This window comes from Jaculus jaculus, chromosome 5, assembly GCF_020740685.1.
Source record: "Jaculus jaculus isolate mJacJac1 chromosome 5, mJacJac1.mat.Y.cur, whole genome shotgun sequence".
NCBI classification, from domain to species: Eukaryota; Metazoa; Chordata; class Mammalia; order Rodentia; family Dipodidae; genus Jaculus; species Jaculus jaculus.
In genome coordinates this window covers 23494313-23638491 of record NC_059106.1, presented here as the reverse complement: position 1 = coordinate 23638491, position 144179 = coordinate 23494313, and the positions used below count along the sequence as shown (strand labels likewise).

The 144179-nt window shown below is 45.6% G+C and overlaps 3 protein-coding genes across 8 annotated transcripts in view; 1 reads left to right on the top strand and 2 right to left on the bottom strand.

Moving 5' to 3' along the window:
* Positions 1-7587: 7587 nt before the first annotated feature.
* On the bottom strand, positions 7588-13581 carry Tmem177 (transmembrane protein 177). 4 transcript variants are annotated; one of them, XM_045151340.1, is made up of 3 exons: positions 13528-13581; positions 12004-12076; positions 7588-10137 (listed from the first exon to the last, which is right to left on the bottom strand). In XM_045151340.1, exons 2-3 carry the CDS (start codon positions 12048-12050, stop codon positions 9186-9188), a joined length of 999 nt encoding a protein of 332 aa, XP_045007275.1. In that variant the 5' UTR covers positions 12051-12076; positions 13528-13581; the 3' UTR covers positions 7588-9185. The 4 variants fall into 4 exon arrangements, with proteins under 4 accessions (XP_045007275.1, XP_045007277.1, XP_045007276.1 ...); XM_045151342.1 differs by having other exon boundaries at positions 12000-12076; positions 13528-13567; XM_045151341.1 differs by lacking the exon at positions 13528-13581 and adding an exon at positions 13401-13507.
* A 15478-nt stretch (positions 13582-29059) lies between these two features.
* On the bottom strand, positions 29060-128441 carry Cfap221 (cilia and flagella associated protein 221). 2 transcript variants are annotated; one of them, XM_045150630.1, is made up of 24 exons: positions 128310-128441; positions 127358-127540; positions 121681-121781; positions 109206-109292; positions 108701-108799; positions 103731-103831; positions 88594-88697; positions 78070-78229; positions 72764-72884; positions 72573-72684; positions 72273-72381; positions 67506-67593; positions 63887-63976; positions 60721-60819; positions 56135-56240; positions 52585-52718; positions 51518-51598; positions 49512-49619; positions 49291-49422; positions 44538-44696; positions 42863-42954; positions 37665-37757; positions 34320-34415; positions 29060-29225 (listed from the first exon to the last, which is right to left on the bottom strand). In XM_045150630.1, the coding sequence occupies exons 2-24, from the start codon at positions 127494-127496 to the stop codon at positions 29117-29119; spliced, it is 2520 nt and encodes an 839-aa protein (XP_045006565.1). In that variant the 5' UTR covers positions 127497-127540; positions 128310-128441; the 3' UTR covers positions 29060-29116. The 2 variants fall into 2 exon arrangements, with proteins under 2 accessions (XP_045006565.1, XP_045006566.1); XM_045150631.1 differs by having other exon boundaries at positions 128349-128423.
* A 14505-nt stretch (positions 128442-142946) lies between these two features.
* Sctr (secretin receptor) overlaps positions 142947-144179 on the top strand; it is a 73523-nt gene continuing 72290 nt past the window's right edge. For both annotated transcript variants that reach the window (XM_045151080.1, XM_045151079.1), the window contains exon 1: positions 142947-143019. In XM_045151080.1, coding sequence (XP_045007015.1) covers positions 142948-143019 — 72 coding nt within the window. In that variant the 5' untranslated portion in view covers position 142947. The remainder of the gene's footprint in view (positions 143020-144179) is intronic.

The window sequence follows — 144179 nt, the reverse complement described above, 5'->3', positions numbered from 1 at the left end:
TTATGGCATGTGGATGTATCAGAGCTTCTTCTTATCAAAGCCGACCTGATTTCACTCACCACCGTCCTCTGCATAGATGGAGTGGAATGGAACCTTGGGCTGGCATCTTATGGGGACAAGGTTGTGTGTCTGGGCACTCCATATACTGTTGTTTCTCCCCAGCCTGGGCAGGGCTCCCCGGCATCTCCAGGAAGCTTTGCCACCCACAAAACGTTCCTGCTGGTATCGTTTCCTCCCCTCTGGGGCGGTAGCTCTGATGGAGCGACAGCAGGGACTCCAGAGAAGCTGTCATGGGTTCCCATCCTGGCCCATCCCCAACTGTGTGACTCAGAGTGAGGAACTTGACTTCTCTGAGCTTTTCCTTCCCATACCCAAGGGAAAATACCTCCATTTCTTTGAGGGGTTTTTGTGGCAATTAAATGAGATGATTTAAGGAAATATCCTGTATCCTTGTTCCATGGAAGAAGTTCTAACGTGGGGGGAGGCTGCCCCTCTGCTGACAGCCACCCCCGCTCTGGCCTCCTCAGGCGGATGAGGTCCTGCTCCTCTCACAGGTGCACAGAGCGAAGCCTGCAACTTCTGACTTCCTTCCCAGGCCACGGTTGTCTCCAGGCCTTTCTCTCCTATTCTTGCCTTGGGCAGTGAACTCCACCTTCCTTAGATTAATGTAACTGCTGAATAATTCAGCAAATCCTCTCTGGTTCATGTTAGGGGATTAACGCGAGGCCAGACAGAATCACTTCAGACGGATGCACGCACGCTCCTGACAGCTGCCACAAGCGTGGGCGACAGATGGCGCCTGACATTCGCTTGGCTGTCAGGGGGAGCCGTAAAGACCATTCAAAATGGGCTGAACAACAGTTAGGAAGTGGAGAGAGCTGTGGGTCTCCAGGGTTCGAAGTGGGTGCTACAGGCAGGGTGGGGATAGTTGGGGTCGCTCCCAGATGCTTCCTCAGCCTGCGAGCTCACTGTGCCAGCCCAGGTCATATCCACACCTGTGCTCCGCAGAGGCTGTGTCCAGAGCTCGGTGCTGAGACGCCTTACCCCTCCCACCCCAGGGACCAGGCGGGGCAATCAGTGTGCCAGATGCCAATAGGGCAGGACTTGACTCAAGGAGCAGTGGTTAAGGGAGGACTTGGCAGCAGCTGGGAGCAAGGTCAGGCTGTGGTGGGTCTCTTTTGAAGTTCCTTATCTCTCTCTCTCTCTCTCTCTCTCTCTCTCTCTCTCTCTCTGTGTGTGTGTGTGTTGTGTGTGTGTGTGTGTGTGTGTGTGTGTGTGTGTGAGAGAGAGAGAGAGAGAGAGAGAGAGAGAGAGAGGGAGGCAGGGAGAGGGAGAGAAGGAGAGAGACTGGGATTGAGAGGCCTAGTCACAATAGCCTCTGTTTGGCCCCTTGAGAAAGGGACACTGAGGTGACCATCACAACTCAATTACTGTTATGGTCTGAATCAGAAAACATGTTTCTTTTAAAAAAAATAAACAATTTTATTTATTTCATAGAGAGGGAGGGAGCATGCCAGGGCCTTCAGCCACTGCAAATGAACTCCAGTCACATACGCCACCTTCTGTATCTGGCTTATGTGGGTACTGAGGAGTCAAACCTGGGTCCTTAGGCTTCATAAGAAAGCACCTTAACCACTAAGCAATATCTCCAGACCCCAGAAGCCTCTTTTTTTTTTTTTTTTTGGTTTTAAGGACTCTAACTCTAGCTCAGGCTGACCTGGATTTCATTATATAGTCTCAGGGTGGTCTTGAACTCATAGTGATCCTCCTACCTCTGCCTCACGAGTGCTGGGGTTAAAAGTGTGTGCCACCATGCCCAGCAGAAACCATGTTTTAAATACCTATACCCCAGATGGTGGCACTATTCTGGAGGGGCTGTGAAACCTTTATGAGCTGAAACCAAGCTGGCAGAAGGAAACAGGCTTTTGAAGGTTATACCTTGTGGTGGTTTAAATGTATGGCTCCACAGACTCCGGCTTAAATCCTGAGTCTCCAGTGGTCAAAACCCTACTGGGGAAGAGGTACATGTCACTGGGGGAGGGGGAGCCTTAGAGTCCAGCCCTAATGTGTGTTTGGGGATGGATCTTAAGTCTAGCCCCCAAGTTGTGAGGGGAGTAGTTTGAGCTCTGGCTGTTCATGCTTGCTGGCATTCATGTGTGCTGGCTGTTTGGTGGTATCTCTGCTAGGATTTATGGAAATGAGCCAGCTTTTTCCAACAGTGTTCCCCTGGAATTTGTAAGGCTGACATAAACCCTTCTCTCCTTAAGCTGCTTTTGGTTGAGTGTTTGTCTAGCAGGGTGAAGCTGACTGCATCATACCTGCTCCTGGCTCCTGCTGGGCTGTGCTTCCCTGTCTGCCTTGATGTGAACACCCCTTGGTACACATTCCTAAAGCTATGAAACTGAGTTTCTCCACCAAGTGTGTAGTCTTTAAAATATATATATTTACTTATTTATGAAAGCGAGAGAGAAAGGGGGAAAAAGAGAGAGAATGGGCACGCCAGGGACTCCAGCCACTGAAAATGAACTCCAGACACATGCACCACCTTGTGTATCTGGCTTACACAGGTCCTGGGGAATTGAGCCGAGGTCCTTTGGCTTTGCAGGCAAACACCTTAACTGCTAAGCCATCTCTCCAGTCCTACGTGTGTAGTCTTTACTGCCACAATGCCATGAGGGCTGGAACTCTTGAGTTCATGAGCCAAAATAAACCTTCTTCCCTAAAGTTGCTTCTGTCAGGCATTCTATCATCTCAGTGCATTCAGCAAACACTTCCAAATACTGACTTTGTTGGGACCAGGAATAGGAGGTAGGTGTCCCCTATGGCTGCTTTCATAGGAGTCCCGGGCCAGGATGGAGTAACACATAGATGAATGACTGCTGTGGTTTGAGAATGTTATATAGGCCCCGCTGCCAACCCTGACTCATTCACCATCACCTGAGGTGATTCCCAGTGTGCCTTGCTGGGCTAGGTCTAATTCTGTCGCTTACTTGGTAACTATGCCTTAGGCAATGACTGGAGAATAAAAATTATGCACAAGTTCCTTAAGCTTCAGTCTGTTCCAGGTGCTTTACAAATATTAGCTCCCTGGGCATTGCCATGGTTTCCATTTGTTTTTTTTTTTTTTTTTTTTTTTTTTGAGGTAGGGTCTCACTCTAGCCCAGGCTGACCTGGAATTCACTGTGTAGTCTCTGACTGGCCTTGAACTCACAGTGATCCTTCTACCTCTGCCTCCCAAGTGCCGGGATTAAAGGTATGTGCCATCATGCCTAGCTGATTTCTACTTATTCATGGGGGAAACTGAGGCACAGAGAGGGTAACCATGCCTAGAGTATCAAGTTATAGAACCAAGATTTATTATTATTATTACCATTATTATACGTTTGTGTGTTTGTGTGGGGTGCTTGTCTGTCTGAGTGCAGGCACATGCATGCCAGGGCACTTGTGTGGAGGTCACAGGACAATATCTGGTATCAGTCCTTGCTTTCTGCCTTGCAAATGTCTGGATAGCCGGTTCTCAGGCTTCAGGGGGTTCACCTGTGTTCACCTCCCACCTTTCCAAAGGACTGAAATTACAGATGCTATCTACTGTGTCCTCAGAACTAGGATCTTAATCCAAGTTGTCTGGCGCCGAAGCCAAAGGCTGCTTGGAGAGCTACCTGTGGATTTGGTCCCTAAGCCCTCCGGGATTCCAATTCTTTCCTGTCCTAGCGATTTGACAAAGACCTGCACATTCCATGCTTGTCCGGTACTCCAAAGCAGCGGAACCTGCTGGGCTTAGCTATGACAGGAACTGGCTCAAGAGTTTCCGCTCAGAAACCTGGAAGTGAGGAAGTCCCTAACACTAGGGGAATAGGGTAGCTACCTTGGCCTTTTCATTTGCAGATAAAGTTAGGGGAAAGCAGGGCTGGGGAGAAGGCTCAGTGGATAAGAGCACTTGCTGAGCAAGTGTGAGGACCTGGGTCTGACTGCCAGCATCTGTGTGAAAAGCTGGGCATGGACCCACTTGAAGAGGTACCTGCATGACCCACATGTCTGGAACCCGAGTGCTGATGGGGTTGGAAACAGGACGATCTCTGGGGCTCTCTGGTCAGCTCGTCTAACCACACAAACTGGGAGCTCTCAGGTTCAGTGAGAGACTCTGTCTGAGAGAAATAAGGCAGATGAGCCTAGTTGAGGAGCGCACCTGACGTTTTCCTCTGGCTGCTACACGCGTGCACTCTGGGTCTGGGGTGCATTCATCTGCACACACACAAGGGAAAAGTCACCAGTGACAGCAACTCAATGTCATGGGAACTACAGTTGGTGAACAACTAGTGTCAGCCAGTGTCCTGCCTTTTGGGGCCTTGCAGCAGTGAACTCTCCGGTGAGATACTTTCCTGCCCTACGCACAGCCACCCCAGCATGTGACCAGTGTGGCTTTGAACTTATGACAATCTTTCTGCCCCATTTAGCAAGCTTTTCCTGTTTCAAGTCACTGGGTGGGTTCAGTCTCCTGTTTGGATCCAAACTATAAGAATGCCTCATAGCTGGCTCTTGTCCAGGCTCTTCTTATGGCCTGTTTCACTGTACAACATGGTACAGGGTTAGAAGCACAGATGCTATAGCCAGACTGCCTGGGTTCAAGCCCCACACTGGCTAGTGGTAGCCACTCACCTCCCAAGGTCTCGATCTCCTTCCTGTGTAAAACTGAGATGTATTAACCATATGTTTTGCTCCAGCTGTGAAGTTTAAACTCGAGGTGCCAGCAGAGTTGATGTCTGGTCAAGGCCTGCTTCTCATCATTGTCACCTTCTATATGCCTCCCTGTGGTGGAGGAGAAAATGAGCTCTACTGGTCCCCTTTTACAGGGGAGAGGGGGCTCGAATTCCATTCTGCCCTCAAGGTTTAATCACCACCCCAGTGGCCCTACCTCCTGGTATGACCACATGGGGGTGAGTTAATTGGGTGGGGGAAGGGAAGATACAAATGTTCAGACTGAGTAACGGGATTACTGCGGGGATTACATGAGCTAATCTGGGTCAAGCACAGGCACACAGTAAGTGTTAAAATTGACACATTATCATCTGGACCACCTTCAACTCACCCTTAGGGGTTTGGTAGTAGGATACTTCTCCTAGGAAGTCCTCCCTGACCTTCCATCTCAGATGAGTTAGATGCCTTCTCTGAACTCTTCACCCACTTTCCTAGCACCGGCATACCCTATTGTTAACTATGTGCAGGTAGGACTGAGAGTTCCCTGAGGGCAGGGGTTGGCCCCAGGAGCTCACACTGTACCTGAGTGAGGAAGCAGCCTTGGTAGCTAAGGTCTTCTATGGTTAGAACCACACAGGAGTTCACAAGCCAGAGATGCACAGGAGGATACGCCCATGGAGGACTGAAAGGGAGTGGGCAGAGGAGGCCAGGAGATCCTTCTGACACCTTTAGAGGAGAGAGGAGAGGAAGGGCCTTGGACCTCAAAGTTCCATGAAAGGCTTGCCTGGGTCATAGGGAGTCCTCTGGAGGAGACTCAAATCTGCTTCAGGGGAAATGCCACGTTGCTCAGGCATGAGCAGAAAGCAGCCCACAAGTGCAGCCTCAGTGTGACTGTGCTGACGGATCTAGAGAAACAACCGGGGCTGCCAGTCAAGTGTGTCGTGAAACAGGTCTACGCAGCACGTGTTCATGGCTTCTATAGCTGCCAACAGACAGAAGGTTGGACACACTTCAAGGATGTAGGGCCAGAGGCAGGGATGCCAGCATACACATGTGCATGCATGCACACACATCTTCCTCCCTCCATCCCTTCCTCTCCTTTTAAGATTATCCAAAATTTCACCAAAACAGACTAACTTTCAATTTTGTGAATTTCCTTCATTTTGCCATTATTATAGTCATCATATAGGCAGTTCTTGGTATTTAAAAAAATATTTGTGTGTGTGTGTGTGTGTGTGTATGTGTGTGTGTGTGTGTAGGTGTGCCAGGGTCTCTTGCTCCTGCAAACTAAAACCACATGCATGAGTCACTATTTACACCCAGCTTTATGTGGGTTCTGGGGAAGTGAACCTGGGTTGGAAGGCTTTGCCTCTGCAGTTTTTTCTTTTTGTTCATTTTTATTTATTTATTTGAGAGTGACAGAGAGAGAGAGAGAGAAAGAGGCAGATAGAGAGAGAAAGAATGGGCGCGCCAGGGCTTCCAGCCACTGCAGAGGAACTCCAGATGCGTGTGCCCCCTTGTGCATCTGGCTAATGTGGGTCCTGGAGAATCGAGCCTTGAACCAGGGTCCTTAAGCTTCACAGGCAAGCGCTTAACCACTAAGCCATCTCTCCAGCCCAATCCCCTGCCGTTTTTGAATACCAAGATTTGATAAACATTTGGCATTCATAGCTAATACTTCCCCATGTTCCTTGGCTTTCATAAGTACTTTGTTGGTTTATGTGAGACAGGAGCTGGCCTGAGCTTGGCCTCGGGTTCACGGTGGAGCTGAGTAGGACTCTGAACTTTTGATCCTCTGCCTCTGCCTCCCGAATGCTGGGAGTGCAGGCAGGTTGTGCGATGCCGCTGCTGGAGCCCTACTCTTTGCCCGCCAGGCAAGCACCCTACCAACTGAGCCCTCCAACACCTCAGCCTCGTTTTCATAACTACTTTTGAATGCCTTTGAATTGCTACACAACTTCCGTGTTCCTAAAGGCACTGCCTGTTAAGCATTTCTTCCTTTTGTTCTTCCTTTTCCTCCCTCTTTCCCTCACCTTCATTCCTTCCTCCTCTCTCTATCCCTCCTTCCTTTCTTGCAGTACTGGGAGGGATGGAAACCAGTGCTTAATGCATGCTAGGCAAGAGATCTCCTGCTCAGCCATGCCCCAGGCCATTTATGGGTGCTGGAAATTTAAACTGCAGCAGTCACACCCATGTGTCAAGTGCTTTATCCACTGAGCCATCTCCCAGCCCCATTATTTCTATTTTTAAGAGTATTTATAGCTTATGTTCTTATGTACATTTTTGGACACACACTATTTAAGTTCTGTTGGTTGTAGACCTAGAACGAATTTCTGTGTTTGAAGTTAATGGGTCAAAAGATACAAATGTACTAAGGATATATGCCTGAATCAATTTTAGCACAACTTCAGTAACTGAATGTTCCACATTGAGTATTTAAGAAGGACCAGTAGAGTTGGTGTTAAAGACCATCCGTCACGGAACTTCCTAATTCGTAGCCCCTTAGGATCACTCAGGTCCTTTGCTTTCCATTGCTGCCAAATAATTTTCTGACTACTAGCAACCTAATGAATTGCCAATGCTGGGACTCTGAAATGCCTCTAAGTGTAGCTGTTAGGAATCAGAACATCAATGGGTAGGATGGTCTCCAGGATATGCTAGGATAGGGGCTGCAGCTCAAGACCTGAACACCTTGGTACACTCAAAGGCTTAAAAATGTAGAGAACTGCAGCCGGGCATGGGGGTGCACACCTTTAATCCCAGCATTTGGGAGGCAGAGGTAGGAAGATCACCATGAGTTCGAGTCCACCCTGAGACTACATAGTGAATTCCAGGCCAGCCTGGGTTAGAGCAAGACTCTACCTTGAAAAACAAAACAAACAAACAAAAAAACCAAGTAGAGAACCATTTTTTTTTTGCATGTGGGTATGCATATTTGTATGTGTGGGAGGATGGGTGCACACATGCACATGGAGGATAGAGTTTGAGTTGGGTGCCTTTCTCAGGCACTCTCATTTTTAAAAATATAGCTTTTATTAATTTATTTGAAAAAGAGAGAGAAAGAGGGAGAGAATGGGTGTGCCAGGGCCTCTAGCCACTGCAGGCTAACTCCAGATGCACGCGCCCCCTTGTACATATGACTTATGTGGGTCCTGGAGAGTCGAACCGGGATCCTTTGGATTTGCAGGCAAATGCCTTAACCACTAAGCCATCTCTCTAGCCCACTCTCCTCATTTTTTGAGAAGAGGTCTCTCAATGAACCCAGAGCTAGCCAGCAAGCTCCAGGGACTCTCTGGTTTTTGTCTCCCCAGCACTGGGATTACAGGCCTGGCCACTGTACTTGGCTGTCATGTGGATGCTTGCTCTCCACTCAGGTCCTCGCATTTGCACAAGTACTTCACTGACCGAGCTCTCTCTCCAGTCCCAGAACCATTCTTTTAAAGTCTGCTCCCAAACCTCCCAGGCTTCACTGTGGCAGCTTTCGTGACCAGCTCAAGGCACGACTGGGTGGAAGGAGACAGGCATCAGGGCTAGCAAGGGTCGAGGTGGGCAGAGCCATGACACACCAGGACTTTGGGATTCATTCCCTGTACTGTCTGAATGTGCATGTGTGTGACTGTGGATCATAGGGACACACACACACACACACACACACACACACACACACACGGCTATGACTCTGGGGGGAGGGCGTATACAGTGGGACTAGAAGGAGCCCATGAATGAAACCAAAGATCGTGACTGGGAATAGAGGGGCACAAGCAAGAATGCGCTTCAGGGACTTGTCCTTTGCCACACTGGGGCTACGTTCCCGTATTAGTGTTTTCTGCTGCTGTAACAGAGTATCTATGGCTAATTTGTTTTTTAAAAAGAGTTTATATTTAGCCCATCCCCTGCAGATCCAAGGGCTCTCCTGGTGGTCCACGACCCCTTCTCTGTGTGCCATTTGTATCCATGGTCTTCATTAGTGCACCACCATCCTTAATGCCCCACCTTAAAGCAGCCTTAGATTTCACCAAGTCCACTTTCTAACCTCAAATCTTTTAGCTTCTTCTGCAGTGCTGAAATAAATGGGACTTAGAGGTTAGGTAAGTGGTGCTGCTTCACTGTGGGAAAGGGCTGACACAGTATAAGAAGTTCAGGGAGTGAACCAGTCCTGACCTCCACAGCCCACTGGAACTCCAAGGCCAAGGAGCCAGGCCGTTTATGTACAGAGCGCTCTGCAGGCTTATACGTTCCAAACCTCACGCAACTCGGAGATCATCCAGTGAGGTAGGTTACATCCTCCTTACTCCACGTTTGAGGAAAGGAGTCTCGGATTCAGGGAGGGAACCACCCAAGACCAGAGTTTGCAAGTGGTGGGTGAGGATAGGACCCAGGTTGTTTTACTCCAGAGACAGTTACTGTTCTTGACCTCTGTGGCCGCAGAGATCCCGCGAGGCCCCTGCAGGGTGGGGTCTGTGAGCTGGGGCGTTCTGGTGACGGGTCTCTCAGGAGTGGCCTGGCTTTACCTTCCACATCTGCAGCACGGAGTCCCGGCGGGTGGTGTAGGGTAAGTGTTTGATACGGAACCAGTGTCTGGGGATGGTGTTCCCACTCGGTGTGTACAGCTTCTCCCCTTGCTTGCCCAAGAGACTGCGCAGTGCCAGATTGACCGACAGAAGCTTCTCGTAGAATTCCACTCCACCCCTGGCATAGGCGGCAGACAGGGAGGCTGTGCGGCGGTCCAGCCAACCTTCCAGGGCAAGAGTGAGAGAGTCTGAAAAGAAGGCATAGGCCACAAAGCCTGTCACTGCTGCCACCAAGTTGAAGGCAGCTCGCAAGCTCATGGGGCCTCCGTAGAGCCCCAGGGCATGCTTGGCACCCACACTCAGTACCCAGGTTACTGCCAGGCAAGCTGGGGCTGGCAGGGCCTGCAGGGCTGCTGCGTTGCTCTCCAAGTACACCACTTCCTTGGCCAAGGCAAACTTCTGGGCATCATGAGACAGGGTCAGGGCGTCTTTCAGCCGGATGCCCACTAGGCTCTGCCAGTCTACTCTCTGCCCATGTATGACTACAGTATGGTTAGCGTTGATCACTGGGCCTCCAAGGAAGCTGGCAGGGATTCCCACCACAGCCCCAGCAGGGAGACTGGGGAAGCCAGCACTCACAGGTTGGAAAGTGAACGTGGTGAAGGGCTTGTAGCAGTGGCTCGAGGGGACACCTATGTCCTGTAGCACCTCTTGGAAGAGACTGTGCAGCTCTGGGAAGAGTGGAGCTGGCTGGCCCTGAGGCCAGTACTGGTACAGCCACTGAACCACAGGATCTGGGAAGAGGTAGTACGAGATTTGAACTCCAAACAGGCCTGTGCAGGAACCCACCAAGATTCCCGTCCTGTGTCTCTGTACAAAGGCTGCAGCCCGCCATAGGGGACCAGCCATGAGGACTGACACTGCAGACAACCTGGCCAAGAAAAAGAGAAGTCAGGGCCAGGGTGATGGCTCAGTGAATACAATGCTTACAAGTGTGGATGCCTGAGTTCAGATCTCCAGACCCCACATGAAAGCCAGAAGCTGTGGTGGACATTCACAAATGCCTGCATGCTTAAGGTAAGATGGCAGATGGAAACAGGAGAGCTTCCCAGCAGCTCATAGAGCAGCTTGCCTGGAAAGTGGAACCGTACAAGGTGAAGCCTGACACCTGAAAGTTGACCTCTGGTCTCCACATACACACTGTGGAATATGCATGTCTGTACTCACACACAGAAACATGTACACACACATACAGAAGGAATAAAAGAAAGAAAAAGAAGCCAGGCATGGTAGCACATGCCTTTAATCCCAGCACCCAGAGGCAAAGGTAGGAGGATCACTATGAGTTCAAGGCCACCCTGAGATCACACAGTGAATTCCAGGTCTGCCTGTACACTGAACATCCTTTAGGCCATGCCTCTTTTGGTGTGTGTGTGCATGTGTGAAAGCAGGCACGTGTGTGCCATGGTGCACATATGGCCAGAGGGTGTCAATCCACATCTTCCATTTTTTTTGGAGGTAGGGTCTTGCTGTAGCCAGGCTGACCTGGAATTCACTCTGTAGTCTCATGCTGGCCTCACAGCGATCCTCCTACCTCTGCTTCCCAAGTGCTGGGATTAAAGGCGTGCATCACCATGCCCAGCTCTTCCTTCTTATTTGAAACAGGATCTCCTGTTGCTTGCCACTGCATTCACTGGGGGGTGGGGGTGGGGGGCTTGCTTGAGCCCTTTTGGGTGATCACAGATGCTTGCACAGAGCTGGCTTTTCCATGGGGTTCTCACACTTGTGTGGCAAGTGATTGATCCACTGGCCATCTTCCCAGCCCTATACTATTTTTTAAAATTTATTTATTTATTGATTGATGAGAGAACAAAGGAGACAGAGAGAAAGAGAGAGAATCAGTTCACCAGGGCCTCTAACCACTGAAAGCTAACTTCACATATATGTGCTCCCTTGAGTATCTGACTTTATGTGGTTACTGGGGAATCAAACCCAGGTCCTTAGTCTTTTCAGACAAGTGCCTTCATTGCTGATTCATCTCTCCAGCCTCCTATAATGTTTGAAAATGATTTTTTATATTTATATTTATTTATTTGGGGGGGGGAGAAAGAGGCAGACAGAGAAAGAGAATTGGCCTTGAACTCATGGTGATCCTCTACCTCTGCCTCCTGAGTGCTGGGCTTAAAAGCGTGCACCACCATGGCTGGCTCCCTAGAGTATTTTTAACTAAAGCAACACTGCATTGTGATCAAAAGCCTGGTCTCTAGAGCCAGACTACCTGGGTTCAAAGCATTTCTCCATATGCCAAATAGGTATTTAATAATGGCTTCAACAATGGCTGTGATGAGTAAATAAATAAACATATATAAAAGGTTCTATGTCATATATAGAGACATCCTTCTGACAGTGGCTGTAATTATTTTTCCTCTCATGTCTAGGGACAGTACTAAATAAGTACTCCATGGCACTTACCATTCATTCCATGGCAAAGCTCTGAGATCTGATTTATAAATGAACCACATGTTCAAGTTACTGAGTACCTACTGTACGCTAGACACGATTCTGAGAGCTTTACCTATACAGTTGGCCCTCATTATCTGCAACAATTTCATTCCAGTAAAATCCAAAGATACGCCAATCCCTTGCATAAAATAGCATGGTATTTGCATATAATTTCTGTATATCCTTTCACATACTTAAATCATCTCTAGATTACTTATAATACCCAATACAATATAATATTATGTATATAGTTATAGTCTATACTAAAATGTCTGCATGTTCAGCACAGACCTACGTTTTCTTCTGAATACTCTCAATTCTTGGTTGGTTGAATCCACACATGTGAGTCCATGGACATGGAAGGCTGACTGTATCAGGAAAAAGAAAAAGACCTGTTAGTACTAATAAACATAAGGAGATAAACATATATGTGCATATATGTCTATACAAATATGCACTAAGTGTACATATACTCAGGGGAGTGCTTCCAGAACTCCCACAGATCAAGATGCTAAAGTCTCTTACATAAAATGGTTAGTATATGACCCACACATAACTTCTGTATAATTTCAATCAGCTCTAGTTTACTTACAGTACCTACTTCAACGTGCATGCTGATTTTAATTGTAATAAGGTATAGCTTAGGGAATAGTGACAAGAAAATAAAAGTCTGCACGATTTGATATTGATGAAAATTTTTTTCCAAATATTTTTGGCCTGAGGATGGTTCAAACCTTAAGGACACAGAAGAGTGACTGAACACTGTCGAACACAGTTGAATTCTGACAACTGCAAGACCTATGCTGTAGTTGTTCCTATTTTAAAACTGTGAAAACTGATGCATGAAAAGATTAGCTGACCAAAATCCCATGCTAGTAAAGAGGCAGTGTTATGGGGCGGAATTATGTCCCTCCAAATTCCAATGTTAAAGGCCAAATTCTTAGTGTCTTGGGATGGGGCTGAATTGGGAGCTAGTGTCTGAAATGAGATAGAAAATGAGGTTAGTTAGGATGGCCTCTAACCCAAACCCACTGGTGCCTGTAAAAATGAGGACACATACACACACAGAGAACAGCACAGAAAAACAGGAAAAAAACCAGGAGAACAAACCTGCCCACACTTGTCCTGGACCTCTAGCCTCCCAAACAAAGAGAAAATAAACTTCTGCAGTTAGGCCATCCAATGTGTGGTACTTTGTTAAGCCTCTGGTTAAGCCAACTAATCCTATGGGCATAATATTTGATCACAGGCTGTGCAAGCGGCCCACAGCAAACTTTTCACTTTAGAAAAACTGTCTTGCTAATTACAATCATACACACACACTCACACATAGAAATATGATGTATCCACTTTATTATTATAGCCAACCAACACGGTTCAACCTACATTCCCATTCCCCCTCCGACTGGTTTATTCTGAAATATTCTGGGCACCCTGTGATTTCATCAGTGACTATATCACTATCATGGTGATTTAACTTTGGATAAAGCAACTGTATTCCTATCTACAAAAAAGCGTTAATTAGCAATGAATCTGTGCAAACAAGAACGCAGGGTCCTGTTCGGCCATTCTTTCCAATAAGGAATCTGAGGCCAGCACAGGCAGAGACCCGGTCAACGCTCCTACCCGCCGCGACCACCAGCGCCAAGCTGCGCGCTCAGGTCAGCCTCAGGCGGGCTGCAAGAGACTGACCGAAGGGTCCCCGCTCCGTTGGGCTTCCGTTCGGGGCTACTTTTAATGTCCGGAACCAATTCCACCAGGAAGGTGGGCCGAGGGGGGCAGAAAGCCTTAACCCACACCTGCCCAACAACGCTCTCACCTCTTCCGCAGTGACACGTGCGCCGGGCGGGGTGGAGCGGCGCGGCCGCAAAGCACGCCGGTCCGAGCCTGGGGACGGAGACTTGAGCCTGGGGGCGTGGCCGGCGCCCTGCTTGCTGGGAGTGGGCGGGGCTTAGAGCCAGACTCCTGGGAGACTGCGCGGGTGGCTGAGGGAGGAAGGTTCCTTGGCTCAGGCCCAATCCAGCTAAGAGCGCTCCCCAGTCTCGTCTGCCTGTGGAAAGAGTCGCGTTGGGACTCTGTTATCCTTTTTAACCGTGGAAGGAAGGGCACCCCCGCTTGTGCAAGTAGCCCGTGGCAAAGCCCAGCCCCCATCGGGGTTCATGCATCTGAAACCGGCAGGCCCTGGTCTTTGCCCCTCCCTCCCGCCGCATGTGGAAATGCTCAGGTGTGCAGAGGAGGTTTATTGATTTGCTAATTACAGCATCACCTCACCCCCACCTCTCCCAGGTGGTCCACACCGTACCATCCACAAAACAAAGTCTCGTTTTGGCATTTGTTCCCAGTAGCTCTATGAGCTAGATCAGGGATTGGCTTGCCTGTGACCCAAGTACAGCCTCCACGAGTTTTACTGGCAGATAGTCAAGCCATTCCTTTACAACTTGTCTATGTCTGGAAGGGACTAAGACAGGTGGTTTTGACCCACCAAGTTTAAGATACTGTCTTACTCTCTGAAGAAAATGTTTTCCAATGGTTGAAGTAGATTATCACCGTTTCACGGGTGAAGAAGATGAGGTGTGGGGCGCTCAGTTGGTGTACACCTGTTATGCGCCAGACTAAGACCACCTTTCTCTGCACTGCCTCTCAGCAGGGTTCTTTATCACCAAGGGGACTGGCTGGATAGGAAGAGGAAAAGAATAAGGGGCCAAGGAAAAGGAAAGGAGCCCCTCATCTTCTATCAGGACCTGCTTATCTCTTTTGCTGACCGAGTCAACACATTGATTGGAATTGGCTATTTACACAAAACTATCTTCTAAAAATATCATTCAACATTATTAAAATGACTAGTGAATAAAGCTCAGGATAAAAACATGTCTTAATCTCTTTGGATGACCTATGTATAGCAAAATCACTGCGCGCGCGCATGTGAGTGTGTGTGTGTATGGGTGCAAGGGTAAGTGCAGGTGCATGTACATGCGTTTGTGGAGGTCAGAGATCGACATCCAGTCACTTTATCTTATTTTTAAAATTTTTATTTATTTATTTGCAGAGAGAATGGGCGCGCCAAGGCCTCCTGCTGCAGCAAAGGACCTCCAGACACAAGCGTATCAGGCTTTACATGGGTACTGAGGAATCAAACTCAGGCCATTATTCTTTGCAAGCAAGGGCCTTAACTGCTGAGCCATCTCTCCAGACTTCTACCTTATTTTTTTGAGACAAGGTCTCTTGCTGAACCTATAGCTCATGGATTCACTTAGTCTTTGGTTGGCCAGCAAGCCGTAGGGATTCTCCTGTCTCTACCTCCCCAGCCCTGGCACACATTGTTTTGGGGTCCCATGCCACACAAGTAAGACCATGGACTCGTGGAATGTGAGGCAAAGTTTTATTGGGTAAAAAGAAAGAAAAAGAAGAAAGCTGGTGCACCAGATTTGCATCTCAGAGTTCAGGATCTTGGGATGCAGCCCCGAACTGCTGGGAGTGTCAGCTTTTATTGAAGAAAACCACAATATGTTCATTGTAAAAACAGGATGGAAGTTAAAGTACAAAGTTAGGTGGAACTGAGGCAAGAAACATTGTGTTCTATGTAACCATAAAGGTATTTAGAAACAGAGAGGTATAGGAAGGTCATGGTACATTGCACAGAGGGAGTCATCCCATTTCTTAGATAACAGAAAACACCTACATTTTGCAATAAGACCTGTGGTAATGATTCCTGAAACTTCTCCTTTATCTGTCAGGAAGATCAACTTGGGTGGTAGCCTCCATTGTGTGTGCTTAAGGCAAGGGCTGCCAGGACAATGTTTAACTAGGCCTATTGTGTCTGTCCCTTTACATGCCATTTTTCACACACCACCATATCTAGCTTTTTAAAAAAAATTTTGTTTATTTTTATTTGAGAGTGACACACGGAGAGAGAAAGGCACAGAGAGAGTGGGGGGAGGGAGAAAGAGAGAGAGAGAGAGAGAGACAGAATGGGCGCGCCAGGGCCTCCAGCCACTGCAAAGGAACTCCAGATGAGTGCGCCCCCTTGTGCATCTGCCTAACGTGGGTCCTGGGGAATGGAGCCTCGAACTGGGGTCCTTCGGCTTCACAGGCAAGCGCTTAACCGCTAAGCCATTTCTCCAGCCCCATATCTAGCTTTTAAGTGAGTGTTGGGGAGCCTAAGACAGGTCCTCGTACTTGAGAAAATCCACACATTTTCTCTATCCCTTTGCTCCTTTTCTTTCCCTTCCCTTCTTCTCTCCCCTCCTCTTCTTCTCACTGAAGCTGTCTCTCTTCCCCGAGAATATGGCAGGTATTTGTTCTACTGTGACGGAGCTCGGGATAGAGCAGCTGGCCTCGGCGCCACACAGCCACTTCCCCTTCACAAACCCCAGCTTCTCTGAAATGCACACCAATCAAAATGTGCCCACCCGGCTCCTATCCTGGCTGGAGAAGGTATTTTATTTTATTTAAAAATATTTTATTTTTGTATTTGAGAGAGAGAATGAATGACAAAGGGTGTGTGAGGGTCTCTTGCCACTACAAACTAACTTCAGATGCATGTGCAACATTATGGATTTGGCTTTATATGGGTACTGGGGAATCAAACCTGGGCTGTGAGGCTTTGCAAGTAAGCGCCTTTAACCATTGAGCCATATCTATAGCCCAAGAGAAGATATTTTAAAGAGACATTTTTGCTATCAGATTATTGAAACAGTGGCTCCCAAAGGCTTAAAATTTCCCCGGGAATCCCATGCTTGGAGGAGGAAAAGACTGAAGACCGGTTCTAACCAGAGAAGGAACCTGTCTCCGAGGAAGATAATTCACACAGTTCTGACAGTTTGTCAGACTGTCTTGTAGGAGCGCTTGGAGTAAAACAATGATGGGTCAGTGATGGATGGGACCATACCTTGATCAGGACAATGTAGTTATGATTGCCTCTTAACCTTCTTTTAATTTAAATTTAAACCTCATGCCAGGACCCCAAAGATGGACTTGAGAGTCACAGAACCTCTTTTTTTGTTCCTCTTCCCAATGTGTTCACATTGAATAAATCTCTTTTCTCTACTTTTCACTAGTGTCTCTTTGATGGGCACATTGAGAAGGGATAGGAGTGAGCCCAGCTTGTTAGGACTGTCAGAGCCCAAGCTCTGACTCTAAAACCCAGGTTGCACTCTGCCTCACCCCTGAGACTTCAGAGCCAATTCTGAGTCTAGGTATACTGGCCCCACTGTGCCCCTGTGGGATAATCAGGGGCACAGGGCTGGCTGGCAACCAGGCATGGTCTTGTCACCAGCAGTGGGGATTAGAACTCAATATCACCAGTCACACAGCTTGAGGACTGTCCCTCAGAGTCTATGGTTAACAACGTGTTAGGGATCCAAGAAAGTCCTTAAACTTCAAACCCTAGGTTCATTTCTAATTTTCTTTTATATTTTTATTAATTTGAGAGAGAGATAGAGAGAGAGAGAGAATGGGAGCTCCAGGGCCTCCAGCCACTGCAAATGAACTCCAGACACATGTGCCCCCTTGTGCATCTGGTTTACGTGGGTCCTTTGGCTTTGCAGGCAAATGCCTTAACTGCTAAGCCATCTTTTTTTTTTGAGATAGGGTCTCACTCTAGTCCAGGATGACCTGGAATTCACTATGTAGTCTCAAGGGTGGCCTCGAATTCACGGCGATCCACCTACCTCTGCCTCCCGAGTGCTGGGATTAAAGGTGTGCGCCACCACGCCTGGCCCGCTAAGCCATCTTTTTTTTTTTTTTAAATTAATTAATGAATTTATTTGAGAGCGACAGACACAGAGAGAAAGACAGATAGAGGGAGAGAGAGAGAATGGGCGCGCCAGGGCCTCCAGCCTCTGCAAACGAACTCCAGACGTGTGCACCCCCTTGTGCATCTGGCTAATGTGGGACCTGGGGAACTGAGCCTCGAACCGGGGTCCTTAGGCTTCACAGGCAAGCGCTTAACCGCTAAGCCATCTCTCCAGCCCCTGCTAAGCCATCTTATCCAGCCCCTTGTTTCTAATTTTAATCAAAGAATTGAATAAAAAAAAGACTGAGAAGGGGCTGGAGAGATGACTTAGTGGTTAAGGCACTTGCCTGCAAAGCCAAAGGACCCAGGTTCAGTTCCTCAGGATGCACGTAAGCCAGATGCACAAGGTGGAGAAATGTGTCTGGAGTTTGCAATGGCTAAAGGCCCTGGCAATCTCATTCTTTCTCTATTTGCCTCTTTCTTTCCCTCCCTCCTGTCTTAAATAAATAAATAAATATTTTTTAAAAGACTAAGAAGGATAATTATTCAGTTATTATATTTATTGAGGGAAGCCAAGGAAAGGCACCCACCTGGCTAGAGATCCCATATGGAGGGCCTGGAAAAACTGGAAAAGAAAAGAAAGTTCAAGGAGCCCCTGCCATGTGGGGAGCTGAAGGGGATAAAGCAGCCTATGTGGATACCAGCTGAGGGAAAAACCCACAGCTGGAAGTTCCCAAGTGGTCAGAGAGCCTGCCCTCTCCTTGCAAAGGTATTTATAACCTTATAGTGGTGGGCTGTCTTCTGGTTCATGTGAACCAGCTGGTGGTTAGGGATGGAGCTGTCTCAGGAAGAGGCTAGCTCTGACACCAAGTTCCAGGGGCTGAACTTGACCAACCACAGTGTTTAAATCCAATGAAAGACCTTCCTTTCAGGAGGGGTCCTGGTTGTTTGTGGAGAAACAGGTCTAGGGAACTAGACAAGAGATAAGAAGTAAGATCAACTCTGATCTCCAGCAAGTGCAAATTTTCCTGCCTTTTTCTTACTTCCAGGAGTTCAGTCACCCTAACTTTACCCCTCACTCATTTCCCTGTCTCATGAGAAGACATTTTAACTGCTGTTAGAGGACAGAGGGTGATGATGTCAAGTCTTAAACTAATACCAGCTGAACGGGGATGTAGAAATATAGCACTTACAGAGTCTCTCCCTGAGAGAGGAACTGTTCTAAAGAACCCCAAAAGGGTATTGGTGGAGTGCAGGAAGATAGTCTTGGAAGAAAATGTTGGGGAGAAAGAATGAAAGTAAGGAGCTAATGAGAAGTGAGCACACAGCAAATTGGTTGACTTTGGGATTATCTTTTTTGTGGACTTCTAGGCTTTGGGAGCATTTGAGGGAACCCAGGTAGATGGAGTTGGATTGTCTCAGGACCATCTGAGCATGAGCTGGCTGAGGTGTTTCCTGCACCCCCCCGACCCCAGAGCTGTGATGGAATGGCACAGTAGTTTCTGACATGGTCTGAATCTGTTTCTGTATTACTTTTAAAACAGAAGAGATATTTGCAGATATATCAGAAATATATACTTAACATTTAAGCTTGTTAATAGTGAACATACCATTTTTTTGTATAATAGATTCCTAATGCTTATTTTTTAAAATTTGGCTCAGGGGTATCCAGGACCAAAGGTTGGTACCATAGAGCCATTGGGTGTCAGTAGGGGCTGTACAATATATGTTTGCCTCAGGACTTATTTAATGATGTCTTGACACAAGTTAGAAGGGACATACCATTGTTCCCAGTATAAGGAAGTCTTTTAAATTAAGTGACCCTTGGTCAGAGTCATCCATATATATTTTGGATTTGAAAATAACCCTTTTGACATCTATGTTTTTTTTTTTTATTATAGAATTAGAACTATTAGAGATGGGGACATGTCTTAAGGCCTTGCTTGTTCCCTCTTGGAAAGCTCTTGTGTTACTTAATTGATCATCTACATATTTGAGGTATCCCTTTATCTTTGGTTATACATTTTTTGAGTGTTTAAGACCAAAGCAGATATCCAACATTTAAAAAACTTTTTTTGTTGATTTTTATTTATTTTTTAAAAAAAATTTGTTTATTTTTGGTTACTTATTTAAGAGCGACAGGCAGAGAGAGAAAGAGGGAGGGAGGGGGAAAGAGAGAGAGAGCGAGAGAGAAAGAGAGGGAGAGAATGGGCGTGTCAGGGCTTCCAGCCACTGCAAATGAATTCCAGTGTGTGTGCCCCTTTGTGCATCTGGCTATCGTGGGTCCTGGGGAACTGAGTCTTGAACTGGAGTCCTTAGGCTTCAAAGGCAAGCACTTAACCACTAAGCCATCTCTCCAGCCCTATTTTTGTTTATTTAAAAGAGACAGACAGAGGGAGAAGAGGAGGGGAGAGAGAGAGAGAGAGAGAGACAATGGGTGTACCAGGGCCTCCAGCCACTCCAAATGAACTCCAGATACATGTGCTACCTTGTGCATCTGGCTTACATGGGTCCTGGGGAATCAAACCTGGGTCCTTAGGTACTTAACTGCTAAGCCATCTCTCTGATCCAGATACCAAACATTTAATTGAAGATTAATTTTGGAGGTCACTAATGGCTCTCCAAAGGAGACTTTAGGTACTCAGGAGTAGCCCTATAACTACTCTGATACTTGTTTTGTCTGTTAGGATGAGTCAGGGCTATACTGGCCACGTTGTTTTTTTTTTTTTTTGGGGGTGAGTGGGGACAGGAGGACTGATTTCTCTGTAATTGTGACTCTTTTGTTTTAGATTGTACATTGATTTTTTTCTTGTTGTTTATAGGTCTCCATGTCCTCCCTGATCAGGAAGGCAGGTGACTTACCAGGGCGTCAGTGTGGAAGTGTCCCATCATTTCTAGGGACCTCATGACCTGGGAGCAGGGCTTTGGGGGTGTGCTGCAGTAGCCCAGGACAGAGGGTGGCATTCACTCCCTCTTCTCTCCTACAGGCACCCTCACTCACCTCACAGGAGGTGGTCCCAGAATCCCAGACCTTGTCTTGGCATGGCAGGTGGTGGGAGAAGGGGGTGTAGGGAGATGGAGAGAGAGAGAGAGAGAGAGAGAGAGAGAGAGGGAGCGAGCACGTGCTTTGGGACCCTTACAAGCACATGGAAAGTTTTTTTTTTTTTTAAGAAAACAAATCCTCAGGGTGTTTTGGATATGAACATAATACTTTAGAATTACTAACATGCTAATTACTTTCCAGTGGGGTTACAGTAGTAAGTTTAAGTATTCCATATCTCTTTAGCCTCAATCTCTATTTACAAATATTACCTTCATAATATCTTTGCATAAACATGAGATTTTCCCCCCTATTTTGCTTTTGGTAAACTTTCAATTAATCTAAAGGCTTAACAGATTAAATCATTCATATTTATACCACACAACTTCCATACTTAATTGACCAAATTTCCTTAGATATTCAAGCCACACTTTCAAATTGAACTTAGTTGATTTCCTTTAAATACATAAACCCTCTGTATTAGGCAGGGTTCTCCAGAGAAATAGAACCTAGAGTGTGTGCACCCACCTATGCATATATATAAAAGGACCGAGAGTGTGTGTGCCCATGTATGCACATATGTAAAGAGACCTAGAGTGTGTCCACATGTATGCATATATGTAAAGAGACCTAGAGTGTGTGGGCGCATATATGCATATATGTTAAGAGACTTAGAGTGTGTGCGTACATGTATGCAGATATGTAAATAGATTTACTGGAAAGAATAGTAATAGTAGTAATAGTAATAGAAAGAATAGTTGCTTTAGTAAGCTGTGGGACCAACAGACCTCAGGGTCTAGTTCCAGTCTAAATCAGAGGCTCTGAGAAGGAGATGTGCCCATGGTGTAGATTCTGCTCTGAGTCTCATTCCAAGGCCAGGAGCACACTGATGTTCCAGGTTTGTTTATTGGCTCTAGAAAAAAAAACAAACAAACATTGCTGGGCTGTGAAGATGGCTCAGTGGGTCCAGGAGAAGCGTGTGCACCGGAGTTCAGATCCTCACACACACATAAAGCATCTGGACATGGTGGTGTGTTGTAATCGCAGTGCTGGGGAGGTGGGGACAGGAGGTTCCCCAGTGCTTGCGGCCTACCTGCTGAGCTCCAGATGCAGTGAGAGACCCCATCTCATAAAAATAATGAGGACAAGCAGTAAGGGAAAGCACCTGCTATTCACTTTCTCCACACGCATGTGCTTGCCTACGTGTGTACTGTGGTAGTTTGAATGGATGTCCCCTAGTGATTCAGAAGGTTTATTAAAGCTTGTAACTTGGATTTCCAGCCACTTGGCTGGAGGAGGTGTGTGGGCGGATCCTTAGGGTGCAGCCCTAAGTGTGTGTTTGGGGGTGGTGTTCTACCTGGGTTCCCTGCTGTTTGGCTGCCGGCTTTTGCTCTTGCTTTTTTATTATTATGGAACTTCCCCCTGGATCTGTAAGCCTGAAACAAGTCCTGTTCCTCCCATAAACTGTGTCTGGCTTGGAGATTCATCCCAGCAGCATGGAGCTGTCTACAACATGTACCCACTCACATGTATACACATGTACATACACACACGCATGCATATCACATACGCAAGTGCAAAAGCATGTTTCCAGTATTGATGATTGAACTCAGGGCCTTGGGGCTGAGGCAAGTGAGCTTATCGATCCACCTCCCCATGGCTCAGATTTTAGACAATGATTGAGGGAGGGAAGAAGAGAGAGAATGAATTATCTTTTACTTTGGTTTTTGCTCTGGACAAGTCACCCTTACGTGGGGGTCACCTATTAGACTCAATACTCTAATTCAAATACTACCTCACATCCAGAGACACCCTCTCAGACACATCAGAATAACCCTAGCCAAATATCTGGGCATCCATAGTCCAGTCAAGCAGATATGTGAGTTCCTTGCCCTTTTGATAAAATTCCTCTCTGCAAAGCCATCTAGTGAGAGGCACAAGTGCCCCATGATCTGACCCAGAAGGAGGCTCTGTGAGGTTTTCAGAGGGACCTGACTGGCTCCTCCACATCCATGGGGGAGACCCAAGAACAATGAGCCAGCCAGTCTAATCTCCTGCCTCCAGGGTATCCATATGCCAGCCACCCATTGAAGATGGACCCAAACTCAGCCCTGAAGCTCTGCTTGAAGGGAGAACCTGAACATCTTCAGTGCATCGTTCCTGCCCCTCACCGTCTGCTCAGGCCCACAGCTTAGCGAATGGAGTATGGGAGATGGGTGAGTGGAAGGGAAGGCTAACTGAGGAAATGGGGTGGTTATTCTCTCAGCAAATAAATGTTGTAGTCTCAGTAATAGCTAATAGTTATTGTGTACTTTTTAATTTTTTGAATGTGTACATGTGTCTGGTGTGCAAGTTATATACATGTTTGTATCTTTCTCTCTTTCTCTCTCTCTCCCTCTCTCTGTGTGTGTGTGTGTGCAGGCCAGAAAAAAATCAAGTGTATTCCTCAATTTCTTACCACCTTACCTTTTGAGACAGGGTTTCTCATTGAACCTAGTGCTTATCCATTTGGCTGGACTAGCTGGCCAGCAAGTGACTTTTCTCTGCTTCTCCAGTGATGGGATTGCAGGCATGTACTGCCATGCCCAGCGAACCTCAGGTCCTCATGCTTGCACAAAAAGTACTTTCCTCCCTGAGCATCTCCCAGCCCAGGTTGTTGCGTATGCACTGCACATTGTGCTACTACAATTATCCCAGTTAACCTCATAACAATCCCATGGAACCAATGCTGTTATTTTCTGCCCAGTTAATAAATGCAGGGAAAGTGCAAGAAGTTACTGAACTTACAGAGCACACTCATATTTACCAGATGAAGTTAGATGACACTCCACGTCCTTTTATCTGATGTTTTGAATTCCACATTCACCTATCAGGGTCCCATTTTTCATAGAGCACGTATATTATAAACATACACTTCTGTGAACGTGTAAACCGATATCAGATGCAGAGTTTTATTCCTTTTATATTATTTTATGGGTCTCATACAGCTCAAGCTGGCCTTGAACTTTCAATATGGCTGAGCATGACCTTGAGCTTCTGACCCTCCGGCTTCCACCACATGAGTGTTGGGATTAGAGCCATGTGCTACCTACCACACTGGTATAAGGTGGTGCTGGGGATAGAACCTAGGGCTTTGTACACACTAGGCAAGCACTTCACCAACTAAGGTACAACCTTAGATCTTCTTATATTCTTCAATTCAATAAACACCTGACCTCATGTGATAAATTCAGTCAAACACAAATGCACTAAAAATATTGTTTTAAAATATTTCAGGCTATGTGTATATGAAACAAATGATTTTTATGTTCATGCTTGGATCCCATCCTAAAATATCTCATTTTGCATATGAAAACATTTCAAAATTCTTAAAAAAATTCTCAAGTACCTTAAGCATTTCAGAAAAAAAAAAGATCCTCTAGCTGCAATAACTATGTGTCTCAATCTTGGGAGGAACATGGAGAAGCCCTTGGAGAGGAAAGCCATTGTGATTACTCGTGAAGGGAAACATTGCAGTGGGCCATGCTGCGGCCCTTGGGGCTTAGAGAAGAAATGCTGTGGCAATTTGTGTGAGCATGAGAGCAAGAGAAAGCAGGTCTCCAGAGGCAGCCGGTTCAGTCAAGACCCTTGTTCATTCGACCACCCCTGACTGCACCCACAATGCCCAGGGAAGCTGGGGGACTGCCTCCAAGCCTCACACAGTCGATGGTTTCAGGGGAAGGCGCTTCTCCACGGGATTGTCCGCGAAAGAAAACACAGGGGACATCTCCCTGTCTCTTTCCAGCTACAGGTGCTCTGGGGAAAATTCGGAACTTGTTCTGGTTCAGGCGACGCTGAGTTACCACTTCGGTGTCAGGGGAGGCCTTTCTTGTGGCATCCATCAGGTGGCGCCAGACCGCCAACACAGTCAGTGCAACCATTCCAAGGGGCCCCAGAAATAAAAAAGAAATGGGCCTTGTGTATAAGTGGGGACATTGAGATTGACACGAATACACACGCTGACATGCACACAGTTTCAAAGTCACGTAACAAGGCCTGAGCCAGAAAGGTCAGTAAGGCAGCGCCAGGCACCTAGGAGAACAGAGGCCGGGGCAGTGGAGTTAGCCGATGGAGGATGCTTGGGCCACTGCGTGAAGTGTGTTCAGTCTGGACGCAGAGAAAGGCAGTCCTCCTGACGAGGGTCTGTCCTCTGTGGTGGCAGGAGCTAGATAGAAGTAAGTTCCGGGCCCAAGGGGCGGAGTTCTGGTGACGCTCAGGCTGCAAGATAGCAAGGTGAGGAGGTAGAGGACACTTAGGGCCCGAGGTTGGGGACAACTGGGCTGTGCTGGTCATTCGCTGGTAGGGAATTGTTGGCAGGTTAAAGCATTGAGAAAGCGTGCGTATGGTGGGGGAATGCAGGCGGGAGATCATGGTTTTCAGTTCTTCAGAGACTTAAAATTTACTGGTGAGAAAGGTAAGCCAGAAACGAAAGGCAGGAGAATTTTTACTCCTAGGCAGTGAGTACAAACAGGGTGTAAGATAAGAGATGGGGCTGGGGAAATAACAGTTGGTAAGCATGAGGACCCAAGTTCAATCCCCAGAACCCATGTAACAAAAAGTCAGATGTGATAGTGTGCGCTTGTAACCCTTGCATTGAGGAAGTAGAGACAAGAGGATCCTTGTGTCTTACTGGCCAGTCAGTATAGCCTACTTAACAGTCCTGTCTTAAAAAAAAGAAACGACACCAGAGGTTTTCCTCTGGCCTCCACATACATATGCACACATATATACCCCCCCCCCCACAAGCATGTATGTGCACACATACAAAGATGAGATGTGAGAATGGGGTCACAAGAATGACACATTGTTGCATATGAGTGGGTATGTGACTTTAACTTTTAGGATCATGGTAATGCTATAAATCTCCAAATCAAAGTATAAAAACAACTAGGATGTGGGTGAACTCAAGACAGAATTCAAATACTATCCAGTGAACATAATTATATCCCAGTGAATACTTTGCAGTGGCTAGAGGTCCTGACGTGCCTGTTTCTCTCTCTATCTGTTTCTTTGTCTCTCTGTCTCTCTCTCCTGGCAAATAAATAAAGTAAATGAAAAATAGAAGATAGACTAATTGGAAAGAAGGGATTCAGTGGAAGGGAGACTTGCGAGGGGCAAATGGGAGTTATTAATCAGAGGGAATTATAGTCATGGTACATTGCCTATACTTATGGAAGTTTTCAATAAGAGTTCACAAAAGAGAATGGACATGGAGACAGAAGAATCCCTTGGAAGCTTGTGGGCTAGCTAGCCTGGTGAGCACAGGAGGGAACAAGGACAGACACAGCATCCATCAGGTCAGAATGTGGTGACCAGCAGACAAAGTTGTCCTCTGACCTCCACCCCGTCCTCACACAATGAATGTGCACACACACTTCATATAAACACACAACCACAGACATGTACCACACATATCCAAAGATAATGAAAACAGAAGGAGGTGGGTATGTTCAAAGGACAGGATCTCCACATGGCAGTAGTGTTATGTGACATGTCATTCAACTCACGTATAAAAGAAGCACCCATGAGTCCTTACTCATAGAAATAAACAAATCAGGGAGTTGGGTAGCTCATGGGAACCATCATTAAGCAAATGCCATGGCAATTTTTACAGGAAAGGTTCATTGGTCAGGGCTAAGTGAGAATACACATCATATTAGTAACTTTTCTCATTAGTGTGACAGAAAGCAACTTACATTTATTTGGCTCAGAGTTTAAGGAAACATGAGGTCAGAGGATGCCTTGTGGCAAGCTGTGTGCTCATAGCCCAGGAAGGAGGGAAAGGTAAATGGCTGGTACTGAGCTCACTTTCTCCTTCCGTTCTGTCTTATTCAGCTCAGGCTCCTGCCCACGGCTTTGTGGCACATTCAGAGTGCGAAAAAAAGTGGAGGAGCTGCTGGATGTTTTCATATTCTCAGTGTCTCCTCCTCTTTTCAATGTCAAGAGGAGAATGAGCTCTTTGTGGCTGGCATGGTCTTAGATGTCTACAGCTGAGTGTCACCATCACAAAGGCTGGCATCATTAAGTCTGCATTCCTTCAAGCCCTGGGTCTAACACCTGGAGCTTTCTGGTATACACATGCCCAGTTGGCATCTTGCCCACCAGGGACTCTGGTTCATCTGTTGGTCTCAAGACAGCTCCAAAAATAGGGGCTGTTTTGCTATGGATTCAACTCCCCCAGTCAGTACCATGCCTGGTTCCACTCTTCTGCCAGCCTCATAGGCAGGCAGAAATAGTTGAGGAGAAAGACCTATTTCTATGGTGCAACCCAAGACAGAAGGAAGGGGATGGGAAGATGGCTCAGGGATAAGTGCTTGCCTTGCAAGTATGACAGCTGGAGTTCAGATCTCCAGCACCTACATAAATACAACTAAGAGGATGTGGTGGCCTGCCTGGAATCCCAGTGCTGGAGAGGTAGAGACAGAGGATCTGACTAGCTATACTACCTGCATTGGTGAGCTCTGGGTTCAAGGGAGAGACCTTGCCTCAGTGAAATGGCGGAGAGTGCTTAAGAAAGGCATCCTACGCATGCAAAACAATAAAAATACACGACAAGAAAGAAGCCTGTGACAACAGGATGTCCAATAGAAGGTCAAATCAGGTCCTTCAGACGGGTCTTCCAACATCTAGGTCGATCCAGCCAGACCGAGCTTAGGCAGGATTGTGATGCCCCATTTCTCAGAAATCCCTGTTGACAAAAAGCCCAGACAAGGCCCCAGCTGTCCCCACTGTCTGGTCTCATCTTCTCCACTCCCTGCTGTTTCCACCCAGCCCTTCCTTCTGCAGAGAGAACCTGTGCCAGGCAGATGCAACCACGCATACCTCCTTGATTGCTTAAAGAACCCAAACGTTTCTGCCAGACACATTCAGGTGAATAGATACGCCCTTTCCCAACATGATGACAACTAGCCTCTACATACATGCATACATGTTCCTGTGTACTCATACACACATGATGATGAGGTCCTGCCCTAGGGATGGTTGTCAGCTGAAGGGATCCTGGGCAGGGCAGTGATATTCCCTCTGGTCTCCTGGCAGTAACTTTATGTCTAAGGGACCAAGTGAGTTTTGGAAAGAACATCAATGTGCATAGGTGTGTGTTTCTGAGTTCATGTACACACACACACACACGCACACATATACATATGTATGTCTATATATTTATGCACAGAGAGAGGACTGGAAGGAAGGAATATATCCAAACATTTTTGGATAATTATGGGTTGGTGTAATGTTAACTCCAATACCATCAACCTTCCTGTCCCATGCCTATGAATGCAGTCATAGTGACAAACATAATCAAAAGACCTAGTTTCAACCAGTACTAGGATTTTGGGCATCTTTATAATGACTTTCCACCCCAGGTGCTTATGGGAACTTTCCAGCTGTTCCCAGACTAGTCCGCATTTCTAGTCATCTCACAATGTCCTCTCCAGAGCCATTGTTCCCACTAATGTCAGTTGTCCTAGGAGTGGCTGCTGCTGTCACAGTCCTCAAGTTTCTGAGAAAAGATGGCATAGCTGCCCCCTTTCATCTCAAATGTGCTGACTCATTGACCCCAAACCATGGAAAACTCTTAGAGAGCTGTGGTGATGGCTCAGTGGGTAAAGTGCTTGCTATGCATGTGTGAGGACCTGAGTTTATATCTCCAGCCCTCATTAAATGCCAGGTGTGGGAGTGAGTACTTAAAAAATATTTTTTTGTTTATTTTTATTTATTTATTTGAGAGCGACAGGTAGAGAGAGAAAGAGGAAGAGAAAGAGAGAGAATGGGCATGTCAGGGCCTCTAGCCACTGCAAACTCCAGATGCATGTGCCACCTTGTGCATCTGGCTTATGTGGGTCCTGGGGAATTCAGTCTCGAACCAGGGTCCTTACGCTTCACAGGCAAGAGCTTAACCACTAAGCCATCTCTCCAGCCCTGGGAGTGTTTACTTTTAATCCCAATGTTGGTCAATCTGTGTGCTCTAGGTTCAGCAAGAAATACTGTCTTAAAGAATAAGGGATGCCAGGCGTGGTGGCGCACGCCTTTAATCCCAGCACTCGGGAGGCAGAGGTAGGAGGATTGCCATGAGTTCAAGGCCACCCTGAGATGACAGAGTTAATTCCAGGTCAGCCTGGACCAGAGTGAGACTCTACCTCGAAAAACCAAAAAAAAAAAAAAAAAAAAAAAAAAATAAGGTGAAGAGTGATAGAGAAAGACACCCAATGCCAGCCTCTGGCATACACACCATGAACACATACATGCATATAACATACATAGACACATGCATGCATGCGCATTGCATACACAGCCTCATGCATAACCCAAAACATGACTCGTAGACACCACTGTGAGCATGTGGCTCTCCTCTTGTCACAGAGGCTCTCGCCTTCTCAGGAGGGTTTTGCTCCAGTGCAACTTCCAACATCGTCATCACGTATGTTACGTATTTTATTTTCAGAAAGAAAAATGGCAATTAAAAAATTATGTATCCACATTTCAGTTTTTGTCTCTGGACACTTGAATTCCAGATGTGGATAGAATGTCAAGGGACGCAGAGGACCTTGGGGAGCTGTGGGAAGCAGAGGAGAGGAGCGGACCCGCTGGTGGTTTTCATTCCAGGATCAGATGCAAGTTGAGAGCTTTGCTCCTCAGAGTCCTCATCTCCTCAAGCACCTTGTCTCCCACCTTCTCAAGGGGCTGCGCCTGCTCCTTCGTGTCTCTGAAGATCAAAAGCACAAGAACACACATAGGCACTTAATAAATGCGCAAGACACCCATTGCCCCAAACTGCCAGGTAAGTTTGGTTTTGACATGAAATAAGGTTTGTAGGCTTTTGTGTGTGTGTGTGTGTGTGTGTGTGTGTGTGTGTTTGAGACAGGGCCTCTTTTTTTTTTAAACCTAAGATTTTTTTTAAAAAAATTATGTGTTTGTTTGAGAGAGAGAGAGAGAGACAGAGAGAATGGGTGTGCCAGGGCCTCCAGCAGCTGCAAATGAACTCCAGATGCATGTGTCACCTTGTGCATCTGGTTTACCTGGGTCCTGAGGAATTGAACCTGGGTCTTTTGGCTTTATAGGCAAGTGCTAAGCCATCCATCTAGCCTTTTGTTGTTGTTGTATGTATGTATGGAGTGCATACATGTGTGCGCATGTGGATGTCAGAGGTTGATGTTAGGTGTTTCTGGTGCTCTCCACCCAGGTTTTTTGGGACAGGGTCTTTTACTAGAACTCAGAGCTCACCAGTTCAGCTAGTCTAGCTAGGCAGCCTCCCCAACTGTCTGTCTCTGCCTTCTGAGCACTGGGATTATAGGTGTGTACCACCATGCCCAGGATTTACGTGGGTGGTAGGGATCCAAATTCAGGTCCTTATGCTTGCATGGAAAGTGCTTTGCCAACCGAGCCATCCCCCCAGCCCCAAAGGATTTGATAAAATCCTTTTATTAAAACATTTACTAAACTATGTGAAACTTCAAACAAAATTCAAAGTGAACTTATTTGTTCAGGTATAACAGAGTTTACATGCTAGGTAGTGTATTTAATTTTATTGCATTAATTAACTGATTCAAACAAATGTTCAACAAAATTCAATAAAATCTTTTATTTCCTAAATTTTCTTTGTTCAGAGAATGCCAATCTGTCTTATAAGACATGTTGGTGATGCCAGGCATGGTGGTGTGTGCCTTTAATCCCAGCACTTGGGAGGCAGAGGTAGTAGGATCACCATGAGTTTGAGGCCATCCTGAGACTACATAGTGAATTCCAGGTCAGCCTGGACTACAGTGAACCCCTACCTCAAAAAACAAAAACAAGCCAGGCGTGGTGGCACATGCCTTTAATCCCAGCACTCAGGAAACAGAGGTAGGAGGATTGCCATGAGTTCGAGGCCACCCTGAGAATACAGAGTGAATTCCAGGTCAGCCTGGGCTAGAGTGAGACCCTACCTTGAAAAAACAACAACAACAAAAAACCCCAAACCAAAAAACAAACAAAAACAACAAAAACAATAACCAAACCAAAGCAAACCAAACCAAACCAAAACAAAAGACATGGAACTACCATAAGAAACAGAGAGACCCCTTGCTTTACTGAGACAGTTCTCTAGAATACCTGAAGTAGCATCTGAAGACAGACCAAGAAGACCGATTTGGGGCAAAAGAGAATAATTCTTGACATCAGAGGGACTTTTAACATGTGAGAATCAAGGGTGAAACAGGCAAAATAAGCTTCTTATAAACAAAGAAATATAGTTGATAAGCACAAGAGAATATTTATTTGTTTGTTTTTGAGAAGTTGATCTTACTGTGTAGCTGAGGATGACCTTGAACTTCTAATTGTCTGCCCCCACTTCTCTTGGAGTACTGGGATTATGAGCATGTACCACCATGTCCAGTTTCATGCAGTGCTGAGGTCTGAATGCTGGGCTTCATGCATGCTAGGCAAGCAATCTACCAACTGACTTATGTACATGCCTAACCATAAGAGAAGTTTTAAAACAAATACATCAACACTAAAACAAGTAGTGATATTTAAATATTTTTATCTTAAAAAATGCATCCTATTTGTAACAACTGATAAAAAAAAATTCAAAAGGGGAGTAAGTATCCCATGGGGTCCAGAGCACCTGCATGTGGGCAGTCTTGTCCTCTGCTGGTGGGTGTTCATAAAGAAGCGTATATAAACACTTCAAGATGCACACATGGGGATGGAGAGATGGCTTAGTGGTTAAGGTGTTAACCTGCAAAGCCAAAGGACCTCAGTTTGATTTCCCAAGATCCACATGAGCCAGATGCACAAGCTGGCACATGCATTTGGAGTTTGTTAGCAGTGGCTGGAGACTATGGCCTGACTATTCTCTCCATCCCTCCCATATTTCCTCTCTCTCTTTCTCTCTCTCTCAAATAAATAAATAAAAATAAAATATTTTTTAAAAAGTGTACATATATTTCTAGAGCTTTATCTTTAGGAACACTAACAATTTTTAAAGAAATTATAACTCAAAGATATTTGCTGCAAAGAGTTTGGATGTTGAGGCTGGAGAGATGGCTTAGCATTTAAGGTGCTTGCCTATGAAGCCTAAGGTTCGATGCCCTAGTACCCATATAAACCAGATATACAAGGTGGTACATGTGTCTGGAGGTCATTTGCAGTGGTTAGAAGCCCTGGCATGACAATTCTCTCTCTCTTTCTCTCTGCCTCTTTCTCTCATAAATAAATATATTAAAAAAAACTTTGTATGTTCATTAGCAGAGGGTCAGTTCAATACATATGGCATATCTACTCAATGAAATACAATGTTTATCCATATATATAAATGTATGTTTATAATATATTGTGAGATAAAAGTGCTGAAGGCAGGGCTGAAGGGATGGCTTAGCGGTTAAGGCATTTGTCTGCAAAGCCAAAGGATCCAGGTTTGAGTCGCTAGGACCCACGTTAGCCAGATGCACAAGGGGGTACCCATATCTTGAGTTCTTTGCAGTGGCTAGAGGCCTTGGTGCACCCATTCTCTCTGTCTCTCTCCCTCTATATCTGTTAAATAAAAATATTAAAAAAGTGCTGAAGACAAAATCTGTATAATGCATTTTAATTTTGTTAAATTAAAGATATGTACATATTTATATGTGTATATATATGTACACACATCACATATATGTACATATCTATATATATGTATATCTATATGTACATATCTATATATATGTATATCTATGTATATATTTATGATCAAAATAGACAAGTTTCTAACTCTATATTGTAGGATTATTCTTATTTTAGTCTCATATTTTTCTGTATTTTCTGACTTTTTAAACTTTAAAAGTATCTTTTTTTGTATTTTGTTTTTTACTTTAGCGAGAGAGAATGAGTGATAGAGAGACAGAGAAAGAAAAGAGAGAGAGAGAGAGAGAGAGAGAGAGAGAGAGAGAGAGAGAAAGAGAGAGAGAATTGGTGCACCAGGGCCTCAGCCAGTCCAGTTGAACTCCAGACACTTGTGCCACCTAGTGGGCATGTGCAACCTTGTCCTTGCCTCACCTTTGTGTGTCTGGCTTACGTGGGATCTGCTGAACATGGGTCCTTAGGCTTTGTAGGCAAGCGCCTTAACCGCTAAGCCATCTCTCCAGCCCTAAATTTAAAAGTATTTTTCAGCCAGGCATGATGGTGCATTCCTGTTATCCCAGTATGTGGGAGGTGGAGGCAGGAGGATCCGGAGTTCAAGATCATCCTTGGCTATACAGTGGGTTTGAGGCCAGCCTGGGTTGCATGAGATCCTGGCACACACACACACAAAAATCCCAAACCAAATAAACAAAACCAAAAGAAGCATTTTTTAACATGGAATTTTAAACTTATAAGCCACTTTTCCTAGAGAAGGTTGTGCTGATTTGAATTAGAAGTGCCCCCCTGCCACCAAAACTAATATGCTTTGAATATTTGATTCATAGCTGGTGACAATCTGGGAGGTGGGGTCTTGCTGGAGGAGGTATGTTGCTAGCTAGAGGGGGGCTCAGAGGTGTCGTAGATCAGCCTCCCTCTTGTGAGAGCTCAGCTCATCCTTTTGCTACTTTCTGCCTGTTGTCATGGCAAGAAGTGATGTCCAGCGTCTGCTCTCCCACCTTTTCCCTGCCGCACTGAAACTTCCCCTTTCGACTACAAGCGTAAGTGAACCCTCTTCTCCCATCAGCTGCTTTTGGTCAGGTGTGTTATCCCAGCACAGCCCAGGTAACTACAACAGTGGGTAATTACAACCGTCAGAATTTACATTACAAAAATACTCATTCAAATTAAAATGTAACAGTCTGATGCTTGCTTGATACTTGATGGAGGGGAAGAGGAAAGAACGTTTTTGTTTGTCTTTGGCATCTTCTTGAATACTCACAAATGCCCCGTGAAAGAGTTTATTTTCTGCATGTCACAGATGAGGACACTGAGGCCTGGTAACAAGGGAAGAGCTCACGAGTGAGAAACAGTACAGCTCTGATTCAGAGTCTGGTCTCGTCTGGCTCCAGAGCCTGGGCTCCTCACACTGAGTGAGACTCAATCTGCTATTAATACGTAACAAATACACCTCTGAAACTGAAGGATAAGCAAATGCATAGATTAGATTTGATGTGGGGTTATGTGTGTATGTCTCTGTGTGTGCATGCACATGTGTGCATGTGGAGGCCAAGAGGACAAGCTGAGTGTTGTTCCTCAGAAACACTATTCACCCTTCCTTCTTGAGATTTGGCCTTGAGACTCACCAAGTAGGCCTGACTGTCAGGATAGTGAGCTTCAGGGATCTGTCTCTGACTCATCATCATGTTACAAGTGGGTACTACCATACCAAGGTCTTTTCTTTCTTTCTTTTTTCCTATCTTTCTTTCTTTTTTTGCTTTTCAAGGTAGGGTATCTCTCTAGTCCAGGTTGACCTGAAATTCACTATGTAGTTTCAGGCTGGCCTCAAATTCACAGTGATCCTCTACCTCTGCCTCCTGAGTGTTGGGATTAAAGGTGTTCACCACCCACTTGGCCTCTTTATTTATTTATTTATTTATTCTTTGAATATAAATTTGTGGCTCAAATGCTTGCAAGCAAGCACTTAACTGACTGAGTTGTCTCCCTAGCCCTTGGTTTAATTTATAAAGGCTTATTTGCTAAAAATATTCACAGGAGCTAATTGTGCAAAAATTATAATATACATTTAAACATTTGAAGCATTGGAATTATGTCTCTTTCAAAGCTGGAGATGCTTACATTAAGACAACAGGATAGTTCTAAACTTCACACAGGACAAACTCGATCCAAGGCTACCTCTTAAAACTTAAAACCATCCACTTACTTCTCTTTCCTGGTGTCCTTCTGGGTCAACATGGGGAATTCCACTTGAATCATTTCTGGAGTCAGCGTGACTTCTGTGCTGTGCTCACAGAGCTCACTGGAAAGTAAGAAGCTGTTGAGTGGGAGCGGCTTTGACTTCCTAGCCTAAAAGTGGAATAACGATTGTGATGACTTAGGAGTGACGCCTTCCCTGTGTCTTTCAATGCGGGTTCCATTTACTTGTGTTGAGTCTGTGTGCAGAGAAGCAGAGGGTAGACAGACCGCCTTCTGCCAGCAATGGTGGGAACAGATATTTATAACCAGAGAACAAATAGAAATTTAAAAATGAGGTCATAGACTTCATATTCTTTCCAAGTGTACCCGGAACATTTACCACAACAGACCATGTCTAGGGCAATGAAGAAAGCCCCAGCAATTTCAGAAGATGGGATTTTCTCAGGTTATGTTCTATGGGCACAGTGGAATTAGAATAGAAATCAAAGGCCAAGGGTGACTAGAAAGTCCACAGTGACTGCAAAAATTTAAATTTTACAATATTTGCATGTCTGTGTATGTGGTATGCATGCATGCTATGCATATCTGCATGTGTGGGGGCACACCTATGGGTGCACACTCATGTGTGTGAGTGTGTTGTGCATGTGGAAACCAGAGGTTGGTCTAACACATCTTCCTTGATCACTCTCTACCTTCTTTCCTGAGTCACAACCTCTCATTTGAACCCAGAGCTTGCTTATTTGGCTCAACTAGCTGGCTCTCTTACCCTGGGGAATCTATATCACTGTCTCCCCAATGCTGGGATTATATGTGGGCAGCCACTCCCACTTGACATTTACATGGGTGCTGGGGATCCAAACTCTGGTCCTCATGTTTGCATGGCACAGTGCTGTATCCACTGAGCCATATCCCCAGCCCCTAAAGCATATATTTCTAAATAGTCTATAGTGAAAGAAATCCAAGGAGTTTGGACTGCTTTTGTCTTTTGGGCATTTTTCCTAGAGCAGAGGTGTTACAGTTTTATATGGAAGTGTCTCTCCCAAAGGCTCACGTGCTGAAAGTTTGGTTTCCAATGCAGCAATGTTCAGAGGAGGGCTTTTTGGAAATGATTTCCACATGAAGACTTTGACTTTACCAGGGAATTAACCCACTAATGGATTTGTAATTTCATGGCATTAATGGGAGGAGGTGGGAGGCGGAACCTGGTTAGTAGAAGCAGGTCATTGGTGGTTTGCCTTTGAAGGACATAATGTTTCCTCTACCCCTTCCTGATTCTCTTCTCTCTGCTCCCTGGCCATGCAGTAAGCAGCCTCAGCTGTAGCCTCCTGCCACTGTGATGTTTCTGACTTGCCTAAAGTACAAAGCCATGGGTCCAGCCAACCATGGGCTGAAACCTCTGAAACTGTGGGCTAGAATAAGTCTTTTGTTTTTTAAGTTGTTTTTAAAAATATTTTATTTTTATTTGTTTATCTATGAGAGAGAGAAAGAGAGAGAGAGAGAGAGAGAGAGAGAGAGAGAGAGAGAGAGGGAGAGAATGAGAATGAATGGGCACACCAGGGCCTGAAGCTGTCACAAATGAACTCCAGACACATGTACCACCTTGCACATCTGGCTTATGTGGGTCCTGGGAAATTGAACCTGGGTCCTTTGGCTTTTCAGGCAAGTGCCTTAACTGCTAAGCCATCTCTCTAGCCCTTTAATTTGTTTTTGACAGGTATTTTGTCACAGTGATAAGACAGTCTACTTGACATGAGTTCAGCAACATTTTTCTATGACGAGCTTGTAGGTCATGGCTAGATAGATGGCTTAGTGGGTAATGTGCTTGCCTTGCAAGCATGAGGACCTGAGTTCAATCACGAGAACCCCCACAACATGCCGGGCATGGTGGTGTATGCCTGTAACCTGCAATCATAGCATGGGGTACTGGAGATAGGCGGAGCCTACTGGCCAGCAAGTCTGGCCTAGTTAGTGAGCTCCAAGACAATGAAAGATCCTATCTCAGAGGAGGAAGGCAACAGTCTTGAACATGACACCCGAGATTGTCTTCTGGTCACCACATGCACACATGTGCATATGCAGACATGTAAAATAAAAGATTTCATGGGTCATGTGGTCTCCATTACAACTATTCAACTTTGCTACTTTGGCATGAAGTGAATCATAGGGAAGACATCATTGACTGGTTGTGGCCAGTTACAACAAAACTCCATTTTCAGGCACAAGTGGCAGGCAGATTTGCCTATGGGCCATGGTTTGCTACCTACAGCCTATTGTTTGATGGTTAAGCGGGCCACTGTCTGCTTGGGTTTCCACTAGAGAAAGCGGGGAGAGAGAATGTGGAGTAGGCACACTGACTTTGTTGAAGCCTACATCCTATCTGCTAATGTCGCACTGGTGAAGGACTAGTCAAATGGAGGACAAACTGCAAGGGAGGCTGGGAAATGTCAGCCTTAGTTTCAGAATCTTTATGACCTTAGAAGAAGAGGGCAGTTAAACTTGGGGGATGGAACACAGGTCTGCCTTGTATGCTAAGCAAGAGCTTTACTCACTCCATCTCCCCTGGGCTGGGATTACAAGAGCGTGTCACCACATCCAGCTTTCACGTGGGTACTGGTTAATCCAAGCTCAAGTTTTCATGTTTGTACAGCAGGCATTTTACGGCCACTCTCCCAGCCTACATAATATTTCTTTAATTTTTTTAAAATTTATTTTCATGAAGAGTGAGATACAGAGAAGAGACAGAGAGAGAGAGAGAGAGAGAGATAGATAGATAGATAGATAGATAGATAGATAGATAGATAGATAGAGAAAGAGAGAGGGGGGAGGGAGGGAGAGAGAGAAAGAGAGAGAGAAGGGAGAGAGAAAATGGGCACACCAGGGTCTTTAGCCCTGCAAACAAACTCCAGATGCATGCACCACTATGCATTTGGTTTTATGTGGGGACTGGGGAGTTGAACCTAGGTCATCAGGCATTGCAGACAAGCACCTTAATCTCTGAGCGATCTCTCCAGCCCCTAATATTTTTTAATGCCTGTCCAAACCTGCTATCTTTCACAAACTAACCCAAGCCCACTTGACCATGGAAGTGCCTCCTCGGCTCTCCCTCCCCTTGAACTTCTCGAGCTCTAATGATCAGCCAATTTTAGACCTCAGGGATGGGAGGCTTATTCTCCACTGTAACATGGGCATCTCATCTCAGTGGTGACATGGTAGGACATCACTCTGCCATCTCTGCTCTTTTGGGCTATAAGCTCAGGGTCCAGTGCTCTTTTGCAATGCCCCTTGGCATCTTCCACATTTTTTTTGAAAAATATATTGCATTAGTGATCAAAGCCTGGCCCCACCCAAATACCGTTCAATAGTTTCCAGTCTGTCTTCTTCTGGTAAGCCATCCAGAGGGGCAGGGAGGTCTACGGGCAGCATAACTGAATTGTAGGAATCATATCTGTGGGGAAAATAGGTCACATGAGCAGTCAGGCTCAGTGATCACTCAGCAGTAACATTAGCCTTCGTGTAGTTTTCCTTCTTTCCCTCCCTTCCTCCTTCACTTTCTCCCTCCCTCTGTCTTTCCCTCTCTTCCTTCCCTTCCTCCCTTTCTTCCTTCCTTCTCTTCTCCCTTCCTTCCTTCTTTCCATCATTCCTCATCATTCCTTTCTTTCCATTTTCCTTCCTCCTCCTATCTCCTCCCGTCCTCTTTTCCTCTCTTTTTCCTTCCTTTTCTTCTTTCCATCTCTTTCTTTTTCTGTCCTTCCTTTCTCCCTCCCTCATCCTTCCCTCCCGCCTTCCTTTCTTCCTTCTTTCCCTCCCTCCATCTTTCCTCCTACCTCTGCCTCCAGAGTGCTAGGATTAAACGCATGTACCATCACACCCAGCTCCCACCTTATTTTTATCAACAAGACAGGGTATCTCATTGATCTGGAACTCACTGATTCAGCTAGCCTGCTTAGCTAACAATCCCTGGGGATTCCCCTGTTTCTCCTTCTCCAGTGCTGGGATCACAGGTGCACACTGCCATACCTGACATCTTCCGTGGGTGCTGGAGATCCAAACTGAAGTCCTCATGTTTAGATGGCAAGCATTGTACCCACTAAGCCATCTCCCCTGCACCAAGAGACTTTTATTTTATATATTTTTTTAAGCTGACGGCTAATTTTTATTTGAAAATGGTGGAATGAGCACTTGGCTGTTTTGAGTCTCAATTTTTCCTTATAAACCTTCGAAGTGGTGGTAAAGAAATAAGCACTGAATCCACAGCAGCAAAGAGAACAGGAGAAAGGGGCATCTGTGGGCAAAAGCCTTCAGCAACTTTGTGGGAGGAAATTCTAGGTGCTTGAAGGAGAGCGCTGGTGACAAATAAGAGCAGGCAGAGGAGCCCACGTGGAGGGCTGAGACCACCTCCCAGATGCGGGAGGGCAGTGGGCTGAAGGAAAGGCTCAAGCAGGGACAGAAAACGGCGGCGAGGTCAGTGGACAACTTTTGGCTTGCCGCTTGCCTTCCACTGCACTTGAGGCAGGCTCTGTCATTGTTGTTCACTCCTCCTGTGCGAGCTACTGAGAAAGTCACCTGCTTCCCTTCTTGCCATAGGTACCCACTGGATTACAGAAACCCCCCTCAGCTTCCTGTTTTACGTGGGGTCTAGGAATCCATACTCAGGTACACAGAGTTGTGTAGTGAACACTTTATCCACTGAGCCATCTCCCCAGCCTCGAAGCTGTGATTTCTAAAATGTGTGTGTGTGTTCATACACACTATGATGCTTTATGCTGATGTTAGCTTGACAGGATCTAGAATCACCCAGATGCCTCTGGGTATGCCTGTGAGGGATTCTCTTGATTACATTTATTGAGGTGGGGAGACCCATCTTAACAATGGATGGCCCCATTCCATGGACTGAAGTTCTGCCCTATTGTATAGCAAGGAGAGAGCTGACTGAGAACCAGCATTTGTCACTCTCTGCGTCATCACAGTGATGAAATGTGACTAGCTGCCTCAAGTCCTGCCTTCAATGCCTTCCTGCCATGACGAATTATAACCTCAACCTGTAAGCGAAAACAAACCCTTCCTTCCTTAAGTTGCTTCTGGCCAGGAATTTTGTTCCAGCAATAATAAAGTAGCTAATATGCATGTAATTAACATGTGCATGTGTCTTTGTACATGTATGTGTTCTACAACTTTGCCCAGTGAGGAAGCCAGAGGCTGTGATATCTTCCTCCTTCACTCTCACCTTCCTTCTCCTCCTAGTCATTGTTGTGATTATTATTATTATTTTTTATTAGTTTTCAAGACAGGGTTTCTCACTGAGCCTGGAGCTTACTGATTTGGCTAATCTAGCTAGCCAGCCTCCCCTGGGGGTCCTCCTGTCTCTGCCTCCCCAGTACTGGTCCTACAGGCACATGCCACCATGCCCAGTTTTTATGTGGGTGCTGGAGGTCTGAACCTGGGTCCTCACGCTTGCCCAGCAAGCACTTTATCCCAGTAAGCCACCTTCCTAACCTCCTGTGTGAGTCAATTGTTTTCTTTTCCAGACAGTCCTAAAGCTTCGAGAATGCCAGGCAGGAGCTTTACCAGGAGTCACCCTCCAGCCAGGACATGGGTCATTTGGAAGTTGTCACATCATCCAGCAAATTGAGTCTGTCCAGGAGTGATGGTGCCACCTAGTGGTGAGAGGTTTGGTGGGCTCGGTGGGTGGAAGTTACCAAAAGCAGGTATCAGGTAAGATGCTCAATGTGGTTATTTCAAAACTCACAATTGCCAGGTGAGGTGACCGTCACTGCTGCTGTTTCAGCGATGAAGACAGCGTCCAAAGTGCTTCAGTAAGAACTGGCTTGTGCATCCCCACAGAGCTGGTGACCCAGTCACCAAATGCCAGAGGCTGACTCTAAGGCTCGCCTACCTACACTGCCATTCTTTCTTTCTTTTTAAAAAATATTTTATTTTTACTTATTTGAGAGAGGGAAAGAGGGAGAGAGAGAGAAAAAGAGTGAGAGAATTGGCCCACCAGAGCTTCCAGCCATTGCAAACAAACTCCAGATGCATGTGCCACCTTGTACATCTGGCTTACATGGGTACTAGGGAATCGAACTGAGGTTCTTTGGCTTTGCAGGCAAGTGCCTTAACTGCTAAACAATCTCTCCAGCTCTACACTGCCATTCTTTTGATTATAGAAGCTTAGACTTAAAAAGTGTGCTAGGGGATGTGGATATGGCTTAGTGGTAAAATGCTTACTGTGAAAGCATGAGGACCTGAGTGTGGACCCCACCACCCATGGAGAAGTCTGCTGCAGTGGTGCATGTCTGTAATCCCCACACCCCGCAGGCACAGTCAGGCAGATCCTTGGTACATACTGGCTGCTAGTCTACCTGAATTGGTGAGCTCCAGGTTCGGTGAGGGAGCCTGTCTCAAAAAATAAACTCAAGTATGATTGAGGAAGACGCCCCAAATTAAGGGTTCTCAGGCCACAGACTTAATTCCAGCGATCTCCTCAAATATCTGGGACAAAGTGGGTGGCTGGATAGAGCATGTTGGTACTGAACACTGGGTGTGCAATCTATGTTCTGTGGCTACCGACATAAACCCATAGACTGAGTGCGGTGCAGAGGGTGCCAGTCTTCTTGGTGGCAGAGCCCTGAGGCGGCTCAGCCAAGAGACACTGATGAGTGTGTCCACTGGTCTTGCTGTCGTTCATACAAGCCACTGGGGTTCAGTCATGCCCTCCATCCTGATGACCTTACCTAATCCTGACCATCTCCCTCTAGACACCAATGTTGGGTTGAGTCCCTTCTCTGCTTGTGTGTCAAAATAGGCATTAAGCTCCAAAATGATTCTTGGAAATGACCAAGCCATGGAAATGCATTCTCTAGTGCTGAAAGGAAACGTCACTGCTGAGAAGGACCCCCACAACAAGGCTGACCTTCTGGACTTACTGACAAGAGGACTGCTGGGCCCTGAGAGATGGCCAAGGAACTCAGCTGAGGTCTCTCAGCTGCTGCATTGTGTGTGTGTGTGTGGGGGGGGGGGGTGGTATTTCAGAGCATGCAAACACTCTTGTGGGAGCTTGGTGAAGGAGACAAAGCTTCACTCCATGCTGATCCTGGCCAATGGTGGGGCTCAGCATTCCTGACTACCTTGAGCCAGGCCTCATTCTGGACCAGAGAATTTGAACATCTGAGGGTAAACACTATGGGATCCTGGCCACATTTGCTCACCAATATCTTTTTAAGCTACCCTTAGAAAGGCAATGGGCTGAAGAAGCAAGTTCAAGGATTCAGGTGTGGACTGTTGACCAGGAATTATCTAACAAATGACATTAGGCTATGTGTTTGATATCTCTGGGCTTCGAAGTCTTCTGTTGCTCAACAGTATTTTGACCCAGCTGTTCTGTAGATGTGGCTGACAGGCTAGCGGTGGAACTAGACATCTGTCTGACCTTACTGTGGGTCAAGGGGAAAGTGGATCCTCTGAAACTGGATATGAAAGGCTAAGCTTGTCAATTTAAAGTTTCTTTGTAGGACGGGGAGATAGGTCAGTGGGTAAAGTGCTTGTCTTACAAGCACAAAGACCTGAGTTTGATCTCCATCATCCATGCACAAATTCTGGGCATGGTGGCACGCATCTGGAATCCCAGTGCTGGGGAGATGGAGACAAGAGGATTCCTGGGGCTCACTAGTCAGTCAGTATAGCCTAATGGGTGATCTCCAGGTCAGTGATAGATCCCGTATTTAAAAAGGAAGATGGCATTCCTCGGAATGCACCTGGCCTCCACTTGTATGTGCATGCACACCTATGCACACGGGAACACACACATGTATACATATTTTAAAATGTTGACTATGAATATTTCAGTAGAATGTAATGGACCAGTTCTCTATTTGTACCAAAGCCCTGCCAATTAGCCACCATGATGATGTCACTTTAAAAAAATAGTTCTAGGCTGGAGGGATGGCTTAGCAGTTAAGGCATTTGCCTGTAAAGCCAAAGGACCCAGGTTTGGTTCTCCAGGACCCACGTAAGCCAGATGTACAAGGGACGCATACGTCTGGAGTTCATTTGCAGTGGCTACAGGTCCTAGTGTGCCCATTCTCTCTCTGTCTGTCTCTATTTTCTCTAGTTCTCTCTGCTTGTAAATAAATAAATATTTAAAAATAGTTCACTCAGTCAAGTGCTTGATTTACTAATATGAAAACCTGAATTGGATCTCTGAGGAGGCAATGGGGCTCATTGTCTAGCCAGACTGGCCTATTAGACAAACTCCAGGCCAGTGAGAAACTGTCTCAAAACAAGTGGAACAACTCTCGAGGTTGTCCTGACCTTCACATGTACACACACATGCATAGTGCTCTCCCAAAGTGTATCCTGCTAAAGATGAATTCCACATTTGAAAACCAGCTACACATCATTGCATCTCTCTGGCAAGCAAACCTCCCTCATGCTTTGAAAGTTTGCTATAACACAGCGCTGGTGTTTAACTTCTGGACTTTAACTTCCCAGCTCCCGATCCATGGAGCAAACATCGCCCCCTCACTCTCAAGGCCGGCAGATCCTGGGGCTTACCTCTGGGTGGTCTCCCTCCTGGAGGGGTCTGTCAGGGACAAGAACACCAGGGGCTGGAACTGCTTCCAGAGCATAATACCAGGAATAATATCCTGTAATGAAAGTGGGTGCAGGGGCAAGACATGGAAAGAAAGTCTAGGAAGGACATCATGTCATGTAGTAGACTACTTTGAAGTCTCAAAAGGTTAGCTCCAAGCATATCACTGCATTAGGTTTGAGTGAAATTTTCTTTTACTTTGGCAGGTGTGTGTGTGTGTGTAGGTCTTAGGTGTTGTCCTTAACTAGATGGCCACCTCTTTCTGAGACAGGGTCTCTCATTGGCCTGGGCTTCATCAATTAGGCTTGATTAGCTGGCCAGGGAGTCCCAAGGATCTGTCTGTGTTTATTTCCCCAGGACCAGGACTACAACTGTGCACCATCACGCCAGACATTTACAAGGGTGCTGGGGATTAAACTTAGGTCCTCATGCCTCAGGGAAGAGGTGGCTTTACAATCTGTTTGCATGGTTGCAAAAGAGATGCTCATGCCACCCTCAAAGAAACAGCACACTAGACAGGAGGAACAGTGCCACAGACAGCTCAGCAGGTAAGACACTACGGGCCTCAAGGGCCGTGGGCAGTGGGGCCCCACTGTGTGTATATAATGTGCATGCAGAGGTGTGCGTGTTGTGTGTGTCAATGTGGGCAGATGCATGCCGCAGGGCACATGCAGAGGTAGGAGGACAACCTTGAGCGTCGCTTCTCCCCTTCTATCGTGTCCAAGACAGGTTTTCTCTGTTCACTGTGTACATTAGGCTGGTTGGCCTATGAGCTTCTGGGATCATCTTGTCTGCTTCCAATCTCACCATAGAGGGGATTCCAAATGCAGTCTACTACTTTCAGCTTTATGTTGGTTCTGAGGATCTGAATTCGGATTGTCAGGCTTGCACAGCAAATGTTTTTACCCACTGTGCCATCTCCCCAGCCCAGGGGAGCTACTTCCTTAATATACATCTGCCATATCACCCCTGCCCCACACCCTGGTCCATTCTGATGTTCTTATCCTTGTAGAGGTTAAAGCAAGAGGAGGTCAGAGCATGGGCTTATGGTGTCATGTGACTTTCCACATGGTTGCAATATGGATGAGTGAGCATTTCTCCTTTAAGGATGAAATGGTGGAGATATTGATGAAAGGGCAAGAGGTAGCCAGAGAGGTGGGTAGGGACAAACATTGGTGGTATCAAAGGGAATCCTGTGTCCCTTTATGGCTAGCAGTACAAGGTGCCAGTCATCATTATAAAATGTTTTAAAAATATTTTAATTATTTATTTGAGAGAGAAAGAGGCAAATATATATATATATATGAGAGAGAGAGAGAGAGAGAGAGAGAGAGAGAGAGAGAGAGAGAGAGAGAGAGAATGGGTGTGCCAGGACCTCTAGCCACTGCAAATGAGCTCCAGACACATGTGCTACCCTCTGCATCATCTTTATGTGTGCACTGGGGAATCTAGCCTGGCTCCTTTGGCTTTGTTGGCAAGCACCTTAACTGCTCAGCCATCTCTCCAGCCCCAGCGGTCAGCATTCTTGACCAGAAGCCTTCTTTTTCTCAATTCCAGTTATGGCCCTCTATCCTTGTCCCCCTGCTCCTCCCCACAGCCCGAGGCCAGCTCTGCCAGCAACCCTGGAGATGGCATTACCGTGTGACTGAGAAACTGCTTTTGGGTAAGAGGAATGCTGGACCCCAGGTGGGTCTCATGGGTGAACCTGTACTTGGGGTGAGAGCACAGATGGTATTCTATCAGTGTTTCTGCGTAGGTCAAAGGGTGCTTCACAGCAAATAGCTCAGGGTTGGGATTCTGTGGAAGAGAAGAAAAGATGTTGTTTACCCGGTTTTGCAGCAGGCACGGACGGGCGTCAGCTGATGAGCTCAGTGGCTCCCGCCAGCACTAACCCTGTGACTCCGCGTCACCTTGCCTCGCGAAGGGAAGTGCGAGAGAGCAGAGCTTCTTCGAGTCGGCCAGGTTTCCAAACATCTCAGTTATTCATAAATGCCATTTTCTGGTTTAAGAGCTTCATTCGCTCCATGTAGATTCCCTAACCACATGGGAGCTAATGTAACTGAAGCCCCAGCTTACCATGGCTTCAAAGTGTTTGCTTCCAACTATGATGGATGAGGGGTTAGTAAATACACAAACTGGGGTCAAAAGGCAAATAAGCTTCCGGGTCTGGAAAACAAATGTAGGCTCTTGAAACTACTTGAAAGAGAAGACAAAGAAGGGGCGGCAGGAAATGTTAACATTGCACGCTGTTTTGGAAATGTTTCTAACTTGGAAAGGTTCCCCCAGGGATGTAATTTCCAGTTTTAAGGGAGTTTGCTTTTTAAAACTTATCTTTATTGTTATTTTAAAAACGAATTTCCAGGCAGAACTTATGGAGGTGTTGGGTAGTGAAGTCAACATACGCAAGGGTAGCCTTTCATTTGAATGCTTTTCCCAGAGCTTGCATAACAACGCTCTGCTTTTGTCCCAAACAACTGCCCAGCTCCCGCTACTTGTTTAGTCAAGATATTTAAGAACCCCTCCGTTTAAATTTGTTAATATGATATTTTGTGTGTTTATGTGTGTGTGGTGTACATGTGTGATCATATGTGTGTGTAGGCTTCATGTGTTTGTGAGATGGTGCGTGCACATGTGTGCGTGTGCACATGTTCATGCCTGTGTGTGTGTGTGTGTGTGTGTGTGTGTGTGTGTGTGTGTAGGCCAGAGGTCAACATTTGGTGTCTTCCTTGGTGGCTGTCCACTTCATTTTTTTTCTGAGAGGTAGGGTCTCACTCTAGCCTAGGCTGACATGGAACTCACTCTGTAGTCCCAGGCTGGCATTAAACTTATGACGATCTTCCTGTCTCTGTCTCCTGGCTTCCGCCTCATTTTGAAATAGGATACATCAGTCAGGTAGAGAGCAGAACCGACAGGATGAACATGTGTTATAAAGGGGATCTGTTAGACTAGCTTACAGGACATGGGCTGGACAGTCCAGCAGTGGCTGTCTGTAGGCTAGAGAGTTGGAGAACTTGGTAGCTGCTCAGTCCACAGGGCTGGATAGCTCAGCAGTCCCAGTCTGGCACTGAAGGCCTGGAGGATTCCTGGAGAGCTACTGGTTTTTAATCCACATTGGAAGGCAATGAAGCTGGGTTTCAACATCTATGAACACTAGCAGTGACAGGATAGATAAGTGCTGTGTTCTCTTGGGTCTTTAATTTTTTTTTTTCAAGGAGAGATTGAAAGAGAGAGAGAGAGAGAGGGAAAGAATGGGTGCACCAGAACCTCTAGCCACTGCAAGCAAACTCCAGATGCATGTACCACTTTGCATTTGGCTTTACATGGGTACTGGGGAATCGAGCCTGGATCCTTAGGCTTTCTCAGGCAAGTGCCTTAATTGCTAAACCATCTCTCCAGTCCTCCTGGGGCTTGTGTGTGTATGTGTGTGTGTGTGTGTGTGTGTGAGAGAGAGAGAGAGAGAGAGAGAGAGAGAGAGAGAGAGAGAAAGTGAGTGCAAGAGAGAATAGGCACACCAGGGCTTTAGCCACTGCAATTGAACTACATATGCTTGTGAATGGGTGACCTTGCACTTGCTTCACCTTTGTGCGTCTGGCTTACTGGGATCTGTAGAGAGAATGAACATGGGTCTTTAGGCTTTGCAGGGAAGTGCCTTAACCACTAAGCAATCTTGCCAGCTCTCTCATGGGGCACTTTTTAATATATTGGTCATCATTGGAAGGCCTGCCCATTCTGAGAGAAGGTCTTCCTTCTTCCATCAATCCTTTGTGGAAATGCCCTCACAGCTCAGCCTAAAGCCATATCTCTTTCGTGATTGCTACTCTAATCAAGTTGACTATAGACTTTAACATAGGGTCTCACACTGAACCTGGAGCTCACACCGATTCAGCTAGAATAACTATCCAGCAAGCCCTAGGGATACTTCTGTCTCTGCCTCCTCAGCACTGAGATTACAGGCATGTACCACCATGTCTGGCATTTATATGGGTACTGAGGATTGAACTCCCATTCTCATGTTTTCAAGGCAGTCACTTTATCCACTGACCTATCTCTCCAGTCCCTCCCCATCATTTTACCCTTTGATTCTACAAATAAAGTAACTACAGATGCTGCTGGACTTCTGATGAGGTCATGCTTGTATAACCCCACTGGACATTGATGATAGAATAAATCAAAAATCCATTTATTACATCTACCAAGCCTCCTAGCTTAGCAATACAGAACACTGTGGATCAACAGTCTGACCTTTTGACATCTGTGGGCCACAATGGATGAGGGAGAATTGTCTTGGGCCACACACTTAGTACCGGTATTTCCCCTGGTGATGCCATGGTTGATTGGGATCAGTTGCTGTTGTGATGCTGTATCCTAAGTACTATGCCTTATGTTGTGAGCCTAACTCAGAATTTATAATCTGAAGTACAGTTTCACCTAAGGCATATCATTGTTGCACCATCTTGTAGTAAAATAAATCATTAACTTGCACAGTTATAAATTGGGGCCCTGTTATAGTTTGAACACATAATGTGTAAAAAGAAAGTTTCCCATAGGCTCATGTGTTTGAAAACTTGGTACCCAGCTCATGGTACTATTTGGGAAAGTTGTGAAACCTTTAGGAGGTGGAGCCTTGCTGGAGGAAGTGGGCCACTGAGGGCAGACCTTGAGGTTTGGTAGCCCAGCCTCACTTCCTGTTCTTTCTCTGCTTCAGTGAGTGGATACAATGTGGCCAGCTTGCCTCCTGCTCCTGCAGCCATGCTTTCTCTGTCCTGAGGGAATGAGTCCCCTTGAAGCTGTGAGTCAGAATAAACCCCTTCCTTCCTTGGGTTGCTTGTGGTCAGGTATTTGGTCACAGTAATGAGAAATTAGTTAACACAAGACCTTATTTTCAGTCCTTCCGGTTAGTAGAAATGTACGGTATTTTGAGAGCTCATTTCTCTTAGCTTAATGTCTTGAAAGTTCATTAAGGTTGCTGCATATTGTAGAATGTACTTTGTGTTTAAGGCTGAATGGCATTCCATTGCACTTTTTTGGCACTTGTGTATATGTATGATGTGGTGTGGAATGTGAAGTGTGTGAGGCATATGCACATGCATGTGCACAGATGTGTGCACTCGAAGTGGAAAAGGCCAGGTGACTGCCTCTATTGCTCATCCAGAAGCTCTCCCTCACCCTGGAGCTGCTGCTTCTTTTTCAGTCAGCGAGAATGGGGTTACAGGCATGTGTGGCCACAAGAAACTTTTTTTTACAAGGGTGCTGGGGGACTGAAGTTGGGTGGGCTCAGGTCCTTTCAGGTAACACGCACTTTTATCTGCCCATACATCTCCCCAGCCCTCCCACTGTTTTTCTTTTCTTTCTGTTTTTAAGAAAGGGAATTTATTTTATACATTTATTTGCAAGCAGAGAAAAGAGCCATTGAGGGTGCCCAAGACACAGAACAGACACATCAGAGTAAAATATACCTCTTTGACCACCTGGGTTTAGGTAAGTTTTTAAACTGACAGCCTGTCCTCTCCATTATATTTTCTAAAGCACATTTTCTCACCCATTTATCTCTTGGTGGAGTTCTGGTGGCCTCCACATTTGGCTATTGTGACTATGCAGCAATGAACACAGGAGTGTTAACATCTCTAATATTCTAGTTTCAGTTCTTTTCTTTTAGGTAAATACCCAGAAGTGGATTGCTGGACCATGTGACACTTCCTCCACCCTGTTTTCCAAAGCTGTGACATCAGTTAGTTCTGAACCCCAGTGCCAGTGTGAAAGGCTCCCCACTTCTCCACATCGTCTCTAGTGCTTGTTGTGTCCAGTTTTGCAGAGACAGCCTTCCCAGCGCGTGTGAGATGACAGCTCATTGTGCTTTTGATTATGCTCCTGATAGCTAGTGGCGTGGAGTATTGCATACAGCTGTGGGTCATTTGTAACTCTTCTTTGAAAATGTGTCTACTCACAGCCTTAGCCATATTTAGATGTTACTAGTATTTTTTTTTAAATTCATCACAAATAGGATTTTTGTTTATCACTATTAAAAAACTGAATTCCATGCAGATTCTTGGGCTGGTGGTTCCTATCCATCAGATCTCTCATCTTAACACCTGTCCTCTCTCCAGTAGCTTAATCAGAACTGCAACCTTTACCAAGAAGCTCCCCATTCAAACTTGGGATTATTTAGCAATTTTCTAATAAAGACATCATGAGGAGGATAAATAAAACTGTCTTTCAAAATATTGTCTTGGATCAATTTATGTATGTATATATGTTTGTAGGTATCTTTTAATTATAGAGTCATCTCTCCAGCCATACTTTAGTTACCTACAATTTGTGCTTCCTTTTTCTTATTGTGTAATTGCTGAAATAAAGGAACACAGAGCACAGATATCTGCCCATTGGTACTTACAAAGACATACAGTGGGTCATATTCAAAGGACATGGCTAAGGCCTCAGGTGGTTTCATACTCAAGATTGAGGGCTTTTCAGAGAGTTGTGTGGAGTCTTGCTTGGGCAGGGCAATGATGGTGGTGACTTCATCCTGTGTTAGGACCAAGAATGACCTGTCAGTGTTGATGGCAGAACAAGAGGTGAGAGGGAAGAACAATTCTTGAAGGTGGGATATGTTACCTCAGCTCCTTGCTTCAGGGCTCGAGCAAGCTTTTGAGGCCTGTAATTTGTTGAAGCCTGGTGGACACAGAGCATCTGATATCCCTTAATTTTGTACAGCTGATGCACCTGAAGGTGAAAGAAGACTGCTCCTTGAATACCCTTAAAAACCCATTATGTCAGGTTAGAGAGATGGCTTAGTTGTTAAGGCAGCTTCCTGCAAAGTCAAAGGACCTAGGTTCGATTTCCCAGGACCCACATAAGGCAGATACACAAGCTGGCACATGCGTCTGGAGTTTGTTTGTGTGGCTGAAGGGCTTGGTGCACCTATTCTCTTTATCTGCCTCTTTCTTTCTTTCTTTCTCTCTCTCAAATACATAAGTAAAAAATCTGCTGTGCTTAGGTGGGACTATTAATGTCTCAACGCATAGCTGCCTCATGGAGCCAGTCCTCAGTCCTGTTCTGGGTCTTGGCACATGTCAGTGTTCATAATTATTCTCTTTCATCTTATATTTCTATGGAAATATATTTTTTAATATTTTAATTAAAAATTTTGTATGTGTGCATTTGTTGGTTAGGTTATGTATGAATGATCATGTGTGTATGAGTGTATGTGTGAGCGTACGGATGCAATGTGTTCATGTGCATGCAAGTATGTGAGAACAACTTTGGATGTTATGTCATCCATCTCTTTTTGAGACAGAGTCTCTCATTGGTCTGGAACTTATTGATTAGACTAGACAGACTGGCCAGCGAACTCTAGAGATCTACTTGTCTTTGCCTCCCCAGTGCTGGGATTAGAGACATACACCACCATAGCTGGCTTTTTACATGAGTATCAGGGATCAAACTCAGGTCCTCATGCTTGTGAGGCAGGTTCTTAACCAACTAAGCTATCATCCAGCTTTATTTTTATTTTAATAGCACAAGAGGGTCTTCTACTTCAAGATAGTCTGATTAATTTGTATCCACTTCATTTTATGATTTTAAAAAAACTTAAAAATTATTTATTTATTGGAGAAAGAGAGAGAGAATGGATACATCAGGACCTTCAGACACTGCCAACAAACTCCAGATGCATGTGCCACCTTGTGCATCTGGCTTACAAGGGGTCTGGGGAATCGAACCTGGGTCCTTCGGCTTTTCAGGCAAGTGTTCTAACCATTAAGCAATCTCTTTAGCCCTAAATTTTTTTATTGACCTCTGTACATATAGACACATTTTGCATTTTTAAAAAAATTATTTATTTATTTATTTGAGAGCGACAGATACAGAGAGAAAGACAGATAGAGGGAGAGAGAGAGAGAGAGAGAGAGAGAGAATGGGTGTGCCAGGGCTTCCAGCCTCTGCAAACGAACTCCAGACGCGTGCGCCCCCTTGTGCATCTGGCTAACGTGGGACCTGGGGAACCGAGCCTCGAACCGGGGTCCTTAGGCTTCACAGGCAAGCACTTAACTGCTAAGCCATCTCTCCAGCCCACATTTTGCATTTTGTCTTGAAGTTTCTAACAGGTATAGTGATTCTGCTTTTTGTGTACATAATATATAGCATATCCACACAGAAGGGAACCTAGTTTCCATATTCACATTAGGGAAAAAGAATTCGGGGTCGTCTGAATACACTATCAAATACCAGAGAACACACTACAGCACACCATTCAAAAGAAGCCCTGATAGAACAATGCCAAGAAAACACACTAGTGAAATTTAATACTTTGTTAACTTTATAAAAAGAATTTTAGGGCTGGAGAGATGGCTTAGCGGTTAAGCGCTTGCCTGTGAAGCCTAAGGACCCCGGTTCAAGGCTCGGTTCCCCAGGTCCCACGTTAGCCAGATGCACAAGGGGGCGCACGCATCTGGAGTTCCTTTGCAGAGGCTGGAAGCCCTGGCGCACCCATTCTCTCTCTCTCCCTCTATCTGTCTTTCTCTCTGTGTCTGTCGCTCTCAAATAAATAAATTAAAAAAAAAAGAATTTTAAAAAGAATACTTTGTTAACACAAATAATTAATGCTAAGTAATAGCTCTGACCTGCAAATTGAAGAATGAATAACTCTGCTTGATTTGAACATCTAAAGGCTTAATTGGGACCAGTCCAAGGCCGTCAGGAGCCTACAAACAAGAGGGAGAAGGGGGCAGATAAGCGTCTCTGAGCAGTAACAACTCTGTGTGTATTTCCTTTACATTTTGAGATGTTACCTAAACAGTTCTTTCAAAACAGCTCTTGAGGCTTGGGAGATGGTTCTGTGGATAAAGTACTTGCCCTGCAAGCAAAGGTACCTGTGTTTAGGTACCCAGAGCCCATGTAAAACTGAGCAGTGTAAGCGCACCTGTGGTCCCAGTGTGCCTCTGGAGATATGCAAGGGGGAGACAGGAGGACCCTTCAGAAGCTCACCAGCCAGTGTGGAAAATGCAGTGGCGAACAACAGGTGACTGCCACCTCAAACGTGGTGGACGGAGAGAACTGACACCTGAGGCTGTCCTCCGACCTCCACTTGTGCTCCAAGGCACACACACACACACACACACACACACACACACATTGTAAAAACAAACAACCTTCCCCAAAATCTGTGTGACTAGAGTTGCTACTTGATTTGTGGGACACAATGACAACCCTTCCTTTCCTTCCTTTTTAAAAATATTTTTATTTTTATTTATGAGATAGAAAGAGAGGAAGAGAGAGGGAGAGAGAATGGGCATGCCAGGACATCCAGCCACTGAGTTTCAGGTTAGGCTGGTCTTGAGTGACCCCACCTCTGGGAGCGGGGAGATGAACTAGTTGGTATGGTGATTATCTCTTTTAAAGCCATTAATCATTGTCAGATGTTTGTATATGAATAATATAATTCTTTCTAGCTTTATTGGGAAGAATACAACCAGTTTGGCCGGGAGCTTGGGGCAGGTATGACAGCTGTACCAGGTATGGGGCAGACAACAGATGTTTCCTCCTTTCCCACCAGTCATGATTCCCTGGGTAGAGGTTCCCTAATGCCTCTCAGAAGAGGTGAAGGGACTGGGGGTGTGCTTTTTCTTATATTCTGTCTAGCCACCATGTGACCCCCCTCACCCACCGCCCATAGCCCAGAGGTACCTACCAGCTCGTCATTTTCCTGAGGAGGGCTGTAGGCCGGGAAGGCGAAGGGCAGTATTTTTTCATGCTCCATCCTGAACCGACAGGAATAGTCTTCAAGAGTTACTCGTGATTGGAGGTGCTTGTAAGGGTTCTTCTCTGAGGGTGAAAGACCAAGCTATGGGCATTCCTATAGCACATTTCCACAACCTGGCGTGAACGGCCGAACCAGGCGCGATTTGCAGGAGGAAGGGGATTTACTTCAGTCTTACATATCCAAGGGCAGTTCCAGCAATGGCAGAAGCAGCTGGTTCCCATTCATAAATCGAAGCAGAGAGACACACACACACACACCAAACAGCCAGCACCACTAGCAAGCATCAATATCAGCACACACAAACCTGCCAGAGCTCTCTGCACCTTTGGGCTGGAATCAGATCTGCCTCCAAACACACCTTTGGGCTGAACCTCAGGATCTGCCTGCACTGACACCTCATCTAGCCAGGCAGCTGGAGATCCAAGTTTAATTTTAACACATGAGTCAATGGGGAGCCACAATTCCTATGGGTAACTCATATCTTTAGTTTTGTAAGCCAAATGCTGCTTCCAAAAGAATATCCCTGTTTATTTTCTGCCATGGCATAGCCACTAGTAAGTTGTTCATGTTCCTGTAAATAAACTCTCATTTATGCTCCTATAAGCAACCCTAATCAAACTCAGTGGGTCATTTAACACACACAAATATACAAATAGACCTAAGAGAACAAAGTTGACTAGTTAAGAGCAGGGGTCATCAGGAGGGGGAGGGGAACAAGACTATGTATAATAATGTATGCTAATAAATCTTTAAAAGAATATCCATGTCATAATACTCATGCATGCATGTGTATAACATATGTCTCCAGTTTCAGTTCCTCTATGTTCTTGCTCTCTCTTTTCCTTTTCAAAAAGGGTATTATGTAGTCCAGGCTGGCCTGAAGCTTGCTATGTAGCCAAGGATGGCTTTGAACTTCTTTTTAAAAAAATTATTTATTTATTTGAGAGAGAGAAAGAGGCACACACACACACACACACACACACACACACACACAGATAGAGATAGAGATAGAGAGAGAGAGAGAGAGAGAGAGAGAGAGAGAGAGAGAGAATGGGAATGGGAGTACCAGGGCCTCCAACCACTGCAAACTCCAGACGCATGCAGCACTTTGTGCATCTGGCTCATGTGGGTCCTGGGGAATCAAACCTGGGTCCTATGGCTTTGCAGGCAAATGCCTTAACCACTAATCCATCTCACCTGTCTGGCTTTGAACTTCTGATGATCCTGCTTACACCTCCTGAATGCTGGCATTATAGTCATGTGCTGCCATTACTTGTTTCTGCAATATTGGTGTTCAAACCCAGGACTTGGTGCATGCTGGGCAAGAACTCTCCCAACTGAGCTACATTGCTACCCAATTTTAGCTTTAGTTTAAAAATTTTTGTTCCAGTTTTTCTCCTAAAATTATAGTACTTAAAATATATCTATTAATCATTAGTTACATGCTAGTGGGTTTCAATGCAATTCATATCTTTATGCATACAAACAATAAACACTTATCAAATCAAATCTCCTTTCTCCACCCGCTTCTCCCACTAGTTCTTTTCTTTTGTGTGTGTGCGGGGGAGGGGGAGGTGGTGCGAGCATGTGGATGGACGCCAGAGGCTGCTGTCAAGTGTCTTCCTCACTTGCTCTCCACCTCAATCTTTGAGACAGGCTTTCTTGCTGAGCCTAGAGAGTACTGGTTGGACTGGACTAGCTAGTGAGCTCCAGAGATTCCCTGTCTCTGCCTCCCCAGCCCTGGGATTACAGGGGTGTACCACCATGCCTGGCATTTCACGAGAACTGGGAATCTGAACCTGGGTCCTCATGCTTGCATGGCCAATCATTTACCCACTCAGCAGTCTCCCCAGCCCCCTACATAACTCATGACTCCTAGGAATCACTATTCGACCTTCAGATCCACCCCCCCCCAAAAACCTATATTTCTTACTTAAAATATCTCTGATCAATTCAACAGAGAAGAACTTTAAATTATAGAAATTATAATTTGTATGTAAAGTTCACTTTTTCATTGTTTAAAAGTATTTTTCTATTAGCAACTTCAATACCAGAAATAAAAATAACTGAGGTAAAAGGAATCATTAAAATGCTGCGGGGTGTTTTGGGAAACATGTGTATAGCTGGATCTTGGGCAGAGAGGCAGGGTAGCGATGGGGGAAGGCTTGAGATGGGGTGGGGGTTGTAGGGCATGCCTGTGGACCTGCACGCGAGCCATAGACTGTGAATGCATAGAGTGGGATAAAATTATGACATGGCTTTTGGGTTCCAGGAAGTGACTGTGAGTGGACCTCCAACTGTCCCAGCCTTCCTGGGGACCAGCTGAATTTCTTTAAGTAGCAAAAAATAATACGTTTAAAAGATTTATGGGTGGCGTTTGGGGTGATAGCACTGTAAATAAAGCTCTTGATGCACAAGCCAGGCTATCTGAGTTTGATTCTCAAATCCCACATAGAAAAAGCTGGGCTTCCACAATCCCAGAATGCTGATAGCAAGATGGGAGGTGGAGACAGTGTTTTCCAGAAGCTCTTGGAGTAGCAAAGAAAAACAACAGCGTGGGATGGAGACAGAGGCACTGCCTCCAAGGAGGTGGAGAGGAAAGGACTCAAAATTTGCCTTATCTCCACATGTGCACTGTGGCACACACACATCCACACTCATACACACATGAGCACACACACATCTGCACTCACACACACACGTGAGTACACACACGTACACATGTACACACACACACACACACACACACAGGCTTTATAGGTTAGGGAGAGAGTTCAGTTAATAAAGTGCTTGCCGGGGGCTGGAGAAATGGCTTAGTGGTTAAGGCATTTGCCTGGAAAGCCAAAGGACCTCGGTTTGATTCCCCAGGACCCATGTAAGCCAGATGCACGAGGTGGCACATGCATCTGGAGTTTGTTTGCAATTGCTGGAAGCCCTGGCACGCCCATTTTTTCTCTCTCACCCTGCCTCTTTCCCTCTCTCAAATAAATAATAAAAATAAAATATTAAAAAATTACAGTGCTTGCCGGTAAGCATGAGGACTTGAGTTCAAGCCCTAGAGAAAGGGTGTGGTGGGGGTGGAGCATGCTTGTGTTCCAGCCCCACAGCAGTGGAGACAGGAGGATTCCTGGGGCTTGTTGATTGGTCAGTCTAGCCTACATTGCAACTTCTCGGCCAGTGGGAGGCCCTGTTTCAGAGGAGGTGTGTAGCACCTGAGGAACAACGACTGAGGTGTCCTCTCTCTGGTACACATATATGCGTGCGCACCCCCCCACACTTTATGTACAAATGGCAGCCGGTCAGGAAGCACTGTACTGTGAACCTGTTGTTTTAAAACACTGAGTTTGCTGAAGTTTGTTATAGCGGCAGTAAGAAGCTAACATATGGGGTTTATGACCAGACGTAAGCTAAGATCACCGGGAGGAGACATCAGGCTCAGTGCGATTGTGATCTCAGCACTGTCTCAGCTGTACGTTACCTTGAATTAATGTCCGCTGTACTTGGATGAGTTTTCTCATGACACCTTCATTGTCCATTTCACGGAAAGCACTTAGCATTTTGATCATCCGTCGCTGAATCATGATCTGTAAGTGGACAAAATGATTTCAAATTATAAATGGCCTGGTGCCTATTTTTGTATTCAACCTAATTTACCTTTCCCAGTCTTATCCAAGAGGTGACACCATCATTCTAAGCAGGAATTCAGAGGCGGGGGGAAAGCTACTTGCCACTGGGGAGGAGCTGGGGAGACAGCTCAGTGGCTAAGGTGCTTGCCTGGCAAGCATGAGGACCTGAGTTCAAGTCACAGAGCTCATGTAAAAAAATGTCAGGTATGGTGGTGTGACTTGTAATCCCCGTGCTGGGAGGTGGGAACAGGTGGATCCCTGAGGCTCATCAGCCAGCCATCTAGCTTACTTGACTAACTCCAGGCCAGTGAAAAACTCTGTCTAAAAATGAAAAAGTGGACATCAATCCATAGGAACAACACCCAAGATTGCCCTCAGGCTTCCACATACACACACATGCACACACCCCCTCCCACGTCCACATGCTCACTGGTACACATACCAATAAACACACACACGTGCACCAGCATACACACAAACACATACCCACACACATATATTATTTAAATCCATGAGGATTCATGGTCTAGGCAATGGGGCCTTGCCTGGGTACAAAAAAGGGCAGGCTGCCATCTGGCCTGTCCTTCCTGATTTATGAGCCCAATTTCCTCATTTCCTCGAGTGGGAAGAAAGAGCCTCTCGCACTGCTTTCTTCCGATATGCATGCGTCCCACTGGGCTCGGCCCAGGGCTAGAGGAACAGGCCCTTGCTGCCACTCTTGCCTCTTTCCTGAGCATGCTGTGGCTCCCCTGCCCTGCACAGAGGCAGACAGCAGAGACCCCAGGCTGGCGAGGGTGCCTGATGCAGTTTAGTGTCACCAGCCCAGGCAGGTGGTATCAGGGGAGAGACAACTGTCTGGAGTCCCCAACATATGGCCACTCACTGAACCCTCATGGCAAGCCTAGGAGACAAGTCTCCCGGTCAGCTTGAGAGCTCAGATGAGATGAGGAAGTTAATGGAGAGTATGTCACTGGTTCCAGATCAGAAAACCCATTAGGAGTACCAACAGGGGTGAGGGGAGGGAGCTCAGTGGGCACGAGGACCCCAGTTAGGTTCCCCAGTACTCAGGCATGGTGGCACTTGCCTAACATCCCAGCATGGGGAAGCAAGGACAGGCAGGCACTCAGCTTGTGGCTAGCTACTCTAGGCAAATTAGTGAGCTTTACGCTTGGCATGGTGGTGCACGACTTTAATCCCGGCACTCAGGAGCCTGACATAAAAGGACCACCATCAGTTTGAGGTTACCCTGAGATTACATAGTGAATTCCAGGTCAGCCTGGAGTAGAGCAAGACACTATGTCAAAAAACAAAAAACAACAACAACAAAAAAGAGTTCTAGGCTCAGGAGAGACCCTGTCTCAAAGAATAAGGTGGAGAGTGATTGAGGAAGATAGCTTATGTTAACCTTGGGCCTTCACATGCACACACATACACACATGTGCATGACTGCTCCACACACAAACATGCATTCATATGTGCACGCACACCACATACACACATGTATGTGCATGTACACACACGTGCACAAGGCAGCACCAAGAATTAAGTGCACATCGATGGGTCCCATATAGTTTGGAGCTTGAATGTCACCCCAAGGCCTATGTCCTAACGACTTGGACCCCAGCCTGCGGCACTACTGGGAGGTGGCGGAATATGACAAGATGGGCCTTAGCGGGAAGAAGGTCATTGGGGCGCGCCCTTGAGGATACGTGGAGACCCCTGGCCCTTTCTATTTCTCCCTGCTTTGTGGCCTCCATAAGGCAAGCAGCTTTGCTCTGCCAGGGGCCCCAAAGCAACAAGACCAAGAGTGGGCATGGAAGCTGCTAAAGCCATGAGCCAAAAGAAACCTTCTGCGTTACGTCCTTGACTCGCTGAAATACCTGACAGGAAGTAACTTAAGGAAGTCCAGCTCACAGTCGTAAGGGGACACATTCTATCATGGCAGGGAGGTCACAGAAGCAGGAGGTGGACTGGCGCGTGGCAGCCAGAGGGAGAAAGCAGAGAGGGTGAACATAGGCTGAGCTACCAAACTTCCAGACCCATGCCCCAGGGATCCATATCCTCCAGTGAAGCTGTGCCTCCTAAAAGTTCCACAACCATCCCCAACAGTGCCACCAGATAGGGACCAAGTCTCAAACACACAAGCCTAGGGGGGACATTGTACACTGAAACTACAGAACCATCGTTCTTTGTAAGTTGATTGTGTCAAGTATTTTAGCATAGCAACAGAAAGCTGACTAGCACACCAGCTCTTCTTTTTTTTTCATGTGTGGCATGCATGTGTGCACATGTGTATGTGACTGCACTACATGTGGAGGACAGAGGGTGACATCAAGAGTCTTCCTTGATCCCTCTCTTCATTATACACAGGTGGGATCTCTTACTGAAGACCAGAGCTCACCAATTCAGCTAGTGCAGCTAGTCCGACTACTCTTTGGATGCCCCATCTCTGCCTTCTGCATTCTGGGATCACAGGTGGCCTCCATACCCACCTAGCATTTAGGTGGGTGCTGGGGATCCAAACTTCAGACCTCATGCTTGCATAGCAAGTGCTTTACAGGCTGAGCCATCTCCCCTGCCCCACACAGCAGGTTTAAATTTTTTTTTGTTTTTTATTTATTTATTTATTTATTTATTTATTTATTTATTTATTTATTTATTTGAGAGTGAGAGCAAGAGGGAGAGAGAGGGAGAGAATGGGCGTGATAGGGCTTCCAGCCACTGCCAACGAACTCCAGATGCGTGCGCCCCCTTGTGCATCTGGCTAACGTGGGTCCTGGGGAATCGAACCTTGAACTGGGGTCCTTAGGCTTCACAGGCAAGTGCTTAACTACTAAGCCATCTCTCCAGCTCCATAGCAGGTTTTAACCACTGTTCTCGCTTGCTTGAAGTGTGACCCTGCCTTCCAGGAAGCTGCACTTGACAGAGAGACGATAAATCTGCAGGCGGCATAAGGCACTGAGCAGGCCCTTCCATGTTCAGGTTCATAACCCCTGATTTGTTTTTAATGTGTGTGTGTGTGTGTGTGTGTGTTTATGGGTATGTATGGGGGTGTGTGTGCAGTGTGGAACCCTGAAGACAATCAGGGATTGTTCTCAGGCATTAATCATCTTTTTTGAGACAGGGTCTCTCATTGGCTGGCCAGCAAGTCCCAGATCTCCCCAGTGCTGAGGTTACAGGCTCGCACCACCCTACCCAGCATTTTACATGGATTCTGGGATTTGAACTCAGGTCCTTAGTCTTAAAGCACTTCACCGACTGTGCTATCTCCACCGATTCCTAAGATTTCTTAGAAGAGAGGAAGACTATGGAATGGAGTTGGAGCATTTAGTTGGAGGGATAGAAACACAGGTCCACAGAGGGGAATGCGCATGATGGGCTTGGGAGAAGATGATGAGGGACATCATCAAGGACAGAGGTGTGGCTGTTGCCACACCAGAGGGCAGGGTCACCTCATTCCCTTTCTTTGGCATTAGACGCCCAGAGGCTTCATGTTACCCCAGCAACAGGAAGTCACTGGTGGTTGTGGGTGACCAGCATGAGAGAAAGCTACAGTAAGAGGTGGTGCCTTTGAGGGGAAAGCCAAGAGCCTGCTGTCACCTTCAAACTCCTCTGAAAGGGTCACTCCTCTCTAGAAAAAACTGTCTAAAATGTCATTGCTTTAGAGTTATAGTGTGACCTAATGATACCACTCCTAGGTATAAATACCCAAGACAGTAAAAAACATGCATCCACTGACTTGTGCAAAAATGCTTCTCGCAGTATTGCTTACAATAGCCAAGAGATGGAAATAAATGTTATTTCTCTTCATGGAGGAGCAGGCAAAGACAGTGTGGTTCAGTCAAACAACATCGTGCAGGACAGATACGTGCTGTTACGCCAAAGAACTTGAAAACGTATAAGTGCTTTCAGTTACAATAGGCTACCTGCTGCGTGATTTCATTTACATGAAATGTCCAGAAAAGGCAAATCCATAGAGACGGCAAAAAGGCTAGTAGTTGTCAGACACTAAGGAGAAAGGAGTGGGTAACGAATGCTAAATCCCCTTTTGAGGTGGTAAGAATTATGCTAAAATTAAATAGCTATGATATCACCAACTCTGTGAATATACTAAAATCCTACTCCATTGAACACTTAACAAAGGTGATGAGAATGAGTGTGCCAGGCTCTCTAGGCACTGCAAATGAACTCTAGACACATGTGCCACCTTTGCATCTGGCTTTATGTAGGTACTAGGGAACTGAACCCAGGTTGTTAGGCTTTGCAGGCAAGTGCCATAACCACTGAGCAATCTCTCCAGCCCAGCAAAAGTAATTTATTTTATTACTATGCGAATTACATTTCACATGTCATTTAAAAAAAAAAAAACCAAAAAAACTATCATTTGATTTCATTGTGTCAATAACTTAAAAAGTTACAATCTGGTGGCCAGACTTACCTTGTGTGCTGCCTGTTGGAACCGTCTTTGGGCCCTGAATCTGTTGAGCCATGTATTACTACTGAGTGGATCAAAAGTTGGATGGAATTCCTGGATTTTCTGTGAGTAAAAAGCATAAGAACATCTTTCATTACAGTACTAACTCTTGGCACAGGCATTTAAGGAAACGATTTAGACTTGGGTCCTTAGCTGAGTGGTGGCAAGTGACTGTACTACCAGTACTCAGGAGGCAAGGGATCCTGAGTTTGAGGCTAGTCTGAGATACAAAGCAAGACTCTATCTCAAAATAAGCAAACAGTGTGTGGCATTTAATCCCAAATCAAGCTACTATTCATCTGTTCTTCCATTTAGTGAGCATGTGTTAAGCACTTTTATTTTATTATTTTTTATTTTTATATTTGATAGGAGAATGGGCATGCCAGGATCTCTAACCACTGTAAACAAAGTCCAGATGCATGCACCACCTTGTGCATCTAGCTTTATGTGGATATTAGGGAGTCAAACCTGGGTCTTTTGGCTTCCTGGCAAGCACCTTCCCTGGTATGCCATCTCCCTAATGCTGTTAAGCACTTAAAATGTTTTTATTTATTTATTTGCAAGCAGAGAGAGAGAAGAGAGACAGACAGAGAGAATGGGCACAACAGGGTCTCCAGTCACTGCAAACAGACTCCAGATGCATATGCCACTTTGTGCATCTGGCTTTATGTGGGTACTGAGGAATTGAACACAGGTCATTAGGCTCTGCAGGCAAGTGCATTAAGTGCTGAGCCATCTCTTCAGCCCTGTTAAGCACTTTTAATGTACATAGCATTATAGGGAATGCTTGGGGGTCTAAAGCAGAAGACAAGGTTTCAGTTTTAATAAACACCCAGTCTAGTTTAAGATAGCCCAAGCAAACACATGTGACCAGGAGAGAAGAGTCAAGTTATTTGGAAAATAATCCCCTGGGCAGAACTGAGGGGAGTGGACTGTGAAATCCCTGGCTAGAAGGAGAATCACTTTGCGATCTTTCAAAATCAGTGCCAACACATCCTGGTGCTTGTGTTCATAGGCCAGAGAATACATGGAGAGGAAAGGGTGTCCAGATGCAGTGAGACGAGTTCCAGGCTCTCTATTCTTAGGCAGGGGAGTGGTATGATACAAATCAGCCCTCCTGGCCTATGCAATGGGATGCAGGGCAGCAGGAGTGAGGGGCAGTGGTGGGAACAAGACCTATGAGATTAGTTAAAGGACAGGGAGGTTAGACCTGGCTATGGCTCTTGTGGAAGAACTACTGGTATGACTGGTAGACGAGAAGAATAGGGGTGAAAAACATTCTGATGGGTCTGGGCAATGGCTAATTTGATAAAGAGCTATCACACAAACATGAGAGTCTGAGTTGGTTCCACACCACCCATGTAAAAAGCTTGGCATGGGGCCTGGGGAGATTGCTCAGTGGTTAAAGGTACTTGCTTACAAAGCTTGCCAGCCAGGTTCAATTCCCCAGACACTCACGTAAAGCCTAATGTAAAAAGTGATACAAATGTCTGACCGTCTACTCGCAGTAGCAATAGACCACTTGCGCATGCGCACACACAGATAAGTACATTAAATAAATAAATATTTTTTATTAAACAAAAGGTCAGCACAGCCATGCATATCTGTAAATCCAGTACTGGGGAGTATGGAGAAAGGAGGATTGCTGAGCTCCCTGGTCATTTACTCTAATAAAACTGGGTGCTCTAGGTTAAGTAAGAGACTGTCTCAGTAAAATTACGCAGGAGGAGGACATCCATGTCTTCCTCTGACCTCTGCATTGTATGTACATCTGCATGCACACATCACACACACACACACACACACACACACCAAGAAAAAGACATGGAGAGCAACTAAGGAAGACAACTGACATCAACCTCTGGTCTCCACACTCACCTGCACACACATACACTCACAATATATGAGCATGCATACACCCAAGAACCTACTCCACACACACATTCACACCAGGGAAAGAAAGGAGAGCCGCAACATATAAAGGTGTCAATTTCAAAGAAATGTTAATGACAAGTTTTGATGCTTTACTCTGAAAGCAGAAGCATGTCCAGTGCTCATGCAGGCAACCAGAAGTAAACTCAGTGGCACACACACACACACACCCCACATGACACCAAAGTAAAAGAGGAACTAGTTCAGAAGAAGGGGATCAGTGGAGGGGGTTGAGGAAAGGGGACAAAAAAAGGTAATGGGGGAGATTATAATCAAAATATATGACATATAAATGGCCAATAAAATTAAAAAAATTTTTTTAAAGTCTTTTTTTTTTCAAATTTTTTATTTATTTATTTGAGAATGACAGACACAGAGAGAAAGACAGATAGAGGGAGAGAGAGAGAGAATGGGCATGCCAGGGCTTCCAGCCTCTGCAAACGAACTCCAGACGCATGCACCCCCTTGTGCATCTGGCTAACGTGGGTCCTGGGGAACTGAGCCTTGAACCGGGGTCCTTAGGCTTCACAGGCAAGTGCTTAACCACTAAGCCATCTCTCCAGCCCCCAAATTTTTTTGCTTAGTTTTATTTATTTATTTGTGAGCGACAGGACAGAGAGAAAAAGAGGCAGGTAAATAGAAAATGGCGCGCCAGGGCCTCCAGCCACTGCAAATGAACTTCATATGCATGCGACCCCCTTGTGTATCTGGCTTATGTGTGTACTCGGGAATCGAGCTTTGAACCTGTGTCCTTAGGCTTCACAGGCAAGCCCTTAGCCGCTAAGCCATCTCTCCAGCCTGCCAATAAAATTTTTTCAAAAACAATCAGCTATAATTATTAGCTGCCTGCTGGTAAAGGAATTGCTTTTTTTAAAATAATTTTTTTAAAAAATATTGTTTTATTTATTTATTTATTTATTTATTAGATACAGAGGTACAGAGGGAGAGAGAGAACGTGTGCACCAGGACCTCTAGCCACTGCAAATGAACTCCAGATGCATGTGCTACGATGTGCATCTGGCTAACGTGGGACCTGGAGAATCAAACCTGGATCCTTAGGCTTTGCAGGCAAGCACCTTAACCGCTAAGCCATCTCTCCAGCCCTGCTAAAGGAATTTCTATGAAACTGTTTAGCACTTTAAAAATGAGCATTTAAATAACTGGCCATAATTTGATACTAAACAGAGCAGTTACTTACCTCTTCCAAGTTGCGAACAATCCTTCTATTGCTTTGTTCTGTCTTGAGTCGCTGGAATTCCTTATCCAAAACAGGATCTCCTCTGTATAGCTAGAGGTTTAAGTCATCAGATACATTAAAGCTGAAGACCAATGCATCAAACTTGGAACTGTGAACTTGCCAAACCCCAAGGAGCAACGGCCTCAACCCACCCATGGAGTTTTGCTTGGGAATAGTGGAGACACAGTAGGCTAAAGGGCTCTCTATACTTACTGTTTAGCTATGGGGAACATTTATTGAAACACAGATGCAAGCCAGTTTAAATAGAGAGTTAGGCTGGGCATGGTGGCACAGGTCTATAATCCTACCTACTTGGGAGGCTAAAGCAAAACATCAAAAGTTCAAGTTCTGGGACTGAGGCGATGGCTTAGTAGGTGAAGTGCTTGCCACACAAGCGTGAGTTTGGATCAGTACCCGCATGACAGCTGGATACAATGGCATATGCCTGCAATGCGAGCATGGAGGTCAGGGTAGTGGACATAGAGGATCCCTTGGGCTTGCTGGTTAGCTTGTCCAATGGATTAGGTGAACTCTTGGTTCGGTGAGAGACACTGTCTCCAAAAGTAAGGTGGCGAATGATTAAGGAAGACACCTGACATTGAACTCCGCACATACATGAACACATGCATGTGAACATGTGTTTGGGTACCTGTACACACACATGCACCCCGCATAAGCATACATACATGCAAGCATACATACATAGCCACACCCTCTATACACACCCATAAAAAGTTCAAGTTATACCTACACTTCATAGCAAGTTCAAGGTCAGCCTGCAACACTTAGCAAGACTGTCTCAAAATAAAAAACTTAAAAGACTCCGCAAGGGATGTATCTCAGTGGTAGAGTGCTTGCTGCCTAGCAGATGCCACCCCAGTTCTTCCATCAAAACCAAGTCTGGGGAGATGTCTCAGAGGCAAGGCAATTGCCTCACATCGATGAGTACCTGGGTTCCGCCAAGAATGTGGCTGCTCCTTTCCCCTTACGCTGTAGTCATCTATGCTCACGCACACCTGCTCTGTGTCACCGCCATCTTTTTAAAAATATATTTTATTTATTTCTTTATTTGACAGACAGAAAGAGAGAGAGAGAGAGACGGGGGGGGGGGCATGCCAGGGCCTCTGGCCACTGCAAACGAACCCCAGATGCATGCACCTCCCTTGTGCATCTGGCTTATGTGGGTCCTGGAGAATCGAACCTGGATCCCTTGGCTCTTCAGGCAAACATGCCAGCCGCTAAGCCATCTCTCCAGCCCATATCTTTTACAGAGTTTAAAAGTGCATTCCACTTGGGGAGGTAGATCAGTCTAAGTTGGGTGCCTGCCTCGCAAGCATGAGGACCTGAGTTTGACTCCCAGAACCCATGTAAAATACTGGGCATAGTGGCACGCACCTATGATCCCAGCACTGAGGAGGTGGAGGCAGGTGGATTCTTGGAGCTCACTGGACAGTTAGTCTTGTCTAAGCTCCAGGCCACTGAGAGATATCTTCACAAAAAGGTTGGTGGTCTTCTGAGGAGAGGCACGCATGTGCATATACACAGCAAGCGCTTTACCCACTGTGCCATTTCCCCAAGTCTGGAGGGAGGGTCTTTAAAGAGGTGATCAGTTAAAAATGAGGTCCTTGGAGTGTGGCCTGATCTGCTATGACTGGTGTCCCTCTAAGAACAGAATAGGACATAGGCATGTGCAGTGGAGGGCAGCCCGGGTAAGAATATATGTATATGAGCCTGGATTGCGGACTGAGAGGTGGTCAATTCTGCTGACACCTGGACATTCTCTCTAGAAGCTTCTGTTGGACCCACCTGGCCTGGGGTTCTTTGCAACAATGGCCTGAGCAGACTAAATCAATTTGTAAGACCTATCAGTTCAGTCCAAAACCCTCCACCGTGGAGCCTGGCTGAGTCCAGTTCCTCTTGCCCAGGATGCTCCGTGTTTCAGCCACCAGGGGCTTGTCTCAGGGCTCTGTATGTAATCACTGTTTCCATGCTATCCTAAGACCAGGGAGTTGCAGAGTGTCATAGTCCTGTCCCCATGCCCACAGGTGCTACCTGGGTGTCCTAGGGGGTGGTCCACTCTCCTCAGAGCCGCTTCCCCTCACTCCTCGGGTTTTGAGTCTGACTGGAGACTATGATTGGGAACTGGGATGGCTGGGATGGACCGCTTCAGGCTGCTCTTGTCTTCATGCTGTGTAGGCCATGAGACTGGTACAGCCCACACTCAGAACTACAGCTTGAGCATGGTGGTTTGAATCTGATGTCCAGCCCAAACTCATCATGTATTTTGAATGGTTGGTCCCCAGCTGGTGGCAGTTTGGAAGGTGGAGCCTTGCTGGAGGAGGTGTGTCGCTGGGAGAGGACCCTGAGGTCTATTAGCCCAGCTTTCCAGAGTTAGTTCGGCTCACTCTCTTGCTGCTGTTTTCTACAGCTGTGGCAGAGGTGACGTCCATCCTCTGCTCATGCCATGCTTTCCTCTGCCATCATGAAGCTTTCCCTTGAGACTGTAAGCCAAAATAAAAACTTGCCTGCAACCGGATGCTTCTGGTCAGGTGCTTGTCCTAGAAATGAGAAGGAAACTGAGACACCAAGTTTGATTCATGCCCTCTGTCTGAAGGTCTTTTCCCTGCTGATTCCCATTCAGGCGTGTTCTCTCTCTCTGGTTTCTGAACACCACAGAATACACAGCACAAGTCTCTTGTAGCATTGGAAGTCATCTTTGAGTGACTATAGCAGGTTACATGGTATTGGCCTTCTTCCTTCCCAACTTCATGCATTTTCTTTCTTCTAATTTGACATCTCACATATAATAGGAATTCAAAACATGTGATGAGGGGTTGGGGACATGGCTCAGTGGGTAAGAGCACTTGCTGCACAAGCCTGAGGACCCCAGTTTGGCCTCTAGCAGCCAGATGTGGGGGCTTAGGAGATGGCTCGGCAGTTAAATGTGATAGCTTGCAAAGCTTTCTGCTCTGGATTTGACTCCTTAGCTCCCATGTAAAGCCAGGTGCACAAGTGGAACATGTGCTAACTTTGTTTGCAGTGGCAAGAGAACCTAGAGCTCCCATACTTCCTCCTGCTTCCCCTCTCCAACAACAGAAGTAAAAGATACATTAAAAACAAAACAAAAGCCAGCCGGGAGTGGTGGCACATGCCTTTAATCCCAGCACTCGGGAGGCAGAGGTAAGAGGATCACTGTGAGTTCGAGGCCATCCTAAGAGTACGTAGGGAATTCCAGGTCATCCTGGACTAGAGTGAAACCTTACCTTGAAAAACCAAAACAACAACAACAAAGGCATGGCCTCACGTGCTGGGGTGGTGGAGATAGGAGGGTCACTGGGGCTCTCTGGTCAGTCAGTCTAGTTAAAAAATGGTGAGCTCCAGGTTCAGTGAGAGACTATGTCTCAGGAAAATAGGTGAAAGTGATAGAGGAGGGCACTGGATGTCCTCCTCTGGTCTGCACACCTGTGTGCATGGGGTGCACACATCTGCACACTCATACGCATCTACACATACCACACATGCTACACACAGCACAAATTTGGAGTGAAAGCGATGATAGCACATTAGCCATCATTCTGACCTTATATTTGTCGTATTCTTTTTGCCGCTCTTCAGCGAGGTCTTTTTTAAATTTAAAAGATACATGATCTTTACCAAGGTGCACCTGCCTGCAGAGAAAAAAGCCAACTTCCAGAAGCTATCGGAAAACATGATCTGGTTTGTGCCAACACCTCTTTGCTTACTCCACCCTGAGAGAGGATGCAGAACTACTCACAATAGCTGATTTATGGAACCAACCTAGGTGTATAATGAAGAGGAATGGGTAAAGAAAATGTGATATATATGATTTTTTTTCAGTTATAAAGAAGAAAAAAGTTATATTGACAGGCTATTGCCAAGGCCCTTGGTTCCCCATGAGAAAGAGAAGGTACGAGCCTATTGCTGAAGACTTCACATGCCTGAGCAGCAAAGTCACTGAGAAATCAAGGTGGTGCTGAGCAGAAAACCTTCTCCCTATAGACCACCCAACTGAAAGCTGGAAAAAGCTGCAATGTATGCAGTCTTATGGGAGACAGAAGTTATCAGCGGTGAAAACAGTGGACACTGGAAACCTCAAGTTTGGCCAGACAGGACAAATGTCTGAACAAGAGTAATAGTGGCATGTCTGCTCTAGAGGAAACTAGCTGCTCTCTAATTGGACTGAAGGCCCACTCTATGGGAGGGAATACATGCCTGGTACTGAAAACCTAATCAAAAGCCTATGGCAGGAGAAGTCATGAGCCTTAGGGGTATAAACCCTGCTCTTGTCTGGATAAATGTATATATTACGTTCACCAAATTACCCTGAAATCACTAGACTTAATGTTCATACTCATATATTAATGTTACTCTCACTTCTGGTTACAGAAGCTTCTCTTTTTTTCAGATTGTGATGACCACTGGGATGACCCAAAAGGCAACATAGTGCTGAGAAGAAGGGACAGAGGAGTGTCCAGTAGTGAAACATCTCACACCTTCCAAGGCTCAGGGTTCATTGCGGAAGAGGTGGCAGAAAGAATGTAAGAGACAAAGGAAGGGTACCACTCCTTACATACAACTGTCCAGACAGAATTTGGTCTCGATATCCAAGACCTTGCAGTGCCTAGCTCTACCCACACAAGACCCTCATAATAGGAGAAAAAGATGATGACATCAAATTAAAAGAGAGACTAATGGACAGAGGGAGAGAATATGACGGAGAGCAGAGCTATGGAGGAGAAAGTGGGGGAGGGGAGGGGAAGGGAGGGAAATACCATGGTTCGTTGTCTGTAAGCATAGAAGTTGCCAAAAGGGGGAGGTTTTACCATGGGATATTTTTTATAATTATGGAAAATGTTAATAAAAATTGTGAAAATAAAAAAATAAAAGTTGCCAATAAAAATACATATAACAAAAAGTTATATTGTTTGCAGGAAATTGGATCCAAATGGAGATAAGTAAAAAAAAGTCACTCTCAGAAAGACAATTATTGCATAGTTTTTTTCTTTTCAAATTTTTTTATTAACAACTTCCATGATTATAAAACATATTCCATGTAATGCCCTCCCTGCCCCCACTTTCCCTTTTGAAACTCCATTCTCCATAATATCCCCTCCTGCTTTCAATCAGCCTCTCTTTTATTTTGATGTCATGATATTTTCCTCCTATTATGATGGTCTTGTGTAGGTAGTGTTAGGCACTGTGAGGTCATGGATATCCTAGTTTTTAAATTAATTTATTTATTTGAGAGAGAGATATAGAAATAGGCAGGGAGAGAGAGAGAGAGAGAAAGAGAGAGAGAGAGAAAGAGAGAGAAAGAGAGAGAGAGAGAGAGAGTGAGAATTGGCACTCCAAGGCCCCCAGCCACTGCAAATGAACTCCAGATGCATGCGCCCCCTCGTGCATCTGGCTTATGTGGGACCTGGGGTGTCGAACCTGGGTCCTTTGGCTTTGCAGGCAAGTGCCTTAACTGCTAAGCCATCTCTCCAGCCCAATTATTGCATAGTTTTATCATTTGTGGGTCCTAGACTTTGCCATACATCAAATCATGTATGTGCCAAAGACATGAAATAGGAGCAAAACTGCCACAGGGGACTAAAGGGTGGGGGAGGGGAAAGGGGGGAAAGTAGCGTGCTAGGGGGACTATGCTCAAAAGACATTATATATTTGCATGAAAATGACCTTATATAACCCTGTATACCAATTTACGAAAAGGAAAAATCAAGAAGGGATGCTAAGATGCTGGAGAAAGCTGCCTCTTGGGTGAATAATTTGTCCCATGGAACAAAGCTTATCTCCTAGTGAAACATACTAAAGTATTTATGAGTTAAAAATGGAAGGCCACACATCATTAATTTTGAGATGGAGATCAAAGCTATACAGCAGTCCATCCCACACCAACAGAGATGGCTATGACTATCATAAAAAGTTAGAAAATAGGGCTGGAGAGATGACTTAATGGCTAAGGCACTTGTCTGCAAAGCCAAGGGACCTTGGTTTGATTCCCCAGTACCTACGTAAGCCAGATGCACAAGGTGGCACATGCATTTGGAGTTCATTTGCAGTGGCTGGAAGCCCTGGCGTGCCCATTCTTGCCCTCTCCCTCTCTCTCTCTTTCTGCCTCTTTCTCACTCTCAAATAAATAAATAAATAAATAAATAAATAAATAAATAAAACAGGTTAAAAAAAGTTAGAAAAGAATGGAGGGCTTGGGAGATAGCTCAGTCAATATGAAACATGTTTGCCTTGCAAGCATGAGGACCTGAGTTCCACCCCTAGAACCCATGTGAAATAACTGGCGGTGGTGGTGTGTGCTTGGAATCCCTGTGCTAGGAAGGTGGAGGCAGACAGATCTCTGAGGCTTGCTGGCTTGCCAGTCTCCCTTAGTTGGTAAGGTCCAGGTCAGCAAGAGACATGGCTCAAAACAAATATGGATGGTGCCTGAGGAACAGCACCTCCAAACATACCTGCATATACGTGCATCTGCACACATAAGAACACGGATGGATGCACACACAAAATGGAATAAATAACTGGCATTGCTACAGGTAAGGAGAAGCTGGACTACTATGTGGCTGGTGGGGATATAAAATGCTAACGCTGTCAGGCAATACGATTTGGTGGCTCCTCCAAAGGTTATAGAGTCACTATTGACAGGGCAATTCTGCTCCTAAGTATATAGCCAAAGGAACAGAAGAGATGTCACACAAAAACTTGTATATAAGTTTTCACAGCAGCATTACTCATAATGACAACCAAAAACCCCACTGAAGCCAATGGCATGTCCACTAACTGATGGGTAGATATATGGAATGTGATATATCCCTTTAATGGAATATTATTCAGCCATAATCAGGAATAAAGTAATAACACATGAAGGCAGAAGGATTAGTAGTTCAAGGCCAGCCTGGGTTGCCTGAGACCCTGCCTAACAATAAATAAAAAAAAATTTCAGGGCTGGAGAGATGGCTTAGTGGTTAAGGCACATGCCTGTGAAGCTTCAGGACCCAGGTTTGATTCTCCAGGTCCCACATAAGCCAGATGCACATGGTGCCACATGTGTCTGGAATTCGTTTACAGTGGCTAGAGACACTGGCACACCCATTCTCACACACACACTCTCTCTCTACCTCTAATAAATAAATAAAAATAAAATTCTTAAAAACTAAATTTTCAGTTGGAGTAGTTTTCATTTAAATGAGGCCAGACCATGACCACAAACATCAGTAAAAACAGAAGGAGGGTTGGAGAAATGTAGCGGTTAAGGTCCTTGCCTGCAAAGCCAAAGGACCCAGGTTCGATTCCTCAGGACCCACGTAAGCCAGATGCACAAGAGGGCAAACACATCTGGAGTTTGTTTGCAGCGGCTGAAGCCCCTGGCATGCCCATTCTCTCTCTCTCCCTCCCAATCTCTTTCTCTCTCAAATAAAGAAAAAAAAAAATTTGGACAAAAACAGAAGAAATTTCTGTCAGAAACAAAAGCCACAGTTGTAGGACCGCAGCGCCGTACCTGCCCCTGGGGAAAAGCCTTTCCCGTCACGGCCTGTCTGTGTGTCTGGGGCTGTGCAGGCAGAAACGGGTCAGAAAGCTGTTCATCACAATGGCACCTCGCAGGAGTTTCTTTTTTAGTTTAATCCAAGAGTTTCTAAAGACCAGGCACAGTGACATGTTAGTGTAGTCCCAGTTACTGTGGCGTTTGTGGCAGGAGGATTGCTTGAGCCCAGCAGGAGTTCAGGGTCAGCCTGAGCACCGCAGTGAGGTCTAGTGTCACAAATGAAACAAACAAAAGCCAGCACAAGAAAACCAGTTTCCCCTAGCTGACTCCATACGTGTGGCTAGGTCTGATATGATCTGGTTTGAGCGAACACACACAGAAAGATTCAACAGGAATGTTCCTATCTGAATTGTAATCACCAGGACTCAACCCCCAACTGCTGTGCTCTCCAGAAGGTTCCAGGGGCACAAGGCACAGGGGCTCATTGTGAGGTGAAGGGTGAGACGTGGAATGTCTAAGTTACCTCAGTTCTGTTTGGGGACTGGGGACGGAGAGTTGATGTTAGCAGTAGCCAGCAGGGAGGGAAGACCATGCCTCTCTCATAATTCACTGTGACTTAGCCCTGTCTGGTTAGGGTTTGGAAGCGACAAAATTTTGTCACATTGTTATTCCTAACAGGCACTCATTCAAAAATAGACCAGAAGAGGAGGAAGAATAATCAAATTCTCCAGAGGACATAAAAATGATTGCATTTCACTGTGTCTCATGCATAAAAGGCCATCCCTTGAAAACAACCCTACTGTCACTTGATACAAATAATGGCTCAATATTTACCACTTAAGATGATTTTGGCTCTCTTCAATAGTGTCCTGTCTGACTTTTTGTTCAAACAGCGCCTCCTTCATCTGTCTTGTTTTTGAAATCTCATCGCCTTGGTCCAAGACTAGAGGCAGGAGCAGACAACAATTATGCCAGTAATCAAATCAGTTATTTGCCAAGAGGAAAATAAGTCTGTAGTGGTGAAGCATAATAGCAACCTAACTGGGTTTGGCTGTTGATGGAGAGCTCGTGTGACAAAGAGTTATTCTTCCTTGCTCAGCCCAGGGGCTGAATTATGGCAGACCAATAGGTTACCTTGTCTTAATTCTTTAATCTTCAGTTTTCCTGGTTCTTGGTTTAGAACAGTTGCCACAGCAAATGGATTAGACAAGTTGACTGGAAACCGCAGGTTCTGGTATTCAATTTCCTGAGGACCAAATCAGTAGGGAAATCAGTCCCGTGACGGTCCTGTCGCTCCTTCCACCGCACCGTGGTCCCCTCCTCACCTTCAACTCCTGAGGCTTTGTTTCGGCTGGAGGCTTGTTAAAATGCACGAGTGGTAATGTGCTCTCTAGAGAAGTTTTGACTTTCTTAGCATGAGCATTTAATCTTTTAAACTCTTCTAATCTATATTTGAAGATAGATATTAAATTAGTATACAAGTCAATAGCTCGAGGGCTTTATTTTCTGCTGTGCATATGCGTGTGTGAGGGCAGGTCCCTGCAGGCCGTGGCGGGCCTGGGGGGTACGAGGACAACGTGGGCTGTAGATCTCTGCCTTCTACCTTGTTAGAGGCAGAGGCTCTCGTTCACCACGGCGTTTGCTAGATTTGCCGGCCTGTGAGCTCCAGGGAGATTCTCTCCACCTCCCTTCTCACCAGAGGTGTGTTGAGACACATTCATGAGCTCTAGACTCAGGGAAAGACCCTGTTTCAAAATATAATTGGGCCTGTCATGGTAGCACACACCTTTTAATCCCAGCACTTGGGGGGCAGAGGTAGGAGGATCACTGAGGAGTTTGAGGCCATCCTGAGACTACATAAGGAATTCAGGTCAGCCTGGGCTTGAAAACCAAAATAATAATAATAATAATAATAATAATAATAATAATAATAATAATAACAACTGAACAAGACATCCAATGTCAACCTCTGCTCAGACATACATACACACCTGCACACACCTACACAATACATAAGCCCAAATGAGGTGCTCCCCCCTCCCCCCTGCCCACTGTTAAGAGCCAGATTAACATTTGGCATCCTATTTGAGGCAGAAAACTGCTGCTGGAGCTGGGCGTGCTGGTGTACGCGTTTAATGCCAGCACTCGGGAGGCAGAGGTAGGTGGATTGCGTGAGTTTGAGGCCACCCTGAGACAAAATTCCAGGTCAGCCTGTGGTAGAGTGAGACCCTATATCGGAAAAACAAACAAACAAACAAAGCTGCTGCTGGCCACTGCTCTGTAGAGACAGGGCAGGTATATGGATTATTTGCTGCGAGAACTATGCTATAATGGAAAATGTTAGTTACAAACATTTCTTTAAAAAAGAATGTGTGCGCCCTTGTTCTCCATGAAGAACACTTGTTTTCCATGACATTCCAGAAAGGAGGCAAGGACAGCCTAACATATGCAAGAAGTCATCAAGTACTTGCTTGGCACCTGGTTGCCTGGTATGATCCGTGACAGTTATCTCAAATTAACAGTCAGTGATAGCAAGGCATCCAGGAGGTCCACAGGAGGGGAGACTCTGTCTCTTGCTGAGTCACACACTGACTAACATGCTGAGATGTGCAAGGATGAGGGCTTAGCTAGAGGGAGAGCTTTGATGTCAGCCCTGCTACAAATACTGGGAACAAAAACCCTTTCAGGGTATCAAAACAGCCTGGAATGATGACTCACACATGTGACTCCACACTTGAGAAACTGAGGCAGGAGGATTTCTGTGAGTTTGAGGCCAACCTGAGTTATAGGGTCTCTCTCTCTCTCTCTCTCACACACACACACGAGCTTCAGTTGCAGGACACTGAGCAATCATGCAAGAACTGAGCTGGAAGCTTCCACCCTGCTGACTAGATGTCCCAGTGCTGGTAGAGCCATGCAGGCAGCTGGGGAGAAAGGTCATCAGCTGTCCTACCCAGCAGTGGACCTTGCAAGCTACACAACCAACCAACTAGCCAGGCAAGATGTGCCCACTGGCACAATAGTGGCCTGGCTGCGATAGGGATAACCCACTGCTTTCTGATTGGATTTGAGGTCTGCTTAGTGGGAGAGAATTCATACCTGGTACTGAAGACCTAGTCAAAAGCCCTTGGCTAGAAAGATCATAGGCCCTAGTCTGGTTAAATGGATATGTTGTGCCCATCAAATTACCTCTAAGTATTTATGTTTGTGCCCATAGCTCAGTATTCCTCAGCTTTCATCAGAGAAGCTTGTTTTTGCAGTGGGCAGCAAGCACTGAAGAGACTCAAACTCACTGAAGTGCTTAGAATCATTGACTGCTGAGTGCTCATCTCTAAATGGGACACATCTATACTTTGCCCTCCAAGGCTCAAAGAACCCTGAAGACCAGCGGGCACAAAGAATTGAAGAGCCAGATGATGCAAAGGAATTCTTTAGAATACTGTCTTCCGGGCATGAACTGACCATTGCATTCATGATTTTGCAGTAATTGTTACCTGCACAATATTGGTCAAGGAGAAGGGGATAGACATCATAGTAGAAGAGGGACTCGTTGGAAAGAAGTAGGGGCTCAGTGGAAGGAGTATGGGGGAACAAGAGAAGATAATGGGGGGAGTCATGATCAAAATAAATTATGTACATGTGTGCGAATTGTCAGCCAAAAAGTAAAGTGTGTAGAAAAGAAACCTAAAATTGAAACAAAGAATGCTAGTCTCCCACAGAATTCCAGTTGCTTGTGTTAGTAATGGAAGTTCACGAGTGTGATAAAGGGTTACACATGGAGTGTGGCAAGGCAGATTTAGGGCCACATTTGGGACAGGAGCAAGTCTAACACACATGGTATGCTGAGACAAAGACTTCGTCTACAAAGACTTGAAAGCTCTCTCCCTCCCTCTCTCTCTGTCTCTTTCTCTTTCATTCTATCTCTCTCCCTCTGTCTCGGTTTCCCCCTTTCAACACTGAAACTTAAATCTGTGTTTCGTTTTTCTCATGTGTTGTGTATGTGGTATGTATGCACTGGAGGTGTCTCTCAGGGGTAGAACTTAGAATGTAGCTTCAGTGTCCAGCAACAAAAAATGTATTTAATTTAAAAAAGCAAGAAAATTGGGGGGATGTGGTTGGGGTACAGCACATGACATGCGGTGTCAGAGGCACATTTTGTTTGCCTAGTTATCTGACACCAGAAGAAATAGCACTGCTTTAAAAATTTTATATCCATTTCATTTCATTTGCTTATTGCCTGAGTAATTTTATTTTATTGACTATGATTCTCTGAAGGATTTGAGTTCAACAGGCCAAACTAATATCCTGCAGTTCACTTAGGTTGTTTTGAAATTTTAGGAAGACAATTGTGACTATAAATATACCACAAATCATAGTTTTAGGTCATGTTTTAGCAGGGGCTTATTTTCCCATTTTAACAAACTTAATAATGATGTTACCATGTGATGTTTGTGACAGGAAGAGAAGGCAAACCAAGAGATTTCTTTGCCATTTTCAAAATAATTTTCAGGATCTCCCAAGATTGGTATTGCTACTGTGGCAGTCTTTCCTTTAGGATTTTATAAAAATCCTGCACAGAAGGAAAAAATATTTTAGCCTGAAGTACTGAGATGTAAAATTGCATTCTCCTATACAAAGAGAAATGGGGGTTGAGAAATATTTCCTGGGAAAATTCAATTGCACTTCACATTTCTGTCTATGTCTTGTGTGACGTCACTTGCTGTACAGGACTTATTTTGACATTTTGAGGATATGAGCCATTTTACTCAGAGCTTTGCAGCCGACACTTCACAAAGCAGGCATTCAATGACCTGTGGTTCTATGAAAACCTTAAAAAATCATTATATTGGGCTGGAGAGGTGGCTTAGTGGTTAAGGTGCTTGCCTGCACAGCCAAAGGACCCAGGTTTGATTCCTCAAGATCCACATAAGACAGATGCACAAGGTGGTGCATGCATCTGGAGTTCGTTTGCAGCAGCCGGAGGCTCCGGCATGGCCATTCTCTCTGTCTCTGTCTATCTCAAATAGGTAAATAAAAGATCATTATGTTGGGCTGGGGAGATGGCTCAGTGAATAAAGACACTTGTCATTAAAGCAGGAGTATCTGAGGTTAGATCCCCAGAGCCTGCCAGATGCTGTGGCAGGTGCCTGTAATCCCAGTCAACTGATGACAAGAATAGAGGTGGAGACAGGAGAATCTTCCAGAAGCTCACATTCTGGCTATCCTGGCTACACAGTAGTGAAAAAACAAATGATTGTTCCTCACACAAACACAGTGGAAAGTGAGGATGACATTGAGGCTCTAATCTCCACACATGTGCTGTGGTGCATGCGTGTGCACACACATACACCCATACACACCAGACAACAGAGAGCCTTTTAAATTCATGTGTATGGATGTGTGTGTGTGTGTGTGTATGGGTGTGTGTGTGTATGTGTGTGCGTATGTGTGTGTATATGTGTGTGTGTGTGTATATGGGTGTGTGTGTGCGCGTGTGTATGAATGTGTGTTTATGGGTGTGTGTGTGTAGGTCTGAGCACAAGCTTGAGTGTTGACCCTCTCAGGCACCCTCCACCTTTTCTTGAGACAGGGCTTCTCACTGGCCTGGCATTTGTCAAGTGGGTTAGGCTGGTGGAGCAGAGAGGCTTGGCCCTCCAGAGGTGGGATTATAAGCACGCACCATCCCTTTTCACTTGGATTCTGAGGACAGAGTTGAGAGCAGCCTGCTTGTGAGGTAAGTACTTTACCAAGTACACAATCTGTTTAGCCCCATGATCCAAACTTTTCACAGGCAGCAGCAGTTGCACAGGGCCACCATGCAAACAGCTCAGTTGTACTCACCGGAGATAGCATTTCTCAAAAGTCCCCCTTTTTCATTACTTTTCTTTTTTAAAAAATATTTAATTTATTTATTTATGAGAGAGAGAGAGAGAAAAGAAGCAGCAGCAGCAGCAGCAGCAGAGAGAGAATGGGTGTACCAGGGCCTCCAGCCACTGTAAACGAACTCCAGATGCATGTGCCACCTTGTCCATCTGGCTTACATGGGTCCTGGGGCATTACAGGGCCCTTTAGCTTTGCAGGCAAATGCCTTAACTGCTAAGCCATTTCCCCAGCCCCTACTTTCCTTTTTGATAGAAGCAATTCTGCTAATAGGTATGTATAGGCATTGTCATTCCTTAAAATAAGTTGTTGTTGGGCTGGAGAGATGGCTTAGCAGTTAAGGCACTTGCCTGCAAAACCAAAGGACCCAGGTTCCATTCCCCAGGACCCACGTGAGCCAGATGCACAAGGTGGAACATGTGTCTGGAGTTTGTTTCCAGCAGCTAGAGACCCTGGCATGCCCATTCTCTTTCTCTCTCTCTTTATCTGTCTTCTTCAAATGAATTAATAAAAATAAAAAATAAGTTGTTGGTGGTTGTGGTATGTGTGTGTCTACACCCAGATATAGTAAAGAGACTCTGGCTCAAAATAAGATGCTCCACTCCTCTGCAGATGAGTGACCCTGTCTGCTGGTGAGCATATGGGGCACAGCCAGGGGATTTACATTTGCATGCAACACACGCGCGCACGCACACACACACACACAAATGGAATATTAAAAAAAGGCAGAAACACTACAAAGAAGCCATACGGTAAGGCCATGTTGGGGTAGCATGTTCCTGTGAAGACACATTTGTATGGCTGAGAGTTGAACTGTGAGATCCACAATTGCATTTTCATTTGCGCCATCCCATACTGAAAGGGTGTGAACTTGACGGTCACTTTCATCTTCCTGTTAGCTGGAATTACTCCTGAGAGGAAAGCAAAGAGAAACTGTGACCCTCGTGTCTTCTGTTCTTCCTAGTGTAAGCACAAGTATTGAGTTCTTCTGTCCGCTCTATTTAATCTCTTCATTAAATGCACATGAGTCAACTTCTGAGCGTTTACATAGACCTTATTTATCAATGACTACATTAATCCAGCATAACAATTATCTGATTGTGTCAGTTATATAAATATGAACATATCCATCTGCATTAGTGGCTTAAACACAAATTCCCAGAACTTTAATCCTCAAATAAATCACCAGAAGTCAGTGTTAATGGTATACACAACAAGGCCAAGCTAGGAACACACATATATTTTTGGTCCAGATAATTCAGTGTTCTGTGTTTCTGTATAACTTGACTTTTCCCTCTTAAATCATTTTGCTTTGGTGTTGGGGCTGCAGCCCAGGGCCTGGTGATGCTGGGCAAATCCTCTACCACTGAGCTTCTTCCCCAGCCTGTTCTTTCAAATCTGGAGCTCGATCTGATGCTGCTTCCAGAGTCACCACGCTTTAGTCCATGGTGCACGTCAGGTTCAGAACACTGCAAATGCAGGCGGACACGTGGAAGGAGGGGACGCCTGATGGGTACAGCGTCCACAAATATTCTCTCTGACTCCCACGAAAGGCTCTTGGCCTGACTTCCTAGGTGAGCCCCTCCACCCCTTGGCACTCTTGCTACTGGCCCTGAGGGTGACTCGCTCAGCCTGGCCTGCCTTCCTCCCTACTGTGGTCCTGCTCTGGATCCTGAATCGCCTCTCCTGCCTCTCTCTACACGCACGCAGCATTCAAGTAGTGCTTTAGGAGAAGAGAGAGAGAAACAAAGTTGCCAAATCGTGTGGAGCTTATAGTCTAGCTGTGCTACCCCCTAAGAAGAAGGAACTGGTGACCGGGAAACAGTTCAAGCAGCCATGTGCTTCCTGTGCAAGCATGGGCACCTGAGGGTCATACTCTGAGCCCATCGGAAATGCAGGACATAGTGACATGTGTTTGTCATCCAATGCTGGGGATGCAGACAGGAAGATCCCTGGGGCTCACTGGCCAGACAATTTAGCCTGATTGGGGTGTTACAGGCCAATAAAAGATCCTGTCTGAAAAAAGGTGGACAATGTCTGAGGATTTCCTCTGACCTCCACATGCATGCACTCACACGTGCATGTGCATTCATATACACATGAACACACACACACACACACACACACACATGTGCATGCATGTGCAAGCAAAAGAAGCAAGTGAATATTAAATACCAAGTCAAGTTGTAACCATCCTGGAAGGAGAGACTATATTTCAAAGAGAGACCCTTGTGCTAACAGACAATTGAAGCACTGAATCCCAAAGGATTAAAAACCAAAGAAACAGGGATGGAGAAATGGCTTAATGTTTAAGGCTCATGCCTGTGAAGCCTAAGGACCCAGGTTCAATTCCCCAGTACCCAGATAAGACAGATGCACAAGGTGAGTGTATGGGTCTGGAGTTTGTTTGCAGTGGCTAGAGGCCCTGTGCCCATTCTATATTTCTTTCTCTCTCAAATAAATAACAAATAAACAAACAGGAATCTCTTACTGGGGGAAGGGAAAGGCTGGAGCCCTGATGCTGGCCAGAGACAGGAACTTGTCTCCCAGAATGAATTCACACAGTTCTGACCACTTGTCAGATCACCTTGCAGGAGAGCCTGGAGCGGAGACAATGGTAGGTCAGTGATGGATAGGACCACACCTTGGCCAGGACTGTATAGTCATTCATACTTCTTGCCCTCTATTTAGACCTGAACCTCATGTCAGAATCCTGAAGATGGACAGAGAGGGGTGGTCGGTGGTCACTGGATCTCCTTACTTGTCCTCCTCCCAAAGTGATTGCACTGAGTGAAGCTCATTTCTCTGCTTTTCACTGTGACACATCTCTTTAATTGGACATTGGGGATGGGTGACTACAAGCAGCTTGCTGGGATTGCCAGAGACCCAGCTTTGACCTTAAGAACTCTGGTTACAAAGCCATGAATACCAACAAGAAAAATAAAGTGAGGCATGGAGATGGATCAGAGATATAAGGACAGGGGTGGTATAAGGATAGGGGTGGCAGTTGTTTTAATTCTCTAACTCTGCCTCCTGCCTCTTGGAGTCTCACACCTGTGGTTCCCTGGGCATGGAGTGCTGTCTCCTGATCTAGCTGTCTCCTACTCCAAAAATGGTCTTCTCATGACCTGCTTCCCCTACTAGATGGGGGGCGGGGGGAGTTTAAGGAAGCAGGAGCCTGCTTTCCCACTACTGCTTTGTAGCCCAATAAACTCTGTGGAATGAATGTGTAAGCTCTACTTGAGAGCCTCCTTCAACCTGGGAATTATGGGAAACTCCTACAGTTTTTCCACCCATTAGAAACTTCTATCCCCTAAACTTCCATGTACCCCATAGAATTCTGGGTCATAGCTGAATATTTTCAGACTTGCTATACCTCCCAGGAGAGTTGTAAGCCCCCCTCCAAGGCAGACACTAGTTCTGAAGATCTTTTATCTTCCATGATTGCTTCCCCAGGGCTTCAGAAATGGGGATTTTTCAAGTTCTTGAGAACAGAAGTCAACATTGTAAATGCCACCCATCCAGCTGAGGGACAGGCAGAACAAATCAGGAGAGCTTGGGTCTATAGGCCATCAGATGGTCAGCCAACAGAGACCATGATTTAAAGGGCTGAGGTGATGGCTTAGTTGATGAATGAAGACCCAAGTTGGGGTCCCCAGAACTCAAGTCAGAGCTAGGTGAGGGAGTGTGTGCCTGTAGTCCCAGTGCTGGGGGACACAGAGATAGGAGAAACTCTATGGCTTATTGGCTAGATAACCCAGATGAATCAGTGAGCAAAACTCTGTCTCAAAAAAATAAAGTGAAAGTAATTGAGGTAGACACTCAACATTGACCTCTGACCTTCACATGCACATGTATACCTTTGTATGTGCATCTGTACACACATGTGCACCCACATGCATGCACACCAACACACACACATACATACAAACCCTGATTCATGGGTTTCAACATTTTGGTCACCTACTTAGTCACCCTATGGAATTCATTGTTCATTAAGGATCTGAGACCAAGAAATTTCTAATATTTTCAATATTTATTTTTATTTATTCATTTGTATGCAGACAGATACAGAGAGAAGAGAGGGAGCCATAATGGGCATGCCAGGGCCTCTAGACCCTGCAAACGAACTCCAGATATATGTGCCACTTTGTGCATATGGCTTTACGTAGGTACTGGGGAATCAAACCTGAGATGTTAGGCATTGCAGGCAAGTGCCTTAACCACTAAGCCATCTCTCCAGCCCAAGAACATTCTATTGAGTCTGCTCATTAACTTAAAAAAAACAAGAACAAGCTCTGAGACAAGGATTAATGTCTTTCTTAACCTGATTGATTGTTAAATGCTTGCAGCCCAGACGTAATAACTAAAGCACACTGCGGAGATACAGTCCAGGCAACAGAGAAGGCCACTCTCTCCATTAGCAAGGATGCCACTTAGCACAGCTCGCTTACCAGAGGACAGTGACAGTAGGTTGCTTAATGTTAACAGCCATAACATGTGTGTCTAACTTTGACAGCTCTCTGTTTGGCAAAAACTCATAGTGATACAAAGGAGAGGATGTCCCATGTTCTAGAAGTGAGAAAGGTACCTGTAAAGTGTTAACTTCATTCAAACTGTTGCTACCACAATGTATAATCCCTGCAGAATGGGTGCATGGAGGAGGGAAAAGATGGTATTGACACATGATCTATCCATACAAAATATGTTCTTTTTTTTGTTTTGTTTTGTTTTTTGTTTTTCAAGGTAGGGTCTCACTGTAGCCCAGGCTGACCTGGAATTCACTATGGAGTCTCAGGGTGGCCTCGAACTCACGGCAATCCTCCCACCTCTGCCTCCCGAGTGCTGGGATTAAAGGCGTGCGCCACCACGCCTGGCCATACAAAATATGTTCTTAATAACAAAAATGCCTAAACCGAGGCTTGGAATATAGCAGAGTTGGTAGAGTGCTTCCCTAGAACACACAAAACCCTGGGTTTGTTCCCAGCACTGCACAAACCAGGTGTGGTGGCACACACCTGTAATCTCAGCACCTGGGAGGTAGAGGCAGGAGGACCAGAAGGTCAAGACTATCCTTGAACATAGTAAGTTTCAGGTTAGCTTGGGCTATATAAGATCATGTATAAAAAAAACCAAAAACAAAAACAAACAAACAAACCAAAAAAGAAAGAACAAAAACCCAAACCACTATCTTATGACTTAAACCCAGTTTCATCTGGGGTCAGTCAAATTTGCTTCCCTCATCTAGCAGGAATAATGTTAGATCACAGGCCAAGATGCTGGGCATGTAGTACAAGCCTAAAATCCCAGCATTGGGGAAGGTGAGGCAGAAAGATCTCCAATTCCAGGCTAGCCTTAGATACTGTCTTTAAAAAAAAGAACTAAGAAAATTCTAAGTCCACTGATACAACATACAAGTATTACAAATAAAGTGTAACAATTCGGAAAGTGCCACAATGATGAGGTCACCACACCACCAGGAAATACTATTGTCTTTTCCCAGGTGACAATAACAGGAAACCTATGCATTAGGGATGGCAGATACTAAAAAGAGATGGACAAAGTAAAATGCACACTAAATTTAGGTCAGTAAAGCAAATTTGGGGATAACTTGTAAAACCTATTTTCTCATACATGTCTACACATCCTGTTACATACATTTTTGACACATAATTGTACAAATATGATTTAAATTTTTTTCATTTTAGAGAGAGACAGACAGAGGAAGAGAGAGAAAATTGGTGCATCAGGGCTTCAGACACTGAAATTGAACTCCAGATGTTTGCACCACTTAGTGGGTATGTGCGTCCTTGTGCTTGCCTTGCCTTTGTGCATTTGGCTTATTGGGATCTGGAGAGTCACACGTGGGTCCTTAGGCATTACAGGCAGGTGCTTTAATGGCTAAGCCATCTCTCCAGGCCACAAATGTGATTTTTTTTCCAATACATATACAATTATATAAAGATAAAGCAGGTCTGTCAACGTACCCATCACCTCAAACACTTATCATGTCTTTGTAGTAAAATGTTCATGCTTCTAAATCTGTATGCTTATGCCCATAGATCAGTGCTGCTCTCTGCTTTGGTCAGGGGGTGGTGTTTACTGGGAAGACTCAAAACTCACCAAACTGCTGAGAATAAGTGACTTTCGAGTGCTTGGTCCTAAGTGGGGCCCTATATAGCATTCCCCCCTGAGGCTCAGGGAGCCTTGTGGAAAGGTGGGGTGGGAAGAATGTAAGAGCCAGCGGGGTGGGAAGAGTTCTGAGGATTGCTATCCTCCACACGTGACATGAGCTCACAGCAGTGGTGGCCACGTGCTCATGACCTGACAAGACTGGGATGTCCACACTCTGTGAGGAGCTCATGAGGTCCCGCCCCTCTCTGAGGAGCTATTGGCAGGTTGCTGTGGGAGGGGGAAGCGTTCTCCTCAGTGCTACAGCCTCTGGTAAGGTGTCCATACTCCAGTAAACGCCTCCCCCACCCGTGCTCACACAAACAACTCTATTTAAACTCAGTGGGTTATAAAATAAGACATCAACGCAGAAGTGGGGCTTGCTGGAAAAAAGAAGGGGTTCAGTGGAATAGGAGCAAGATAAGGTAAAGAGGGGGTTAAGAACCCTAACATACAAAACCTTCTCTGAGTTATGATAAAGTGTGCATTATTGTTCATTTGTCACCCTACTGTTCACCAGAACAATATCTTTTTGATTCAAGGTCTCACATATCCCTGATTGGCCTTGAACTCACTATGTAACCAAGGATGCTCTTGAACTTCGGTCCTCCTGCTTCCACCTCTTAAGTTCACGTGGTAAAGGGGGTTTGAACCCAGGGTGTCATGCATGCCAGGCAAGCGCTCTGCCAACTAAGCTACATCCCCACCCCTATGAGATAAAATACTTTAGATTCCCCACATAAGTGAGATCATCAGTATTGTCATAATTTTAAAACAATTTTTCCTCCAAATATCTCCAAAGTACAGACTATTCCCCATGAGTTGTCTTAGATCCATCCAACCCACATGCTTGAAGTGTTAGTGACGTCAGTTTTTAACCTTTGAAAATTGAGGGTTCTACTTAGTATGGGATGTAAGGTAAACGATTTAATCTCCCTAAGATTAAATTAACAGCTACATTGTTTAAAAGTCTTCCAGGGACAAGGCATTAATATGTTATAACATTGCCTGTAATTCACTGGAGGGAAAGCTTTGAGAAGGCTGGGCCTCCTTCTGCTTCACAATGGTAGGTCACAGGCCACCTCTGCTGACGTGGAGACAGACAGACCCCTGGAGACTGCTGGCCAGTCAGTCTAACCTAATCTGACAACTCCAAGCCAATAGAAACCCTGCGAGATAAAGAAATAGGTGACAGATCCAGGAGCAACTTCCGAGATTATGCTCTGGTTTCTACAGGTGTGCCCACACGTATATTAGTGCACACACACACACACACACACACACACAACTCATGGAGAAATTACACACATAAAATTATTATTGAAATGTTAGAAAGAGAAAATAGTTCTTGGAAGAAGTTATACTTGTCCCATTTGAGCTCTTAAAAAGGAAGAAGCAGCTGTTTCCTGATGCTCAGCCATGCATGGGGCGAGTTTCCCAAAGCCCGGACAGCTCCTTTTCCTTCTCACTTGATCTTAGCCAAAAGGCCGAGAAGTGATTCATTTTCTTTCTCAAACATGCCAAAGCCAGGTGACCACACCTAGGTGGAAGCCAAGGCCTGGAGCTGACTGCAACAGTCTGTTTTCAAACTTAGGCCCAGAGACTTAGTGTGAGGAGGGTCATGTAAATCTTACAGTTTTTAGGTGCATGCTCACTTCCAACTTTTTTGGTGTTGTGGTTTGAATGTGAAATGTCCCCTTTAAACTTGTATGTTTGAACACTTGGTCTCTGGATGGTGGTGCTGTTCTGTGGAACCCTTAGGAGGTACAGCCACTATGGAGTGAGTCTTGAGGTTTTATAGGCTGGCTTCACTTCCTGTTCACTCTCTTTGCTTCCAGACTGTGCATGTGATATGACCAGCCAGCTTCCTGCTCCTGTTCCCATGCCTTCCTCACCTTGATGGACTCTATCCCCTCAAACCGTAAGCCAAATAAACTCTTCCTCCCATACATGTCTTCTCCTCACAGCAATGAGAAAAGCAAGATACAAGGACAAAACTTCTATCCAGTCTTGGCCGATTAAGCCCCTCAATGTGTAGTCACTTAGACTGCCAATAATCCCCAGCACTTACTCTCATCTTCAATTCACTTCACCCTCTGGTAAACTTTTTTGACTGGAATTAGAAACAAGTGGTGAAATGAAGTCTTTGGAATCTACTAACTCTCTTTTCATCCCTATGCATCAGATATCTGAAATACAGACATGAGGAGTGAGACCCAGGCAGCTTGGACTCTGTCTGTGGGCACAGGAGGCCAAGGAAGAGGATTTCACGTGGAGGGTGCTGGGAAACTAAGCCTGCTGATCAAGTCATGTTTTGGTTGAGCACAGGACCCATGGCTAGTAACAATGCTCACAGAATATACATACTGTATCCGCTGTACCAGGCAATGTGTCTGGCACCACACAACCAGTGCCTGTTCTGGCAGAAGGACTGGACAGGAAGCCATAAAGAAGCTCACCAGCCTTCTTTGAGGTTCTAGCAAGACCCACCCTTATTTACCTCTCACCCTGTCCAAAACCATCAGTGCTCCAAGCCAACCTTGGCTTCCCTTCCTAAGAGGGGATGTCTACTTCCACCTTGTGCCAGGTCAGCCCACTTTCCCCTCAGGAGCAAAGAGGCAGTTTACAACGTTCACCAGGGGCTGGAGAGTTAGCTTACCCAGTAAAGAGCTTGTGAGAGGACCTCAGTGTAATCCTCAGAACCCATATAGAAAAGCCATGCATGGTGGTGTATACTTTAAATTCCAGCACAAAGGATGTGGAGACAAATGGATTCCCGGGACTCATGTAGCCTACTTGGTGAGCTCGAGGCCAATGAGAGGTCCTGTCTCAAAAAGATGGTGGACAAAGCCGGGCGTGGTGGTGCACGCCTTTAATCCCCGCACTCAGGAGGCACAGGTAGGAGGATCGCTGAGAGTTCGAGGCCACCCTGAGACTACATCGTGAATTCCAGCTCAGCCTGAGCCAGACTGAGACCCTACCTCAAAAAAACCAAAAAAAAAAGATGGTGGACAACATTCCTTAGGACTGACTCCTCAGGTGGCTCTCTGGCTTCCATACACATGTGCACACACATGGACATATACGCATACACATATAAAAAGCAAAAGAAGCCAGGCATGCTAGCACATGCTTTTAATCCCAGCACTTGGGAGTGTTCCTGAGGAATGATACCCGAGATTGTCCTCTGGCCTCCACATGCATAAATGAACACACACACACATACACACACAACAGAGAGGGGGGGGAAATAATCTCTCTCTTTCCCTTGTGCCTGACATAAATTAACCTCAATGTAAGCATTGCTATCATTATCCTAACAAAAGGTTTATTACATATACACACTTAGATAGCTTAAATAATGTCTTTTTAGTCTGATTTTAGTAACTAGTTATATTCTCTTCTTTTAAAGGCCCAAACAGCTCAAAATAGTAAGACTTTTATTTCCGGAAGGACAATCAAGTATATATTTTTTGCAATATAATATATAACTACCTTATATGTCAAACGTCTTAGAATTGCTCCTGGTTCTGTGCAAAATAATCTCTATACATTTCACAATTTAGAATTAATTCAAAGCTTGTATTTGGACACAATGCACGCTTATAATAATGTCAGAATTGTAAGAAAATTAATAATTCAGGCTTAAAACAAATGAAAAAATGGGGGAACATTCATAGAAGACCACTGTGCATAAATATTTAAATTCCAAACCTAAATATCAAGGGACAGAAACAGGGAGCTGTGAGAAATTTACAAACTTCAAATGTAAGGGTTACCACTTCCATAAGCATAGGGATCTATATCCTTTGGGGAATCTAAACACAGCTTGGTCATACCACATATGAGAAAAATCTGTCAGACCCTTCACTAAGATTCTGAATTCTTGGGAAGAAATAATATTGTTAATTTATTTGAAATTGAATGGCAGGGTAAATATAAAATCAATGATGGACCATGAGCCCAAATGACAATTAGACTTGATTAACACTTGATTTCAAATTTTGATCTTGAAAGCAATTTACCTGATTATTATTTATTTCATGTGTGTCGTATGTGTGATATATGTATCTGTGTGTGCAGATGTGTGTGCCCGTGTACATATGTGCAGAGGTCAGAGGAAGAAGTCAGAAGTCCCTAGAGCTCCCCATGTTTCAGTTAGACTGACTGAGCAGGGAGCCTCAGTGACCCTCCTGTCTCTGCCCCCACTCAGCACTGGGGTTACAGACACATGAAGTCATGCCAGCTTTTCATGCACATGCTGCGGGTCCAAACTCACATCCTCGTGCTTGTCCAGCAAGTGCTCTTACCCACTGCACCATGTCCTCCTCCCCTTAACTGGATAGCATTATAAATTATCTGCATGTTAAAATTATCCAAGGGTGAAAGGAGAAGAGAGGGCACAGAGGGATGGGAGAAAGGAGTGAGGGAGAAGGATCAACAGAGACAAAGTGTACAGGATAATGTCCCAATGAAACCCATTACGTGGTGTGTTAATTAAAAGTAAATTTAAAAACTAAAGCATCAAAAAATGTTCTTAATCCTTAAGTGTTCAAATCTAATTTACAGGGTGTCAGATGTGTAAAATTTGCTATTACACATTTGAAAACATGATAATATATTCAAATATTATCAATCCCATTTTTTTAGAGCCTGAGACATTCCAAGTATAATGGTTAATCTATATTGTCAACTTGACTTCATTTAGAGTCACCATGGAAACAACTCTGGTGTGTCCATAAAGGCGTTTCCAGAAAGGTTTATCTGAAGGAGGAAGACCTACCTAACTGAAGGCCGCCCCATCTGAGGTGGTGGGGTCCTGGGCTGCATGAAAAGCAGAAGCCAGGCTGAGCACCAGTCTTCATCTCTCTCCGATTCCTGACTCAGAAACACTGTGACCAGCTGCCTCATGCTCCTGCCACCACATGTCCACCACCATGATGGACTGCACCCCCATCCTGGGAGCCAGAATAAATCCTTCCTCCCTTAAGTTGCCTTTGTCTTATACTTGCTCAGCACCAAGGAAAGTAATGAATACAACCAAGTTGTGCCCTTGACCTGAGAACTTTAGGACAATGAGAATTGAAGTCATGGCTGTCCTCACCTGATGTGGGCTCAATTGTAAAGGCTTGGTGAGCTTGAAGCAAAGTGATATGGAATTCAAAGTCCACGGGGCAGCTGCACTGCAAGGGAATCACATAACTTTTGCTGCAAATGGACAAAAAGGGAAAATGGAATACATTATTTTTCTTCATAACTAACTCTTGGTAGAGAGGAATAGAGAGAGGTTCAAGTTGTATAACAAACAATAATGCCAACAGCTAATATCAGCCGGGCACTTCCTGAACATTTGTCACATTAATGATTTTTATTTTTTTAATTTTAATTTATTTATTTATTTTTGAGACAAGGTCTCATATATCACAAACTGGCCTCAAACTCACTCCAGCTAGAGATGGCCTTGAGCTCCTAACCATCCTCATCCTTCCTCCTGAATGACAAGTGTGTACCACCATGTCGGGTTCATGCAGTGCTGGGGATCAAACCCAGGGCTTCATGTATGCTAGGCAAGTACTCTACCAACTGAGGCACATGTCCAACCCCTATTGTACATTTTCTTGATGGTAAATATTATTCTGCTTGGGTTTTTTTTTTTTTTGTTTGTTTGTTTGTTTTATAAGGTAGAGTCTTGCTTCAGCTCAAGCTGACCTGGAATGCACTATGTAGTCTCAGGTTGGCCTTGAACTCACAGTGATCTTCCTACATCTGCCTCCTGAGTGCTGGGATTAAAGGTGTGTGCCATCATACTTGGCCTGCTTGCTTTTGGTAAGTTTTATTTTAGAGAGAAAGAGAGATAGATAGATAGATAGAGAGAGAGAGAGAGAGAGAGAGAGAGAGAATTGGCATGCCAGGGCCTCAGCTGCTGCAATCAAACTCCAGACATTGTGTGACCTTGCACTTGCCTCACCTTGGTGAATCTGGCCTACATGTGATCTGGAGAGTTGATCATGGGTCCTTAGGCTTCGCAGGCAAGTGCCTTAACCACTAAGGCATCTCTCCAGCTGTTGGTTTTGTTTTTTGTGAGACAGGATCACACATAGCCTGAGCTGTCCTCCAATTCCTTATGTAGCTATAGGTGACTATGAACTTCTGATTTTCTCGACGCTCTACCTTCTGAGTGCTGGGATTATAGGTGTGCACCAATATCCCACCTGTCTCTACCTCCCCAGTGCTGGGATTACAAGCACACATCACTACACTTGGCTTTTTCTCCTGGATTCTGGGGATCAAACTCAGGTCCTTGTGCTTGTAAAACAATAACTTAACCAACTGAGTCATCCCTCCATCCCCTGTGGGGACAGGAGGATTCTTGGAGCTTGCTAGCTAGCTAGTCTACTTGAATTGGTGAGCACCAGGTTGAGTAAGAGATCCTGACTCAAAACAAACAAACAAACAAACATAAAGAACACGTGAGGAAGGCATTTGGCCTCCACATGTACTTGTGCACATGAAATGATGCCCACACATACACATGTATGTATGTACATGTGCACACACCACCCCACACACTCACAAAACCATATCACTAAGTACAAAGATGCTAATAAAATCAAAATGTTCCCAGAATTTCTATCCTGCTTCTAGACACAGCACTGGCCAGTATCGAGGAGACCCAGCAAGGGCTGGAGAGGTGGCTTAGTGGTTAAGGCACTTGCCTGCAAAGCTAAAGAACCCAGGTTCAGTTCTCCAGGACCCACATAAGCCAGATTCACAACGTGATGCATGCATCTGGAGTTCATTTGCAGTGGCTAGAGGCCCTAGTATGTTCATTCTCTCTCTTTCACTCTCAAATAAATGAATAAAAATTTTAAAAAGAAGACCCAGAAAACCCTTCTATGGATTGTATGTTCCAATAATGTCACCACATGTTAAAGTCTCAATTCCTATGATTGGAAGAGGGCATTTGTAGGTCAGCAGGAGGTCACGAGGGTGGGCTTCCCAATGGGATTAGTGTTCTTTCAAGAGGAAGAAGGGACCAGGGACCACTACTTTACCACCTACTAGTGCCATGTTGGGAAACCAAAGGGCCCTCACATGAGTCCTTGGGCATCTGCAATATGTTTTTTATTTGTGTCATGTATATCTATATGGGCATGGAGGCATTGAGTGGCATTTTTCAGGTGCCGTTACCTTTTTTTGAACCAGGGTCTTTCAGGGTCTTTGGCTTGGAACTTGCCAAGTAGGCTACCCTAGCTGGCCAGAGAGCCCCAAGATCCTCCTGTTTTGGACTCCCAGTGCTTACATTACAAGTTTATGCTACCAAAATGAGCTGTTTTTATTTTCTGGGTTTTTTTGGAAGTGTGGGTTCTAGAATTGAACTCTGGTCCTCATGCTTGCAAGGCAGGCACTTTGCTGATGGAGGTAGCCTAATATGTCTGTTGTTTAAGCTGCACAGTCTTTGGAAGCTTTCTACAGCAGCTTGAGCTAAGACAAATCCCCCAACATTTTCCTAAATGTTACCCCCTCCCTCAAGCTCTGGCATGCACACAGGGAGAGACGAAAGCTGGGGATCAGCCAGTTATTTTCACTTAAGCTTTGGATGGAAATTCTATGTTCAGAATGCAAACAGCCAACGGAAGGAAGACACACTATTAACTGCTGAGAAATCAGACCTCCTCCTCCCCCCCAAAAAACAGGCCATAATTTGAACAGATATAGAGAGCAGAAGGGACTTTATTCTTCAAATGTCAAAGAATGCTCTTTTAATGTAAAAGGAGTAGGTGTGGAAACAGGCATTTTAATCAACCAAAATTCCTTCCAACATTGACATTTTAAAGCCAGACTGACTATATGTTTATGTCTGAATCTACTTGTATCTACTCTTTTTTCTTTTGGAATATTTAAAGGAATTTACTATGCTACATGTTTAAATTTTTTTCTTCTGGCCAGTTTGGTTCAATTCCTATTATTATTTTTTATTTATGTGTGTGCATGCATGTGTATATGTTTGTGTGTGTGTGTATGTGTGTGTGTGTAGGTCAGAGGACAACCTCAGCTGTCATTCCACAGGAACAATCCTCCATTTTTTGTGTGTGTGTGGTATTGTGGTGTTGTGTATGTGTGTATGTGGTGTGTGTGTAGTGTTGTGCTGTGCTGTGTGTAGTATTATGGTGTGTGTATACTGTGGTGTGGTGTGTAGTATTGTGATCTCTGTGTGTTGTGGTATGGTGTGGTGTGTATGTGTAGTGTTGTGCTGTGTGTAGTGTTGTGGTGTGTGTGTACTGTGTGTGGTGCCTGCACTTGTACGTGCTGATGCACTGCTCTGTGAGCTTGTGTGTGGCAGCCAGAGGGAACATGTGGTGTCCTCTCCCATCACTCACCCATCTGCTTTTCTCTTGCAACAAGACTCTTAATGGTTCCAAAGCTTGCTGTCTGAGAACCCCAGTGATTCCCCTGCCTCAGCGCCCCACAGAACTGGGCATATAGGTGTGCATGGACAAGCCTTGCTGCTTACATGGGTTCTGGAGATTCAAACTCAGGCTGTCTCAGGCCTCCTCAGGCCATCATGCTTGTGTGGGAAGCATAACTAACTACTGAGCAATCTCTCAAATCCTCATCAGTCTTTTTTTTTTTTTTTTTGAGACAATCTCTCATTGGTCTGGAACTCACTAATAAGGCTAGACTTGCTGGCCAGTGAGCCCCAGGAATCCTCCTGTCTCCGCCTCCCCAGAGCTGATATTATAAATGCACACCACCATACCTGGCATTTTTACATGGGATCCGGGGATGGAACTGACGTCCTCATGCTTGCAAGGCAAGCATTTTAACAACTGAGCCATCCCCCAAAGCCCCTCCCATGTACTTTCTATCCCAAAAAACTGATGACTCTAAGTTCTTCATATAATTGGTATCCTATAGATTAAAATACTTTAAAAAATCAACTATTATATTTACTTCACACAAAAGTATTAGCAGAGGGCGGGAGATATGGTTTAGCAGTTAAGGAGTTTGCCTGTGAAACCTCAGGATCCAGGTTTGATTCCTTAGTCCCCAAGTAAGCCAGACGTACAAGGCGGCACATATTTTTTGGAGTTTGTTTGCAGTGGCTGGAGGTCCTGGCACACTCATTCTCTCTTTCTCTCATAAATAAATAATACATATATAAAAACAGTAGAAATGACACATTTGATGGGAACAGCTCTTTACAGTTCCCATGGGTAGCAGGTAATGTGGAATAACGGGAATAAGGAGTGCAATTTGGGGCAGCTCCCTGGAGGATGAGCAGGGCCTACGGCTGGAGCCCAGACGAGAGCAGGAGCTGGTGTCAGGAACATGGGAACCGAAGCCAGGGCTCCCAGAGGGAAGTGAGAGACAGCTCAGCTGGGCGGGAAGGAAGATGAAAGGCCTCCTGCAGTCTCCTGGCTTTTTGTGAAGAAAAATATAGCATTTATTGTGGAAAGAGAAGAGGCCACACTAAAAGCTACCAGCAATTGCTGTTTCTTTTAAGACTGGGGTATAGCAGGCGACCACATGCTGGCTGTATTCAAGACATACTTCCTCCCAGACAAATGGACTGTAATAACATGTTGCCTCACTGCACCAGCAGTACGACACCCTGCTGTCAGTCTGCTGGTCCTTGTGGTCTGTCTACCCACAGTTGTCAGGGAAAAAAAAGCTCATTCTCTGGTGGAATAAGAAATATATTTTTTAAGCATAGAAACCTAAATTAGAATTTTTTGGTTTTAAAATTGCAGGAGCATATTTTTAACAGAAAGCAGCTATTCCAGAAATTACAGTCATGGGCTATGGCTGTAGTTAATTTGGTAGAGTGCCTGCTAAGTACTCACCAAGCCCCGAGTCCGATCCCCAGCACTATGTGAACAAGCAGGGCATAATACCCTCACTTGCAAATCTCAGCACTTGGGATGTGAAGAAAGGAAGATCAGGAGTTCAAGGTCATCCTTGACTACATATCAATATGAAGACAGCCTGGGATACATGAACCCTATTTCAAAAAAAAAAAAAAATCAGGGCTGGAGAGATGGCTTAGCAAGTAAGGTGCTTGCCTATGAAGCCTAACAACGCATGTTCAAATCTTCAGGTTCCATGTAGCCAGATGCAAGGGTGCAATGTCCAACATGCACCACAAGGGGCGCACACATCTGGAGTTCATTCCCAGCTGCTGAGGTCCTGGCATGCCCATTCTCTCTCTGCCTGCCTCTCTCTCTCTCCCTCCCTCCCTCCCTCCCTCCCTCCCTCTCTCTCTCTCCCCTCAAAAAAAAAAAAAAAATTAGCCACAGTTGTGTGTACTGGTTGCTCTGACACCATACTGAGCATTTTGACAAACATTCAACCATCACATTCTAAAAAGTATGTTGAAAGTATATACATGTTTGTATGCCTGCACGTGTGTGCATGTGAATCTGTGAGTGTGTACCACATGTCATGTGCCCAGAACTCCAGATCTGGGATATTGCAACAGTACTGGACAAATGTGGTGGCTGGTGCAGTATTAGGGGAGGGACTTGACAGCTGGATCTTAGCAAGGCAAGGATGCATCCAGAAGCCATTCAGTGTAGGGGTTTCTCCAATATAAGAAACCATTCAGGTGTTCTATGTAAAAATATAATCTTGGTGGGAGGATTTTCTTTTCCTGATAAAATTCAGAAGAGGAGGCTGGGTCATGATGGATAATTAGATTGATACCTGGTCAGTATAAGGACATTAAATCAAAGAGATTCTAAATACAAACTAGTGGAGAATTGTTCCTACATCAGAAATGCAGGCTGATGTTAAGAGGCAGTGATTGTGTACATGTGCATGTTTATGTGTGTGCAGGTAAGCATGTGCATGTGGGTACATGTGCTCATATGTGTGAAAGCCAGACAACGGCCTTGGGTGCCACACTCAGGAATGTCGTTCACCTACTTTAAAAAACATTTTATTTATCAGTTAACTAACTAACTAATTAATTAATTTACTTACTTGAGAGAAAGAGAGACAGGGGTGGGGGAGAGAGAGAGACAGAGAAAATGGGCACTTCAAAGCCTCCAACCATTGCAAACAAATTCCAGATGCATGCACCCTTGTGCATCTGCCTTATGTGGGTCCTGGGGAATTGAACCTGGGTCCTTAGGCTTTGCAGGGAAGCGCCTAACCACTGAGCAATTTCTTCAGCCCCCCTGCCAATTTTTTTGAGACCAAGGTGTGTCTCCCTGCTCTGGAACTTTCCAAGCAGGCTAGACTGGCTGGCCAGCCAGCCCTAGTGATCCTCCAGTCTTTGCCTCCCTAGTGCTGGGATGACAAATGTGCACCACTGCACTGGGTGTTTTCACTTGGGTCTGGGGTGTGGAGCTCAGGTCCTCATGCCTGCACAGCAAGCACTTTACCACCTGAGCCGTCTCCTTACCTCATGCTCTTTCCTGCTAAAATCTGTAACAGAATACAGTCAAGATGGAGAAACTAGATTGATACCTGATCAGCAAAAGGAAAGTAAATAAGAAATTCTAAGTACAAAGCAGGGGAGAATTGTTCACATAAGGACAGTACAGGCTGCTGTGGAGTGACAGTGACTGTGTTAACCAAACGTTGATTTTGACATGTAAGCTCACTCCTGTCTCACAGACCCAGGCAGTGGATGAAGTAAAGCAGTAAAGTTGTGTGTCCACAAGCCCAAGTCACTCTTGTCAGGACATTTTCTTCATCTGCTGCTGCTCCTTTAGCCCAACTTTGACTTTGGGATGCATAAGCAGAGTCCTTCTGTGAAGAAGGAGTGTGGTTCCCTTGATCGCTGGCTGTCAGGACTCTTTCAGGATGAACGCTGCAGTCATTCACTGACGCCTTTGTTCCAGCACAGATGCCGTTGATTCTTGGCCCCTCACAGAAGAGCTCAGAGTTGGCACAGGGCAGGGCCGGGCTTGGCTATCGTTGGTCATTGCCATTGTCATTGCCATCAGGCTTCTGTCAGTGCTGCCTTAAGAAAGCACATCCTCAAACAGCCTGGATGCTTTAAAATCCAGGCCCAGAACATTAGATCCTGACCTGGGTTAGTTCCATACTTTTTAAAATGAGCCATGAGGCTCTCTGATTGTATAAGTTTTTTTTTTCTCATTGCTATGACAAAACACCTGACACAATGAACTTAAGGAAGGAAGAGCTGATTTTGGCTCACAGTTTGACAGTACAGTCTATCATGGCAGGGTCTCTCATTTGCCCAAAGCTCACCAGTTAGGCTAGACCGGCTAAGTAGCAAGTCCCCCAAATCTGCCTGCTTCCATCTCCCCATCACTGGGGTTACAGGCACATTTCCTGGCTTTAGAATATTTAAATAATATTTTATTTTTATTTATTTATTACACAGAGAGAGAAAGTGAGAGAGAATATGGGTGCACCAGGGCTTCTAGCCACTGCAAATGAACTCCAGATGTCTGTGCCACTATGAGCATCTGGCTTATGTGGTACCTGGAGAATCTAACCCGGTTCCTTAGGCTTCACAGGCATGAGTCTTAACCACTAAGCCATCTCTCCAGCCTTAAATATTTTTTAAAACATATTTTTTTTATTTATTTGCAAGTGGGGGGTGAGAGAAGCAGCTGCTCACACTGCATCTATAGTCAGGAAGCAGAGAGATGAACGGCAGCCCTCAGTTCTCTCTCTCCTTTTCATCCATTGTAAGACTCCAGCCCATGGGATTGAGCCTGCCACTGTTAGGGTCTTTCCTCTTCAATTAGCCTAGTCAAGAAACTTCCTTACAGAGATAGGAAACATGGCTCAGTGAAAAAGTGCTTGCCATGCAAGCATGAGTACCTGAGTTCAGATCCCAAGAGCCCACATGAAGCCTGACACTGCCATGTTTCTCTTTATCATTCCAGCATCCCTACAGCCAAGGGTAGGCAGAAATATGAGAATCTGCCGAAAGCTTGAAGGTCAGCCAGCCTTGCAACAGAGTGGTGAGTGACAGACCCTGTGCCAAATGAGGTGGAAGGGAGGATTGACACCAAAAGTTGTCCTCTGATCTGCAAATGTGCGCCCCCACTCACACACATGAACACACACACACACACATGCATTTGCACACATGCACACAAATCATACATACACAAACACCAAAAAAAGAAACTTCTTTACAGAAATGATGGGAGGTTTGTCTCCTAGATGGCTCTAGAGCCTGTTAAGTTGACAATCAACATTAACATTCACATTTTCCTTTTGGTAAATTCCTAGACTTGGACTTAAATATTCTAGAAGCTCAACCTTCTGGCTTTGGAATGGAGTCCTCATGACTTTTCTCTGTTAGTGTGGTTAACATGGCCTGTGGTCTACAGAGCCTCTGGGATGTGGACCTGGTGTAGTTGTCGTGGGTATCAAGGGCTCCCTTGACCATGAGCCCAGGTCCAGAATGAACCCTATCCTAGACTTTCCACCCTTTCCCAGGGGAGCATGCTGACCACTGGTCATCAGAGGCCGCTTGGTGTAAAGAAGACGCTGGAAGAATACCTGGTCAACAGGCTGGCTCCAGAGTTTTGTCAGTCATTTTGTACCACAAAGACTCTGTTATAGGGACCCGAGAGAAAGACAAATTAACACGTATCTTGAGAGCCATGAGAATGGAATAATATAACATTTCTGTTCCTGATGTAAGCATATGATTCACTTGTGTGCATAAGAATGATGGGATTGCAAGCCAGATGCAGTAGAGAGGGTCTGTGAACCCGGTGCATCTACGGCAAGAATGGAGGAGTGGTCAGGAGAACCTCCCGAAGTTAACCAGCCATCTAGTCTGACAAATGTACCAGTGTTCAAGAGACCCCGCCTCAAACAAGGAGAAAGATGAGGATGACACCCGAGGTTGTTTTCTGTGTACACGTTCACATGTGTACCATGACACATACTCCTGTATTCATACACGTGATCACACATACATCCATACATCATACACACAAAAGATTAAAAACCAATGAGGTTGCATTTTATCTTCAGTACTCCCTTGGATCTTGAGCAATTACTGGGCTTTAAAAGGCAGGACGGTTAGGTTTATGTAGCTGGCAGTGTGCCGCGATGGAGAACTGCAAGTCTTCTGCAGCCTGCGATGCAATGCTGTGTTTGACTTAAGAGATGTCGGCCAGACATTGGAATGCAACGTTCCTTATTTACAATGGCTGTCAGCACATTTTAACAGATCGTAAGCCACCAAAGCTGTTTATAGGTAGTTGGCAAGTGTCCCCATGGCATTTTATCTCAGGAAGAAAAATTTACAACTGCCATATCCAGCTGCTGAAAATGAGCATGATGAATAAGAGCAGGTCAGCTGTGTGACCTGGTGGGAGAGGAACCGATGCCTTGCTCAGTCCTCAGACTGCTCCGCCCAGATCCCAGAAGCAACCCCAAAGCCAGGAAGCAAAATTAGAGAATTTAACATAGATCTTCAACTTCTGACAATTGTGTCCAGATTGTCAATATGTGCACAGGGAAAATAGATTCTTTTGAATCTGCCTTTGACCATTTGATGTTCTTTCATAAGCGTTGTGCAACTTCACAATGTAGAGGGTATCTTCTCTTTGGTGCTAGAAATGGTAGCTGTACTGAGAGATTTAAGAACATACCTTGGCTGGAGAGATGGCTTGGTGAATAAAGTACTTGAAGCGAGTGTGAGGACCCGAGTTCTGCTACCCAGAACCCACATCAAGTGGCTGTGGTGGGGGTGCATGCCTGTTGTCCAAGCCCTGGGAAGCAGAGATAGGAGCATCCCCAGGGCTGGCTGGTAAGCTTGTCTAGCTGAATCAGTGAGTTCCATGCTCAGCGAGAGACTCTGCCTCAAAATAAGGTGGAGAGTGATCAAGCAAGACACCTGGCATTGATTTCTGGTCCACACCTGCTCACACACATGTATATGTGCACCTGCAAACACACATGCACTCACACACATATGAACATGCTTACACATATGCATGCACACTATATACATATGCCAATGGAAACCTCATATATTGACAATGCAGCCACTCTAAGAAAGAGTCTGCTAGTTCTATACATGTTAAACATGCAGTTATCATAGTCTAGTAGTTCCATTAGGTATGCACCCAAGGAAAATGAAAACATGCCCCTACATAAAAACATTGTCAAGATTGTTCGTGGCAGTGATATGTATTCATAATAATTCTAAGGAAGAATGAATTCAAGTACCCATTTTCTGGTATGTCCAGAAAATTCAGCACAAAAAAGGACCAACTGGCTGGATGACCCTTAAAGATATGTGTAATGGAAGACACCACTCATAAAAGGTCACATATTATATTATTCTATTAAATGAAATGTCCACAGTTGCAAAGTAATAGACACAGAAAATAAATTAGACCTTGCCTGGAAGGGAAGTTTGAGGGGAGGAGGAAAGGAGGTGGGTATGAAATTCCTTTTGCCAGTGATGAAGATGTTCTAAAATTGACTGCAATGGAAGTGGCACACACGCAAACCTGCTGTCTTTTGCATTTTAAATCAATAAGCCTTATGATATGTGAACTACAATGCCATATATTTATTTTATGTTATTTTTTGCTGGGTGTGCCCCCCATAAACTGAGGTGTTCTGAATGCTAAGTTTCCAGCTGATGGATATTTGGGAAGTAATACCTCTTGGGGGGAGTATATTGTTGGGGGCAGGCTTATGGGTATTATAGCCAGTTTCCCCTTGCCACTATTTGGCACACTCTCCTGTTGCTATTGTCCACCTATGTTGGCCAGGGTGTGATGTCTACCCTCTGCTTATGCCATCGTTTTCCCCTGCCAACGTGGAACTTCCCCTTGAGCCTGTAAGCCAAAATAAATCTCTTTCTCCCAGAAGCTGCTCTTGGTTGGGTGATTTCTACCAGAAATGTGAACCTGACTGCAACAGTAAAGTGGTACTGAGGAGTGGGATTGCTGCTAGACACCTGACTGTGGCTTTGCCCTTTTGGAGCTGATTTTAAAGAGGAATGTGGAAGCATTTGAAACCTTGGCCTAAAAGATGCCTTGCAATGCTGTAAGTACAGCTTGATGGACTATTCTGGTCAGAGTTGAAAGATCTGAATGCAGTAAAAACTATCGACTGTGAGGTTTGGTTTATGAGGATGAAAAAGAGCTTTCCTTGGACTGGGCTAGCAGTTTGAGTGAAAAACTTGCTGTTATCCTTTTGTCCTGAAAAGTTGTGCAGGGTTGCTTTGCGTAGACATGAACTGGTGTGAGCAGAGGGATATGGCACAGAAAGAAAAATCTTTGGGTGAACTGTTGCCTGCTCAGCTGCAACTGAGAGATTACAACCTTTGAGACTGGGCTAGCTGACCTGCGCTGGGGCAACAGGAAAAATGTAGACTCTTTTGAAGGGACCTGAGTGCTCAAGGAGTGTCCTGTTCTTCAAAGTCTGCTTTATTTCCCCCTGGATTAACAAGTTGGCACCCTACCTGGTATCGTGGAGTATAAGAAATGCTGGAAAGAGGGCCATTCAGTTTGCAACATGGTCTTGTGTTTTGGAAATGGCCATGGGCAATGTGAAGCAGGTTTGCTGGTTGCCTGCATGGAGACCCCATGGAGCCATGAGAATGAAACGTGGATTGCAGTGGAGACCCAGTGGAGATGCCAGGACCACGAGATGGCTGCCAAGGAGAGCTGCCAAGAGGAGCTGCCAGCCCTGATGGAGTTTTCCAGGACTGTGAGTTGCCTAGCTGGAGGGGTGGAATTGGAATTCTAGAGACTTGTTGCTGGTTAGAATTATTGGATTTAGAGATTTGTCACTGGCTAGAGTTGTTGGACTTGGAGTTACAGTTTGATGTTTGCCCTAGTTGTTTTAAATCTTGTATTGGTTGAATGTTTCTTTGCTATTCCCAATGCTATCTTTTGCATTGTGAACATTTATTCTGTGCCATTATGGGGTTTTTGAGGTTAGTTTTTGGTATTATGGCTCAGTTAACAGATCTTGGACTATGGGGATGTTTGAACACCATTGGGATTGATAAAAAACTATGGGACTTTTAAAGTCAGACTGAATGCATTGTATTTTACATCACGTATGGATATCAGTTTATGGGGGCCAGGGGTGGAATGTGGTGGTTTGATTCAGGTGTCCCCCATAAACTTGGGTGTTCTGGATGCTAGGTTCCCAGCTGATGGATATTTGGGAATTAATGCCTCCTGGAGGGAGTGTATTGTTGGGGGTGGGATTATGGGTGTTATAGCCAGTTTCCCTATGCCAGTGTTTGGCACACTCTCCTGTTGCTATTGTCCACCTTATGTTGGCCAGGAGGTGATGTCCACCCTCTGCTCATGCCATCGTTTTCCCCTGCCATCATTGAGCTTCCCCTCAAGCCTGTAAGCCAAAATAAATCTCTTTCTCCCAGAAGCTGCTTTTGGTTGGGTGATTTCTACCAGCAATGTGAACCAGACTGCAACACTGGGCATGGTGGCACATGCCTTTACGAGAGAAAGGGAGAGAGAGAGAGATTAGAAGCATGTATGAGAGAAAGAGAGAGAAAGAACTGGTGCACCAGGGCCTCCAGCCACTGCACTCAAACTCCAGATGTGTGAGCCCCCTTATGTGCATGCGCAACCGTGAGCATGTCTCAACTTGTGTGTCTGGCTTATGCGGGATCTGGGGATTGAACATGGGTCCTTAGGCTTTGCAGGCAAGTGCCTTAACTGCTAAACCATCTCTCCAGCCCCAGTAATTTTTTTTAAAATAAGCTTCTGTGTCTTAGTCTGTTTAATACTGCTATTACAGAAAATTGGGGCTGAAGAGATAGCTTAGTCCCTAAAGGGCCCATCTCACAAGCATGAGGACCCGAGTCTGATCCCAATATCCACATAAAATGCTGGCTATGGCATGGGCCTATAATCCCACTGCTGAAGAGCTGGGAACAGGAGGATCCCTGGGGCTCACTGGTCAGCCAGTGTAGCCCAATTAGCAAATTGTGGGCCGCTGTCTTGAGCAGAAATAAGTGACATACCTGAGGATGGCACCTAAGACTGCATTCTGTGTTTGACACAGACACACACACTCAAGCACACGTGCCCTAGCTCATTCAACTTGTGTTTTGCCTCCTTACATCTCCTTGTCTATCTGCCATGGGGCCTTGATCAGAAGCTGAACGATACTGGCCTTATGTTCTTGGACTTCCCAGCCTCCAAAACGATGAGCTATAGTGAAGTTGTATCCTTTTTTTTTTTTTGTATTTTTTTATGAGAGAGAGAGAGAGAGAGAGAGAGAGAGAGAGAGAGAGAGAGAGAGAGAACAGGGCCTCCACCCACAGCAATCAAACTCCAGACACATGTGCCATCTTGTGCACATGTGTGAACTTGTGTGCTTGCATCACCTTGTGAATCTGGCTTACATGGGATCTGGAGAGTCAAACATGGGTCCTTAAGCTTTGCAGGCAAGCACCTTAACCACTAAGCCATCTCTCCAGCCCATGAATTCCTGTTCTTTCTAACTCACCCAATGTCAGGTATTCTGTTATAGTGACAGAAAATGAACCGAGTTAATGCCAAACACTGAGCACCCAATATGATGAATGTCAAGCATGTAAGAAGTGAATGAATGAGTGGAGTGTGGTGGTGCACACCATTAATTGGGAGGCAGAGGTAGGAGGATCATCATGGGTTCGAGGCCACTCTGAGAATAGAGTGAAGAATTCTAGGACAGCCTGGGCTTATGGTGAGACCCCATCTCAAAAAATCAAAAGAAAAGAATGAATAAAATTTAATGTTGAACAAAGAACCCACCCAGATGATATTTTTGACACCAAGGTAGCCTAGAATTAAAATGGAACCTTTTAGGTGAATGAGTGTTCAAATACACCCTATTCATTAGCACATAGTTTGGATGGGCTGCAGCATAGGATTTGAGTATTTAAATGTGGCTAGAATGTTTGGAGGGAAAAGTAGTGTGTTTATCTTTGGAAAGATTTTTAAAAATATATTATGCCATTATAAACAGTAATTCAGTTAGATAAACTTTAGCTAAACTCTTCATTCTGATTATAAATGAAGGGCATTATGTACAAAATACCCTGGGGGAAGCCTTCAAGGAGGTGGTAGATTTTTGTTTTAAGAATCTAAGACAGATGTCTGCATTATCAGGCATATTTTTTTTCACCGGTTTAATGAACCATTTTTTCCCAACTCAAAAACCTCATTTACAACCCAAACCAAAAGTGATTTTGGAGAGGAAAAATAAAGGAAATAAAATACTTCATGAGCTAGGGGCTAGGGAGATGACTCAGTTAGCAAAGTGTTTGCCACACAAGCATGAGGACCTGAATTTAGATCCCCAGAACCCACATATAATGCTGGGTATGGTGGAGCATGCTTGTAAAAAGTGATGACCCCTGAGGCTTATTTCTAAGAATTGAGGAAGAACTCAAAATGTGACAGGCTGGGCTATGGGGATGGCTCAGTAGGTAAAGTGCTTGCCTTGTAAGCAGGAGAACTTGTGTTTGAGCTCCAGGACCCTACATAAGAATTCTGGGCATGAGGATGCATGTCTGTAATCCTAGCCTAGAGAAACAGAGACAGGGAATCTCTGGGGCTCATTGGCTGATCCAATAAGATACAATCTCAGGTTTTGGCCTGAATCTTCCCAGACTCCTCAGCATTCTCCCATCATCCCTCTTTCCAGGGTAGTGCTTTACCCCCATGAGAAGATCCTGTTGAAAGAAGCTTGGCAGTAGAACCAGGACATGGGCAAAGTCAAATTGCTACCCAGTGACTTAACCCCTGGCTCAAGCCATATCTGAAGACCCCTTTGGTTAAGTGACCTAATGCCATTTCTTTCTTTAAGTACTTTAATTTTATTTATTTATTTTCAACCCGAGAGGAACAGAGGAGAGAGAGAGAGAGAGAGAGAGAGAGAGAGAGAGAGAGAGAGAGGGAGAGAGAGAGAGAATGGGAATGCCAGGATCCAACCACTGCAAACTAACTCCAGTCACATGTACTACCATGCGCATCTGGGGAATCAAACCTGGGTCCTTAGGTCTCGCAGGCAAGCGCCTTAACTACTAAGCCATTTCTCCAGCCCCATTTTTTTCTTAACATTTTGAATTGGTTTATTTTTATCATGTTGTTTTGCCTTTTGCAACTGTAAGTCCAGGCTAATTCAGCGGGGAGGAGGAACATCCACTAGGAACCCCCACCCCCTTCATGCAAGTCTACATTTTTACATGTTTCTTAATGCTCCATATCCTATGATGCCTTGCTGGTTTTACTTGGGGAAACTCACCTCTCTCCAAGGAGGACATTTGATAGATTAATAAAGGTGGGGAAGTCCAGAGTGTTCAGGACAGGGTAGGCATGGATGGGAATAAGTAAGGTTTCATCTCCCTAAAATGAGTAAGAAAAAAAAAATTAACATTCTGAAAGACAAACTTGCAGAAATTTTATTTATTTTTAAAAATTTATTTACAGAGAGAGGGGCTGAATGCAGACCTCCTGCTTTTGCACATGACCTCCAGATGCATGTGCCACTTTGGGAATCTTGCTTTACGTGGGTTAGGGAATCAAATCCCAGTCATCCAGCTTTGCAAACAAGAACCTTTAACCACTGAGCCATCTTCTTAACTATATATATATATCTCAGGAGGGGCTGGGAAATGACGTAGTCAGTAAAGCACTTGTCATACAAGCATGAGGATGCGAGGTTGGACCCCCAGCACCTGTGTAAAAAAGCTGGGAATGGCAGCATGTGCTTGTAATTCCAGCGGTAGGGAGGATGAAACAGAAGAATCCCTGGGTCTGGCTGGCCAGCTATTCCAGCCACGTCATGAGCTCTGGTTTGGTGAGAGACCCTGTCTCAAAAAATATGTTGGAGGACAATTGAGAAGGACACCCAGTGTCAACCTCTGATCTTCACACACATGCATATTACATGCAGGCACACCCACACCCATAAAAAGATGTACACACACAACAGCATACACATGCAGAAAAAGAGAATTTTCTTAAGAAACTTCTGTGCCTAGGTACAACATTGCAAATGCTAAATTCTTAGTCATAAATAAAGTAAGGAAGATTTTAAGTACACCTTACTGGGAAAATGTTCACTATTACTCAAGAAAGCTAAAGATAAAAATATTTCTGTGCAGACACAAAGGTAGTAATCTCTGTGCTTCTCTTTGAAGTGGTAAGCACTTTCATGACTCAGAAAGAAGCCAGCACAGAATCACCCAATCTACACAGCAACAATAAAAAGCAATTTTATGGAAAGAGAATACAGAAGACTTTTCTAGTTCACATGATGGATGACATTGAGCAATGCCTTTAACCTTTTTGGGCCTGTTTGGTCCCTTGTAAAATGGAGACCAGTATGCTTTTACTTGAGGCTAATTTTTAAGGATTAAAGCAGGTGACATCCTAAAAAGTAAAAGCATTATATAAATATGAAGTATCACTATTAGTTTTAATGCCAATGTCAGGAAATGTACTGTACACCCTAGCTTCTTAAACGGTGGGTCATGACTCCATATGGAGTCATGTGAATAAATGCGATGGTGGCAAAAAATAAAACAAAACAAGCAAACAAACAAAAAAAATAACTTAGGCATCTGTAAAAGATTTCTAAACATCCAACGACCAAAAGAAAATTCAAAATCAAACACATAACAAGTCTTAGTGGTTCTGGAAGCAGTGCTTGCCTGTGTTGTATTGGGTGACTTCACTATAGCCTTAGTGCTGAGCACACAACGTGCACATTTTCCATCGCACACGCTGTCAGCCACGGAACACCAGCCAACGCTGCCCAAACACCTAATCTCAGGCTTGAGACTACTGCATGTCATGAATTGCATAGCTATTACTGTGCATACAGTTTTCTGCTCTTACAGAAGTATAATGGTTTAATGTCAGAAAACAAAGACTTCATGTTTTTCTGCTTCATTTCTCAGCACATAAATATCGAATTAGTGTATCTTTGGATTGCATTATGTTACAATGTTTGAGTTTGAAAATTTATGTTACAGCTGGGTGTTGCATAACTGTAATCTTAGCATCTGGGGGTGGAGGCAGGAGGATCAGCAATTTAAGGCTAGCCTGGGCTACATGATAACTTTGAGGCTAGTCTGAAAGAAAAAATGAAAAAAAAACCCCACAAAATTTGAGTTGTTGATTTGGCTTTCATAAAAGAAAACAAAGCATTCAACAAATTTTGACTTGGGGTTAGAAAAGGATTTCTGACAATTTTTTTAGTGGCTCTAAACTAATTTAAGCAACTTTTTTTTTAGTATGTGTTTTGTGCAAAATGGCATTCTAGACACTGACAATCACAAAAAACAAACTATGAATCAATTCTAAAAACGTTGAAGATGCTGTACATCCTGACATATCTAATATTCATCAAAATTTCATTCTTTCTGGGAAAGGTATATCCTTTCATTAGGACAAAATTTTGCTTTCATACTTAATAAATGGCAAAATTATATATGTGCTAAAGTATTGCTCTAGATACATTTTTAAATGATTTATTATCAGTAAATATTCGATTTGTATACTTCAGATAAAACTTTAGGTAAAACTTTCTCAGGTGAAAAAAGTTTCAAATGGAAAAGTTGAAGGAGAAGCCAAGTACTCCACAATGCTGAATTTTCCTTTTGCTGATGACAGACTATTCCCTTCTGAAAAAATTCTGTTTTTATTTTTGGCTTAAAAAAAATTAAAAGTCAAGTAGCGGGGGGGGGGGGGATGGGGAGATAGCTTAGTGGTTAAGCAGTTGCCTGTGAAGCCTAAGGACCTGGTTCGAGGCTCCTAGGACCCAAGTAAGCCAGATGTACAAGGTGGCACATGCATCTGCATGTGGCTGGAGGGCCTGGCACGCCCATTCTCTATCTGTCTCTTTCTCTGTCTGTCTGTCGCTCTCAAACAAATAAATAAAAATAAACAAAAAAATTAAAAAAAATATATAAAAACTCATGCGGGGTGTAGCACATACCTTTAATCCCAGCACTTGGGAGACTGAGGTAGGAGGATTGTTGTGAGTTCTAGGCCAGCCTGAAGCTACTGACCTGTGGTCAGCCTGGGCTAGAGTAAGACCTTACCTAAAAAACAACAACAACAAAAGAACCCCAAAAGTAAAAAAAAATTTAAAACTTAAATAGAATGTCATTTTTTCAAGACAGTGTTTTATGTAGCCCAGGCTGGCTTTGAACTAGCTAAGGATGGCCTTCAGCTTCTGATCCTCTTGCCTCCACCTTCTAAATGCTGGGATTGTAGGCATACACCACCATGCTTGGTTTACGTGGTGCTGGGGACCAAACCTGGGGCTTCACGCATGCTAGGCAAGTGGTCTATCAAATGAACTGTTACCCCAGCTGTGGTGTATTGTCTTCTTTTTTCTATTTTTTGGTGTGTGTATGTATGTATGTTTCAGGTGTGTACACACGTGAGGTTATCATGGAGAGCCATCTTGATTGCTTTCCACATTATTTGTTGGAGGAGGCTCTCTCACACCCAGAGCTTGCCCATTTGGCTAGTGCAGTCAGCAAGCTTGCACTGGGGATGTCTATGACTTCCTCTCCTGAGCACTGGTCACAGGTGGGCATTGCATGTATGTGTCTGCTGGGGATCTGAACTCCAGTCCTTACGCTTATGTGACAAGATTTTATCTACTGAGCCATCTCCCCAGGTCCTGTTTTATCATGTTCTTAAAGAAATGTGGTTTTTCCATCTAAAATATTTCAGTGTTTTGGATCTAGAGTTTTTGCTGCCTCTGTGGGAAAACATCTTTAGTAAGATGAGTCCATGAGGCAATACTATCAATATACACAAACTTGCAAGTTTTTATGATTTTTTTTTTTTTGTGACAAGGTTTTACTATGTAGGTAATCCAGATCCTCCTGCTTCAGACTCTCCAGTACTGGGATGACTGATGCGTGCCTTTTAGAAATGAAAATTGAGGGCTGGAGAGATGGCTTAGTGGTTAAGTGCTTGCCTGTGAAGTCTAAGGACCCTGGTTTGAGGCTTGATTCCCCAGGGCCCTCATTAGCCAGATGCACAAGGGGATGCATGCGTCTGGAGTTCGTTTGCAGTGGCTGGAGGCCATGGTGTGCCCATTCTCTCCTCTATCTGCCTCTTTCTCTCTCTGTCTGTTGTTCTCAAATAAACAAATTAACAAAAAAATAAAAAAATTAAAAAGAAATGAAAAATGAGGCCGAGGAGATGTTTCAACAGTAAAGTGGTCACTGTGTAAACATGAGGACTTGAGTTCAAGCCCTCAGCACTCAGTATATGCTGGGCAGATACGGCAACTCGCCTGTAATCCTAGCTCTTGGGAGACAGAGTCAGGGCGTCCCCTGAACAAGTTGGCTAGCTAGACTAGCCAAATTATGAAGTTCTGGGTTCAAGTGAAGAAAAAAATGTCTTAATAAACAATATGGATCAAGGAAAGGCCCTGATGTCAACCTTTGGCCTACATACACACCTTTCCCAAGTGCACATGCCCTTCCATATGTGGGAACATGTATACACAAACACACACACACACACACACACACACACACACACACACCACTACATACCTATATAAGCAAGCAAACAACAAATAAGCAAACATGAAAGTCAAGTTGAAATGTCTTTAAGTCAGACTTTGCTGAACAAATTCTAAGTAATGAAAGCATTACTTGCAAGTAAAGAATAAAACAATTGCTGCTATCTCCCATTTTAGTTAGGAAACGTGCAGTGTGTAGTTAACTGAAGCCTCTGTGGTTCCCAGGTGGGGTTGGCAACGTAGAGAAACGCATGGTGTCAGGAGTCACCTGTGGAGCTAGCTCTGGTTGGAGGCCAGAGGGTCACCTAAGGGGACGGAAAGGCTCCTAAGATCTCAGGCCATGTGGCCAGCTCAGTCAGTCAGGCCGCCAGGCTCCACCTCCGTCTGTGCACATTCCTGCTGTGGCCTCGGGCCAGAAGCCACGGTTTATAATCACAGCGTGGACAGGCCGTCCATTTTCTAGCCTCATGCTTAAAGGAGCACGTTCAAGGTATTTGACAAAGCCTTCATGGGCCCCTAGCACCACAGACAGTGCATGCCCGCACCACGGGGTGACTCTGGAGACGGTCCAGGCTTTCCGGGCTGAGGGGCCTGTAGCGGGGACTCAGGCGCAGCAGCTGACCGACAACCTCACCCACTGCCCGGAAGTTCTGATCAGTCATCGGGGCTCTTCTCACCATCCCTAACCCCATTACACAGCAAATGTCAGGACTTACCTTACAGTGAACACGGATGCAATCGTAATAGTAGCGCCACTCATCTGGGGAAAATGTAATGGTGATCTTCAGAGACAAGCCCGGGACCAGGCGGTGTTCCTGGAAGACAAGTTTGCTGTTGTCTGAACAGGCCCCAGCCCTGGGGGGCTGCAGCTCTGTGGGGGGACGACACGCCACACACTCAGCCCAGCAGGCCTGACAGAAAGCCACAGCCAATGTGGCTCGTGTGCACTTCTAATCCCAGCTCTGGGGAGGGGGAGACTGAAGACCGCTGGGGTCCTCTAGTCAGCCAGCCTAGCCTACGCTCGGTGAGCTCAAGGCCAACGAGAAACCCTGTCTAAAAATAAAGGTGGATGGAACCTGAGGAACGACACCCGAGGTTGTCCCCTGAGACTTCACAGGCATACACACATTTACAGATGTGTATGTGCACATGTGAAAACACACATGCATATACACACAGGCACATTAAAAGAAAACCATGACCTGGTACATGGATGCTTACCTTTTTCTCATAGCTTATCTGGAAGTATTTGGTCTGTGGGGGTAAAATATGAACATGCGTGTCTTCGTCAGAAATATTGACCAGGTACTGGGTGAGAAAAAGAAGCAGTGAGAGTCAGGGCACTTTGTATGGATTTATGGGTGCATCTGTTTATACTTCATCTTATTCCTCAGGGAACTGAGGAGACATAATATTTTTAGCTTTTTAGAAGACGTGAAATATAGTGTACACTATTTAAAGCATGATTAAAATATACTCCTGAGTCTACTGTCCTCCTTAGGAACAATCCCAAGAGGATATGGGGTCCTTTGCATCCCCCCAAGTCCCGCATGGCCACTGTGTGCGCTCTCGGTTGAACTCAGTCTGGTCCTGAGTGCATCTGCGGCAAGGCTGCCTCCAGCTCCACTGGCTCTTTGATTACAAGCCACTGGCTCTGGGCCAGAGGCTGCCTGGGTGCCAGAAAGGCAGGGAAGGCATGTGACTGAGTCACTTACCTGTCGTCAGGTCCAGTGGAAGGGGCTGTCTTCTGACCAGTAGGAATGGTTATTCTGTGAAGCCGGATTGTTTGGGGACAAGTTAACTGCCTGTCTGAGAGAGAGGCGCTTCTCCTCTGCTTGAGAGGAAGCATGGACTGTGTCTTCAGAGAATTTTGGCTTTGCCTCAGGAAGGGGTAAGTGACCTTTGGTTCGAAAGGTGTAAGGCAGAGGCTTGGCCCTCACTGGAGTTTCAGAAGGCCCATTGCCTGAGGCCCTGTGCCTCAACTTCAGACACTGGCTTCTGATGGAAGTCCAGAAGTTGACTGCACATGTTTAAAGTTCCTTTACATTACATGGAAACATTATGTGTGTGCACATGTTCATTTATGCATGTGTGTGCCTGCGGGGATGTGAAGGCCACAGGAGGCACCATCTAGCTTATTATTCTTATTTATTTATTTATTTTTTGAGACAAGTAGGCTAGACTACCTACTTGGCCAGCAGCCCCTCTCCACCTCAGCCCCCAGGATCCACCTGTTTCTGCCTCTCCCACTGGGATTGCAAGCCACTGTGCCTGTCATTGTTACCCGGGTTCTGGGGCTCAAACTCAGCTTCTCATGCTTGCAAGGCAAGTAAGTACTTTACCAACTGAGCCATCTCCCCAGCTTCATGGAAATATTCTTCAAGTACCACCATTTTGACCTTTTTTTGTTATACTTTCCCTAATATGCTGAATGCCTAAAAGTAAAAGTTTCCTGGGCCTCTCTTGGCTGCTAAGAAGCCATGCAGAGGAGGTGGTGCTGGATCCAGGGGACAACACACAAGGGTAAATCCTTCCAGAAGAGTCTAGGAAGACAGATGTGCTGGGCCAAGCTTAGAGGCTGGAGGTGGCAGGCTCCACCTGGGGATAGACAGGTGCTGTGTATCTGGTGGTCCTGATGAAGACCTCTGTCCCCATGCTTGTCATGAAGGAGGACTGTGAATGCCACAGTGAGAGAGGCCCCGTCTTAAAGAAGAAGGTGGAGAGGGATTGAAAAAGACACCCTCGCTTGTCATCTGGCCTCCACCTGCCTAGACTGGTCCCTAACTCCCAGGCTCAAGTGATTCTCCTGCCTTGGCCTCCTATAGCTGGGACTATAGGAGTGTGCTACTCTGCCTGGTGTGGCCAGAGATGTTGAAACCAAACACTGCTCAAGATAATTCCAGGGGACATAGTCAAGGAACTTTTGGGAATACCAAACAAACAAAAAAAATTGATTCCCAAAATACATTGACAAGACTCGAAATTCTATTCATTTTGTAGTTGTCTACTAAGTTGCAAATATCCACCGTTTATCATAAAAACCCATGTCTTCTGTCCTATTAAAGACTGCGTTATCTGAGCCCTAGGACAACTGAGAGACTATTTAGTACAATCTCCACCCCTGCTCCTTTTGTCCCTGAGATAGTGCTTCAAAGCCCAGGCTGGCCTCAAACTCATTATGTAACAGAGGGAAGTCTTGAACTCCTGATCATCATGCCTCCATCTTCTGAGTGCTAGGATTATAGGTGTGCACCACCATGCCTGGTTTATGCAGGGTTGGGGATGGCACCTATGGCACCATGCATGCTAGGTTAGCATGCTACAAGTGAGCTATCTTCCTAGCTCCAAGCCCCTTGTTTTTCCCTCTTTTTTTTTTTTTGTATTTTTTTCAGTGCTGAGGACCAAACCCAGGACCTTGCGCTTGCTAGGCAAGCACTCATGCACTGAGCTAAATCCCCAACCCCCTTTTTTTGTATTTTTTTCTATGACAGAGAGAGAGAGAGAGAGAGAGAGAGAGAGAGAGAGAGAGAGAGCGAGCAAGTGCATTGGTGGGCTAGAGCCTTCAGCCACTGCAATCCAACTCCAGATGCGTGCACATTTGTGTGCACGTGCAACCTTGCGTGCTTGCATCATCTTGTGCATCTGGCTCATGTAGTATCTGGAGAGTAAAACATGGGTCCTTAGGCTTTGCAGGAAAGCACCTTAACCATTAAGCCATCTCTCCAGCCCCCACGCCCCTTATTTAATGCAGATGCAGTCACTCATTCATGGCTCAAAACTGGGTCTAAGCCCCTGGGTAGGACTCTTTGCTGCCTCCTACTGTCTTGTAGTTCAGAAATCTCAGTGCTTAAACTTCTATCCTATCTTTTATTTTAAATGTTTAAAAATATTTTTATATCTCTTTTCTAGCTTACTGGCCTTTGCTACTGAGTTTTCTTCCTACTCACACCGATATCAAGGAGATATAAAGGGAACAGAAAGGGAAGGGGGACTTAATAGGATGGTATTATACATATGTAAGTAGAAGAACAGATTAATGGGCATGAAAAGGCCTAAGTGAGGTCAGGAGAAGTGATTGGGTAAAGGAGGGGTGGAAGGAGGGCTAATCAAAATCTAAGAGGATATAATAAGTCACATGGAAACCTACCTTTTGGACAATGGGACACTCAGGAGCCATAGATTTTTACTAGAAAGTTTTCAGTGCCAGAGATGGTATACCTTCCAGTGAGTTGTTGGCCAGGGAGGTCTCTGATGCCCCCAAAACATTACAGACCATTGCTGAGGCCCTTGGTTTCCCACCAGGAATAGATGTTAAGACCCTATTGCTGAAGACTCCACATACGTGGGCTGCAAGATCACTGAAAAATCCTGCTAGAGCTGAGCTGAAAACCTCCTTCACATAGACCAGCTGACAGAAAGCTGGAAAAAGCCACTCTGCATGCAGTTCAATGGGAGAAAGAGAAATCCCCAGTGAAGATACTCAACAGTGGACACTGCAAGCCTTATATTTGGCCAGCAAGGCCAAAGGAGCCAATCAGTGCAACAGTGGCACATCTGTTATGGGAGAAATAAACCATCCTCTAATTGGACTTGAGGCCTGCTCCATGGGAGGGAATATATCCCTGATAATGAAAACCTACGACAGGGACAGGCATGAGCCCTAGGGGTGTAATGTATGCTGTTGTCTGGCTAAATGCATATACTATGCTCACCAAACTGCCCAGTAAGCACTTCTCTTAATGTTCATACCCATATATTAATGCTCTCACTTTTGGTTAGAGAATCTTCTCTTTTGAGATGGCAGTGACCTTGGGATGACTCAGAAGGCATCATAGTGCTGAGAGGAAGTGACAGAGGAGTGTTCAGCACTGAAATATCTCTCTCACACCTTCCAAGGCTCAGGGTCCATTGCGGAAGAGGTGGTGGAAAGAATGTAAGAGCCAAAGGAAGGGTAGAACTCCTTACAACGTGCTTCTCCAGACATAAAATGGCCTGGATATCCATGACCTCACAGTGCCTGATACTACCTACACAAGACCGTCATAATAGGAAGAAAAGATCATGACATCAAAATAAAAGAGAGACTGATTGAGAGGAGGAGGGGATAAAATGGAGAATGGAGTGTCAAAGCGGAAAGTGGGGGGGAGGGGAGGGCATTACCATGGGATATTGTTTACAGTCATGGAAGTTGTCAGTAAAAATAAAAAAAAAACCATATTTATTTATTTGAAAGAGAGAGAATACGGGTGCGCCAGGATCTCCTACCACTGCAAATGAACTCCAGATGCACAGGCTACTTTGTGCAACTGGTTTCACATGGGATCTGGGGAATTGAATCCAGGCTGACAGGCTTTTAGAAGCAAGCACCTTTAACCATCTCTCCAGCCTTAATCTTTTTTTGCAAGTGTGTGTGTGTGTGCGTGTGTGTGTGTGTGCATGTGTGCATGTGTGTGTGTGCTCATGTGGAGCCCGGCGATCATTGTTGGGTGTCTTCTTTCATCCCTTTCCACCTAATCCTTTAAGACAGGCCCTCTCTCACTGTCTTACCAACTCAGATCAGCTGCTCCAGGGATCCTTCTGACAGGCACATGCATTTTATCCTCCATTTTATCCCCTCCTCCTCTCAATCAGTCTCTCTTTTATTTTGATGTCATGATCTTTTCTTCCTATTATGATGGTCTTGTGTAGGTAGGGTCAGGCACTGTGAGGTCATGGCACTTGCATCCCACACCCAGCTTTCATGTGTGTGCTGGGGACCCACACTCACACCCCGTACTTTACCCACTGAGCCATCTGTCTAGTCCCTATTCTTCTTCTTATATTGCATCAACAAATCAGCTTTATTTTTAGGTTGTTATAATAATATCCTTTCAGGGATATAATGATTTACTTGTCTTTACATTTAAAACCAGAATAAAATTCAAAGAAAAAAATTTATCTGCTTAAAAAGTGTACTTTTAATTAGTATTAAATGTTTATTTGAAAATGTAACAAAACTTGAGTAACCCAGCATTATCTTCGAGGCAAGATAAGACTGCCTAGAGTCCTATCTTGTCTTTCAACTTGGGGTCGGTGACCCTCAACTCCGCCAGGACCTCTGTTGGCCTGGGAGCTGGCCCTCTCCTGGCCCCATGCTTTCCTCAGGGCCGCCTTCACAGGGAACCATTTTAAGCCAACATGAAATTCAGCCTTTTCTTCCATTTTTAAGAACTTCTCAGGCTGGGGAGACAGCTCAGATGGTGAAGTGCTTGCCTTGCAAGCATAAGGACTTAACTTGATTCCCAGACCCTGTGTAAAAATGCTGGGTGTGGTGATACGTACAATCCCAGCACTGGGGAGGCAGAGCTAGGTGGATCCCTGGGGTGCACTGGCAGTCAGTATAAACCGGCTGGCAAGCTCCAGGCCAATGAGAGACCCTGCCTCAAAAGCAGGCAACCCTATATTGGCCTCAGGCCTCCACACCATCTATACACACGTGAATGTGCACACACAGGCACAAAATCCAAGGACAATACCCACTCTTCTCACTCCCCGCCATAAAAACCACTAAGGGTTGAACCATTGTTACTGAATTCAGAGTTCTCGTCATTCCCTGACCCATGTCTCCATCGTGCTTCTGCCTGTAGTCATTGGACCGTTTACTCTGCCCTGGATGGAGTGCTCTAGAGTAAGCCTCCAGCGGAGGCTCGGTGTGGGGTGAGCGGAGCCCGTCTTCAACCCCACACATTTGTCATTGCTTTCCAAACACAACATCTCAGCCTCCAAGTCTGGAGTCCCTTGGGTGATACAACTTCTCAGAGAAGACCATACTTCACCCCAGGGATGTAGGGCTAAGTCAAGTAACACTACAAATTCCTTAAAGGGCTTTTGTACAAATCACCCTAATTGTTGCTTCATGCTGTATTTCTCTAAATGGAGGGCAACACTGGTGCCCTAAATTAAGATGCCATATGTTTTTACTATAGTTTCAATTGTCTTAATTTTTTTAAAAGATTTTTATTTATTTATTTGAGAGTGACAGAGAGAGGAAGAGGCAGATAGAGAGCGAGAGAGAGAATGGGTGCGCCAGGGATTCCAGCCACTGCAAACAAACTCCAGACACGTGCGCCCCCTTGTGCATCTGGCTAACGTGGGTCCTGGGGAATTGAGCCTCGAACCGGGGTCCTTAGGCTTCACAGGCAAGTGCTTAATCACTATGCCATCTCTCCAGCCCTCAATTGTCTTAATTTTGATACCCTGAGCAGAAACCATTGGGATTCATGGGCCTAATAGTATTTTTTCTGTTTGCTTTGCATATATATGGTGTGTGTGTGTTTGTGTGTGTGTGTGTGTGTGTGTGTGTGTGTGTATGACAGAGGTTGGTGTCAGGCATTTTCCTCAGTTGCTCTCTACCTCATTCTTAGGGATGGGGGTCTCATGCCGAGCCTAGAGCTCACTGACTCAGCTAGGCTGACTGGCCAGCAATCCACAGAGACTCTCCTGTCTCCATCTCCCAGAATTGAGGTTATGGGCATGAACTACCATGCCCCCTCTGACATGGCATTGGAGCTCTGAACCCAGGCTTCCATGCACACACAGCAGTGCTTTTTGCTATCGATTCATCTTCCCAGCCCCTCACCACCCCTATGTTGAGAAGCAGGATTTGAGGAGGGGTGACTCCCTAGAAGCTGTCATAGGGAGTTGAACACCAATATCATGATGGAAAGCCAGAGGGAACTATTTATTTTGTTAGGATAAGGTTTTACAGGGCAGTGATTTTGTCTGGGGCTGGCTGCAGCAATGCTGGTTATCTCCTTGGAAAATTGATGGATTATGTGTTTAATAATTTCTGAGGCTTTACACAAAAGAGGAAAAGAAGATGGAGAGATGGCTCAGTGGATAAGGCATTTGCCTGCAAAGATGAAGGACTTGAGTTTGGTTCCCCAGTACCCATGTAAAGCCGGCTGCAAAAGGTGGCACATGTGTCTGGAGTTCATTGGCAGGGGCTAGAGGCCCTGACATGCCCATTTCCTCTCTGCCTCTGACTCTTTCTCTAGCCTACCCACTCTTAAATAAATAAATAATAGTAGAACAAGAGGTGCTGGGGAGATTCCTTAGTGGTTAAGGCATGTTTCTGCAAACCCAAAAGACCCAGATTCAATTCCCCAGGACCTACATAAGCCAGCTGTCCAAGGTGGCACATGTGTCTTTGTTGGCAGTGGCTGGAGGCCCTGGTGAACCCATACTCTCTTTCTATCTGTTCCTTTCTCTTTCTCTTTCTCTTTCAAATAAATAAATATTGAAACAAAAGAATATGGGGGTTGGTTTTTAAAAAGTGAGTACCATTATTTTAAGCATGCACACATGGTGTGTGTGTGTGTGTGTGTGTGTGTGTATGTGTGTGTGTGTGTGTGTGTGGTGTGACTGGGCCCATTTGGCACCCTATGTACTCATCTATGGTAGGATGCACCCACTTGCAGAGGTTAGGGGGAGGGACATGGAGTATTCCTCTCGATCGTTTGCTACTCATTCATGCCTAAGTTGGAGTCTCTTACTGAGTCCAGAGCTTGTTGATTTTTCATGAGCTCCAGTGATTCCCCAGTCTCTGCTCCCTTAAAGAACTGGGGTTACAGACATACATGACCACATCCAGCTGTTTATGGGGTTCCTGGGGATCCAACTGAAGCAGTCTCATGCCTCTTTGGGCCCTCATGCTGGCAAAGGAAGTGCGATTAATTGCTGAGCCATCTCTCCAGCCCATTACTTCAAAATTTTCAAGTAACTTGAATGCAAATAAAATGTTGCAAATACTTTAATTAACTCTGGCTTTATCTCAAGTATTAATGAGCAATTTACTGTGGTTTTAAACACACATTTAATTTGTCCATGTGTGGACAATTCACATAGTTTCTTGTGACAAAACCTAAGTAGAGTTGTGGGATTTCCCCCCTCATTTGTTAAGAATTTTAAGGAAATGGCCTTGGGCTTCTGCTTAACATAGTTGGTGGAAACAGGAATCTGGCTCTTCTATACTTGCCAGAATGCCATTCACATGAAATAATTTCGTACTTTTATCTCCCTCTGTTTGTTTTAATGTCTGATAGAAACTGTGTGGTTATTTAGACTGTACATTGTATTTACTTGGAGTTAGTGAACTCGTGCCTAGTCAATCTTGTCTAAGAGAGAATTCAGCATCATTCTCTCACAAGTATTTACTGAGTGCTTTCGGTGTGTCAGGCATGGGGCTGCATGTGGAGGAAGCAGAAACAAGGCCGGGCGTGGTGGTGCACACCTTTAACCCTAGCTTTTGGGAGGCTGAGGTAGGAGGGCTGCAGTGAGTTCAAGGCCACTACTAGTGAATTCCAGGTCAGCCTGGGCTAGAGTAAGACCATACCTTGAACCAAAAACAAACAAACAAACAAAAAAAAGCAGCAGTGGTTTCTGATTTGTGGAAGTCAGAGGACAACTTTGGGTGTTGGTCCTCCTCAGCACCATACAAACTGTGGTGGTATATGCAAAATGGTGGCATATGCCTGTAATCCCAGTGCCCAGGACATGGAGGAAGGAGGAACAGGAGTTCAAAGTCATCCTCACAATATAGGGGACTTGAGACCAGCCTGAGATAGATGAGACCAATTCAAAAGAAAATTTAAAGGTCATGCCAAGATCTAAAAGAAAATGCTTATTTTTTTGGTATAGTAAATGTTTAATTATTACCCCTAAAAATTGCCACCCTGTAACCTTCAACAAGGACTTGTGTGATTCTGAGGAAAGCTTATTTTGAGGAAAGTGAGCTTTCTTGCCCTGCCCCCACACAGAAGGGAAATATCCTGAAGCTAATGATAAAACTTATAAAACAGATATCATAAACAAGAACTGTGGCATAATACAAAAATCACAAAACTCCCCCAAACTGATTCAATACAACTCCTATCAAAATCCTGGATGAGGCCTGGCACAGAGTGTTTATCGGTAATCCCAGCATGGAGAGGCTAAGGCAGGAGGATTGGAAGTTCGAGGCCAATATGGGCTACATATGTAAAGACACCCCGTCTCAAAAAACCAAAACATATGAACACCTCTCCCCAAACACAACAAAACAAAACAAAACAAAACAAAAAGGATCTCAGTTCAGCCTTTTTTTTTTTCCCTTCAGCAATTGGCAAATTGATCCTAAAGTCCATATGGAATTGCAGAGAACCCAGAATACTCAAAATGATCTTGAAAAAGCAAAGGGCCTGGGAAGAGATGGCTCCGTGGTAAAAGGCACTTGCTTACAAAGCCTGATGGGCTGGGTTAGCTTTCCCAGTGTGCACATAAGGCCAGATGCACAAAGTGGAGCACACGGCTGGAGTTTGGTCACAGTGGTGGGAAGGCCAGGTGCACCCATTCTCTCTCTCAGTACCTGTTTTTCACCCTGTTTGCAAATAAATAATGAAATAAATAATATATATATTTTAAAAAAGAGTGAAGTTGAAGCATTCTCACTTTCTGCTTTCAAACTTACTAAGAGTTACAGGACAAAGTGTTCTGGTGCAGCTAGGGTTAAGGCTGAAAATAAGAGGTTGTTGAGAGCTCAACACAAATAGGGTATCTTGATCACACCCTCCAAAGATCAGGGAATGTCATTGAAGAGGAGAAGGAAAGAATGGAAGAGCCACAGAGTGGAAAGGAGTACTTTGGTGCACTGTCCTTTGGGCATGAACTGATGGGTGCGTTCATGTCCTCACAGTGGCTACTGATACCCCAACAGGACCCTCACCATTCTGAGCCCATGAACATTTAACAATTATTTTTATTTATTTATTTGAGAGACAGAGAGGAGAGGCAGATAGGGATTGGGCATGCCAGGGCCTCCAGCCACTGCAAATGAACACCAGATGCATGCACCACCTTGTGCATCTGGCTTATGTGGGTTCTAGGGAGTTGAACCTGGGTCCTTTGACTTTTCAGGAAAATGCCTTAATGGCTAAGCCATCTCTCCAGTCCCCCATCACCATTTTGACATAGAGGATGGAGGGTGACAAAAAGAATGGGACGTCACCCTCAGTGGAATGGGGGTGGGGAAGGGGAGGCAAAAGAGGGTCATGGGATGGGAATACAATCAAACTATAGTATGTTCATGCATTAAAATTCTCAATAAAAGTGTACAAAAAGAAGTTGGAAAAAAAGGAGACTTAAAAGATAATCCACAGGATTTCATAACATACTTGCCTATCACTGTTACGGCAGCTACCAAAAATTACTGTGTCATGGGAGATATCTAAGAGAACTGAAAGTATGTCTACACAAAATCATGCACAGGAATGTACATGGCAGCCCCCGATGCTATTCAGAGCAGCCCCAAAGTGTGAAAACAGCTCAAATGCCTGTCAGCTAATGGATAGATAAACAGTGTGGCTGTTTCATACTGCAAGCTGGATGAGTATGGCAAACATGCTACGTGAAGGGACACAAGACCATGCGGCATGTGATTTCACAGTGGGCAGCGTCCAGGACAGGTAAGTCTACAGAAATCAGAAATAGCACTGGGGATGTATAGGCAGCAGTTCAATGTTTGCTTAGCATGTATGAGGCCCTGGTTCAACTCTCTACACCATATTCAGGACAAATGACATAGTTAGAAATCAATACATATAGCTTGTCACTGGGGATGTGCCTCAGGGGTAGAGCACTTGCCTAGTATGTGTAAGAGCCTGAGTTTGAACCCTAACACTGTCTCCAGACAGATAGAAAGTAGCTGAATGTTTGCCTGGGCAAGAGGGATCATATGAGGGAGGAGTGTATAGGGAATGACTGATAATAGGTGTGTAGTTTCCTTTGGGGGTGATAAAAAACCATTCTGAACCATAGTGGTGATTCCTGTGTTTTATGTGTATTGTATGCAGTATGTGAACTTCATTACTGTATATAGAATACGAATTGCATTTCAATGATTCTGTCAAGAAATTTAAAAATGAACAAATAAAAATACAGGTTTAAGACTGCTAAAAGACTTTCCAAGGCTCAGGGACCATTGTAGAAGAAGGAGCAGGAAGACTGTAAGAGCCACAGGGTGGGTAGAAATATCCCGAGGCACGGCATCCCTCCACCCCACAGAGACATACTAACTGAGGTCTCATTTACCTAGCAGTTAACTTCAACAACCCCACTGAGGAGAGCCCTCAGGCAAAGTGGGACAGAGAAGGGAGGATATAAGACTAGAACCTTGTTAAAAAAATAAAATGTCAAAAAAAATACAGGTTTAGATTTTGGTATACATTGACTTTATAAAGAATGAGTAATTGTCAATAATTAATGTTTTAGATCTAGTCTACCATGACCTTGACAGAAACTGTGAACAGGAAAAGCCATGATGTCTAAAAGGCAGGAGGTCCCTAACCACAGACGTTAATCCTACCGTCTTCCCAAGAGAAGAGCCTGGCTGCTGACAGCTTCCTCGTCTCCTCTCGGGGCTCTACTTCCTCGTGCAGGACTTGGAAACCTCCCTTCACTTCCCGACAGCACTTGTCCTTTTTCTCCAGGGGACTCTCTTCTCCCTGAACAGCCGGGCACAATGACTGCAGCTCTGTCTTAAGACAGTTCCCCTGGAGTCATGGCTTCTAAGAAGACGCCACCTCTAAGGGTAGAAAGTGCTGTGGTGACTGGGGACAGGCTCAGAGGGAGCATATCACCCACAAAGTCTCACCCCACGCAGCTCAGAGGTCAACTAGATATAGAGCTCAACTCTAGCGCCCAGTGTGGCCTAGCTCTGAGAAGTCGCGTGTGGCGTGATTAGAGGATTATGGGAAGTCCATGAGATTGGGGATCCAGTTTCACACAGGTGTGCAGTGCAGGTAGGACCCTGAAGTTACACAGTGCCGCCACCGTGGTGTCACGTAGATGAAGGAAGAGGATCCGGAATGACAGATTTAGGCATGGTGCCTGGACTGATTAGGTCCAAGGGACCCTGAGCTGGGGCCTCCAGGGAACGGGGGTGATCCTTTCTCTGGTGTTGAAGCCACAGTGGCTCAGAGTCCAGTTCCATCCCCATCACCTGTGCCCTGTGTGCTTGAACAAATGACTTAAGCTTTCAGAATCTCGCTTTCCTAGTCTAGATGCCCTCCTCACCGAGTGAATATGCGGACTCAGTCAGGTCATATTCACCGAGGCACTGTACCTGGTCCGAAGAGTCGCTCACGGGGACATCCACTGCAGAGAGTGCTGGGAGGGGCCTTTGGCAGAGCAGAAATAACTTGTCCAAGGACGCCGGTGCCCCTTTACAAGTTGTAATCCTGGAACTAACTTTTTGGCTGACTAAACTGCTCTGTAGAGTGTCATTTCATTATTACGGTTATCCCCCTTAAAGAGTACCTACCACAGGGCTGGGGAGATGGCGCCATATGAAAGTGCACTTGCTACACAAGGATGAAGACCTGAGTTTAATCCCTAGCATCTGCATATAAAGGTGGGCATGGCCACACATGCCTGGGACTCCAGTGCTGAGGGAGGAAGAGACAGGAGGATCCCTGGGGCTCACTGGTCAGCCAGCATCCTTGAAAGAATGGGGAGCCCTAGGCTCAGCGATAAACTGTATCAGGGAAAAAAGGCAGAAGGATGATGGAGGACACTCGACGTACCCTTCTGGCCTTATCAAGCCTGTGCATCTGTACGCCATGTGCACACACCATGCACACATACATGGAACATGCTACACATACCAAAAAGAAATACCTACCAGAATCTGTTGGTGCTGCTTTTCTATTTGGCAGCCTCCAAAATGCACTATGCCGGGTTTGGCTTCGATAACCTTGTTATTCAGGAGCTTGGCATAAATCTCTATAAAAGCAAGGTACATAAGTCCCTTGTGAGACATTAAAGAGAATATTGCATTAAAGAAGATCCCATTAGCGTGAGCTTTCTTTGATTTAGGGCATTTCAAGCCCATGAAAGTTAGAGACAGTGGGTATAGTTGTCAGTAAGGTTAATTCCAGGTTCCAAATAAACTGGACTCCTACACACACACACACACACACACAGGTGTGTTCATATATGTGAGTGTGTGGAGGTCAAAGGACAACCTCGGGTGTTTGTCTTCACCTTCCACCTTGTTTGTGGCAGGGTCTCTTGCTCACCACAGTGTTCACCAGGTTAACTTGCCTGTGAGCTTCCCAACAATTCTCTTTTTTCTGCCTCCCACCTTGCGGTAGGTGGGCTGAGATGCCTGCTACGGGGTCTGGCTGTATGCTTTATGTAGGTTCTGGGGATTGAACTCAGGTGCTTGTGTTTGTGTGGCAAGCACTTTGTCCACCGAGCCACCTTCCCAGTTTCCTTTCTACTTTTAAGCATCATTGGGAAGATGTTTTCTTTGCAATACAAATCTGTATCATGTCTGTTACCTAATACTTTGCATGTGGGTTTTGTGCATGTGCATTTGTGCCAGCATGTTCACATGTGTGGGGGTACATATGTGTGTGCAGGTGTCTGCATGTAGAGGTTGGCATCTGGTGTCTTTCTTTTTTATTTATTTTTTTGTTTATTTCTATTTATTTATTTGAGAGTGACAGACAGACAGAGAAAGAGATAGAGAGAGAGAATGGGCACAGCAGGGCCTCCAACCACTGCAAATGAACTCCAGATGCATGCACCCCTTGTCCATCTGGCTAACGTGGTTCCTGGGGAATTGAGCCTCGATCAGGAGTCCTTAGGCTTCACAGGTAAGTGCTTAACCGCTAAGACATTTCTCCAGCCCCTGGTGTCTTTCTTGATTGCTCTCCAAATTATTTACTGAGGTAGGATCTCTTACTTAAACTCAGAGCTCACCATTTCAGCCAGTCCAGCTACCCAGCTTGCCTAGAGCTCCCCTATGTCTGTATCCTGTGTGCTGGGATTACAGACAGGCTCCTGTGCTTGAGTGAATTCTGGGGATCAGAATTCAGGTCCTCACACTTATGTAGCAAGGGCTAAAGCCACTGAGCCATCTCCCAACCCTTATTAGCTGTTAAAATTATTTGCTCTCCAAACATCATACATGTCTTTCTCTATAGCTCACCCTGGCCTTGAACTCATAATTATTCTATCTCAGCCTCCTAAGAGCTGAGATTAAAGGAGTGTACCACCACACCTGACCATATAAATCCTTCTGATTAAACACCAACTTGTAAAGACTATACACATTCTGCCTTCGCACTCCCAATGAGATCACTTCCCATGCTGAGAATGCCAAGTGCAAAGTTTTCAAACACCAAGTTCTTAATTTTATTACTGTGAATCTAATTATTATTATTTGATTTCTCCTGGACAGCATTACACTGTGATATAGAATCACCTTAAAGCTCTCAATATCACCATAGACAGTAAAGCCTCGAATAGCCATTGCTGTAATATGAACACTTTTATTATAATTTTAACAAGGTTTAAAGAGCTAAGCTCATAAAAGTGTCAAGTTCTATAAAGCCAATCTCTGCTCTTAATTCAGGCAGGGGTGGAAGCATGTGGACTAGATACCGAGAGCATATTTGTAGGTCTTCTGGGTTTTCTGTCAGGCAGGCTCCGCACCCATGGGTCCATAATGAGGCAGGAGAGTAGGGTGAACAGAAAGTCCAGAAGCCTTACACAGAGGCTTCACAATGAGCATATGAGAAAAACCTGTGGCTGGAAACCCTTCAACTGAGGCTGACTAGCACTGGCTGGAGCTACTGGTGAGACACTGAGGCAGTCCAGAGTGACCTGTGACTCATGGGACCAAAACACCCATACCCATGTAGAAATCCAAGATACTCAAGAGACATGTGATGCATGAAGTTGTATGTAGAACTGTGTGTAACAGGCAGAGCATGTGTGAGAAAGATTATTCTATGAAAGTAACCCCCAAAGCCTCAGCAATATGACATACAAGCCCCATCTCTTTGTACAGTGGGCTGCTTGGACTCAATTTCCTCTCTCTGTTCTACCCCACTCCCATCTCTTGAAAGTGTACTGTCTGTTGAGACTCTATCCCTGCTTCTGCTAGCATCTGTGTATCTCTGCTCAATTCCTTCTTCCAGGTCACAGGCCCCTGGAACTGTCTGGAGGTGCCCATAGGACCCCAGTATCTGAAGACACCAGTGATGCCTGGCCCACTTCCAGAGAGTAATGTCTCCACTGAGCAGGGGAGAAGCAGACACTCAACATGGGGAAGCGACTTGCCCATGGCTGGTGGTCAGAAATCGAGTCCAATTCTGCCTGGCTCCAAACACTAAGCCACCATCCTGGGCATTGCTGATTTCTTACACATGGTAAACTTTGGACTTTGCCCACATCTGGCAAACTGGCATCCATCCCTTTGTACACTGTGGTTCTGAGATCCATTTGAAGAGGGTTTGAAAGGTTTAGTGTTTTCTTCTCAATAGGCCACTGTCATTGTCATCAGCTTTTGGTCAAATAAAGGGCTAGAATTTGTGGTTGGAGACTGGTGATCTCTGTAAGGCATTAGATCATTTTTAATTGTGAAAATTACCATTATTCTATAATCTTTAACACTCAAAGATTTTTGTTTTGGGGTCACAAAGTAACATTTTTCTGATCAGAAATGGTCAAGTATAACAATTTGCACATATGTGTGGTTTGTATGCACGTATGTGTATTCATGTGTGTGTGGTTGCACACATATGTGCCTGTGTATGTGTGTGTGTGTATGTAGAAGCCAGACATTGAGTGTCTTCCTCCATCACCCTCCACCTCATTTACTGAGGCAGGGTCTCTCACGTGGACCCAAGGCTCTTGATGAGCTTGTCTTGCTAGCTAGATTGCTGCTGGCACCCCTGCTTCTGCCTCCTGCCTGCTGGGATTGCAGATTGGGCTGCCACCCCACCTGGCATTTTTGTGAGTTCTGAGGATCTGAACTCTGGTCCTTGCACTTGTACAGCAAGTGTTTTATCCACTGGGTCATCTCCTCAACCCTTGACCTGCTTGAAGCTGGCAAAAGAGTCACACCAGAAATTACATTTTTATTGGGCTCTGGGTCAAGAGCTTACTTGGTAAAGTACTTGCTTAGAATGCACAAAGCCCTGGATTCAATCCCCAGTACCTTATAAACCTGGCATGGTGGCACACACCTGTAATCCTAGCACTTGGTAGGTAGAAGGAGGACGATCAGAAGTTCAAGGTCATCTTCAAATACATAACCAGTTTAAGGCCATCCTATGCCACATGACACCCCATTTCAAAAAAAAAAAAAAAATCCAACAACAAGTTGATTACAGCCATAGCCTGTGTGATCCTATTGCAATGATCTTGCCTGGAGAGTCGATTTTGTATCTTGTAGGATTCGCTACTTGTTCCCTCTCAGGTGACCTTTGTTCCCTAGCGGCTCACACAGCACTTTCCAATACTATGAGAGCTAGCCAGCAAGAAGCTGGCTTCTATCTTGGTAGAAGTGGGGGGCGGGTGAGGGAGAGGGAACAGAAGAGTATAATCCAGTGGGAATATGGCCATCATGCAATATGTTCATTCACTAAAGTCCTCAATGTAAAAGAAATTACATTTCTGAAGTTAGATATGGGGCTTGAAGGATGAGTTTGATGCGGACTACTGAATATGATGGTGGAGCACTGGCCATGGGTTTCTGCCAGCTGAATACCAGTTCTTCCCTTAAAAGGTATTCACCTCTGGGAAAGCATGGGATTTTGCCACATCTTAGCTTCTCCAACAGTGAAACAGAAATAGAATGTTCCAGGAAGGTGTGTGTGTGTGTGTGTGTGTGTTCAGATGCGAATTATACAGATGATGTGCCTCCCCACTCAGCTAAAGAAAATCCCAGGTCTCTGTGTCCTGTGATTGTCATGAAGATGTAAAATGCCCATGCTCTGAAGGAGAAGGATGACTGGTGTGGCCAGGGCCAAGGGTGAGTCAAGAACAACACCGGCGTGGTGCTGGGTGGTCACATCAGATCAAATAGCCAAGGGGACCAAGTGTGTGTGCGTGAAGGAGCTGTCAGCTCATCGTGCATGTAAGGGGAAGTGTTGAGAGTATTCAAGCAAGAGAGCAACGGGTGAAAGTCAGGATTCTAGACACGAAGTTGACAAGGGAGTGTGGAGAGGGTGGGACAGTTGTAGGCAGATATTGAAGACCTGAGGGCACTCACAGGAATTTTCAGGTTGTGCCCTGGAACAAGGAATTGCACCGGGAACTTGTGACTAGTAGTAGAAACAGAGAGAGCTTATTAAAGGAGAAAAGTTCTCCTGAGCCTGGCACACCCTATTGTTTTGTTTGTTCCTATTTTGAGGTAGGGTCTCACCCTAGCCCAGGCTGACCTGGAATTCACTACGCAGTCTCAGGGTGACCTCAAATTCATAGTGATCTTCCTACCTCTGCCTCCTAAACGCTGGGATTAAAGGATTGCGCCACTATGTCTCCTGAGAATGGAAGTAGGCCATAGCCGGAGGGAGGTCAAAGGCTCCCTGGCAAACACTACTCAATGGATTGGGACTTTTATATTCCAGCATCAGCAGGCTTTTAGGTCACTTGCAAAGCAGGTACTTTTTCTGCAAATGCAGCTACAGATTTGAATACATGTCCCCCATAGTCTCAGCTATCTTATTTTATTTATTTATTTTTTATTTTTTTTTGTTTATTTTATTTATTTATTTGAGAGTGATGGGGGGGGGAGAGAATGGGCGCACCAGGGCTTCCAGCCACCGCCAACGAACTCCAGATGCCTGCACTCCCTTGTGCATCTGGCTAACGTGGGTCCTGGGGAATCGAGCCTCGAACGGGGGTCCTTAGGCTTCACAGGCAAGTGCTTAACCGCTAAGCCATCTTTCCAGTGCCTCAGCTATTTTATTAAGGCTTGTAATTTGGGTCTCCAGCCACCTGGCTGGTAGAGGTGTCAATGGGGAGTGGGGCAGATCCTGGAGTCTAGTCCTAAGGTGTCACTGGGGGGAGGATGGGAACTCCAGTCAAAAGGTGTACAGAGAGGTGCGAGCCCTGGTGGGGGTCCCTGCTGGGGGCTGCCGCTTCCCTGCTTGCTACTTTTGGTTTTGCTGTCCGGTTGTCTCTCTCTGCTTGGGTGGATGGAAGAAGCTGCTTCAGCTGCGTCTGGAACCCCTGATCTCTGAGCTTGAAATAAAATCGGTCCTCCTCGAAACTGTCTGGTTTGGATGTTCCTCCCAGCAACGGGAAGCCGTCTACAGCCTTTTTCTTCATCACTGGCTTCTTCACAGGCTCATCTTTGACTAGCACTATGTACGCATGCTCACAGGCGCGTGGTGGGCGCACTGCGTGAGTGTGTGCGCACACAAGGACTGCTCTCAGCAGAGAAGACTGATATGACTGGATAAAACAACATAAAACCAAGAATTCCATTATGCTTTCTGGACTATGGATTCACCCATGAAGATTTGTGGTCTCGGGCAAATCTAACCCTTCCCACTTACTGGACTCCAAGAGGTGGTTAGGTACATCTCCTCTTTTTCTGGGTTCCTCCACTAGGCTCTTCAGAAGCAGGGGTGACACCTTGTCAAAGGAGTCTTCTCCATCCTTCAGCTCTTGCCTGTGGGGTTTTACAACGGCCATCTTATGAAAAATGGAGCTGCCCTTGTAGAGTTAAAGGTCGTTTCCTGGAGAGAAGACAGCAACAGTAAGCTTTTCTCTAATAACACACGTTTCCCCCCACCCCCCTCAATTCTTGACTAATGCACCTCTTGTCTCTGCATCGTGGACTGTGGCCCAGGCTCTCCCTGCCCCTCGTCACTGCTGGCCACTCCGTTCCCACACACGGCTGTCCCACTAATTTACATCATAATCCAATGGTTTCAACTTGGGGCCTGTGCACAAGCTGTTATGAGAAGCCCCCGACATTGAGCGTAAAATCACACGTGCCTGTCGACGTGTTTTTTTTTTTTTTTTTTCTTCTAGAGAAAGGCCCAAAGCTGCAGTGTTCCAAAGGTCCACAGCACACAGGGTCCAAGAAATATGGTGAAATGCCAAAGGAAGTGGTTAGCAATTCTGAAAGAACTTTCTTGTCGCCTCCTCTCCGTCCTCCCACTAGTGAACGGTGGGCACACCTCTCTGACCCTCACCCTCACCCCCAGCACAGCCTGCCTGTCACCCAAGGCATTCCTCTCCTGCCCTCCACTGGCTGTCCCAAGTTCACCCTCCAACCCCTTCACAGTCCGTACAATATCAAAAACTACAGTTTTCATGACCGATTAACCAGACCCTTGTTGGCCCACAGTCACTCCAAAACACATACCCACCCACCCCCCCACCCACCCCTAGTCAGCTTGGTCAAAACGCCTTCCTTTGTCAGCGACCTTTCACTCCATCCCCTGCTAAGGTGAGGGGGCGTCAGCTGCAGACCCCCATCCTCATTTCTTTGGGGCCCACCTGCCCTGGTTGACCACTGGTTGGACGCCGGGGGCTCACGTTGCTTCAGCAGATCGGCAGCGACCCCGGGGCCCTCCTGGCCAGAGGCCTCAGGCTGCTCACACTGGAGACCAGGGTTCCCGGGATTCCGCCCCGCGCCAAGCGTCGCCATGACGACAAGACGCGCTCCCGGGATGGGCGGCGGGACGGACCAAAAGCCCCAGAACGTGGGGGAAACCGAGAGATCTTGGTTCTGGGTATCCGAGACTGGGGGTTAACTGCTAGGGGCTCGGGACAATGTGCGGGGCCCTTGGAAGAAAAAGGAAGGCGCGTTTTAATGTGGAACGGTAAGGGATTGCCCTGGCGGGGGTAAGAGAGTGGGGAGAAAGCGCAGCTTGCGCTGCCAGAGCAGACCAGGGCCCTGGGGCGGAGCTTCCTCCGCTCGGCTTTTGTGAACTTTTTGCATGTTCTCCTACGGCAGATTTTATGCACTCACAAACGTAGGCAGATGGTAAGATGAAGCCTCTACATACTGCTGCAGCCATGATCAAACCACGGCCAATCTTGTCTCACCGGTCGGTACCTTGCCCTTGCTGTCATTTTGAAGAAATCCCCCAACATGTTCGCATCTATACTTTAAAAGACAATTGTATATATTATGATGGTAATATTAACTTGCTCTGTATAGCTTGGAGCACAATTTTATTTTAATAAACAATTTTTTAAAAAATTTCAGAACGTTCCTCTATAAGGTAAGAATTCAATACAAATAATAATAATAATAATAAAAACCCACCAATCAGCACGGTGACACACACCTGTAATCTAAGCACTCGAGAGATGGAGGCAGGAGATTGCTCCAAGTTCTAGGCCAGCCAAGGCTACATAGAAAGACCCAGCCTCAGATACAGAAACAAAACAAACAAAAACCCAGGGGTTGGGAAGATGCCTCAGTAGTTAGAGATACTTGTTGAAAAGTCTGCTGTCCTGGGTTCAATTCCCAAGCCACCAACTCAAGGGAGACACAGAACGTTGCACAAGCACAGTTCATTTACAGCGACCTAGTACACCTATGCATGAACACACACACGTGCACATAAAAATAAATAAAAATAAACACTGAAACAAAACCTCAAAAGCAAAAACCAATTTGTAAAAAGACTCAAAATGATAGGCTTCTGAACATGCAATCCTGTATTTGATTGTCTCATCAATGCCAGTTTCCCCAGTCCAGTTTGAATCAGAACTCAAGTACAGTAAAATCCACATATTAATATAGAGTTATGTCTTTTAGATATATTTTAATCAATGAATATATTTGTTGTTGATGTTGTTACAATATCTTCTCTGAAGAAACGCTGTTTGTCCTTGCTACTGTTACATACAGGTTATAAACATAAAGTTTGGCTCATTTCTCCAAACTTCTATGCTGTTCATGTGTGAACATTTTCTCTCTTCTCACCTGCTGTTACTGTTTCATTTTTTCCTTGTATGTCTTTTAATTTTTTGATATTTGCACATCAATATTTATTGAAGCACTATTCACTACAGCTAAGTTATGGAACCAATGTAGGTGTCTATCAACAAAGAAATGTATAAAAGATTATATATATATCTATAATATTTTTTCTCAGCCATAAAAGAATGTACTTATGTAATTGGCAAGAAAATGCAAATAGCTGGAAATAATCACATCGAGTGAATTAAATGACTTTCAGAAAGATAAATATAGGCTGGGTGTGGTGGTGCATGCCTTTGATCCCAGCACTCAGAAGGGAGAGGTAGGCTCACTATGAATTAAGGCCATCCTGAGAATACATAGTGAATTCCAGGTCTTCCTGGACTAGAGCAAGATTCTACCTCAAAAACAACAACAACAAAAAACCAAAAAAAACATTAGTACTAATATATATGTCTATTTGGGGTGTGTATTTATTTGTATGCATGTATGGTTTGTGTGTACGTATGTTCATATATGTGTGAGAACATGTCCACATGTGTGCATGTATGGGTAAAAGTCAGATGTTAATATCAGGCATCTTTCTCTGTCACATCTCTGTTAGGTCAGGACAACATGGGTTCACAGCAGGAGGTGGCAGAGACATAAGGAAGTGGGCCATCCACAGTCCTCAAGGAGCCACCCAGCCATCGTCCCTTCCTTGCCTAACAACGCCCCAGGTCTCGGTCTCCTGCCCACTTACCTGTCAGGTCACCTGGTCACTGTTCTGGTCTCACACACCAGCTATTTCTCTTCCCCCAACTGAAGAACTCTATGTGACCCACTATCTGTAATCTCAAAAGTCAACTGCTTCGCTCTTGAGAGTCAGTCCTGGCAGCTCATGTTTTTTATTCCGAATAAAAGCTTCCATCTTTGCCTCAGAGTGGTCTCCATGGTCTTGGTCACTCCTGAACCTTACAATCTTCACCTTATTTTTTAAAACAAGTTTTAAAAGTATTTGATTTCTTTTATCTATTTGATAGAGAGAGCGAGAGGAAGAGGCAGAGAGAGAAAGAGAGAATGGGTGCACCACGGCCTCTAGCCATTGCAAACAAACTGGACGCATGCACCCCCTTCTGCATTTGGCTTATGTGTGTCCTGAGGAGTCGGACTGGAATCCCTGGGCTTCACAGGCAAATGTCTTAACCACTAAGCCATTTCCCCAGCCCTCCATCTTATTTTTTTTCATGAGACAAGGTCTTTCATTGAACCCAGGGCTCACTGATTGGGCTTGACAAGCTAGCCTGCAAGGCCTGAGTGTCCTTTTGTCTCTGCCTCCCCAGCCTTTTACTATCAAGTGCATGCCAACATGCCCTGTGTTTTATGTGGGTTCTGGGAATCTGAACGCAGGCCCTCATGCTTACACAATAAATACTTTACCCACGGATCCATCTTTCCACCCCTTTTATATGTGTCTTCAACTGCAGAGTTCTAAGGGGAAGGGCACCGTACCTTATCTTGGATCTTCTGTAGCCCTTGACACAGTTCTGGTCCATTGTGATTAGTCAGTAATTGTTGGCCAAGGGAGTGAAAAAATTCATTTGCTTTTTAAACAGCTTTCTTAATTCCTCTGTTTTATTGCCCTACCAAGACTGTAGATTTATGGAGAACATTACCTTGCTTCTCAAAGTCCTAGACCTTCCCATCCCAGCTCAAGTCATGAGATGCATATTTCCAAACACTACTTAATTATCGGGTAGCATTTTAAAATTTGCTCAAGTTGAAGGCAACAGCTCTTTTGACATCTGGTAAGTGTCCAAATTCTGGTTGACAGACAATGCTTTCTCCCTTTGTCCTTGCATGGTGGAAGGAAGGAGAATAGAATGTTCTCTGGGGCTATTTCATACATGCACTGGTCAATCATACCCATGCAGGTGCGAGTGTTATGACCTAATTATGTCCATAAATGCCCCATTCCTTTCACTCAGCTGAATGAGGGTGAACATGTCTAGGAGACATTTATGTTTTCTCTTCTGCGAGTCCCTATCCTTTACCCATTTTCTTATTGGATTCTTGATCATATCAATATTAAGTTACCTGAGCTCTTTATTTATCAGGTGCAGCCCTATTTTGTTGTGTGATACTTTGTAGTTTTTCCCAAGCTTATCATCTGAGTGCTCTGCTAATGGTTCTTATTATAAAAAAATTAAAAATATGTAGGCTATGGAAATGGCTCAGTGGTTAAAAGTGCTTTCTGCACAAGCCTGAGACCAGTGTTCGAATCCTCAGAACCCACATAAAGCCGCATCCAAGTGGCACATGCTCCTATGACCCCAATGTATCTATGACAATGAGAGGCACCAGCCGAAGAATACCAACCTTGCAGCCACTTATCCCAGCATCTGCAGTGGCCAAAACAAGAGATGGATTCCATACCAAACAATGTGAAAGGTGGGCGCCAACATCCCAGCGTGCCCACTGAGCCCCACATAGGTACCATGTCACTCACAACCTCTTCCACATTTATGTCATACTTATTGTCTGTTATTCCATAACAAATGACTTCCAAACTACTACAATTTCTAAAGTTTTCTGTATAATAATTCAGAGAAGCCACAAAAGATTTATTTTTTTCCTCCCCTTTCTGTGGGTTTCACATTGAAGCCCAGAAAGCTTGGAGGCAGGATGATCCGAAGGCACCATCTGATGGCCAAGGCTAATGTTATTAGTTGGGAGTCTGAACCAGCTCTTAGCTGACAATTCACATAACATTGAAATTTTTTAATGCATGTGTGTGCAGGTGCACATGAGTGAATGTAGAGCCCAGAGGACAACCTCTTCCCTCCTGGCCTGTGTGTGTGGTGTGCATGGGGTGGCATGTGTATGTATAGCACATACGTGTGTGTGTCCCATGCGGGTGAATGTGCACCACACACGCATGTGCAGAGGTCTGAAGAGAATATCTGGTGGCCTTCTCTACTGCCGTTTCACACTGCTTCATTGAGCTGGAGTCTCTCACTGAACCTGGGAGCTGAGTCTTTTTCAGATACACTAACTGATAGTTAGGGAGTCTCAGTGATTCTCCCGTCTCCATCCCCACCCCACAGGACAGAGTTACAGACATGTGTGGCCACACCTAGCTTTCTACATAGGTTCTAGGGTTCAAACTTACCCCCTCATACTTGTGCATCAAGTGCTTTGGACCCACTATGCTGTGTGTGAGACAGGGTTTCTTTGGCTTGGAATTCACTAGGCATGCTAGATTGGCTGGCCATCAAGAATGAGGGATCCTTCCGTTTCTGCCTCACCAGTGCTGGGATGCAGGCAGGTACCATCTCGCCAGGCATTTGTACATGAGCACAGAGAATCAAACTTAGGCCCTCATGCGTGAGGGGTGAGCACCTTCCCTACTGAGCTCTCATCATGTAGATGCAGGTATTGAGGCTCAGAGCATTCAAATAACTTGTTCAAGGTCCTAGGGTTAACTGAGGAGTAAGTCAGGATTTGAATCAGGTTTTTTTTTTTTTTTTTTTTTTTTTTTTTTTTTTTTTTTTTTTTTTTTTTTTTTGCTAACAGCACTGTTTACTTCTTGCCAAATGTCCCAGGAAGATATACAGGTTACCTTCCCGGGGTTTGGTCAAGTGTACCCCACCTTTCCTTGCTCCATTCAATGAAGATAAGGCCTTGTCTTTCAGACACAGTTATATTTGCTTTAATTATTTATTTATTTATGAGTGACAGAGAGAGAGAGAGAGAAAGAGGCAGAGAGAGAGAGAGAGAATGGTTACTCCAGGGCTTCCAGCCACTGCATACAAACTCCAGACGCGTGCGCCCCCTTGTACATCTGGCTGACGTGGGTCGTGGGAAATCGAGCCTCGAACCGGGGTTCTTAGGCTTCACAGGCAAGTGCTTAACCGCTAAGACATCTCTCCAGCCCATATTTGCTCTCTTTTATTCCACCTGCTTCAACTATCCTATTTCATCTACAAGAATGCTGACAAACAGTGGATTAAAAGATAAAACCGTAGAGAAGAAACTGCTTTTCTGACAAAGCTGGTCCACATTTTCAGAGTGTTAACAGTCAGCTTGAACCACAAAGACCTCATCAAAATGTCAGTGTCATACCTGTGCACTTCAGGACTGAATCGGAAATCACTCTTGCTCTGTGATTTATGGCCCATCAATAACCCATTAGCTCTGGTCCCAGTAGCTGACATTTTTAGGTCTCTGTGTGTGATCAATTCCATACCCACTGGGCAGATCTGGTCCACCACACTTTTGTGGCGATTCAGTGGCGATCTTAGACTCCAATGCTTGGCAGGGCACCTTCTCACTCTCTACCCCCAAGCAGTCCTTGCAGTTCAAATACAAAGTCCTCACCCTCAGAGGAACGTTGCTCCAGGGCAAGTCAGGATGTCAGAAATGTCTGCAGCTAGAAGCCAGATGCCGGCGCCTGGAACAGCCTCTCTCATGCTGGTTCTTCCCAATCCAGGCTGGCTTTGTTCTCACCTGGGATCTCCCCTGCTCTGGAAAAGATTGCCATCATCCTATTAGCTATGTCAGATGCCAGTGCATTAGTTCCGTTGCTGTATCTTCTATTGTGACTGGAAGTAGGGTCGGAGCTGGGGGCCTGGCGGCCCTAACTAACGAGGTTCACACACCTATTCTCAATAAGTCTTCTCAAGACACCTGTAGGGCCGGGGAAATGGCTCAATGGGCAAAGTGTTTGTGGAGCAAGTATGGGACCTGAGGTCCCTGTGCTGGCAGCCACTGACCCATGTACCCGTCTGCTGGGTGTGGAAGCTGGCCTGTAGTCCCAGTGCTGGGAAGGTTGAAAGAGGGGAGTAAGCTCTGGGGGTAAGCTCATTAGATAGACCCCCAATCTGCGAGCTCTGGGTTCAAGTGAGAGAGGCTGCCTCAGTAAATAAAGGGGAGCGAGATGAAGGGAGCCCTTCAATCTCTGGCCCTGACATGCATGCATACATACATACATACATACATACATACATACATATATATATATATATATATATATATATACATACACACACACACACACATACATACCCACAAATACACACGTACTCGTGTGTGCGCACACACACACACACACACACACTCATAGTGGAGAGCAGAGAGCAGAGAAAGGGGATTTATTCAATGTGGCCACATTGGGAAGAGGAAAAAGCACGCATCTTAGGGTAGAAATAGTGCCTGTGACACATCTTCCTTAGGGTAGGGAAGTTTATTTTGTATCCACAGGAACGCCCACAGGCCAAGGAAAGGGGAACAGCAAAGGCTGCGGAGTCAGGAGTCGGGAGGGCAGGTGCCTCTGCTACAGAAAACAAGCAGCAGCTGCTGCCTCGGCTGGGCTGGGGCAGGTGGACAGGAAGCGCAGAAAACCTGGGGTGGAGCACCAAAGAGGGGAAGGGAGTGGGGGGAGAGGGGAGCCCAACCTGACCCTGAACTGAGAAGCAGAGGAAGAGTAAACAGAGGGAAAGGGTGCATGTGGTAGAGAGGTGAAGAAAGAGGAGAGAGAGAGAGAATAGGGCAAGTACCTTAGTTCAGGAAGAAGCGAGGAACAAGAGAGCGAGAAGTGCCTGAGGCGGTTTCATACATGCCCCCCTTCGGGGTGGGGAGCTGCCCTGCGAGGGAAGGGCCTTAGGAGCTGTGGGCTGGTAGCTCAGGAAGGAGCAAGGTGGCTAGACCCCTCATTGAGCCCTTTTGTCCAAGTGAGACCTTCGCAGCCTCAATTATAGCGAACTGGGAGAGAAAGAGGGAGAGGGGAATGGGCACAGGGCTGTAAGCACAAAGAGGCCCAGTGACCTCTCATAGTCTATCCTGACACGAGGTTTAGGTTTAAATGGAGGGAAGAGGTACGCTATTCATACCTAAGCAGCCCCTGGTGAAGGTGTGGCACCACCCACCCTTAACTTATGATGATCTCGGCTCCAGGCTCTCCTGTAAGAGAGTCTGACAAGATGTCAGGCTGTGTGAAATCTCTACCTGGAGACAAGTTTCTCCTGTGGCTGGCCCAAGGCCCTAACCTTTTCCTTCTTCCTGTGTGATTCTTCTAGAGTAGTTATAATTCTTCGGGGTCCATTATTTCAGTAGTCTGATACCCAAAGGGATGGGCACAGTGTCTTGTTAGAATACCTTCATTCCTGTCTGGGACATTTACACGATTGTCCCAGACCAAGTCACATGTTCATCTCTGTAGCAATCACTGGCTAATTGGCTGGAGGTGGTGACTCTCTTTACTCTCTTATTGGCTCATGTGATAACTCTTGGGTGGCCACTCTTGGTGAAAGTTCTACCAAGCCACAAGGCCTAAGAAGTCCTGGGAAGGCCCTTATAATTAATAGGAGGCTAGACTGACAAAACTAATACATGTTTCCAAGTGTGACACTTTAAAATTGATGTTCAGATAAATTTGGCCTTTCAGCCTGGTGACTGACAGGGCTCAAGCTGACATATGAGTCCAGCAGGGTTGGCTGTTCTAGTTACTTCCTTTGCGCTTTGTTAGAATTTACAATTTGAAAGATTACCCACCATGCATTCTGCAGTTGCTTATGTGTGCTCAATGTGTGGTGACGCAGGTGTCTTACGGCTTGAGTAACAGTCACCTTGCTAGGCCACCTGGGAGAGGGTGAGATCACAGCACTTAGGCTCTGAGCATGGGGCTGGGGTTGCCAAAGGCCATTTCCCCAGGCCTCTGGCACCCTTACAAAATACCAGAGCTGAGCAGATGCTCCGTGAATATTCATCAACTACATTAGCTTTCTAACAGTTATTCCTGCTGGAAGAAGAGAAACAACATAAGGCATAATTGGAGAAATAATTTTTAAAAATAAGATCTTCAGCTAGCCTGGGGAATCTTCCACATGAAAATGATGGAAAGGGAGGTTGGGCTTGAGTTCAATCCCCCAAACTCACATAAAAATGCTGGACAAGGTGGTACATCCCTGTAATCCCAGCACTGATGAAGCGGAGACAGGTCCCTGGGGCTTTCTAGCCAGCTAGTCTGGCTTAACTGGTGAGCTCTAGGCCAATGAGAGACTCTCAAGAAACGGTGGACAGTGTTTCTGAGGATGACACCTGAAGTTATCCTCTGGCTTCTAAAACACATGCCCACACACATGTAACCATCCATACACACATATGCATTCATACATAATTTTGTGTATATGAAGGAATGAAGGGAAAAAATGAATCCACATTTTGCTTGGTGTGTGTTCACGTGTGTGGGCACACAGGTATGTTGGTGCACATGACCATGTGTGAATGTGCACGTGGAATTCAGAGGTCAATGGCAGGCGTCTTTTTCAATCTCTCTCTACCTGGTGTCCTTGAAGCAGGGTCTCTCCCTGAGACCAGAGTTCATTTATTTAGCTGGACAAACTAGTGAGCAACCCCTGGGTTTCTCCTGTCTGCCTCTTCAGTGCTGGCATTACAGGCACATGGCACTGAGCCTGGCTTTTTAAAAATTATGGTGATGAGGATCCAAACTCAGGTCTTTACACAAGCATTGTACCAACTGAGCCATTGCCTGACTCTCCAAAAGGAAGCCATTGACTAATTCAAAAGGCATCAAAGCCAGACTGAATGTGTTTTGCCAGCAATCTACATAGCAGATGGAAGGCTCACCCTCTGATATGGCCCAGAAAGTGAGAGCCTTTACACAAGGGTGCGCGGTCTACATCCACAGGAAAAGGGAAACAGCTCTTCTGGAAAATGTAAGAACCTCGTCCTGGGGTATGCTCCCCACAGGACCCCCTCCACCCACACTCACACACACCTTTCCTGACCTCACATTTCAAGGAACTGGCTGCAAGGTCTTCTGCTTAGACAGTACTGGGTTGCAAAACTGGCAAGATGTTTGTTTATATTTTTAAAAGATTTGTATACATTTTAAAGAAACAGTATTTCTAAAGGAAATGCTGAGAGAAAAGAGAAAGGAGAAAAGATCTCTTTCCCTGTTAGCACTAGGGAAAATTGTAAGTTATTGTTTATTTTTCTGGACTTGGATTTTTCTCTGGGGCCAACCTCAGTGCATGTGTAAACTCAGAAGAGGAAGTGACCCCCAAACCAAATACTGACTGTCCCATTGTTGCAGATTTTCATACCATCAAGTTCTTTGTCTCATGACCATGAAGAATTAAGCACATAGGGGCTAGAGAGATGGCTCAGTGGTTAAGGCACTTGCCTGAGAAGCCTAAGGATCTAGGTTCGATTCCCCAGGACATATATAAGCCAGATGCTCAAGGTGGCATGCATCGTGAGTTCATTTATAGTGGTTGGAGGCCCTGGACCACTCATTCTTTCTCTCTCTTTCTGCTTCTTCTGCACTCTCTCTCTCCCTCTCTCAAATAAATAAATATTTTAAAAGAAGAATTAGACACATAGGAGTGAGTAGGGCAAAGAAGGTTTATTGAGAAAAAGTGAAAAAGCCTACAGTGTCAGAGCAAGCACTGTTAGGATTTTGGCTGGCATCCAAAGAAGAGAGAGGAAGGAGAAAAGTCACACTTTTGAGTTACAACTCAGAAAAGCTGCAGGCCCAGCAGAAAGGACCTGCAAGCAACTTCTCTGAGAGAGAGGCTTCTGGGGACTTGGCTATTATCTCTCTAAGGGGTTGACTATTTTTCCCACCTGAGCATGTGTTTAGGTGAAGGGTGGTGAGGGGTGATATCTTAATCAGGTGAGTGATTGACTGGTTCTGTTGTATTAACTTTAAGGGAGGTAACTTTATCTCACCTGGGACTGGAAGACCTTGTTCTTCTGGCCAGGAGAAGCTGGCCTCTTCCCTTTCATATGTTTTAAGTTCTATGAGCTGGGCTTGGTGGTACATGCTTTTAATTCCAGCACTTGGGACCACCATGGGTTCAAGGCCAGCCGGGAGCTAAAGAATGAGATTCAACTCAGCCTGAGACCCTACCTCAAAAAAAAAAGAATCTGTAGAATGTGATTATTATGTTTTTCTTTCTAATGTTACCAGGATAACAGGAGGTAGGATTTGTCCTGTTTGACTTCCAAGTATGCTAATGTCTGCCTATCTAACACTCTATCCAGGATAATGTTTAAATTCCTCCTAGGCAATCACAGTGAATTTCTAGGGTCTTGATAGTCATGGTAAAACATTGGTTTGTAGGATTGGGGGAACCAGATTAGTTTCAAGACACAGGAGTTCATTAGGGTCAAAGGGATGGGTCTGGGAGATGGCTCAGAGCATAAAGTGCTTGAAACGCAGGCATGAGGACCTGAGTTTAGATCCTCAGTGCCCACGGTGGTGCATGCCTGGAATCCAAGCACCAGGGAGGCAGAGTCAGGTGGATCTCTGGGGTCACTGACCAGCTACTCTGTCCTAATTAGGTGAGTTCCTTGCCAGTGAGAGAACTGTCTCACAAAAATATGGACAGTGTTTGAAGGAATAACATCCCAGGTTCCCCTCTGCTGTCTAGAGGCACATTCACACATACACACACACAGGAAAATATCTTTTTTTATTTTGGTCATGCTGAGGATGGAACCCATGGTCTGGCACGTGGTGGGTGAGCATTCTGCCACTGAGCTGCATACATCCCCAGTCTGAAATACTGCTGTTATTAATAGTAAAGTCAGTCTTTGAGGATGAGCTTTATACTTGTGAGGAAGCAAGTTTTTAAAATATAAAACCCTAGAGTTAGACCAGTAGCCTGTCACTGGGGAAACAGGTGACAGTAAGATGACACTGACTGCCAGTCAGTCAGTCTGGCCTGAGGTAATCCAGTTACTATCTCTTTCGCTTTTTGATGTGTGTGGGCACACATGCCCATGTGTCAGGGGTGCATGTGGAGGTCAGACGACAACCTCACTGTCATCCTCAGGAGCGCAGTTCATCTTTTTTCAAGACAGGATCTCTCATTGGCCTGGAGCTCACCAGTGAGTCTAGACTGGCTGGCCGGTGAGCCTCAGGGATCTTGTGTGACTTCCTCTCCCCAGTGCTGAGATTTTAAGTGCTCACTACTACACCTGGATTTTAATCATAGGTCTGGGGTTTGAATTCGGATCCTCATGCTTGTAAGGCAAAGCTGTGCTTTCTCCCCAAACCCAGTTGCAGGCTTTCTGGAAGGCAGCTATGCCCACTGCTATGCCCACCAGTACCCACCAACACTAGTTTCGGGCTCTTTGGAGGAGGGCGAGCTGTCGATGCAGGACAGGTATGTAGCAGAACTCATGCATGAGTTACTTAGAACTGTCCTCATCTGCACAGGTGTGTGGCACACATGTGTATGTGTGTTTGTGTGCCCATGTGCACACACATGTCCATGTGCTAGTGAAGAAGTAGGGAGGGTTCGGGTGGATTATCCTGTCACTCTCTGAGAGGAAAAGAACATCAAGATGGGATCTGGGGCGGCAGAGACGGTTCAGTGGTTAAGGAGCTTGCATGCAAAACCTTCTGACCCTGGCTCGATTCCCCAGCACCCATGCAAGCCCGATGCACAAGGTGGTGTGTGCATCTGGAGTCCGTTTGCAGCAGCTAGAGGTCCTGATGTGCCCATTCCCTCTCCTTGCAAGTAAATAAAATTCTTTTATAAAAAAAAAAAAGATGAGCTCTGGGTTCCACATGCATCCTCTCTACTTTGCTACTAGAACAGGATTTCTATAAACATCCTCACACCTATTTCATTTCCCTGGGCCCTTGGGTTGGTACTGGTGTGAGACAACATTGCTAGAAGGGAAAGTGGTTATCAGTTCACTTTTGGTTGACGTGTAGTTAAACAGATTGTTAACCCCTCCCTCCCCCCCACAATTTCTGCAGGTGTTTTCCAGCCTCACCCTAATACTCTTCTTTTGTGGGAGGGAAAGCTGTCAAGGGTAGGGCACCAGGGACCCAGCTTTCCTCTCTGAACTTCAGAATTGTTGGTCCCTGGTCATGTGGTGGGCACTTTCTCCACCCTCAATATCCTTCTCAATAACAAAGGTATCTGTAATGTCACATGGGCACTTGGGAGACTTCATGGAGCTGATGTACACAAAGAAGCTGGAAGAAAGCTCACAAAGAAGCAGAGACAAGAGGGAAGTTCGGCAGGCACCAGTACAGAGAAAGAAAAACTGGGTCCGCAAAAGCCATTTGGGGGAACTTGCACCAAAGGAACCCTCATGTTCTCATGAGACAACTCTCTCATGTTGAGCAGGCAACTGGGACTACCTATCTGATGCTGAATCAGCTTGGAGGGGCTGCCAGGAATCATGGAGCCTCCGGCAGCACACTGTCAACACAGTCCCCATTGACTGAGTGAGTGTCCTGTACTGGGGGTCCCACTTGGCTTCCCCTGACCATCAGAGACTTGCTCCTATGGTGGGAGCCTTGGGGGTGAATTCCAGGCATGAATAGTGTGACTGTCCTTGGTTTTAATCTCTTTTTTTTAAGAATATTTTTAAACTTTATTTTTATTTATTTATTTGAGAGAGAGAGCGAGAGTAAGTGAGTGAGTGAGAGAGAGAGAGAGAGAGAGAGAGAGGGAGAGAGAGGGAGAGAGAGAGAGAATGGGCGTGCCAGGACCTCCAGCCACTGCAAATGGACTCCAGATACATGCACCCCCTGTGCATCTGGCTTACGTGGGTCCTGGGGAATCTAACTGAGGTCCTTTGGCTTTGCCGGCAAATGCCCTAACAGCTAAGCAATCTCGCCAGCCCTTTTTATCTTTTTAATTTTTTTTTATTTGATTCGGAGCCTCATGTAGCTCAGGCTGGCCTCAAACTCAGCTAAGTCACACAGGATGACCTTGAACTCCGGATCTTCTAAGTACTGAGGTCACAAGCCTATAACACCATGTCCAGTTTATACAGTGTTAGGGATGAAACCCAAGATTGCCTACAGGCTAGCTAAACACTCTGCCAGGTGAGCTACATCTGCAGCCCGAAGAATGACTTTAAAAATGAGGAAAACAACAGGCCTGGAGAGATGGCTCAGCGGTGAAGGCACTTGCACTCAAAGCCTAAGGACTGGAGTTCTGTTTGCCAGTTCCCATGTAAAGCCCGATGCACAAAGCGGGGTCCGTTTGCAGCAGCTGGAGGCCCTGACACACTCATTCTCTCTATCTTTCTCTGCTTTCAGATGAATAAACAAAGAAATATTTATTTATTTATTTATTTATTTATTTTATTTTTTTTAGTGGTAGAGTTTCACTCTAGCCGAGACTGACCTGGAATTCACTATGTAGTCTCAGGGTAGCCTTGAACTCATGGTGATCCTCCTACCTCTGCTTCCCGAGTGCGGGGAGTAAAGGCATGCGCCACCACGCCCGGCCAAAGAAAAAAATTTTTTTTATTAAAATAAAGAAAACTACAGTGCAAGTGAGTACTAATCGCAAGGAAGGTGCCCCTAGGGAACCGCACAACAGGGATTTACAGGGAGCTCCTGCCTGCCTCTTTGGGTGCCAGCCTGGTCAGATGGCTAAGGATGGTCTAAACCAGGCATGGAGGCACAGGTCTGCAGTCCCAGCACTGTGGAAGCTGAGGCAAGTTAGTTTGCAAGTATTAGGCCAACCTGGGCTCCAGTGAGTGAGACCTTGTCAAAAAAAGAAAAAAAAATGCCAGGCGTGGTGGGCACGCCTTTAATCCTAGCATTCAGGAGGCAGAGGCAGGAGGCTCGCCATGAGTTGTAGGCCAGCCTGAGAATAACTACATAGTGAATTCCGGGTTAGCCTGGGCTACAGCGAGACCCTACCTTGAAAAAGAAAGACAGAAATGGCGGGGGAGGGAGTCTAAGTGGCCCGTGGTCACCCAGCAAACTTGTGGCTTAGGTCCATGGACGAGAGAGAGAGAGAGAGAGAGAGAGAGAGAGAGAGGGGGGGGGGGGGAGAGAAAGCGAGCTCCTTTGGGAGGGAGAAAGGGTTACAACCTGGAAGGCTGGGCTCTGCCCGCATTTGTCTGCTCCAGGCTCCACGCCCTCCTTCTTCCTCCTCCTCCTCCTCCCCCACTCCTCCCAGGTCCCAGCCAGCTCCCTGCCAGTCCTGGCTGGTTGGAGACAAGCTTCCAGCCTTCAGTCCTAATCCATGGTCCTGGCGGGTTAGCGTGTGGCCACCTCTTCAGGGAGAAGCAGTCCGCACACTGCCCAGCCATGGGCGCTGCGGCAGCCGGGAGCCCCGCGCGCTGAGCTCCCGAGCAGGCGGAGCGCAAAGAGGACCAGCGTTCTCCGAGCGGGCGCGGGGCCGTCGGCGGGGGAGCGCGCCGGGAACCATGCCCCGCTCGCCGTGCCCGCGGACGCGGCTGCTGCCGCTGCTGGTGTTGGTGTGCAGCGTCCTGCACGCCGTAAGTACCTTGCCACTCGGGGACAGGGCTGTCCCTTCTCACGTCCCAGGAGACTTGGGGATGGAGGGTGGGGATTGGGAGCAGCCGATTGGAGTTGATCTCCAAAATGATGTCTGTCAGCGCCGCTCCGGGCGTCCCCTTCCCCAGTGGGTCCCGGGCAACTCCAGGCTCAGCACCTTCAGCCCCCACCTCAAGGCGGCACCCACGTTCGTTCTGGGGGAGGAGGTTCTAGAGGTGCCCCTAGCCATGCCAGAAGTGCTGGACCCTGCCTCCAGTGTAGCTCCTCGAAACCTCCTCATTGCCTTTTGTGACTTTAATCAGCCACACTTTACAGATCAGACGGCCTGGGCTCAGAAAATACCCAGCCTCAGCAAAAAGAGAAATGGCATCCACATCCGTCTGCCCCAAAGCCTGAGATTTTCCCACGCGCCTGGCCACAACGGGGAAATCTCAGAAAGCCGAGGCTGGAGACGGCCGGCCCATAGTGGGAGCCTCTGCAGCTTCCAGGCCGTTCCTGTGGGGTCTGGCTTCCTAATGTCTGCGTGTCTGCGGGCTCCTGGGAGCCGTTGTTCCCTACAAACCAGAGACAGACAGAGAGCCGAGGAGGAAAGAGAGCTGGCTTGTGTTGCTTTCCCATAGAAACTCCTGGGAACTCTGAAGCTGTTTCCTCTGGGATTTGTGAAGGAGCAGGACACACCCACATGGTCCAGCAGGATGGCAGGATGGAAGGAATGCGAAGGACAAAGCCCAGGGGGTGGCAGACTTCAGGGCCACCCCTTCACATTAGAATGGCAGACTGATCCCCACCCACCCACCTACCCAGGTCCGTGTTCCAAGAAACCTTCTGGGGAACCTATTTTGAACGTCCTGTCTGGGTCCTGGACCAGTCCTGATTTCTGACAACTTGGCCTTTCTATCAATCACGGGTTCCCGCTTGGTTGTAAGGAGGATCTCTGCTCCTGTGCCTGGGAGACTGCTGGCATCAGGGGCTGCCCCTCTTCTCGCAGCTCCCAGGCATTGCGCAGTACCAACCCCAGCCAGGCAGCCTCTTCTAGTCACTGGCTGGGTTGTCTAGGAGGGCGCAGGGAGAACAGGGACACCACTCATTAATTGGAGGAAATACTATTTGGGACACTTAGGGACAGTTGATTCAAAGCCAA

Bases quoted from the DNA above. Each gene is read 5' to 3' on its own strand.
- Tmem177 (XM_045151340.1), bottom strand. From the start codon at position 12,050: ATGTGTGGATTCAACCAACCAAGAATTGAGAGTATTCAGAAGAAAAC. The intron at 10,138-12,003 runs GTAGGTCTGTGC...TTTCTTGGCCAG, and splicing joins GAGAGTATTCAGAAGAAAAC to GTTGTCTGCAGTGTCAGTCC.
- Cfap221 (XM_045150630.1), bottom strand. From the start codon at position 127,496: ATGGCCGTTGTAAAACCCCACAGGCAAGAGCTGAAGGATGGAGAAGAC. The intron at 108,800-109,205 runs GTAAGCATCCAT...CTTGTCTTCCAG, and splicing joins AGATAAGCTATGAGAAAAAG to GAACACCGCCTGGTCCCGGG. The intron at 63,977-67,505 runs GTCAGAATGATG...TTAAACCTCTAG, and splicing joins AAGAATACGACAAATATAAG to CTATACAGAGGAGATCCTGT.